The sequence below is a fragment of the Gopherus evgoodei genome, unplaced genomic scaffold, assembly GCF_007399415.2.
Source record: "Gopherus evgoodei ecotype Sinaloan lineage unplaced genomic scaffold, rGopEvg1_v1.p scaffold_39_arrow_ctg1, whole genome shotgun sequence".
NCBI lineage: Eukaryota > Metazoa > Chordata > Testudines > Testudinidae > Gopherus > Gopherus evgoodei.
Window position 1 is genome coordinate 2,454,532 of NW_022060060.1, and position 143,164 is coordinate 2,597,695.

At 46.1% G+C, this 143,164-nt stretch overlaps 3 protein-coding genes and 10 gene segments (V, D, J or C); all 13 read right to left on the reverse strand.

Annotated features, from left to right (window-relative positions):
• Positions 1-6,778: 6,778 nt before the first annotated feature.
• On the reverse strand, positions 6,779-7,678 carry LOC115642281. The segment is given in 2 exon segments: positions 6,779-7,119; positions 7,483-7,678. Coding segments are annotated over 2 exon segments (387 nt in total).
• Positions 7,679-17,292: 9,614 nt separating this feature from the next.
• Positions 17,293-19,108, reverse strand: LOC115642282. The segment is given in 4 exon segments: positions 17,293-17,297; positions 17,613-17,635; positions 18,660-18,960; positions 19,044-19,108. Coding segments are annotated over 4 exon segments (360 nt in total).
• A 967-nt stretch (positions 19,109-20,075) lies between these two features.
• On the reverse strand, positions 20,076-23,141 carry LOC115642339. The segment is given in 2 exon segments: positions 20,076-20,640; positions 23,094-23,141. Coding segments are annotated over 2 exon segments (551 nt in total).
• Positions 23,142-28,400: 5,259 nt separating this feature from the next.
• On the reverse strand, positions 28,401-29,216 carry LOC115642283. The segment is given in 2 exon segments: positions 28,401-28,720; positions 29,130-29,216. Coding segments are annotated over 2 exon segments (378 nt in total).
• Positions 29,217-33,085: 3,869 nt separating this feature from the next.
• On the reverse strand, positions 33,086-33,774 carry LOC115642284. The segment is given in 2 exon segments: positions 33,086-33,408; positions 33,679-33,774. Coding segments are annotated over 2 exon segments (369 nt in total).
• A 6,115-nt stretch (positions 33,775-39,889) lies between these two features.
• LOC115642285 (immunoglobulin alpha-2 heavy chain-like) lies at positions 39,890-43,814 on the reverse strand. Its single transcript, XM_030545729.1, has 4 exons — positions 43,811-43,814; positions 41,989-42,260; positions 41,059-41,322; positions 39,890-40,048 (listed from the first exon to the last, which is right to left on the reverse strand). The coding sequence occupies exons 1-4, from the start codon at positions 43,812-43,814 to the stop codon at positions 39,890-39,892; spliced, it is 699 nt and encodes a 232-aa protein (XP_030401589.1).
• A 362-nt stretch (positions 43,815-44,176) lies between these two features.
• Positions 44,177-44,739, reverse strand: LOC115642364. The segment is given in 2 exon segments: positions 44,177-44,507; positions 44,593-44,739. Coding segments are annotated over 2 exon segments (363 nt in total).
• Positions 44,740-71,877: 27,138 nt separating this feature from the next.
• LOC115642286 lies at positions 71,878-74,348 on the reverse strand. The segment is given in 2 exon segments: positions 71,878-72,200; positions 74,330-74,348. Coding segments are annotated over 2 exon segments (342 nt in total).
• A 32-nt stretch (positions 74,349-74,380) lies between these two features.
• On the reverse strand, positions 74,381-77,246 carry LOC115642287. The segment is given in 3 exon segments: positions 74,381-74,861; positions 76,235-76,274; positions 77,202-77,246. Coding segments are annotated over 3 exon segments (408 nt in total).
• LOC115642353 lies at positions 77,225-78,195 on the reverse strand. The segment is given in 2 exon segments: positions 77,225-77,575; positions 77,850-78,195. Coding segments are annotated over 2 exon segments (378 nt in total).
• Positions 78,196-114,165: 35,970 nt separating this feature from the next.
• LOC115642333 lies at positions 114,166-120,789 on the reverse strand. Its single transcript, XM_030545783.1, has 3 exons — positions 120,567-120,789; positions 119,792-119,971; positions 114,166-114,635 (listed from the first exon to the last, which is right to left on the reverse strand). Exons 1-3 carry the CDS (start codon positions 120,610-120,612, stop codon positions 114,166-114,168), a joined length of 696 nt encoding a protein of 231 aa, XP_030401643.1. The 5' UTR covers positions 120,613-120,789.
• A 924-nt stretch (positions 120,790-121,713) lies between these two features.
• Positions 121,714-130,806, reverse strand: LOC115642288 (the record flags this gene model as incomplete). The annotated part of the gene is made up of 3 exons (XM_030545731.1): positions 121,714-121,805; positions 122,302-122,598; positions 130,101-130,806. Coding segments are annotated over 3 exons (1,095 nt in total), but the record flags the coding sequence as incomplete, so codon positions are not given.
• A 6,657-nt stretch (positions 130,807-137,463) lies between these two features.
• LOC115642369 lies at positions 137,464-138,296 on the reverse strand. The segment is given in 2 exon segments: positions 137,464-137,756; positions 138,210-138,296. Coding segments are annotated over 2 exon segments (351 nt in total).
• Positions 138,297-143,164: the final 4,868 nt, after the last annotated feature.

Genomic DNA, 143,164 nt, shown 5'->3' on the forward strand with positions numbered 1-143,164 from the left:
ATGACTGGAGCTGGTTTCTCTGATGTGTGTCATGCAGCCGGGCACAATGTGGTCAGAATGGTTTTTGTGGCCTCAAAATTCTGTCACCCTGTTCTCTAGTTCAACATTTCAGCCAGACGCAGGACACACTGGGTGGGATAGTCACATGTAAGGGTCCTTTCTGCCATTCAAATCCGTGGGTCGTTATTGTTGGGACTTTAGTAACATCTGAAGTGTCTCACCAAGAACAATGTCCCAGTGTGCCGGGTGCTGCCCCTATGCGCCACAGGAGACAGGCCTTGCACTGGTTTCAGTATAAACAGAGAAGCTTGACAAAAGAATCAGAGATAGGGGATGTCATTGCTTCACTTCACGTTGAAGATCGGTGCCACTACAAAGAACAGAACCAAAATTTCCTGATTCCGGCTCCAGTGGCCTAACGAGGAAACCATGCTGCTTCCTGATCATGATTTTATCTGAAGAACACAAGCTAAAACTGCAGACACCAAAGTGAAGCTCTATGTCTCTCAGGGTAAAATGTAAAACCCTTTAGACAAGACCTAGAACAAGGCCTGTTCACCAAGGACCTCATATTTTGAGGACTGATGTGGGACTCCATTGCTGAAGAGCCCTTTACTGTCCATATGTTGAGGGGTGAAGTTCATGTCTGAGAGAGACTGGCTAAGTGAGAGGAGGCCAGTTCCAGGGGAGATACTATAGGAGAGGAAGCCAGGCAGCAATCACTGTGCATTTGTCGTACAGTAGTAAGTAGCGGCATCTGCAGCTGTGAAACTGTCTATCATTAACTTGTCAGTGGAGTCGCCAGCGGAGGAGGTGACGCATCCTTTGAATTCATCCAAGATGTAGATGGGGTAACTTGGTCTGAAGGATGCTATCGGGACCATATTTTTCCCCTGGGGGAGGCGCAACCATTGCATATGACAGTCATTAACATTGTACCCAGAAGCAGTACAGTCCAGCGTAATGGAGTTCCCTGGCTCTGCCTAGGCAGAACTTGGTTGGGTTATGTCACAGAGTATGGTGGAGTCCGGCCCTGCACCCCTCTTCCTGGGACTCACAGTGACTCTCAGCCAGCCAGTAAAACAGAAGGTTTATTGGACAACAAGAATGTAGGTTAAAGCAGAGCTTGTAGGCACAACCAGGACCCCTCAATCATGTCCTTCTGGAGGTTCAGGAAGCTTAGTTCCCAGCTTGGGATTCCCTGAATTCCAACCACCCAGCCCAAAACCAAAACTGAACTGACTCCCTCCAGCCGGCCCCTTTCTTTGTCCAGTTGTGATGCAGTAGGGGCTGTCTGTGTGGGGAATGGGAGAGCAGGGGAGGACTTTAGGGGATGGACGATACCGGAGCCTGTAACCTGAGCTAGGTAAGGGAGGGGGGAAGTCAACACCTTTGCCCCAGAAGGAAGACAAAGGAAGGGAGTGGCAGGAGGGAGTTAGTTTCAGTTTGGGCTTGGGGCTGTGTGGGCGGAATTCAGGGTATCCTAGCTAGGATCCAAGCACCCTGAAAGCCCAGAAGGACTCGATTGAGGAGTCCTGACTGTGCCTGCAAGCTCTGCTGTAACTTGCACTCCTGTTGTCCAATAAACCTTCTGTTTAACTGGCTGGCTGAGAGTCACTGTGAGTCCCAGGAAGAGGGGTGCAGGGCCGGACTCCCCCACACTCCGTGACAAAAACCCAGAGCCTGGAGCATCCAGCCCCCCAGAGGAGCTGACCTGGGGACCTCCTCCCTCTTTCACAGGTGGTACGCTGCCAGCCCCCCTTTCCTGGGACTGTAGCCCCCCCTTCAACTGGGTCTTTACCCAGTCAACCCTCTGGGGGTTGGGTCTGCTTGGTCTGTCCCTGAGCTTGGGGCACTGGGCCCGTATGTGGCCTCGTTGGCCACAGTGATAGCAGCCCATGTCTTGTGGGTCCCCTTGAGTGGGTCGGAGGGAGCTAACGCTGGATGTTCCCCTTTTGGGGGGGGTCCTCCATAGGTCCCCGCTGGGAGGTCCCAGGATGACTCTCTCTCTGTGTTGAGGCAGGCCTGCTCCTTCGAGACTCCTCCCTGTTATCCCCTGCCCGACTGTCCACAAATTGGTCGGCCTGGCCGGCGTGCTGCAGGTTCTCCGGCTTCTGGTCCATCAACCAGAGCCTCAGGTCGGACGGGCACTGCTCGTAGAGGTGCTCCAGAATGAATAGGTCAAGCAGGTCCTCTTTAGTTTGGGCCCCAGCTGTCCACTTGCGGGCATATCCCTGAGCCCGGTTGTCAAGTTGTAGGTATGTGACCTCACGGGTTTTACGCTGACTCCGGAGCCTTTTCCGGTACATCTCAGGAGTCAGCCCAAATTCACAGAGCAGGGCCTGTTGAACAGTTCGTAGTCCCCTGCCTCCGCCCCTTTCATTTGTCTGTACACCTCCATGGCTGTGGAGTCCAATAAGGGGGTGAGAACTGCGATCCTGTCTGCAGGGTCAACCCTGTGCAGCTAGCAGGCATTCTCAAAGGCCGTCAGGAAGGTATCTATGTCCTCCCCCTCCTTACGCCAGGGCAGCAAGTGCTTATCAAAGCTCTTTGTAGGCTTGGGTCCCCCCTCACTCACCGCAGCCGGGGCCTCACTGCTCCTCAGCCGGGCCAGGTCCAGCTCATGTTTACGCTGTTTCTCCTCATGTTTACTCTGGTTCTCCAGCTCCATCAGTTCTTGCCTCCTTAACTCGAGCTCTTCCTGTCTCAGCTTCCTTTCATATTCCAGCCGCATCCTCTCCATGGATGCCGAGCGTCACCGGGACGATACCCTGCTGGGGGGTTAGCTTCACTGGCAGGATCCCCTGCTTGCCGGGGGGGTCACGGTGCCCTCGGTATTCACTGGGCTCCTCCTTGCCCTTCCCCTAGGCCTTGGAAGGGCGGGTCTCGGGAAGCCCTTAGCCACCTGCTGACCACTCCCAGCGGGGACAGACATTGGTGCCTGCACTACATCTCCCAGGCTGCTTCTCTCAGAGACAGGGCTCCGTTCATTCAAGTGGTCTCCATCCTCCAGCTGGACAATCAGCTGGTCTTTGGTAAGCCTCCCCCTGTGCAGCTCCCTCTGGTTGCACAGCTCCAGCAGGTCACACTTGTGCCACTTGGCATACATCTTCCTTCTGGCCACTCACAGGCCGGGGTGCTCGTCACTCCCCACCGTTTCCAGGGGGACCCCTAGTGCACCAGCCCTTCTTGAGGTCACCACCTCTCTGCCAGGGTAGTGCTGCAGACTTCTCCACCCCTGGGACCACTCGCTGCAATCCCTCGGGGGACCCTGTTACTGCGAAGTCCTTCTCACTGGGCACACACTCCCCAGGGGTTATTCACTCCTACAATTGTCCTTCATTTTACTGCTCCCCAGTCACTTACTGCAGGAAGTGCCTTCCATGGGGCGCAGTATATCCCACTTCTGCCACCAGTTATCATGGAGTGTGGGGGAGTCCGGCCCTGCACCCCTCTTCCTGGGACTCACAGTGACTCTCAGCCAGCCAGTAAAACAGAAGGTTTATTGGACAACAGGAGTGCAAGTTACAGCAGAGCTTGCAGGCACAGTCAGGACCCCTCAATCGAGTCCTTCTGGGCTTTCAGGGTGCTTGGATCCTAGCTAGGATACCCTGAATTCCACCCACACAGCCCCAAACCCAAACTGAAACTAACTCCCTCCTGCTGGTCCCTTCCTTTGTCTTCCTTCCCTGGCAAAGGTGTTGACCTCCCCCTCCCTTACCTAGCTCAGGTTACAGGCTCCGGTATTGTCCATCCCCTAAAGTCCTCCCCTGCTCTCCCATTCCCCACACAGACAGCCCCTACTCCATCATACCAGCTTCCCGGGTAAAGGTGCTGGCACTCCTCCCCCGCTCCTGGCTCAGGTTACAGGCTTAGATCCTGTCCCTCACCTAAAGACATCCCCGGCTCTCCCATCCCCCACCCAGACAGTGCCTACTGCATCAGAGGTTAAAGTGATCGCGACCACCCAGCCTGTAAAAGAAAGAGAACAGAGATATTATTATATCATTTCCTCAGTGGTGAGTATAGCGTATGCTGTGTCATTCCCTACCTGTGTTAACAACTCGTGATCATTGTACAGGACACCACATGATCTCAATTCCTGACCCTTTCCTACTTCTGGAAGTCACTATGCAACAGGTTTCTCTGTCTCATTCCCCAAGTTCTGCTGCCCTCTGCAGATCACTGCACCAAGGAATTCATGTTCACCTCCACCATTGCAGACTGGTGGCAGATTAGAATTGGAGTCAAGATCACCTCCCTCCTTGTCCAGTATTGTCACCAATATCAGATACATATACTGCAGCTCAAAAGACATGCTTTGGCTCAAATAAAAGTTTTTACAAAAATGCCTGCGATGTGTGTCATGCACGGATACAAAATGTTCTCAGAATGCTTTTTTTCCGACTTCAAAAATCTGCGACTCTGTCCTCCATGCTCATTAAAACATGAGTGCTCCAGTTCAACATTTCTTCTGGATGCAGAACCCACTGGGTGGGATGGTCTTATGTAAGGGTCCTTTCTGCCATTCAAATCCACGGGTCATTATTCTTGGCATTTTAGTAACACGTGAAGGGTCCCAACAAAGATCAGGGTTCCATTGTGCCAGGTGCTGCCTCTATTCATCACAGGAGACAGGCCTTGTACCCAAGAGGTTTCACTCTAAACAGACAAGCCAGACAAAGGGAGTCACTTGCATCACTTCACATTGGTTCTGTTCTAGGCTGTGACACTGATCTACAAATTCTCCCAATTCCCACTCTGGTGGTCTAACCTGCAACGATGCTGCTTCTGAGTCACAAGTTGATTTGAAAGATGCATGTTGAAATTGCAGAGACCAAAGCCACAAATCTCTGGGTAAAATTCTACATTTGGAGAGGCAGCAGAACAAGGCCTGTTCCCCAAGGAACCCCTACTCTGAGCACTGGTGCGAGACCCCAGTGGTGCTTGGCCCCTCTACCATCTTTAAGCCAGGGGTGAAGTTCATGCAAAGAGAAAAATGTGTTAAGTGAGAAGAGGCCAGTTATACAAGGGATATTGTAGGAGAGGAAGCCAGGCAGCGACTACTGTGCATGACTGGCACAGTACGAAGTAGCTGTGTCTGCTGCAGAGAGTCTGTCTCTCTTTAGCTTGTCAGTGGCACCGCTCGTGGATGGGGTGACTCGTCCTTTGAACTCATCTGCGATGTAGGTGATGTAACATGTTCTGAAGGCTGCTAGCCAGACAGGACTTTTCCCAGGGCCTTGTCGGATCCAGCTCAAATGGTGGTCATTGATGTTATACCCAGACGACACAGTCCAGGGGAAGGGAACTGTCTGGCTCTGCCTGGACAGAACTCGACTGGGTTAAAGTGACTGTGGCCCTGCAGCCTGTAAAAGAAACAGAACAGGGATACTGTTATATCACATACAACCAGGGGTTAGTCTAATTTGCAACTGACATTTCAGGGGCAGATGCAGTGGGCAATTAGGAAATAACCAGTCGATATGAGAAGCTTTAGCTTAGGGTTGGCCCATTGATGTCATCAGTTCCTGGCATATATAAGGGGAAAACACGCAACACCTTGCAAGAGGCTGTATCTTGCTTCTCACCTGAGAGGATGCACCACGTGATAACACAAAAACAATGTAACAACTGCATAACTGCTGACAACCTCTCCTCTTGTGCAATGGGTTGGCTCAGGGCCAGCCCTAGGTACTAGCAAACCAAACACATGCTTGGGGAGGCACATTTTCAGGGTCGGTGTTCTGGCCATCTTTTTTTTTTCTTCTTCAGGCAGCAAAACCCTAGAGCCAGCCCTGGCAGCAGCACATGGTGTGCAGGGGGCACCCTGGGGCCGTTGCAGTTCACACCCTGGGGGAACAGCACCTGCACCTTGTGGCTGGGCAATGCAGGCTCCCAGCAGGGCACACAGAGGTGCCTGCAGGTGCCTCAGTGGGGCCGCCACCCAGCGCCACAACCAGGGCTGGGCAGAAGTGGCTTGAGCTGCCCACGGACTGTGGCAGGGCAGCCAGAAGCAGCAGTGGAGCCATAGAGGGTCGGGTGCTGCCATGTAGCCCATGTCCCTCTGGGGCTACCCTTCCCTGGCTCCTCAGCCCCCTGCCAGGGTGGTCCCTTGGCTCTGCCTTCCTGGGTCCCGGCTGGTCCTGGAGGCGGGAACCCTGGCTGGAGGGACCCTGGGCTGAGGCGTGGCCTGGAAGCCCTACTGCTTACCCTGACCCTGCCAGCGCTGGACCAGCTGGAGGCGAGGGTTGAGTGGGCAGAGTCAGCACTGGTGGCGGGGAGCCCAGGGCTGGGACAGCAGGGGGTGTGGATCGGGGAGGGCACTGGTGGGAGGATGAGAGCCCAGTGCTGGGTTGGGGGGGCAGCCAAAATTACTTTTGCTTGGGGTGGCAAAAAACCTAGAGCCGGCCCTGTTGCTCAGGTTTGGTGCCCACTGAAACATCCACGGGGTCTGGGCTTGAGCAGGGGGCATCCCTGTGTCCCCCCGTTCCTACACTCACAGCACCGTTTCTGGGACAGAAGAGAAACAGGCTGGGAGCTGCAAGGCGGCTTCTCCCAGAGGAGAGACTCAGACCTCCTCAGGGTTGGAGAATTTCCTGCGTGCTCCGGGAGTTACATCTCCCTGATGTCCCCCGCAGACACTCCGTTTCCTTTCCATCTCTGCTCTCAGTGCCCCGGGTCTGAGCCCTGCCCCCCACTGATCTGTGCTCCCTCACCCCCTAGCAGCTAACTTTACCCCTCTGAGACTGGGGCCTGTGGCCCGGAGGTTTTTGTCTCAGCTCACACCAGCTTCCCCGCACTGTGCGTCTCTAGCAGCGCAGTGATACCGGGCTGTGTCCTCCCGTCTCAGGCGGCTCATTTCCAGGTACAGCTCGCTCTTGGCGTTGTCTCTGGAGATGGTGAATCGCCCTTGGACCCAAGACGCGTAACTTATGCCAGTCCCGTCGTAGTAAATACGTGAGACAAACTCCGGGCTTTTCCCGGGGCTCTGCCGATACCAGAACATATCGTAGCTGCTGAAGGATAAGCCGGAGCCCTTGCAGGAGAGCCGGATGGACTCCCCTTCATTTCTAACAGCCCCCCCGGACTCCACCAGCTGCACCTGGGACTGGACACCTGACGGACAAAACACGTTAATGATCATAATGATCATTGTTCTTACCTATGGATTGTCAGTAGGGTGATAAAGGGCATCTAAACCACAGAAACAGACAGAGAGACAAGTTGCAGGCTAATACAGTGGAGATGGAGAGAGAATACAGTAAATGGGAAATGCGGATGGATGGAGAGATAATGCAGTACAGGGACAATGGATGGATGAATAGCTAGTGGAGGATTAGATACATAGAATGACATGATATAGTGCTGAGAATTAAATGATATATAGATAAGACTGAAGAAAGAAAGGAAGAATATACAGAACCCTGCAACTAACACACATACTCTGAATGTTCCCTGTATTTTCACACATTTTCTCACCTTTCCAAGCTGCTAAAACGAACACAAACTGTACCCACACTGGCATTGCTCTGAGCTGGAGGGTAACTTCTTACTGTAAAGAAAAGGAGGGTTTAGCCCCTAACTGCACAAACACAAGGCGCGGCCGCTTCAGCCTATTGCAGCCTCCCAGCCGCTGCTGCGGGTTTTGGAATGGAAACGAAGTCAGCCCCCTTCACACGCCACACGCCACCCTGGAGAGGGGCAGAGACTCCGGTCTGATGGTTTCATGGAACCCCGGGAGCAGGGTGGGTTATTGTGAGGTTCTTACACTCAGGAGAAGTGTGTCAGGCGCTACAGGGGAGAATGGCAAACCCGGAGTTCTGCTCCTAGCACCTCACAGCCTAGACCCAGTGAGAATATAACAACGGCCAGTCTCCGTCAGACCAAAGGTCCATCTAGCCCAGTGTCCTCTCTCTCAACACTGGCCAACACCAGGTGCCCAGGGGGAATGAACAGAACTGATAATCATCAGGTGATCCACCCCTGTCGCCCATTCCCACCTTCTGGCAATGACTCTGAGATTGTTTTCTTTAGTGGTAACAGCTAATTTAGACCCCATCATTTTATATGTATAGGTGGGATTATATTTTCCAATGTCCATTAATTTGCATTTATCAGCATTAAATTTCATCTGCCATTTTTTTTGCCCAGTCACTCAATTTTGGGAGATCTTTTTGTAGCTCTTCACAATCTGCCTGGGATTTAATTATCTTTAGTAATTGTATATCATCTGCACATTTTGCCACCTCGCTGGTTACCCCTTTTTCCAGATCATTGCTGAATATGTTGAATAGGACTGGTCCCAGTACAGACCCTTGGGGGTCACCACTATTTACCTCTCTCCATTCTGAAAACTGACCTTTTATTCCTACCCTTTGTTTCCTGTCTTTTGACCAGTTACTGTTCCATGAGAGAACATTCCCTCTTATCCCATGGCAGCTTACTTTGCTTAAGAGACTTTGGTGAGGGAGCTTGTGAAAGGCTTTCAGAAAATTTAAGTACACTGTATCCTCTGGATCCCCTTTGTACACATGCTTGTTGACTCGCTCAAACAATCCTAGTAGATTGTTGAGGTGTGATTTCCCTTTACTAAAACCATGTTGACACTTCCCCAACAAATTATGTTCATTTATCTGTCTGACAAAATTGTTCTTTATTATAGTTTCAATCAGATTCCCCAGTACTGAAGTATGGCTTAAAGGCCTGTAATTCCTGTGATCACCTCTGGAAACCTTTTAAAAAATGAAGAAATTCTGCAGCGCAGGTCTGAGACCCTCCTGCTGCAAACCCCTGCTCACCCCTCACACAACCACACATACACACAACTCCTCTCTATCTCTCTCTCTCTCTTTCTCTGTCCGGCTCACACATTCACACTGTCGCACACAGCCAGAGACACGCATGTTGTGTCATGGCCAGTTTTTCTCATCACTGTCCCTGCAACAGCCCCTGCAGGGAGTAGGGGCCATCAGGCCCATCCAGTGCACAAGGAGAGCATCCTCTTTTTGTCCCTGCAGCCCCCCTTTCATAGCACTGGAAGGAGGATGGGTGGGGCCAGCCTTGGGAGTACGGGTGTTGGTCACACACTGGGGGAAAGGGGCAGTTGGGAGAAGACTGGCAACCAGTGGAGTTGGGATTTCCTGTGCCCCCTAGGAGTCATATCTCCCCTGGGATTTCCTGTGACCTCTGAAGAGACTCATAAGAACATAAGAATGGCCATACTGGGTCAGACCAAAGGTCCATCCAGTCCCGTATCCTGTCTCCTGACAGTGGCCAATGCCAGGTGCCCCAGAGAGAATGAACAGAGCAGGGAATCATCAAGTGATTCATCCCCTGTTGCTCATTCCCAGCTTCTGGCAAACAGAGGTTAGGGACAGCATCCCTGCCCATCCTACTAATAGCCATTTATGGACCTATCCTCCATGAATTTATCTAGTTCTTTTTTTAACCCTGCTATAGTTTTGGCCTTCACAACATCCTCTGGCAAGGAGTTCCACAGGTTGACTGTTTGTTGAGTGAAGAAATACTTTCTTTTACTTATTTTAAACCTGCTGCCTATTAATTTCATTTGGTGACCCCTTGTTCTTGCATTATGAGAAGTAGTAAACAACACTTCCATATCTACTTATTCTACACCACTCATGATTTTATAGCCCTCAATCATATCTCCCCTTAGCCTTTTCTTTTCCAAGCTGCAAAGCCCCAGTCTTATTAATCTCTCCTCATACAGAAACCGTTCCATATCCCTAATCATTTTGCTGACATTTTCTGAATTATTTCCAATTCCAATATTTCTTTTCTTGAGATGGGACTACCACATCTGCACAGAGTATTGAAGATGTGAGAGTACCATACATTTTTATAGTGGCAATATTATATTTTCTGTCCTATTATCTAAACTTTTCTTAATGATTCCCAACACTCTGTTGGCTTTTTTGACTGCTGCAGCACATTAAGCAAATATTTTCAAAGAACTATCCATAGTGACTCGAAGATCTCTTTCTTCAGTAGTAACAGCTAATTTAGACCTCATCCTTTTATATGTATGGTTGGGATTATGTTTCCCAATGTGCATTGCTTTGGATTTATCAACATTGAATTTCATCTGCCATTAGTCATCCAGCTTTGGGAGATTCCTTTGTAGCTCTTCACAGTCTGCCTGGGACTTAATTATATCAAGTAGTTTTGTGTCATCTGCAAATATTGAGAAATCAGACCATTTATTCATAGTCTTTGTTTCATATCTTTTAACCCATTACTGATCTGTGAGAGGACTTTCCCTCTTCTCCCATGACAGCTCACTTTGCTTATGAACCTTTGGTGAGGGGCCTTGTCACAGGCTTTCTGAAAATCTAAGTATACTATATCCACTGGATCCCCTTTGTCCACATGCTTGTTGAACCCCTAAAAGAATTCTAGTAGATTGGTGAAGCATGATTAACCCTAACCCTAACCCTAACCCTAACCCTAACCCTTAACTAAAAACCATGCTGACTCTTCCCCAACAAATCATGTTCATCTCTTTGTCTGAAAATTCTGTTATTTTCTATAGTTTCAACCAGTTTGCCTGGCACTGAAGTTAGGCTTATTGGTCTGTAATTGCCAAGATTGTCCCTGGAGCTCTATTTAAAAATTAGCATCACATTAGCTCTCCTCCAGTGATTTGTTTATAGATTCATAGATCCATAGATTCTAGGGTCAGAAAAAGGACCAATGTGATCATCTAGTCCGACTCCCTGCACAAAGCAGGCCACATAACCCCACTCATCCACTTCTATAACAAACCCCTAACCTATGCCTGAGTTATTGAAGTCATCAAATTGTGGTTTGAAGACCTCAAGCTGCAGAGAATCCACCCGCAAGTGACCCCTGCCCCACGCTGCAGGGGAAGGCGAAAAACCTCCAGGGCCTCTGCCAATCTGCCCAGGAGGAAAATTCCTTCCCGACCCCAGATATGGCGATCAGCTAAACCCTGAGCATGTGGGCAAGACTCACCAGCCAGCACTCAGAAAAGAATTCTCTGCAGTAACTCAGATCCCATCCCATCCAACATCCCATCACCAACCACCGGGCATACTTATCTGGCGATAATCAAAGATCAATTGCCAAAATTATGCTCTCCCATCATACCATCCCTTCCATAAACTTATCAAGCTTAATCTTAAAGCCATATATGTCTTTTGCCCCCACTACTCCCCTTGGAAGGCTGTTCCAGAACTTCACTCCTCTAATGGTTAGAAACCTTCGTCTAATTTCAAGTCTAAACTTCCTAGTGTCCAGTTTATACCCATTCATTCTTGTATCTACAGTGGTACTAAGCTTAAATAATTCCTCTCCCTCTCTAATATTAATCCCTCTGATATATTTATAAAGAGCAAGCATATCCCTCTTCAGCCTTCTTTTGGCTAGGCTAAACAAGCCAAGCTCTTTGAGTCTCCTTTCATAAGGCAGGTTTTCCATTCCTCGGATCATCCTAGTAGCCCGTCTCTGAACCTGTTCCAGTTTGAATTCATCATTCTTAAACATGGGAGATCAGAACTGCACACAGTATTCCAGGTGGGGTCTCACCAGCGCCTTATATAATGGTACTAACACCTCCTTATCTTTGCTGGAAATACCTCGCCTGATGCATCCTAAAACCACATTACCTTTTTTAAAGGCCATATCACATTGGCGGCTCATAGTCATCCTGTGATCTACCAATAACCCAAGGTCCTTCTTCTCCTCTGTTGCTTCCAACTGATGTGTCCCCAATGTATATCTAAAATTCTTATAATTAATCCCTAAGTGCATGACCTTGCACTTTTCACTATTAAATTTCATCCTATTGCTATTTCTCCAGTTTACAAGGTCATCCAGATCTTCCTGTATAATATCCCGGTCCTTCTCCATGTTAGCAATACCCCCCAGCTTCGTGTCATCCTCAGACTTTATTAGCACATTCCCGCTTTTGGTGCCAAGGTCAGTAATAAAAAGGTTAAATAAGATTGGTCCCAGAACCGATCCTTGAGGAACTCCACTAGTAACCTCCTTCCAGCCTGACAGTTCACCCTTCAGTACGACCCGTTGTAGTCTCCCCTTTAACCAGTTCCTTATCCACCTTTCAATTTTCATATTAATCCCCATCTTTTCCAATTTGACTAATAATTCCGCATGTGGAACTGTATCAAATGCCTTACTGAAATCTAGGTAAATTAGGTCTACTGCATTTCCTTTGTCTAAATAGTCTGTCACCTTCTCAAAGAAGGAGATCAGGTTGGTTTGGCACGATCTACCTTTAGTAAAGCCATGTTGTACTTTGTCCCAATTACCATTGACCTCAATGTCCTTAACTACTTTCTCCTTCAAAATCTTTTCCAAGACCTTACATACTACAGATGTCCAACTAACAGGCCTATAGTTACTCGAATCACTCTTTCTCCCTTTCTTAAAGATAGGAACTAAGTTAGCAATTCTCCAGTCGTATGGTACAACCCCCGAGTTTACCAATTCATTAAAAATTTTAGCTAACAGGCTTGCAATTTCATGCACCAGTTCCTTTAATATTCTCGGATGAAGATTGTCCTTGCCCTCCGATTTTGTCCCATTAAGCTGTTCAAGTATGGCTTCTACCTAAGATGTGGTAATATCCACCTCCATATCCTCATTCCCATTTGTCATCCTTTCATTACCCCTAAGCTCCCCATTAGCCTTATTAAAGACTGAGGCAAAGTACTTATTTAGATATTGGGCCATTCCTAAGTTATCCTTAACCTCCTTTCCATCCTCAGTGTGTAGCGGTCCCACTTCTTCTTTCTTTGTTTTCTTCTTATTTATATGGCTATAGAACCTTTTACTATTTGTTTTAATTCCCTTTGCAAGGTTCAACTCTACTTGGCTTTTAGCCTTTCTCACTTTATTCCTACATGTTCTGACCTCACTAAGATAGCTTTCCTTGCTAATCACACCCTTCTTCCACTCCTTGTAGGCTTTCTGCTTCTTCTTAATCACCTCCCTGAGATGCTTGCTCATCCAGCTTGGTCAACAACTCTTGCCTATGTTTTTTTCCCCCTTTCTTGGGATGCAGTCTTCCAATAGTTTCTGCAGCTGTGACTTAAAGTAATTCCAGGCCTCTTCTGCATTTAGATCCACAAGTTCTTCAGTCCAATCCACTTCCCTAACTAATTTCCTTAATTCTTTAAAGTTAGCCCTTTTGAAATCAAAAACCCTAGTCCCAGATCTATTTTTGTTTATCCTTCCATCTAGTTTGAACTGAATTAGCTCATGATCACTCGAACCAAGGTTGTCCCCTACAACCATTTCTTCTACGAGGTCCTCACTGCTCACCAACACCAAATCTAAAATGGCATCCGCTTTTGTCGGTTCTTCAACTTCTTGGTGAAGGAATCCATCAGCTATCACATCCAGAAACATTTGAGCCCTACTATTCTTGCTAGCACTTGTTACAGAAGTTGATTTAAATGGCAGGTTACAAATCATAGTTAGTAGCCCTGCAATTTCACATTTGAGTTCCTTCAGAAGTCTTGGGTGAATGCCATCTGGTCCTGGTGACTTATTGTTGTTTACTCTATCAATTTGCTCCAAACCTCCTCTAATGACACCTCAGTCTGGGACAGTTCCTCAGATTTGTCACCTAAAAAGAATGGCTCAGGTTTGGGAATCTCCCTCTGTGGTAAATGAAGGGGTGGGGGTAGCACCCTTGTTTAACTCCCCAACCATTCAGTTAGCTATAGAATCCCCCTTAGCAGATGTACTTACTGCCTTACCTGTAAAAGATTAAGAGGTAAACTTAAAATGAGTTGTCACCTAACCAGGGGAACCAATAAGGAAGCTGTACCCTCTCAAATTGGGGGAGAAAGCTGTCTGGGGTGTGGGTCTTTGTTCTCTTGGCTGCAGAGAGACAGGGCAGCAAGTGTGCTGTAAGCATGGACCAGGTATGGAAATCCTCAGCGTCATACCTAAACTTTCTCATTTGAAACTACAAATATGTAACCAGAACAGGAATGTTTAGACAGACGAGATCAGGTTTTGTTTTTTTTTTATTTTCGGACTTGTGGATTCCTCTGTGCTAACTCCGGGTGCTCGTGTTTGCTTTGCAACCTTTAAGCTGGACCCCAAGAAAGCTATTCTTGGTGCTTTATTCTTGCGGTTGCTCTTTTAATATCTAGCAATCATCTAATTTTCCAAATGTGTTTTCTTTCTTTGTTCAATAAATTTTCACCTTTTTAAAAACATGATTGAATTTCTGTTTCTTAGGAGGTAAATAGGTTGTGCATACTGTATGTGAATTACCTGCTACAACAGCTGAGGTTCCTTTTCTTTCTTTTTTTCCCCTTTCTCAGCTTTCTCGAGGGTAGGGTGGAAAAGCTGAGAGGCCTCAGAAAAAACTTCCCAAGTGAGTTTTGTCTGGGTTTGCAAAAGGCAGTTTTCACTTGAGTGGTGGCAGCATTACCAGCCTGGAGTGGGGCAAGTTTTAATTTTAGAGGCCTTTGCAGGCCCCCACCTTCTATACTCGAACTCCCAGAGTGAGGAATCAGCCTTGACACCCTCAAATTCTCAACCCTGAAGACCGATGCACAGAATAGTTTGTCCACAATGGCCTTATTATCCTCGAGCGCTCCTTTATCATCTGGATCATACAGTGGCCCCACTGGTTATTCAGCAGGCTTCCTCCTTCTGATGTACTTACAACTTTTTTAGCTATTACTTTCTGAGTCTTTGGCTAGCTGTTCTTCAGATTCTTTTTTGGCCTTCCTAATTATATTTTTACACTTCACTTGCTGGGAGCAGGGATCGGCAACCCTTGGTACATGGCTCACCAGGGTAAGCAACCTGGCGGGCCGGATCGGTTTGTTTATTGGCCGCATTGGCAGGTTCAACCAATTGCAGCTCCCACTGGCCGTGGTTCACCACTTCAGGCCAATGAGTGAGGCGGGAAGCAGTGGCCAGCACATCCCACAGCCCCCATTGGCCTGGAGCAGTGAACCACTGCCAGTGAGAGCCATGACTGGCAGAATTGGCAGGTAAAAAACCAGCCCGGCCTCCAGGGAGCTTACCCTGGCGAGCAGCGTGCCAAAGGTTGCTGATCCCTGTGCCAGAGCTTACTTCCTGCCCGCATTGAGTGCACGAGGTCTTTCCACCCGCTGATGGAGCTGACCTTACCCCACATGGTCTGGATCGCGGGGATGGCAGGTTTGTGTTTGATATCACACCAGCTTTCCCGGCGAGTGCCTCTAGCAGTGCAGTGATACCAGGTGGTGTCCTCTTGTTTCATGCTTCTCATTCCCAGATACAGCTCACTCTTGACATTGTCTGTGAATGTGGTGAACCGCCCTTTCACCAAATCCACATAGCGTTGGGCAGAACTGTTGGTGTAAATAATTGAGACAAAACTCTGGGCTCTTCCGAAGACTCTGCCAGTACCAGAACATTGTGTAGCTGCTGAAGGTGTAGCTGATACCTTTACAGGAGAGCATGATGGACTTCCCTTCATTTCTAACAACCCCCTAGACTCCATTGACTGTATCGGGGATTTGACACCTCATGGAGAAAACACAGTGAGCACAATGACAATTACTAATACCTATGGACTCTCACTAGAGTGATAAGGGAGGTCTAAGCAACAAACATAGACAGAAAGACAAGTTGCTAGATAACACTATAGAGAGAAGCATAGATGTGGATTGAAAACAGTAGAGGGGAAGTACCGATGTATAAAGAGATAATTACGGAGGAGGAAAAGATGGTTGAATAGAGAGAGAATACTGTATAGGAACTATGGATGGATTAATATCTAATGGGGAATTAGAAACATACAAATACATGAGATAGTTATGTGCATGGAACATTGCATAGATTAGACTGTGAATGAAAGAAAGAAAGAAGGGGCAGCGAGGCTTTCACACAGCTACAGTGCAGCTCGCTCACTCTCCCACGGTCATTAATTTAACACACACATGCAGTCCTGCACTGGCACTTGATCTCGCTCACAGAGACCAGCTCGCTCTTTAGCAACCACATATCTTAACATTTCTGCGACTCTCACTGTCCCTTAAGTGCCTAGGGGCGGGAAAGGCGGATTCGCCCCTTAACTGCAGTGACACAGCGGTTGCAGCTTCGCTCTCCTGCAGGCTGAGGGATAAGGCAGGTGTGACCCAGGAAATGCAGCTGCCTCTCTGTTCATATCCTGTAAATTAACAGGTGATTGTCAGTTCTGACTGACGTCAGGGTGTTCAGACTTTAGACAGGTCCTCTATTGGAGGAACTATGGGGGTGATTTCCATACGCTCACCTGCAGGAGACAGATGAAGACTAGTACCTTTATTCATATTGTAGGTGCACTCTCAGAAATTAGATCCCTCCCCCGTACATGGCATAATTTAAAGAATGTGTAAATTAATTTATTTTGCTCCCTCCTTTCCCACCTGAGATAACTAAGGCCCAGGCCTGAGTGACCAACACCTCAGAAAAAAAGTGACATCATCCCTTTAATAGTCACCCTCACAACATAGTACTGCTTTTACCAACAGGGGGGAGTGTTCACTCTTTTTCCATAGGAGGCAAATAATTCCCAGGCCTGAGTCATCAGCTGGGTGGTCGTAGTTCCTGGCTACTTGGAGGGATAATGAGAATGTGGAGGATGGAGTTGTACTGTAATTGCAGACATACCAAGGGTTGTAGTGTATCTCTCTGGGAACTCCAGGGTCAGGCTCATGTGATGTTTGGTTTGGAAAAGGAAAAGCAGCTAAGCAGCCTACATCTCCTGTAGCCTGGTAGGTGAGTGTCAATTCCAACTGACAGGAAGGTAGGGTATTCCAACACCCCCTTTGCAAGAGAACCATGTCCCGAAATGTTGTGTCTTTCTTCTTCTGCTCATGTTGAGTATGGATGGTATCCGCACACTGTGCACCCAGAGACATGTCGCTGAGGGATGAGGACTTGTCTAGAAACCCTGGACGTTCTGGGTTATCATTGACTGGGCCGGTTTCAATGCTTTGTAATACAGAATGACAAGGCCACTGTTCCTGCCTTTGCCATTACAAAGTGCTCTCGTGAGCTAATGGCCAGTCACCCAGTGCTGTCAACCTTGAGATCTCCTAGCAGAGAAAGGGGGGGAGGTCCCTAAAGCATCTTTCCCTAATAATGTATTTCCCGCCCAGTGCTGAATATCCTGTTTCACCACCAGGGGCCAATGAAGGGGGCAGTGTCTGATAATCCAGCAGCCAATGTAGGTCGCACGCTGATTGGGGGGCACCAAAGCGAACCCTTGCTGCCCTCTAGGGGTAGGTACTAGGCTAGAAGACAGAGTAAAAACTACTTTAAAAGAACGTTAAAGTGGCTAAATCAAGCCCTCGAATGAGGGGAGGTGCCAGAACTTAGGTTGCCCATGTAATCTCAACTCTGCCCCTTGTCGGTAATGACACAAGACTTCACACACTGTTTTTTTTCCTTTTTCAGAGTCGTAGCCATGTGTCACGGAGTGTGGGGGGAGAGAAGGCCCTGCACCCCCGGCTTCCTGAGATTCTCCATGACTGTCAGACAGCCAGTAAAGCAGAAGGTTTATTTAGACAACAGGAACACAGTCCAAGACAGGTTTTGCAGGCACAAACAGGATCCTCCCCAGTTAGATCCATCTTGTGGTCCCAGGGGCACCACAGCCCCATGGGTGTGGGTCAGAGCCCCGTCTGGGCTCCCCTCCATTACATCAGCCAGCTCCTGAAACTCTCTCTCCCTCCAGCGTCTCCTCCCATCGCCTTTGTTCAGTTTCCTGGGCAAAGGTGTCACCTGGCCTTTAACCCCTTCCTGGGTTCTCATGTTACATGCTCACATATCCTCTCTCAAGGCCAGTCTCCCATCCCCCAGTGCAGACCGTCCTCCCAGGCCAACACTCCCCCCTCAGCATTCAAAGACCACATTAAGAACAGTCCCAGTTCGTCACACCATGTTAGTCTGTATCAGCAAAAACAGGGAGGAGTCCTTGTGTCACCAGAGATACTAACAAATTTATATGGGCGTAAACTTTCCTGGGCTAGAATCCACTTCGTCGGATGCATGGAGTGGAAAATACAGGAACAGGTATCTTTCCATGTATTTATGTCTTCTAGTGTATCCTACATTGGGGAGGTATAGTGGGAATAGGGGGCACCCAGCCCCTACCATGGGGAGAGAAAGGAGGACCCTGGTCTGGGAGGGAGGAGGGAATGGGAAACACAGAAAACATCCTGTAGAAGAAAGGAGGTCAATGGAAATGGGAAAAAGGGGGCCTTGCACACAGAGCCACTGGAATGGGGCAAATATGGGGGACCCTGGTATGGGACGAGGTAGGAATGGGGAAAACTCCAGCGGGAAAGAGCCAGGGGAGTCCCCGAAAAAAAGAGGGAGATAGAACAGCGGAAAGCAGGGAGTTTGTGTAGGGGAGGGAGTGATGCAGGAGACCTCTGGGTGAACGATAAGCTGAGTCTGCACATGCTAGGAAGTGTGCAACCCCTCTGCTTGTAAATCAGAACACACTTCCTTGTGCCCTTGATATGTAGCTCCCCTCCCCCCGGTGCACATAGGGGAAATTAATCATCTCCCTTCCTTTCCAAGACCACCCCCGCCTCACCCGGCAGTTTATGTCGGGATCCCTGTGCGCTGTGTATCACGGTGGATCCCAGAGAGCACAGAAGTACACCGCCGAGTCAGCCCACTGCACCCCTTCTATGGACAGTGTGAACGATTTGACATCGGTGCTGAGCTCGGAGGAAAACCGAGGTGCCACAGAACGGGGCTTGTACTCATTTCCCCTCTCATTTCTGTACTCTAGGAACAGAGGCTGCTGCCCAGGCAGCTGCTGGTACCATCCCAGGGCGTAGTACGTGTACGTGGTGCTGTACTGACAATTCAGTTTCACGGGCCGCCCTTCCCTGGCTGACTCAGACGCTTGAATCTGGGTCACAGAGTTCCCAGCCACCGGACCTAGCAGGAGAGCAATGGAGGCAGAGTAAGACCCATGAGTTAGAAAACCACAGTCTTATTGCCAGTAAAATGGAACCACTTACAGACGAGAAAGAGGCAGACGGCGATCCACATCTCGGTCTCTTCCGCTGTCACACACACAACGGGGCTTTTGCTGCGTTGTCCAGTTTATTTAAAGTCAAGGACCCACTCCCCCTCGTGGGAGGGCTGAGAATAGACAGAGGGAGAAATTCTGCCCAAGAAGCAACCCGGAGACAATGCGAAGGAATGTTTTTTTCTTAAACAATTTATCCTCGGTGTAGGTGTATGACTTCGTTATGTTTATTGCAGGCAACTAAATTAGGTTACCATTTCTCCGTAGGGTTATAATCCATAAAAGCAGACCGACAGACCGACAGACAGATACGCATGTATTTATTTTCAGAGAGACAGACCGAAAGATGCACGTGTATTTATTTTTTTTAAAGAGGCAAACAGAGAGACAGAAGAGAGAGATTTGTTGTAGTTGTTTTGGTCTCAGTATATGAAAGAGTCAAGGTGAGTGAGGTAATATCTTTCAGTGGAACAACTTCTCTTTGCGGGAGGGACACGTTTTTGACTTTCACTGGTCTGGAGACGGCAGGCTGTCCTGAGCAGAATTTCTCTAATGCTGGAAACCTTGTTTCTTCCACCAAAAATAGTTGGTTCAATAAAAATTATTACCTTGTCCACCTTGTCAGAGAGTTAGCTAGCTAGATTGTATATGTATATATGGAGAGAGAGAGAGAGAGAGAGAGAGAGAGAGAGAGAGAGAGAGAGAGAGATCCTTCCCTCCTACTGCAGACATTTTAGCCTCTTCACACTTTTCTACTTTAACTGTTCATGGAGCATTTCCACCTTGGACAGCTACTTCAGTCTAACTGGTCTCCGAAGATGGGCTATGGGTAAATAGCAGCACCTTCTTTGAGTTACAAAATGAGGCTTAAATTCCCTCTCTGGACAGGACAAGCACAATCTATTTATCTATCTATACTAGACATGTTTTCACCCCTCTAGCCAGAAGGCAGAAACCATACTATACAATTCTATACTATACTATACTATACTACAAACCCGTGGATCTCTAAAACTGCTTTTAATTAATTATTCTCTGTTGAAAGATCCCAACCTAGACTTGGTATAAACAGAACTAAATTCTATGCTAATGCTGTCCGATAAATGCACTTCTTCCCGTTCTGGCCGATGGCTTCCCTGACAGTTTCACACGCACACACAGAGAGAGAGAGCCCCCAGCCACGTGTGCCCCAGAGCTGGCCGTGGTCCGTGGTTTGCAAGCGATGCCCGCCCCCTCCCGCCGCCCTGTCAGTTTTTGCTCTGCTCGGCAGCACAGCTGCGGCACCGTGGGGACTGGAAGCGCAGTAATACACCGCTCTGTCTCGCAGCTCTGCGCGCAGGATCCTGAGGGTGAACCTGTCGTTGGAGCTATCAACTTTCCCTACCAAGCGGCCCTGGAAGCCTTCTCCATAGTGGTCCCCTTCTCGGTAAATCCAGTCAGGGGGCCCTGCTGCTCCTTTCTGTACCAGGACATCCAGTAGTTGCTCATCTCCCCTCCCGTCACACGGCACTGGAAGGTCACTTCTTCGCCCTCCCGGACTGCCCAGGCCTGGGCACCTTGTTCCAGCACCACCTCACTCCCGGCTGCTGGAGAAACAATAAAACGTGTTAAGAAGGCAAAAGAGATTAACTGCCCTCAAAGAGGCAATAAGGGAGAAGGATAAACGTCAGCAGAGATGGCTGATCAATGAAATGGCAGGATGTGGCAAGGCAATAATTATTCTGCGTAATTGTAAATCTGGAGAGAATTTAACAGCTTCACAACCAGGTAAAGATGAAGAAAAGAAAAGAACAAAAAGAAAACCCTGGAAACCAACCTAAACATACAAAACGCCCTCAAACATAGAAACCTGAAAATCAGTCTAAACACATAAAGAAAGAAAAAACTCAAACACAAAAATCTGAAAGTCAACATTAAAAACACACACACACACACACAAAGAGGAAAAGAAAAACACAAAGACAGGAACACCCTAAATCCAAAATTAACACTGAAAATACACACAAATATAGTAACATAGGAACACAAAAGCACTAATATGAAAACCTGAAAAATAAAATAATAAGTGAAAAAGAAACAAACTGAAAAAGTCAAACACAGAAAACACCAGGAAAGCTGCATAAACACAGAAAACATAAGAATCTCAGACACAGTAAATTCATACACAAAAATCTGAAAACCAAAAGAAAAAAAACAGAACAAACCCAAGCACAGAAAGCAAATACAGAATTAGGGATCTGTGCTATTGTGTTTTATTTACTTCTGCATAAGTTGCTGAGAAGCAGCAGAAGGCAGCAGCCTCTTGTCATCTCTGCAAGAAAACGAACACACAAGAGTTTCTCAGTCATCCTCTTTATAATACAGAAGTTTCTGCAACGTGCCCCTTTCTCTGCAGATGCTGGCAGAGGAAGGAGATTGGAAGCACTTTGATTTCTGGGTAAGCCTGGCTTCAAAAGCAACAAGGTGGAGCCCTCCAGCCTTTGGCGTCTTTAGCACTCGGGGTAACGCACCGCGGCTCAGTTCAAACCCCTCCAATCAGACATGGAGCAGCCAGACATCAAACAGCTCTTTCCCCTCTTAATGAGTATCCTCCCAAACACCAGATGGAGTTTTAACCTTCTTAGGAGTGATGAGAAAAAGGCTCTGCAAAAGGCACCTAGCAAAGCATTTCTGCTGCAATTTGCAAAGAAATCTAAAGGAATTGGGTACCTACATTGCACTGAAGTTCAGCCTGAAGTTTATGCTGTTGTTGTTGTTGTTGCTGTTTTAAACGGCTGGATTTTTTTAATATATCTATACTATGGTACATTTTTAAAAAGGAAAGAGTCTTGCTTTCTTTCTTTCTTGGTTTGTTTCTTTGTGTGTTTCTTTGTTTGTTTCTTTCTTTGTTTGTTTGTTTCTTTTATTTTGTGTGTTTTTGTGAAGACAGGAGGGGCTTCCTTCTATTTCCTTGTTTATGCTGACGTTTAAACTTTTGTGCATATGTGTGTATTTCTTCTGTTTGTGTTTATCTTTTTGTATTCTGTGGTTGCGGTCCTGTTTGTGCTGTATGTTGTTGCTGCGTATGTTTTTGGATTTTTTGCTTGTTTGTGTGTTTGAGGTTTTTGCATTCAATTTTCTAGTTTTGAGGCGCTTTTTGCTTTTCTCTATCTATGTCTATGTTTTCTATATTTCTTCCCTATTTTGATTCATTCTTGGCTTTGTTCTTTGCTTTTCATTTTACATTCTCAGTGACTAATGTTTCCCTCTTGCTCTAAAACACTCTGTAGCCTTTACATTTATTTCTAAGTAGGGCCTTAAAGTGCCCAGTGTTTTACAGGCTCAAAGAGTGTGTTTCAGGGCAAAAATACCTTTGCTCTAACCCGCTTTGAAAGTGGGTTGAGATAAAAAGGAACAAGGCATTCTTATTCTGGAATAAAATGGTCCACAGTTGGATATTTCAAGGAATTTCTATTACACTTTAAATTCCTACACTACCATAATCCACACTAATTTTCAAGAGTAGACAAGCCCCAGTTTGCCACCCCTTGTGAGTGCTGTGTCTTTGTGCTTTGTTGGGCGGAAGGATTTTGTAAAGGAAGGTCTATCCTTTTTCTCACTGTGTCTCTATCGCACAGTAATAGGTGGCGGAGTCAGACAGCTGAACCGATGATATATCCAAAGGGAAAACCCTGCTGGTTTTATTAATTTTGGCTTTGAAACGGTTCCCGAACCTCTCTTCCAAATCTTTATGCCTGGAGCCCTCATGTGGGATGAACTGTGGCGATCCTCCGGATTCCTGCCTGTACCAGAGCAGCGCTGGGAAGCCAGAATTATAGCTACAGATCAGGGTAACAAATTCCCCTTCCTTCACCTTTCTTTCTCCCAAGGGTTGGATGACTGTCTGACCTTGGATGAGCCCTTTAAACACATCAAAGTAACATCGGAGTTATTACAAAACCCCTAGGACACGCCTATTTCATCTCAGTCTTTTAAGCAAAGATCAGCCAAGAACAGAAATCGAAGCTAGAATTAAACACTGTTGCTTTAATTAGCTCACCGGACCAGTTCAGGGTTAGGATAAGCACCAAGCGAAGCGCAGGCATGCTGAGACCTCAAGAGTGTTTGCTGCTGCTGTGAGACAGGTCCCTCTGGTACGAGCTCCATGAGCTGCTCTCTCGTCTCACCGGAAATAGGTGCTTTTCTTTTTTTAGGTGCATGCCTTGTTCAGCTTAAGTGACTCATCCGGGCCTGATCCAAGTCCTTTAAAGTCAACAGGCTCTTCCCATCCACTTTAAGCGTTATTGGATCAGCCCCGTTATAGAAATATATTGCACCATGAATGTGGACAAGAATAAAGCTTATGAAAATTGTACTGCGTTGCACTATACCCAGGGACAACAAAAAGGAAATGCCCCATATATCTTCTCAAGAAGGGAAGAGAGGCTATTCATTGTCCTAAGAGTTAAGATAGATAGATAGATAAATAGATAGATAGATAGATAGATAGATAGATAGATAGATAGATAGATAGATAGATAGAGAGCATGTGTTATCAGGTACTAGCCACCATGGAATCCAAATCTCTTTTCCAGTCCATATTCCATCCAATGATTTAAAGATACAAATACAGTCATTAAAGGATATTGTAGTCTACTCTAGTCTAGTATCATTTCTTGTATTGTAATGTATTGTATTGTATTGTATTCCCATGTCCTTTACTGTACTTTCATTTCCTGTATTCTAATAAATTCTGAATTATTATAAATATAAACTCAAAAATGAATTTCCCAAAAACAGACACACAAAGTTCTTCTTGACAATTCTTGTGAAATCCATTTTTCAGTACTGCTAAATGAAGACATCTTTTAATCAAAATATACAATTTTAAAAGAAATAATACTTTAATAGAATTCACACTCTTCTAAGTTATAGTCACTTATTTTTAAATACTGCTTTTTACACAGTTTTTTTTTAGGGGGAGTGAGGCTTTTTAATGAAGACAACTTCTTTTGATTCAAGTTATTGATGTAAACAATTAATATTCATAGGAACCTAGGAATAGGACTGGAAGGGACCTCCATCCTGTGTCATAGAGGTTTTCAGGTGACCTCTTTTTATAAACTGATTCATAAATTTGTCAAGCTCCATCTTAAAACTAGTTAGGTTGTTCACGCCCACTCCTCCTATCACCTGTTCTGTAACCTCACAGTCACTCCTCTAATGATTAGACATCTTCTAATTTCCAGCCTAAATTTATTCAAGGCCAGTTTATAAGCAGTTTCCCTTCTTCAAACATTGTCCAGTGTCCTAAATATTTCTTCTCCCTCCCTCGTGTTTATCTTACTGATGCGTTTATAAAGACTACTCAGATCCTCATAAGAACATATGAACGGCCAGACTGGGTCGGACCAAACGTCTTCCTAGCTCAGTATCCTGTCTTCCGATAGTGGCCGATGCCATGTGCCTCAGAGGAAATGAACAGAGAAAGTCATCACCAAGTGATTCATCCCTTGTCGCTCAGTCTCAGCTTCTGGCAAACAGAGGCTAGTGACATCACCCCGGCCCAACCCCTGCCAGCCTTTGTTTTGCTAGGCTAAATAATCAATCGCCTCTCCTAGAATCAGCTGTCCATTTCCCTGAACATCTGAGTAGCTGTCCTCTGCATCCCTTCCACTTTGAATTAAACTTTCTTGAACACACGTGACCTGAACTTGACAAGGAATTATTTTAATTAACCACTTGATTTTATCATTATTAATGCAGATAACTTTCCATATATGGGTTAACAAATCTCATTCATAACCTGCATGTTTTGTCTTGAAAAGATTCCTTTGCGTTTGGTCAGTGTCTTGTCATAATCTGTGTTTCTGTTTTGTTTGCAGTGTTGTGGCAGCTGTGCTGGTCTCGGGTAAGAAAGGGAAGGTCATGGGTGCATTGAATCTTTGCAGCAGCCAACTCAGCACCGCTCTGGTCGGGGAACTGGGTTACTTCAGACAGGCAGACAACACCTCGGGGAGAGAATGAGAGAGAGTTAAATAAAACACTAAACAACAAGCGTGGGCTGGTGATGCACAGCACAAGAGGAACATGAAGCGGACTCAGTTGGTTAGCTTGCAGTGGTGACGATAGAGGAAGGTGTCTGGTATGGAGGGCACTGAAGTGGGGCTCAGGACACTGGATTTAACTTCAAGCCCTGCTACCAACTCTCTGGGTGACTCTCAGCAACTCATCTGCGCTGAGAACATCAGGCACCTAAAAGATTTGGACACTCGGTTACCTTTAAGAGTAGCGGAGATTTGGCCTCTAAACCCCTTAGGCATTTTTGTAGCTCTCCGTTGTATTCTCTCTGGGGTTCGATTAACTCTCACTACGTATCTATACAGAGCTCAACACAACATAATGGGGCCCTGATTTCAGTTGGAGGCAGTGGGTGTTACTATAACAATAATACATTTAAATAGACAATAACCGGCGTTACCCACCAAACAGGGACAAGAAGAGACAGCTGCGCCCATTCATTGCACTCTGCGCGGTATTTTGTTCTGTTTGTAGATCGAAGCTTGCTGCTGTCGCTGGCGGCAGAGAGATAACACCTCCTGTTACGATAGAACTAGCCTCCGAGTGCGTTCACCCCCTCACCACTTCTGCCTTATCTGCAAAGATTGCATGGCAGTTTGGTTGCTGTGGCAGTAAAGAAAATAGGGGATTAAGGAGGGTGGTTTTTCGAACATATCACAAGATGTTGCTCATCAAAAGGTCTCTTTAAACTTTCATCCTCAACAGATGGAGAACGGCTTGCTCGCTGAAGGGGTGCGGGTGTTCGGTCTTTACATTTATCATCATTATAGCATTATTACTTTTCTCTTTATAGCAGTACCACATAAAGACCTCCTTGTGCAGAGCGCTGCACAGACATGCAGAAAAAAACCCAAAAGATTTTCTGTCCTGCAGAATTTACTGTGTAAGTAGTCTGAGGAAGGACTTCTATCCCCATTTTACAGGTGAGGAATTGAGGCACAGAGGGACTAAGGGACAGATTTTAAAGGGCTGTATGTACCGTTAAAATAAATTGTATTTAGGCATCTAACCACATTTTCAAATTTGGCTGCTAGGCGCTATAATAATGCAATCTCTGAGACACACCAATAATAATTATTATCATTGGTCTCCACGTCCAATTGGTGAGATGCCACAGCGGTGATACTTGAGGAAGATACGCTTTAGTCAAGCTCAAATTATTGGGCTCAATACAGGAGAAACACGGTGAGATTCTGTGATCTGTGTATTACAGGGAGTCATGATCTGGTGGTCTTCTGGCCTTTAAATCTATTAACCTACATTTAGGTACCTATTAATCTATAGCATTACCCTCTGATGGTTAGTGGAGTTAAGCAAACTTTCCAACTCAGGCAACAAACCAGCAATTCTTGTTTAATCTCACAACTATTTCCAGAAAAGAGTGAAATCTTATTCTCTTGGAACTAACAAAGGATGGTCTTTCTGGCTAAGGTACAGGCCAGGGAGGGACTTGGGAGAACTCAGATTCAGTTTCTAGACTAGCCATAGACTCCCTTCGTGATCCTGGGAGAGTACTTTAGTCCTTCTCTTCTTTGTTTCCCCACCTGTAAAATGGGACTTCCCTATCTCACAGGAATTTTGGGGAGATAAAATACTGTGATGGTCCTGGTATTGGGGGAAGATAAGTACTTTAGCTAAATCATTTTTGGTTTCCTAAACCGCTTTCTAAAATGTATTTTACAGCCAAGAGGGACTAATAGATCATATAGGATTTTAATCTGATCCCCTACATTTCAGAGACCATAAAATGTCATACTTTTACCCCTTTCTTGAGTAATCTGTGTGTATCTAACCCATATTCTCCAGAAAATCTTCCAGTCTGGATTGGAAGACCCCAGGAGATAGAGGATCCATCACTTCCCTTGGAAATTTGTTCCAAGGGTGAATCATCCTCTCTGCTAAAAAACCGTGCCTTGCTTGTAATTTGCAATGGGACTTACGCTCCTAAATCGCTGAGATGCTTTTGAAAAGACTTTCTGTGCCACAGTGCCCCAACTGTAATGTGAATAACAGCACTTTCCTCTCTCACAGGGTGCTGTCAAGATGTATACATAAGGTTGGGAGGATTGCAAACTCTACCCGATTTGAACATTTCAGCCATAAAACATCATATAGTGAGAGACCTGTTAATTCTGGGTTGCCTCACACTTCTCTTTTCAGACTTGACTATGATGATGATTACCGTTGTTATTATTATGATTATGGTTATTATAATTACTACGGTGCTGGTAGTGATGACAGCACCAGTAAGTCACAGTGAGGAGCCAGGACCCCATAGTATTAGGTGCTGTACAGACACAGAGGGGAAAGCTGCTCCCAGCCCCGAAGAGTTCACAATCTGAGCTCCTGGGTGCATTTTTGCACAGAAAGAGTCAGCGTTTACCACCGTGCAACAGCGCACTAACAGCTGGCAGCATCTTCATTGTTAATGCCATAATTTAAATCCCAGGTTGTGAGTACTTCCTGCCCGCCAGGATGTACAGTCTGTGCACTATTTTACTGGGGGTGTTTTTTGGTGCCCACTGATTAGGTGTTCTAGGGTTTGGTGTGAGAACAGTCGATACCATGATGAACAAACTCCTTAGAGCCCAAAGAGCAATAGCAGAGAAAATTCTTTCCTCTTCGAGCCAGCGCCTCTGCAGTAGGAGGCTGCTGCAAATTGGAGATGGTCTCAGCACCAGCCAAATTAAAAAGGAGACTGGGTGTTACCTTATTTGAGAAGAGGGGATACTGGTGTGGTGAGGATAACTTCATTAAAGATTGTGAGGCTCTCAGATACAACATACAGCTGAGAGAGAGGAATTTCTCCGTCAATCACCAGCGTCTACAGAAGAACCAGGGCCATCGAGAAGCAATTTGGAACCTGAAGTTGTATGGCCGAGGCAGTGTGTCCTAGAAAAGAGAGCAGCACAGCAGTGTATTGCGATGCAAAGGGGAGGCGGGGGCGGCGGTTCTTTTCCTGGCTTTACCACTGGGTGACCATAAGCAAGTCACCTCCCCGCCCTGTGCCTCATCAGTTTCCCCGCAGCTATAAATGGGGGTACCGGTATTGATCACCTTTGCAGAACCCTTTTTATCTTGTGTCTGGATGGTGAACGAATTTAGGGGGCAGGGATTCGAAAGACCGTTGAGCAGCAGCTCCCACGCCCACAAAGACAACTACTTATTACAGCATGAAAACAGACTCTGCACGGTTTCCCAAAGGCGCCGCTTAATTGTGTTAACCTCCGCTGCAGGCCTGCAGAAAGGGAGGAGGGTTTTTGTACAGCTCTGTTATGTGGCTCTGTCACGGTGCCAGACCCAGGGCGCAGAGATACACTGCGGTGTCTGCCAGCTCCAGGGCTGTGATGGTTAAAACGGTGGAGCTGTCATCTGCCCGGGAAGAAAACCTTTCCTGGGCGAAATGTGCCGTGTGGCTTTGGCTGCTGTAGGACTTCGCTCCTTTCCGGAGAATGTACTGCGGGGCTTGGTGCAGATACTGGCGGTACCAGTAGAGAAGGACATAGTTCTGGCTGGTGGTGTAAGAACAGCTGAGTGTCATAGTGTCTCCTTCTGACCGAGACTTTTCGGGTTCCCTGGACAGGACCGAGTCACCCAGCGCAGCACCTGCAACAAGACAAGCTAATTAAAGGACATCATCATCTCAACAGCACCTGACCCACGGACGCGGTTCCGGGGCCATTGCAGTGTGCGGCTGGGAACCTTAAAGCGACCTAAAATATTTGGGTGCCTACATCGAAAGAAACCAAGATTCGGGTTTGGGTTAGGATGCAGGTTAAGGTATACCGTTAGATCTATGGCTTAGGGTTAGGGCTAGTGTTCGGATTCGGATAAAGCCCTACGTTTAGGATTTAGGGTGAGAGCTAGAGCTGAGTTTGGAATGTAGCGTTAGGGTTCGGTGATAGCGTTGTATTTCGGGTTAAGGTTAAGAGAGGCTGAGGGAAATGGTTTGAAGCAGGTTTAAGAGTAGGATTCAATGGGAGATGGAAGCCCTTGAAAATCCCAGTCTATTTACCGAGGAGTTTCAATATCCAAATGCTAAGAATAAAACACTTCCCCATGATTCCTCCCATAACGAGCTAGTTTTTTTATGTTCTCTAAAACGTGTCTGCGAAGAGGAATCTAATTTTCGTGTATTCGAAGGCAGATCTAGCTAGGGACTGTACAACAAAAACCAGCCGAGTGGAAGAGGGAGGAGTCTGAGCTCATAAAAGTCACAGGAAACACGATAGGTTCAGGTGACTCTGCAGCTGACATACTGTTGAGATTGCAGGGGAAAGGAAGGAGTTGTGGGTGAGTCACTTTTCTGAGACTCAGGAGAGCTGGATTAAGTTGCCAGCTCTACCACAGATCCCCTTTGAGAGCTTGGTCAAGGCAGCTAATCTCTCTCTGCCTAGGTTTCTCCATATGTAAAACAGAGATCCTAATATTTCTCTACCACTCCTGGACTGTGAGGATACATATCTGGAAGCACTCAGATGTGTTTGTGACGGGGTGATATAAGTAGATAGATACCCAGATAGCTTTACCAGGAATGAAGTTTGGGACTTTCAAAGGATGTTTTGAATGAAATGTGGATGTCTCATTCACAGACGCTCCTTAAAAAGTCCCGGACAACATCCTTTCAATATGTTTTAAAAGTCTCTTTTCTCTCCAAGGTTAAAATCTAAAATAAATAGAACCCGGAAAGATTAAAATGACATATGTATTATACTTTCTACCAGTAGGTTGCGCTACCTTGTTATTTTTCCCAAATCTACCTGGACAGCGTTACTTTAGTCACATGCGTTATTAAAATGTCATACAAAGCAATACGAGATTTCTAAATAATCACACCAAAACAGAAGGTGCTTTATAGGTTGTAATTGTCCCAGACTTGCAACTAGTCAGCTAAATCTCCCACGCACGCTCATAAATAGGTTATCTTCATTTAAATCATTTAACTACACGATTTAACTCGCGTTTTTAAAAATCAGTGTTTCTGCTACACGTTATTTGCAAAATACTATAGTCTACGAAGAGAAATAAAATCCCAAGGTGTTAACAGAATAACCTCAAGCACATTCTACGATCCAAGGTTCATAAATTACTATAAAGATTTGAATAATCATTTAGTGTTTGTTTTTCGAGGAGGGATAGGAAGCACTAGCTTGACAGCAGTACAATCATCCCAAATATGCATTTCTTGGCAGTGTAGCAATTCTCCTAAGGCAGCTGTTTCCAGTCTCAGTGCTCCTAATTTCCGCGGCATCAAGGAAAGGAGGGTTTTTTTTCCCCAGCTTTGCTATGTGGCTCTGTCATTCTGAGCGCTGCGGGACGCAGTAATACACCCCTGTGTCTGCCAGTGCCAGCTTCAGGTCTGTGATCCTCAGAAGTGTGGAGCTGTCATCAGCCTGGGACGAAAACCTCTCCTGGGCGAAACCTGCACCATCACCAGGAGAATGCACTGCAGACCATGGTTACAGTACTGAAGTACGAGAGGAGAGAGACAGCGCCAAATAAGAGAGGAGAGAAGTTATTTTAATTCTGTGTTTGGCAGCGTTGGGGCCGTTGCTGGAATACTTTGTGCAGTTCAGGTGTCTAGAATTCAAGAAAGAGGTTGATAAATTGGCGAGTGTTCAGAGAAGATCTGTGAGAATGATGACAAGATTAGAAAACATGTTTATAGTGGTAGACTCAAGAAACTCAAGCTGGTGAAGAGATGGTGAAGGGCTGACTTGGTTGTAGTCTATTACAAACAAATATGTATTAATGGGCCCTACAGCCTAGCAAAAAAGATATACAGGAGCCAGTGGTTGGAAGTTGAAGTTACACAAATTCGGACCAGAAATAAGGTGTTATTTTTTGTCAGAGTAATTAATCTTTGGCACAATTGACCGAGGTGTAGAAAACATGACTTATGAGTCAAAAAATGGGTTTCTTTGGTCTGGAGAAGAGAAGGCTGAGAGAGAAAATGATAACAGTTTTCACCTATAAGAAAGGTAGTTGTAAGGAGGAAGATGAAAATTGTTCCCATCAACCTCTGACGTTAGGACAAGAAACTAGGAGATTCAATTGCAGTAAGATTGTACTTTAGGTTGAACATTAAGGAAAACCTCCCTCTCAGGGTGGTTAAGCACCGGAATAAATTGCCTAGGGAGGTTGCTGAATCTCCCTCATTGGAGGTTTTTAAGGCAGGTTGGACAAACACGTCAGGGATTGTCTAGAAGATAATACCTCGTCCTGCCCCGAGTGCAGGGGACTGGACTAGAAGTTAATTCCAGGCCTACAATTCTGATTCTCCGTGGTATCATTTTAATGGAGTTGCTAAAACAACTTAATCAAGCTAATATCTGTGTTCTTAGATGAGTGATCTTGCTACTCAGGAGAGCTGCTAGGCAGCGCTAATGTCTGCAGCCTGCAATGCTGTAGGGAAGAGAGGCTCTGTCACTGGGTCCTTGCCAGTAAGCAGTAATACACCGCTGTGTCTACCAGCTCCAGGGCTGTGATGTTCAGAACTGTGGAGCTGTCAGCAGCCTGGGGAGAAAATCTCTCCTGGGCGAAATCTACAGCGGAGAGAGAGGAGTTTGAGCAACTGGTTCCTGACTCAGGTCACACGCTGAGGTTCAGGGTTTGAGCTGCAACTGGAACCGTGAGGCTTGTGGGAGCGATGGGGTCAATGAAAAAGGCGGGTTTAGGCTTAAAGCCACTGGCTGCAGGCTCCGAATATCATGGTCCACGTCCCAGCTCCGCCCCGGGTGACTAGAGCAAGTCAGACGACATGTTTGCGCTTCTCTCCCCATCTGTAAATAGGAGATAATAATATGGCACCTCTACCTCGCTGTTTGTTTGTTTGGTTTTCATGATAAGCATCTAGTGGGGGCAGAGATATAATTGCTGGGGGGGGGGATATATTCACATATTTACTAGCCATGATGGCTAAATATTTCAAATAGAATTTTTCAAATCCCTAAGTCAACCGGTTTCCTTTTCAAGTCCCAGCTTGATTGATCCCACACCACACATCGCCAACGGCTCCTTTTAACAACTTTTATTCGCTCATCATTTTAGACTCACCCGTTACCACCAATTCGTATCCTTTTGTTAACATAGGGGAAACCTCCTCTGTCCACTTGGGACTGGAGAAAAGGCGTTCCTGCGATTTCATGATTTAAATTCACTCCCTGGATGGTCTCCAGGAGCCATCTTTCAGTGAAGACGTTTCAGTAAGGGGTTAATCTCCCAGGGGCCATGGAAGAAGAAAATGGAAATCGGCACAGTCACCCCCAAATCTGTGTTTTCAGTTGGCTAGCAGATCTTCCAGCCTCCATGTGCCTCACCTCAACTGCCAGAAGAGCGGGATTTTGCATCGCTTTGCTTTGTGGCTCTGTTACAGAGAGGTTGAGGGGGAAAGGATTGGAGCAGGTTTAAGACCAGGATTCCATGGGAGATGGAAGCCCGAAGTCCTTTGAAAATCCCAGTCGATTTACCTCGGAGATTCAATATCCAAATGCTAAGAATAAAACACTTCCCCATCCATTATTTCTCCCTTAGCGACCCAGGCTTTATATTCTAAGACGTGGCTAAGAGGAGGAATCTAATCTTCATGCGTCGGAAGGCAGCTCCAGCTAGGGACGCTTCAACAGAAACCAGCCAGTGGAAGAGCGAGGAGTTTGGGGAAGCTCAAAACAGACACAAGAAACATGCTGGGTTCAGGTTATTCCGCAGCTGAAATCCTCAGAAGGGTGTAGGAGATTTACCCATGAGTGCAGGGGGCTGGACTAGAAGACCCCTCCAGGTCTCTCCCAGTCCTAGGAGTCTCTGGTTCTCCAGGGTGCCATTTTGATGGAGTTGCTTGAACAACTTAAACAGGACATAATCGGCGTTTTTAGCTGAGCGATCGCTCTCCCCAGGAGTGCTGCTGAGCAGCGTTAAAGTTTCCAGCGCTGTAGGAAAGAGAGGGTTTTTGTACAGCTCCGCTATGCGGCTTTCTCAGAGTGCCCTCTCCAGGGCGCAGTAATACACCGCTGCGTCTGACAGCTCCAGGGCTGTGATGTTTAGAACTGTGGAGCTGTCCTCAGCCTGGGAAGAAAACCTCTGCTGGGCGAAATCTGCAGAGTGGGTGTAACCCTGAGCTCGCTTCACTCCTCTCTTGACTATGTACTGTAGGGCTTGATTCGGACGTTGACGGTACCAATTCAGATAGACGTAACCAGTATAGTTGGTATCGTAAGAACAGCAGAGTGTCACAACATCTCCTTCTACTCCAGACACTTGGAGTTCTTCGGACTGGACCGAGTCACCCAGCGCAGCACCTGCAACAAGACCGTCACATAGCAGGACATCCCTTCCTCTGGGCTTGGCCCATGGACACAGCTCACCCTGGGGGTTGAACGGACTCTAAAAGACTTAGGTGCTCAACAGGAATTGAATCAGGGTGAGGGTGAGGGCTATACATAGGATCAATGCTAGCGGTTGGCTTAGGGCTACCATTCGGGTTTGGAGTTAGCGATGGGGTTAATGTTCAGTGGAGTTTAGGAGCCTTAAACTGTCTCAAACTTCTTGGAAAATCCCCTCTCAGTTACCTGGACGAGTCAATACCCAAAGGGTGAGAAGAAAACACGTCTCCATGATATCCCACAGATCGACCCAGCCTGACACTCTCCGCTGCTGGTGCTGCTGCGAAGAGGAATCTAAATTTTACTTTGCTCAAGGACCGGCACAAACCAGCCAAGAAGGTGGAGTTTGAGCAACTGATTCCTGACCCGAGTCACACGCTGAGGTTCAGGGGCTGGGCCAGAGCGGCCCAGAAGGGGGGCAAGAGGGGGAATTTGCCCCAGAGCCCCACGAGAAGATAGTATTCTATGGTATTGCAATTTTTTTTATGGAAGGGCCCCCAGAAATTGCTTTGCCCCAGGCCACCTGACTCTTCTGGGTGGCCCTGATTACCCTAATGCCCCATTTATGGCCCCCACCTGGTGTGACTGCAACAGTGATACAAGTCTATATCTTATTCTCTTATCTCCAGATATAGAAATAATACATGCAAACAAATAGGATGAACACACTTAGTAGATTACAAGCTTCCTAAGGACACCGCGCAAGGGGCTATTTTCATAAAACATATTCCAGTTACATCCTATTCACATTCATAAGCATATTTCCATAAAACACATGGAGTGCAAAGTCACAACTACCGGGAAATTACTTTTCCAAGCCACTACAAAGAAAAGCAAATGCAGCCAAAGTCTCATTTTGCCTGATGTTAGCGGGGAAAGTTCTGGGGGGGGGCAGGTGGGTGGCAATTTATCCTGGTTCTCTCTGGACCTGTAGCCTGAGCACAGAGAGAGAGATTTAAACAGGAACGTGTAACCTCTATTTGCATATCCCCCTTCTTATAAGAGACTCAAACTCCTTCCCTTGGTGATGTGAATTATTTGCACTCTAGTTCAGAGAATAGTCTAGGCTGTCGCACAGAACAGTGTGTACCTCATTTCACTTTTGGATAAGTAAAACATGAATACCTTTAAAAACAACTCTTCCCCCAACATGTATTTAAGGCCTGTTCATAGTCAGGTTAGGTATTTATCTAGCACAGGCACAGTCACCTAGCCAGGCAATGGCATCTTCAGCGGTGTGATGCAGTTTTTCTAGACTGCTGCTGAATCTAGTCAGCAAGATTTCAGCAACAATGTGTGTCATCATCTATGTCGTGCCACAGCTGCCCAAAGGGCTGTCATAAAAGGCCCAGTGATACTGGGTAGCTGAACAGAGATCTTGACCAGTCCGGAACCTGTTCCAGAGAGATCATTGCTGATGGGGCAGGTCAAAATCAGGCAGAAAGATTGTGGGGTCGGCAACGAGAGACTGTTTGGGAACTGTGGTGAATGGAGAGGAGGGTAACATCATTTTTTGGATGTTACAGACATTCAGTTAGCTAGAATCTTTCTCGGAAGTAGTTAACCCTTTAGACCTAACTTTTAATTGTCTTGCCTGTAAGGGTTAAAATCATAGAGTCCCAGACTCCCAGGAATGCTTAGGGAAGCAGGAAGTGAGATGACAGGAGGCCAGGAGAGCCAATCAAAACAAGCATGGGATTTTGAATTGGAAGCAGTAGCCTTTTCTTTTCCTGTTGTGTTCAGGGAGGCAAAGCTGCTGAAAGGACATGGAGTAAGCCAAGGGCCAGGCACGGAGAATCCAGTGATATCCATGCCCAGGAAAGGACTAAACCTTGAACTACAGATATGTGAATAGAACAGGGAATATTTAGTCAGACATGATCAGGTTTATTTCTTTATTTTGGGTTTGCTGGATTCTCTGTGCTGAGCACATGTAACTTCCTTCCCCCTTGTATTGTAACTTTTTCAAGCTGAATCTGAGGGAAGCAATTCTCTGTGTTTTTAAACCTTGTTTTTTTAGCTGCTCCATAACACCTAGCAAAAAAGTAATGTTTTGCAAGACCTGTTTTATTTTTGTGTACTAAAGATCACTCTTTTAAGAACATGATCTGATTCCTGTGTCCTAGAAGGTGGAGGTTGTGTGTGCACATTTCTAAGACCGTACAACCAGTTACTAAGAAGAATTAAGAAATTAAAGTTTCATGTTCAGCTGATATTAACAGCTGTTTTTTTCCAAGCTCCCTCCACAGGGAGGGTTAAAAGAGCTTGAGGGTACCTCACAGGAAGGAATTTCCAAGTGCTCCTTCCTGGGTTCTCAAAGAGGTTTTTGCATTTGGATGGTTGCAATGATATCAATCCAAGGCCAGGGAATCTGTTACCTTAGGGAGTTTTAAGGTAGCCATTAGTGGCAAATACTTTTAAGGTCTTTTGCTGGCCCCCACCTTCTGCACTCGAAGTGTCAGAGTCGGGAAACACCGTTGACAGGGATCATAACAGATATCCATTCCTCTCACCAGAGTGTTTCCACCCTAACATCTTGATGTGGCAGATGAAACCATAATGGGTAACGTGGTGGCAAACGTGTCTGGCAGTTTAAAAGAGGTTATTATTCAGCAGCAGGCTTGGGTTGGCACGTACTTTCTCCAGTAACTTGCCAAAGGCAACCTCTCATTTGATATGGGGAGGAGCAATATTACTCATATCTAGAAGCCATGGAAGTAGTGTCGGACGTAGGGCGCTAGAGATGATGCAAATGGCAGCATGTAACTGTGTATCCACCAGTTTGGTGTGTGATGATCTACTCCATACTGGTGCACAGGACTCCTCCACTGAATGCGAGGTGGCAAGAGCTGATGTCTGCAGGGTTGCTGCATGAGCACCCTATGATGAACCTGACAGTTTGCTAAGAAGATTGTTGTGTGTCTTAACTTCAGTTGCTGTCTTCTTCAGTTGGGTATGGTAACTCAAAGTGCCATCTAGGACCCCACCTAGATAGACCACTTCTACTTCATGCTTCACCTTCTGACCATTCAGAGAAACATTCAGCTCTCAGATTGTGCAGGCATAATGAAGACGGAACTAACTGGAGACTATTTTTATGACGCTTGGCTGGAGGTGTCAAGTCTTAGGCCACGTCCAGACTAGGTATTAAAATCGATTTTAGATACGCAACTTCAGCTACGGGAATAACGTAGTTGAAGTCGAATTTCTAAAATCGAGGTACTCACCAGTCTGGACGGCGCGGCATCGATGTCCGCGGCTCTCCGTGTCGATTCCGGAACTCCGTTCGGATTGATGGAGTTCCGGAATCGATGTAAGCGCGCTCGGGGATCGATACATCGCGTCCAGACTAGACGCGATATATCGATCCCCGAGCAATCGATTTTAACCCGCCGATGCCGCGGGTTAGTCTGGACGAGGGCTTACAGTAATCAGGTAACTTTACCATGTCCCAGTTTAAGGTGGCATCAAGCTCGTGAAACATCCTGGCCTGGGTACCACAACAGATGTCGTTTCCATAAATGAACTTTCATGACTCTGTTGTTGGCAGGTCACTGATGTAAAGGTTGAACAGTATTGGCGAAAGCACAGAGCCCTGGGGTAACCCATTGTTCTGCCATCTCCAGCACTCGTGTTCTCACCCATATGGATTCTGAACTACCTATCATGGAGGAACAGTTCAACAACACCTGTGACCCAAGGTAGCAGGACCCATGATATCATCATGAGCAGGCCAGTGTGCCATATCATATAGTACACTGCTATTACGTTGATGAAAACAGCACCTGTTTTCAAGTTTCTCTGGAAGCCATTTTCAGCAAATATGGTCAGCATGAGTACTTGGTCGCATGTGCTACGGCCGTGGGCGAAAGACAGCATGGTCAGGGCTCAAAATTTTCTCCACACTGGGTAATATGTGCTGTAGGATCAAGCACTCCAGTGGCTTGAAGCACACTGACAGTAATGATATGGGACAATAGCTTGATGCTTGACTTGGGTCCTTTCCAGGCTTTGGGAGGCCAGTAACTTTTGCGGTGCACCATATCTTCAGTAGCCTGCCTTCACTGATGACCCTGGTGAAGAATTTCACAAGCCAAAGCTGAGCACGGGGGCCAAGGTTGTTCAGGAATTCTGGAGATATGGTGTCATAGCCCGCAGCTGCTCCACACTTGATGCTCCCCAGTGTCTGTTCCAGCTCTGTTACGGTGAATGGTCCTGGGCAGCTTCTGATCTGGTGTACATGTTTAAACATACCCCATTCGTTCCTCACTTGTCTTCGCATCTATTTCTCCAAAGGTGCTTTGACCACTTTAAGTAGATGTCTGGCTCCTTGACTGAATGTCACTGCAGGTTAGCTGAGTGCAGGTGGCTGCCATGCTGCTCTAATGAGTCAGAGCAGGCTCCAACACTTGCAGCTGGAGCAGGTAAAGCTCATCCTCCCAGTCATCGTCTCCCATCGGGCTTGGTGAGCAGTGCCTAATGATTCAATCAGATGGTCAGCGACATGTGGGTCACCAGAGGCCTCATACTGCTTGAGCAAGTCAGCACTTTCCTCATCGAGGCAGGGGATGTAGACCTGGCCACAACTGCATGGGGTGGTTCTGCAGGCTGCTTTTTAAATAGCACTGCAGAAGCCACCGTAGGTCTCATGTACCAAGATATGCCAGGCTCGTACTGTCACTACACTCTTCTCCAGCACTTCCATGTATTTTTCCCGGTGAGCCTTTCGGAAGTTCCACCGATTTTTATTTTTGAACTCTTGATAACTAGGAGCTGTAGCCCAATAGGGATCAGTGATGGTCCATGTTGGCTGTGTGGAAATTTATCCAAAACTTGGCATGTTACAGACTGAGGATGGCCATATACTGAACTGTCCCAGTACAAGTCAGGACAGTAGTCACAACTCCATCTTGCTTAAGATCATGGAGAAGGGCAAGTGTCATAAACAGATAAGTAAGAGTTAATAGAACAAAAGTGCTTCATATCTCTTTGCCTGGAAAGGGTTAACAAGAACAGTGAGTCTGGCTGTCACCTGACCAGAGGACCAATCAGAGGACAGGATACTTTCAAATCTTGAGGGAGGGAAGTTTTTGTGTGTTGTCTTAGTTTTTGGTGGTTGTTCACTCTGGGAGCTCAGAGGGACCAGACGTGCAACCAGGTTTCTCTCCAATCTCTCCAATAGAGGCTCTTATAAATTCAGACTAGTGAGTACTAGGTAGATAAAGCGAGTTAGGCTTATGGTTGTTTTCTTTATTTGCAAATGTGTATTTGGTTGGAAGGAGTTCAAATGTGTATTTGGCTGAAAGGAGTTCAAACTGGTATTTTGCTGAAAAGATTTTAATTTGTACTTGTATACTTAGGCTGGGAGGGTATTCCCAGTGTCCATAGCTGAAAGACCCTGTACCTATTCCATTTTAAATTTACAAAGAAAATTTTTACTTTTTTTTCCTTCTTTAATTAAAAGTTTCTTGTTTAAGTACCTGATTGTTTCTTTTATTCTGGTGTGAGACCCCAGAGACGGGGTCTGGATTCATCAGGGAATTGGTGGGGAGAAAGGAGGGAAGGGGGAGAGAGAGGCTAATTTCTCTCTGTGTTAGGATTACTGTCTCTCTCAGGAAGAATCTGGGAGGGGAAGAGAGAAGGGGGGGGGGAAGGTGCATTTTCCTCTCTGTTTTAAGATTCAAGGAGTTTGAATCACAGTGATCTTCCAGGGTAACCCAGGGAGGAGAAGCCTGGCAGAGGCAACGGTGAGGGAAAGGGTTTACGTTCCTTGTGTTAAGATCCAGAGGGTCTGGGTCTTGGGGGTCCCCAGGCAAGGTTTTCGAGGGGACCAGAGTGTACCAGGCACTGGAATTCCTGGTTGGTGGCAGCGCTACAGGTACTAAGCTGGTAATTGAGCTTAGAGAAATTCATGCTGGTACCCCATCTTTTGGACGCTAAGGTTCAGAGCGGGGAATTATACCATGACAGCAAGATTCTTTTGAGATGCCCAGTCTGCAACTTGTTCACCATCAGTGTCAGCTTCCTTATCTCCCCATTCTGTCTGATGGCTGTTGAGGTCTCTGAAGTAGACAGAGGAGTGTAGCAGGCTTAGAAGGACCTGTTGGTTCCAGCTGACTCTTGGAGGCTTGTAAACATTTGCCAGGCGGAAAATGCCATTCTGGATGGTGTCACAGAATTTGGTGTCATTAGCTGAATGACATCTACAATGTCGCACCCAACGTATGTGGCTCGGCCATGCTTCAGGTGTGCCAGATGCCACAACAGGCAGGAGCCGTTGATACAGGAAAGCCAGTTTTCAGCAGTTGTCGCATGTGTCTCTTGCAAGCAGCTGATGTCAGTAATATGTGGATGAGCAAGGATGGCAAGTAAATCATGCTTGGCAACCGACAAACCCTCAACATTGAGTTGTAACACGCTGTAGAGTTTGTTCAATGACATCAAAGGTTGCTGGCCTGCACTTGGGGTTGATCACAGTGTCGGGAATGGTTGAGCTAGTGCTCACGGAATTCAGCTCACTGGCTGGATCATTAGCTCCCCCGACTGCGGTCAGGTACTGGTGGGCGGGGCGACCAGGACGCTGATCCATTGCCCCCAAGTTAGGTGATGGTGGGAGACTCGGTTCTGCACCCCCCACCTTGTGCGCAGTGGGGCTGTGGAATAGCCGGCCACAGGGTCAGTGACTCGGGGGAGGGTCACAAAATCCAACTGGGTTGAGACACTCTGTGTTGGGTGAAAATTCCCCCGGGGCGGAGTGAGGGCTGGAACTGGATTCTCCGCCCATGGCCCTTCCCAGCAATGTCCGGCTCCACTGAAAAGTGCAGGGAGCAGAGGGAAATGTGTCGTGGGAAGTTCAGAGGTGGATCGGGGCCCAAGTGCTGCTTTGTTTCCTCTCGGGGAGTCTCCCATTCGTCTCAGTGAGGATTCTGGTTTGAGGAGAGTTGCTAGCGCTCAGAGAAAGGTCTATGTTATGAACTGCAGGGGGCTGCATCCAGGAGCGGCGCCAGGGTTTTTGGCGCTCTAGGAGGGGGTCCCTCTGCGCTCCCGGTCCGCGGCAATTCCGCTGCGGGGGGGGGGTCCTTCTGCGCTCCCGGTCGGCGGCAATTCCGCTGCGGGGGGGGGTCCTTCTGCGCTCCCAGTCGGCGGCAATTCTGCGGCGGGGGGGTCCTTCCGCGCTCCTGGTCTTCGGGGAACTTCAGCGGCGGGTCCCGGAGCGAGTGAAGAACCCGCAGCAGAATTGCCACCAAAGACCCGGAGCGCGGAAGGACCCGCCGCCTCCGAATTGCCGCCAAGAGCTGCAAAATGCCACCCTCCTAAATCCTGGCGCCGTAGGCGACTGCCTAGGTCACCTAAATGGAAGCGTCGGCCCTGGCTGCATCCCCCGCTGGAGCTGAGCCGTGAAAACGTGACGGGAGAATGTTTTTCCGAACTCCCTTTGTTTTTTCTCACGACTGTGGCCAAGGCTGCTCTATTTGCGCTACTGCTGCCCCCAAGTGGCGCAGGGGGGGGGGAATGGGATTTCTTCCGCTCTGCTTTTGGTATTAGCACCATTCGGTTTCCTCTCACTGTGCGTCTGGCACAGTGATACCGGGCGGCGTCCTCGGGCTTCAGGCCGGTCATTTGCAGATACAGCAGGTTGTTGGGATTGTCCCTGGAGATGGTGACTCGCCCTTCAACAGGCGAGGAGTACCACTGCTTGGATGCATCATGTCTAATCTCAGCCGCCCACTCCAGTCCCTTCCCGGGAGCCTGGCGGAACCATTCCATGTAGTAGCTGCTGAAGTCGAACCCGGAGGCTTTGCAGGAGAGGCGGAGAGAGTCTCCGGCTTTTTCACATCGCCTCCGGACTCCACCAGTTGCACCTGGGACCGGACACCGGGGGATAAAGACGGGTTGCAAATATTGGTAGAAAACCAACAATAATGTAATACTCATTTAGCTCTGCCAATGATTCAATGGAAAAAATACCTTCCAGAGCCGCCATAGTGAACATTAAAAGGAGCAAAAATCGCATTTTCGCTGGTGTTGGAGAGGAAAGTTCTCAGAGCGAATGTCTGGTAACCGCACAGACACAGGGGGTGGGGATTGTGTTCCCAGGTGCAGCATGGGCAGGGAGGGAGACAAATTTAACAGGAAGCTGTCACCGTAATTTACATATTCCCCCTTTATAAGCGGTACAAACATCCGAATGATTGTAACTAAGGGCTCAGAGGGGAATTAGTTTGTGTGTCTGCGCAGCGCCTAACAACGAGCCCTGGGGTCTTGAATGTGCTTGTCCCGCAGAGAGGGATTACGAGTTGCCAGGGCTCTAGGGCTTGACTCGCACGTCATTAGAACGTGTCACCCACACGGCTAACCCCACTAACTGAACATTGCAGCCTATGGGACTCTCCGGGCTTTTTCACTGCTGTCCCGGACTGGGTCAGAACCACCTGCGAGCGGGCCCCTGGGGGGAAATGAAGAAAGGGAGATTGCACGTTAAATTCATAATATTAGGCAAATAACGCGTAATGGGTGGAAGGAGAGAACCCAAACCCAACTCACAGGAGCAGCTGCACCAGGGGCAACACAGCCATGGAGCGGTTCGGGAGCGATGAACAGATGGGTCTGGTCCGAACCGGAGTCCCCGAGACAGATCCGGGACTTGATGAGCGAGGAAAGTCTGAGCGTTGTATTTTTTTTAAATCGGACGAGCGAGGTCTCCCCTTTCCATACCGCTGGTAGGAGGGTCTGCCACAGGGTAAATATGGGATCCACCTCTGAGAGAGCTCAAGAGAACCATTGCCCTGGGACGAAGGGGGAGCCTGTGTCACGGTATAGAGGGGAGGGGGGAGATGTTGGTACTTTGATGTCTCTGTGAGATAACAGTGGCTCTGGGGTAGGTATAGAGGGGAGGGGGAGATATTGGTACTTTGATGTCTCTGTGAGGTAACAGTCGCTCTGGGGTAGGTATAGAGGGGAGGGGGAGATATTGGTACTTTGATGTCTCTGTGAGATAACAGTGGCTCTGGGGTAGGTATAGAGGGGAGGGGGAGATATTGGTACTTTGATGTCTCTGTGAGGTAACAGTGGCTCTGGGGTAGGTATAGAGGGGAGGGGGAGATATTGGTACTTTGATGTCTCTGTGAGGTAACAGTGGCTCTGGGGTAGGTATAGAGGGGAGGGGGGAGATGTTGGTACTTTGATGTCTCTGTGAGGTAACAGTGGCTCTGGGGTAGGTATAGAGGGGAGGGGGGAGATGTTGGTACTTTGATGTCTCTGTGAGGTAACAGTGGCTCTGGGGTAGGTATAGAGGGGAGGGGGAGCAGGCGCTGGTGTTGGGGTCTCTAAGGGGTGAGCTGACGTGGGTGGCAGTGGGGTTTGGCACAGATGAGAGTGGAGCAGGTCGGGCTATAGGTGTTTCTCTAGGATGAGATGGGTTTTGAGGGTGGGTATAGAACGGAGGGAAACAAGCTCCGCTGTTGGATCGCTATGGGTGTGGGTGCAGTGGGGTAGATTTAGGAGGGATGGGTGCCACTCATGCTGCGGGAGTCTTAATGGTTGAGAATGAAAACAGTTTATATGGCAGATAACTGACATAATATTGTAACCCAGAGTCCCTCAGCGCAGCTACTAGTTCACAGTCCGGGTGGGCTTGGAGGCCATGTCTCTCCCCCTACAAACACTCTAGAGCATCCTTCTCTGCACGCTGCGTTAGGACACGAGTAAGTGTGTTTGTGCTTCTATGCATAGGAGAGAGAGGGCGAGAGAGCAGTTAGATCAGCGGTCTGCTGAGACCAGCGCCTGTTATGCTGACATATTATCTCAGTTTTCTTGTAGCATTCCATCTGTTGTCTCGTTTTCTACTCAGTTAATAAAGTCTTGGGGGGGGGGGGGCAGAGATCCAACCTTAACTGGAATCTTAATTGCTTTATAACATTTTAAAACTCCCAGCCTACAGCCTGTAATTCTTTCCAGAAGAACAGACACTATTGTGAAGGGATTATTATCTATTTCTAAATGTAGAAATGGCGCCTCTTCTTAGAAAAAAACTCTTTATTTCACAGGAACCTAAGACATTTAGGCATCCAGAACCCATTGGATAAATAGCACCCATGTGTTTATTCGAGTTTTTAACTGAATAAAAGGTTCCGCTCATCAGCCGGCATGAATAGGGGTATCTGTTTTATTGAATCTAGTGGGTCTGTGATAATTTATTCCAGCCGCCGTTCTGCTCTCACCATGTATGTATGTCTTAAGATCACAATAACCAAAGCTGTGTGAGATCAGAGGAAAGGTTTCTCATTGGATCTGAAGGGCTGTAGATCAGCCCCGTCACCCATTTCTGTTCTCTGAGGTGACAGCCCCTGTCCAATGTATCGGAGATAGAAATGATCAGGAGAAGATCGAATGTTCCCCTTCTACCAAGGGAGCGTGGCTCTCATAACAGGAGTCCCAGCTGAGCAGAGGTTCTGGGGGACTCCGATGGTCTCTGCACTGCACGGCCCAGTGCGGCTATGTGCAACAAGGGGTGACATTGCCAGGGAACTACAGAAGTACCCCATCCCCACCCCCCAAGACTCGGTTCGTTTTGAACACTGAGATGCGCTTTCCTGCCTATTTCACAGGCTGTACGATTCGTTTAACTGCTGCCCCCACGCAGCGTACGGGAGAAGGGACAATCCGCAGCCTCGGTTTTTGTGTTAGCTACAATAGGCCTCATTCCACTGTGCGTCTAGCGCAGTAATAGCGGACGGTGTCCTCGGGCTTCAGGCCGGTCATTTGCAGATACAACAGGTTGTTGGAATTGTCCCTGGAGATGGTGAATCGGCCTTTCACTGAGTCTGAGTAATAACTTTTGCTTCCGTCAGTGTAAATGAGCGAGACCCACTCCAGCCCCTTCCCGGGAGCCTGGCGGACCCAGCTCATAGAGTAGCTGCTGAAGGTGAAGCCGGAGGCTTTGCAGGAGAGGCGGAGAGAGTCTCCGGGCTTTTTCACATCCCCTCCGGACTCCACCAGCGCCTGGGACCGGACACCTGGGAATAAAGATACACTTAGAAATCGCAAGAAGAGCTTTAACAAATCTTCTGCCTCTAAAATGTGTTTACAAAGAGAAAATACCTCCCAAAGCTGCTACAAAGAAACCTAAATGGAGCCAAAATCTCATTCTCCCTGGCCTTGGAGGGGAAAGTTCTTAGGGAGGTTGGCTGGTAACTGGACAGAACCAGGGGGCTGCGGCTTGTGTTTCTGGGTACAGCCTGGGCGGAGAGAGAGAGATTTAAACAGGAAACTGAGACCCATATTTGCATATCCCGCTCCTTTATAAGAAGCACAAACTCCTTCCGTGAGTGAGGTCAATTTCTGAGTCTGGGGATTCAAGAGAAGGATCAAAACCAGTCGCTAAGGAAATACGGGCTTGGAAGAGGTTTGACTCCCTGCAGGATCTGGTAGGCTCTCAGCTTTGGTATTGCCCCAGCAGCGTTGGAAAGGCTTGGCTGCAGGACCGGATTTACCATTAACCACACCATGCGGTGGCATGGCCCCAACCACAAGGGGCCCTCAAAAGGAGGCAGTGCGCTAGGGCTCAGGCAGGCAGGCTGCCTGTGTACTGTGGCCGGGGGCCCCAAGCAGGTCCCCGAAGTCCCTGCGAATTACTGGCGGGGTTAAGGTGGTTCCAAGCACTGACCCCACCCCCGGCAGCACAGGGAGACCCACTGCTCCCTTCCCCCACAAGGGGCACGCAAACACGTGCCAGTAGGAGTGCAGCACGGCTAAAGCGGTGTCCTGCCTACACTGCCTCCCTCCCTCCCTCCATGCCGTGCTGCTCTCCGAAGTGGCAGGCATGTCCTGCAGCCCCTGGTGGTGGTGGTGGTGGGGTTTTCACACCTTTCCCCCGCCCCGAATGCTGACTCCACCACAGCTCCCATTGTCTGGGACCTGAGGCCAATGGGCGCAGTGCCTGATATCAGCAGTGCATGGAGGTCTCCTGGCCCACTGCCTAGGACGCACTGATAGAGGGATGTGCCACAGAAGGTAAGTGCCGCCTCCCTGGCCCCCTCCCACACCTCAAGCCCCTGCCCCAGCAAAGAGCCCACATCCTGCACCCAAACTCCCTCCCAGATCCCTACCCCCACACTCACTCCTGCACTCCAAATCCCTGCTCCAATCAAGGTACCTCAGTTTATTTTCATTTTCATTTACTTCCTATTATAATATAGGAGGAGGAAGAAGAAAAAATAATGAAACACGGGAGAGGTGAGAGAGAATGTTATTTTTCTTGGCTGAGTCTCCAGTGGGGGCTCTGAAAACATCGCTGCATACAGGGCCCCACTAACTAAATGCAGCACTGGACATCTACCTGCATTTCGGACACAGCCACCCCCTCAGCACTTCACTCTGGTATTAAGCCAGGAGGAGAACGGAGGTGCCACCAAACTGGATTTGCGCTCCGAGCCACTGGAGAATCTGTGCAGCAGGAACAGGGGTTGCTTCCTCTGCAGCTTCTGGTACCTGTCCAGGGCATAGCTGGTGTAGGAGGTGCACTATTGACACCTGATCTCCACCCGCTGCCCTTCCGGGGCTGACAGGGAAGCTGGGATCTGGGTTAGCGAGTTCCCCACCACCGAACCTAGAAGGGGGAGACTTTGGAGGGAGTCACTGGGTGAGGAAAGTCCCATAGACGGGCCCCAGCTCCTCCGCCCAGAGCTCACCTGGGAACAGCAGCAGCTCGCAGAGACACAGGCCTGATCTACACTACAAGTTTATCTCGAATTTAGCAGCATTAAACCAAATTAACCCTGCACCCATCCACACACGGAAGCCCTTTACTTCGATACAACGGGCTCTTAAGATGGACATCTGTACTCCTCCCCGATGAGGGGAATAGTGCTGAAATCAGTATTACCATCTCGGATTAGGGTTAGTGTGGCCACAATTCAATGATATTGGTCTCTGGGAGCTATCCCCCAGTGCACCATTGTGACTTGTCTGCAGGGCTGCCTAGAGGATCGAGGGGGTCTAGTGTCCTCGGCGGCGGGGAGTCCCACTTCGGAGGTAATTTGGAGGGGGTCCTTCTTCTCTGGAGCAGAAGGACCCCACACCACTGAAGACCAGGAGTGGAAGAAGCTCCGGGGGCCCTGGGCCAGCTAGAGTTTTCCAGGGTCCCCAGAGTGAGTGAAGGACCCCGCTCCAGGGATTCCAAAAAACTCTCATGAGGGGCCTTGCGGGGCCCGGGGCCTGGGGCATATTGCCCCACTTCGCCCCCCCCCCCCCCGGGAAGGCCCTGCTGCTCTGGACAGCAATCTGACCTTGGATGCACTGGCCAGATAGACAGGAAAAGCCCCGCAAACTTTTGACTTTCATTTCCTGTTTGCCCAGTATGGAGAGCTGATCAGCACGGGTGACCATGCAGAGCTCATCAGCACAGGTAACCGTGCAGTCTGAGAATCGAAAAAGAGCTCCAGCATGAACTGCATGGGCGGTACTGGATCTGATCTCTGTATGGAGAGAGGATTCTGTGCTAGCAGAACTCCGTTCCAAAAGATGAAATGCCAAAACATTTGAAAAAATTTCAAAGGGCATGATAGAGAGAGGCCACAACAGAGCCTGAGTACAGTGCCGTGTGAAAGTTAAGGAGCTCAGACAAGCCTACCAGAAAATCAAACGGAAGGTCTGGGAGAGCCACAGACATGCCACTTCTACACTGAGCTGCATGCAATTCTAGTGAGGTCTGCCACCACTATCCCACCCCTGACTGTGGATTCCAAGGAGAGGGTAACCTCAGCCATGGCTGAGGATTCTGTGGACGGGGAATATGAGGAGGAGGAGAATGACGAGTTTGCAGAGCGTTCACAGCACTCAGTTCTCCCCAATAGCCAGGATCTTTTTCTTAGCCTGAATGAAGTACCCTCCCAACCCTCCCAAGGCAGTATCTCAGACCATGAAGCCATGGAAGGGATATCTGGTGAATGTACCTTTGTAAATAGAAAACATGGTTTAAAAGAAAGCGTTTTTTAATGATTAATTTGCCCTGAGGACTTGGGATGCATTCATGGCCAGTACTGCTACTGGAAAAGTCTGTTAAGTTGTCTGTGGATGGAGCGGAAATCCTCCAGGGACATCTCCATGAAGCTCTCCTGGAGGTACTCCAAAAGTCTTTGCAGAAGGTTTATGGGGAGTGCAGCCTTATTCCATCCTCCATGGTAGGACGCTTGACCATGCCATGCTAGTAGCAAGTAATCTGGTATCATAGCATGACAAAGCCTGGCAGCGTATGGTCCCGGTGTTTGCTGGCATTCAAGCAACATCTGTTCTTTATCTCACTATGTTATCCTCAGGAGAGTGATATTGTTTATGGTAACCTGGTTGAAATATGGGAATTTAATTAAGGGGACAGAGGTGGCCATTCCTACTGGGCTGTTTGCCTGTGGCTGAAAAGAAATCCTTCCCTGCAGTTAGCCAAGCTGGGGGAGTGGGAGGGACTGATGCTGAGCTTTTCGCGTTTGGCTAGCAGGGATCTTCCCTGATACCAGCCACCGGGTTAGGGGAGGGATAAAGTGATCATCCCAAATAATTGGATGGGGCGGGGTTAGTTTGGTTTATGCTGCTGCACATTAACAGGAAAACCACAGCACTCAAGGGGATTTGCTTGGTATGTGGGAAAGGAGGGCACTGGTTTTATGAAGGCTGCAGAAGCCGAAAGACAATGGCTTACCATGGCCTCATGCAAGCCGAATTCTGCTGCCCGGACCTGGGTCTGTGATCTCTAACACCAAAGCCACAGACACTCAATATTAAGATGCAAAATGCAACCTTATACTGAAATCACATGTGCTATGTAATGTGAATACTGTTGCTCACTGTGAAAGAGTATAAGCATTGTTCTATAAAATGTATCTTTTTAAATACTGCTTTTCTTTTTTTTCCCTCCCTCCAGCAGCTGCAAAATTTTCAAGTCTCCCTCCTCCATCCTGAAGGCTATCTCAGATAAGGCGGCTGAAAAAAACGATATGAGACAAAATGTTCTCTGAAATCATGGAATCGACCTGTGGATGCTCTAATCTGGGTCACAGAGTTCCCAGCCACGGGACCTGGCAGGAGAGCAATGGAGGCACAGTAAGACCTGTGAGTTAGAAAACCACATTCTTATTGCCAGTAAAGTGAAACCACTTACAGATGAGAAAGAGGCAGGTGGCGATCCACATCTCGTCTCTACTGCTGTCACACACAGGCCTGATCTACACTACGAGTTTATCTCGAATTTAGCAGCGTGAAATCACATTAACCCTGCACCCATCCACACAATGAAGCTCTTTACTTTGATATAAATGTCGCTTAAAATCGATTTCTGTACTCTTCCCCGACTAGGGGAGTAGTGCTGAAATCCAATACTTCCATTTCACATTAGGGTTAGTGTGACCTCTGGGATCTATCCCACAGTGCACCATTGTGACCACTCTGGACAGCAATCTGAACTCAGATGCACTGGCCAGGTAGACAGGAAAAGCCCTGAGAACTTTTGAATTTTATTTCCTGTTTGCCCAGCATGGAGCACTGATCAGCAGAGGTGACCATGCAGTCCCAGAATCAAAAAAGATCTCCAGCATGGACAGTACAGGAGATACTGAATCTGATCTCTGTTTGGGAAGATGAATCTGTTCTATCAGAACTCCATTCCAAAAGACCACATGCCAAAACATTTTAAAAAATCTCCAGCTATGATGGGCAGAGGCCACAACAGGGACTCAACACAGTGCTGCGTGAAACTTAAGGAGCTGAGATAAGCATACCAGAAAGCCAAAGAATCAAATGGATGCTCACGGAGGGAGGGTGACTGACAACTGTAGCTATCTCACAGTTCCCGCACTCTTCAAAAACCATTTGAATTCTTGGCTGAGCTCCCAAAGCCTGAAGGGTCAAAAACATTGTCACAGGTGGTTCAGTTTTATATGTCGTCAGCCCACCCCCAATGCCTTTTTTCAATGTCACCGTATGTCTAGTGGATGCTGCTGGCAGACCTGGTGCTGTAGCGCTACACAACAGCATCCCCTTGCCTTGCCTTGCGGATGGCAGACAGGACAGTATGACTGGTATCTGTCATCGTCATCCCATGGGTGCTCCTGGCTGGCCTAGGTGAGGTCGGCCAGGGGCACATGGGAAAAAATGGGAATGACTCCAGGTCATTCACTTCATTTTGTCTAATGGAGATTCAGTCCTGCCTGGAATATCATGCCAGTTGGAGGCTTCTGCCTCAGGCTGCTCTCCCAGTCAGCAGCACTGTGTGGTTGTTCCTACCCCTTGCTACCAGGGATCACAATCCGATATTTAGACCTCTACATTTTGCTGCAAATAAAAAAACTAAGCTGTCGTTTAGAACTATCCCGCAATATACATATCCTGGGACATTTTATATTTTGCCAGTGTCAATCAAAGGCCCACACACAAACAGATTCAGTTCTGTCTGTGCTTCTATCCTAGTGCTTGTCACAAATTCCCATTTTCAGCTATAGGCTGAGCAAGTGCAGAATGGTGGTTCACTCTACTTCCCTGTAAGCCAACCACCCTCCCCTCCCCACTTTGATCTCTGCTTGCAGAGGCAATAAAGTCAGTGTTGTTTCTTATTCGTGCATTCTTTATTACTTCATCACACAAATGGGGGGATTACTGCCATGGTAGTCCAGGAGGGGTGGGGGAGGAGGGAAGCAAGGGATGGGGTTGTTGCAGGGGCACCCCCTAGAATAGCATGCAGCTCATCATTTCTGAAGGATGTCTGGGGCTCTGACCTGGAGTGGCTGTTTGCCTTTCTGGTTCTTTAGTAGGCTTGCCTGATATTCTAGGCAGGACTGACTCTCCATTAGACAAAACTTAAAGAAGAGAATGACCTGGGTAGTCATTCACATTTTGTCCAGGCACCCCTGACTGACCTTGCCAAAACTGGCCAGGAGCACCCATGACAGAAGCAGACGGTACAGTGTGACTGGTAACCGTCATTGTCAACTTGCAAAGCAGCAGATGGTACAGTAGGGCTGGTAACTGTCTTTGCTACCTTGCAAAGGCAAGGGGATGCTGCTGTGTAGCACTGCAGTACCGCGTCTGTCAGCAGCATCCAGTAGACATATGGTGACAGTGAAAACAGGCTGAATGGGCTCCATGGTTGCCATGCTATGGCATCTGCCTGGGCAATCCAGGGAAGAGGGCGCAAACTCTTCATGGAGGGTGTCTACCTTGGACAGCTCCCTCGGTCTAACTGGTCTCCGAAGATGGACTATGGGTGCATAGCAGCACCTTGTGGCCATTTCTTTGAATTACAAAATGAGGCTTAAATTCCCTCTCTGCGCAGGACAAGCGCTATCTATCTATCTATCTATCCCCATCCACCCCATCTATCTATCTATCCTCATCCACTCCGGTCTATATTATACTGTACTACAAACCCGTGGATCTCTAAAACTGCTTTTAATTAATTATTCTCTGTTGAAAGATCCCAACCTAGACTTGATATAAACAGAACTAAATTTTATAGTAATACTCTCTGATAGATGCACTTCTTCCTCTTCTGTCCGATGGCTTTCCTGACAGCTTCACACGCCCAAGGAGAAATAGCCTCACTCTCACCCACACACAGAGAGAGACAGAGAGAGAGAGAGCCCCCAGCCACTTGTGCCCCAGAGCTGGCTGTGGTCCGTGGTTTGCACGCGACCCGCCCCACCTCTGCCCTGTCAGTTTTGACTCTGCTCCGCAGCACAGTTGTGCCACCGTGGGGACTGGAAGCGCAGTAATACACCTCTCTGTCTCGCATCTCTGCGCGCAGGATCCTGAGGGTGAACCTGTCGTTGGAGCTATCAACTTTCCCTACCAAGCGGCCCTGGAAGCCTTCTCCATAATGGTCCCCTTCTCGGTAAATCCAGTCAGGGGGCCCTGCTGCTCCTTTCTGTACCAGGACATTCAGTAGTTGCTCATCTCCCCTCCCGTCACACGGCACTGGAAGGTCACTTCTTCGCCCTCCCGGACTGCCCAGGCCTGGGCACCTTGTTCCAGCACCACCTCACTCCCGACTGCTAGACAAACAATAAAACGTGTTAAGAAGGCAAAGAGATTAACTACCAGCAAAGAGGCAATAAGGGAGAAGAATAAACGTCAGCAGAGATGGCTGATCAGTGAAATGACAGGATGTGGCAAGGTAATAATTATTCTGTGTAATTGTAAATCTGGAGAGAATTTAATAGCTTCACAACCAGGTAAAGATGAAGAAAACAAGAAAATAAAAACAAAACCCTGAAAACCAAACTTAATACAGAAAACATACAAAACCTCAAACACAACCCCTGGAAACCATCCTAAACACAGAATACACACACAAAACCTAAACACAAAAACCTGAAAGCCAACATTAAAGACACACACACACAAAGAGGAAAAAAAACCACAAAGACAGGAACACCCGAAATCCAAAAAAAAACACTGAAAACACACAGAAAGACATAGTAACATAGGAACACAAAAACACGAATATGAAAACCTGAAAAACAAAACAAAGTGAAAAAGAAACAAACTGAAAAAGTCAAACACAGAAAACAAGAACAATGCTAACCAGGAAAGCTACATAAACACAGAAAACGTAAGAAACTCAGACACAGTAAATTCATGCACAAAAACCTGAAAACCAAAAGAAAAAAAAGACAGAACAAACCCAAGCACAGAAAGCAAATACAGAATTAGGGATCTGTGCTATTGTGTTGTATTTACTTCTGTATAAGTTGCTGAGAAGCAGCAGAAGGCTTTTAAAGATCCAGACTAACACGGCTACCCCTCTGATACTGAACACACAAGAGTTTCTCAGTCATCCCCTTTGTAATACAGAAGTTTCTGTCACGTGCCCCTTCCTCTGCAGATGCTGGCAGAGGAAGGAGATTGGCAGCACTTCGATTTCTGGGTAAGCCTGGCTTAAAAAGCAGCAAGATGGAGCCCTCCAGCCTTTGGCGTCTTTAGCACTCGGGGTAACGCACCGCGGCTCAGCTCAAACCTGTTTGTTGTATTATGTTTTGTATTCTGTGGTTGCGATCTTGTTGTTTGTTGTATGTTGTCGCTATCTCTGTTTTTGGATTTTTTGCTTGTTTGTGTGTTTAAGGTTTTTGCATTCAATTTTCTGGCTTTGGGGCCGCTTTTTGCTTGTTCTCTATCTCTGTCTATGTTTTCTATATTTCTTCCCTTTTATGATTCATTCTTTGGTTTTGGTCTTTGCCTTTCATTTTACATTCTCAGTGACTAATGTTTCCCTCTTGCTCTAAAACACTCTGTAGCCTTTACATTTATTTCTAAGTAGGGCCTTAAGGTGCCCAGTGTTTTACAGGCTCAAAGAGTGTGTTTCAGGGCAAAAATACCTTTGCTCTAACCCACTTTGAAAGTGGGTTGAGATAAAAAGGAACAAGGCATTCTTATTCTGGAATAAAATGGTCCACAGTTGGATATTTCAAGGAATTTCTATTACACTTTAAATTCCTACACTACCGTAATCCACACTAATTTTCAAGAGTAGACAAGCCCCAGTTTGCCACCCCTTGTGAGTGCTGTGTCTTTGTGCTTTGTTGGGCGGAGGGATTTGGAAAGGAAGGTCTATCCTTTTTCTCACTGTGTCTCTATCGCACAGTAATAGGTGGCGGAGTCAGACAGCTGAACCGATGATATATCCAAAGGGAAAACCCTGCTGGTTTTATTAATTTTGGCTTTGAAACGGTTCCCGAACCTCTCTTCCAAATCTTTATGCCTGGAGCCCTCATGTGGGATGAACTGTGGCGATCCTCCGGATTCCTGCCTGTACCAGAGCAGCGTTGGGAAGCCAGAATTATAGCTACTGTCCAGGGTAACAAATTCCCCTTCCTTCACCTTTCTTTCTCCCAAGGGTTGGATGACTGTCTGACTTTGGATGAGCCCTTTAAACACATCAAAGTAACACCAGAGTTATTACAAAACCCCTAGGACACGCCGATTTCATCTCAGTCTTTTAAGCAAAGATCAGCCAAGAACAGAAATAGAAGCTGGAATTAAACACTATTGCTTTCATTAGCTCACCGGACCAGTTCAGGGTTAGGATAAGCACCAAGCGAAGCGCAGGCATGCTGAAACCTCAAGAGTGTTTGCCACTGCTGTGAGACAGGTCCCTCTGGTATGAGCTTCATGAGCTGCTCTCTCGTCTCACCGGAAATAGGTGCTTTTCTTTTTTTGGTGCATGCCTTGTTCAGCTTAAGGTGACTCATCCAGGCCTGATCCAAAGTCCTTTAAAGTCAACAGGCTCTTCCCATCCACTTTAAGCGTTATTGGATCAGCCCCGTTATAAAATATATTGCACCATGAATGTGGACAAGAATAAAGCTTATGAAAATTGTACTGCGTTGCACTATACACAGGGACAACAAAAAGGAAATGCCCCATATCTCTTCTCAAGAAGGGAAGAGAGGTGATTCATTGTCCTGAGAGTTAAGATAGATAGATAGATAGATAGATAGATAGATAGATAGATAGATAGATAGATAGATAGATAGATAGATAGATAGATAGATAGATAGATAGATAGATAGATAGATATAGAGCGAGCATGTGTTATCAGGTACTAGATACCATGGAATCCAAATCTGTTTTCCAGTCCATATTCCATCCAATGATTTAAAGATACAAATACAATCATTAAAGGATATTGTACTCTACTCTAGTCTAGTCTCATTTCTTGTATTGTATTGTATTGTATTGTATTCCCATGTCCTTTATTGTACTTTCATTTCCTGTATTCTAATAAATTCTGAATTGTTATTATAAATATAAACTAAAAAATGAATTTCCCAAAGTTCTTCTTGACAATTCTTGTGAAATCCATTTTTCAGTACTGCTAAATGAAGACACATTTTAATCAAAACATACAATTTTAATAGGAATAATACTTTAATAGAATTCACATTCTCCTAAGTTATAGCCACTTATTTTTAAAAACTGTTTTTACACAGTTTTTTTTGGGAGGATGGGACTTTTTAATGAAGATAACTTCTTTTGATCATACATGCAAAAATACAGTTAAAATAAACAGATATTTAATAACATTTATATTATATACAGTGATATTTAAAATATTGATTTTATTTGCACATATGATTAATTCTTCAAATATTTTAATAAAGACAAAATATAGTTATTGAGGTAAACAATTAATATCCATAAGAACTTAGGAATAGGACTGGAAGGGACCTCCATCCTTGGTTATAGAGCTTTTTAGGTGACCTCTTTTTATAAACTAATTCATAAATTTATCAACCTCCATCTTAAAACTAGTTAGGTTGTTCACGCCCACTCCTCCTATCACCTGTTCTGTAACCTCACAGTCACTCCTCTAATGATAAGACATCTTCTAATTTCCAGCCTAAATTTATTCAAGGCCAGTTTATAAGCAGTTGTCCTTCTACAAACATTGTCCAGTAGCTTAAATAGTTCTTCTCCCTCTCTCGTGTTTATCTTACTGATGCATTTATAAAGAGTACTCAGATCCTCATAAGAACATATGAACTGCCAGACTGGGTCGGACCAAAGGTCCTTCTAGCCCAGTATCCTGTCTTCCAACAGTGGCCGATGCCATGTGCCCCAGAGGGAATGAACAGAGAAGGTCATCACCAAGTGATTCATCCCTTGTCGCTCAGTCTCAGCGTCTGGCAAACAGAGACTAGTGACATCATCCCGGCCCATCCCCTGCCAGGCTTTGTTTTGCTAGGCTAAATAATCAATCGCCTCTCCTAGAATCAGCTCTCCGTTTCCCTGAACATCTGAGTAGCTGTCCTCTGCATCCCTTCCACTTTGAATTAAACTTTCTTGAACATAAGTGACCTGAACTTGACAAGGAATTATTTTAATTAACCACTTGATTTTATCATTATTAACGCAGATAACTTTCCATATATGGGTTAACAAATCTCATTCATAACCTGCATGTTTTGTCTTGAAAAGACTCATTTGCGTTTGGTCAGTGTCTTGTCATAATCTGTGTTTCTGTTTTGTTTGCAGTGTTGTGGTAGCTGTGCTGGTCCCAGTTAAAAAAGAGAAAAGGTGGGAGAGGTAATATCTAGAGCTCTGTGAAAGCTGGTCTCTCTCACCAACGGAAGTTGGTCAAATAACAGATATTGCCTCACCCACCTTGTCTATTTATTTTCTAGCTTTTGACCATCCTTCCCTGAGGAATCCAGTCCATCTCTAACTCCAGACATTGCTAGGTATTAGAATTCTCTTTTTGCAGGAATTTGTGCTCACGGTTCTCTTTAATCACCTGAGCTGCGCCACTGAATTCGACAGGTGTCTTTCCATTGTCTTCAATGGTCTTTGGCTCCAGCTCTGCTTCCGTGGCATGTTGTTGTACAGGGTGTTACAGCAGGCGAAGCATTGTGCGCTGCAAGGCACAATAATATACAGCACTATCTCCCGGCTGTAAAGTCCTGATGGTTAAAATGCTGGAGCTGTTGGCACGGTCAACATGGACTCGATAGCGGCCTGAATTTCTCTCGCCACTGTAGCTGTGAGTGATGTAAGTCAGTTCAGCGCTGGCCTTCCGGTAATACCAGTAAATGGAATCGTAATTCCCATCAGGAAGGTCATGGGTGCATTGAATATTTGCATCAGTCAACTCAGCACCGCTCTGGTCGGGGGACTGGGTTACTTCAGACAGGCAGATACCACCTCGGGGGAGAGAATGAGAGAGAGTTATATACAACACTAAAGAACAAGCGTGGGCTGGTGATGCACAGCACAAGAGGAACATGAAGCGGACTCAGTTGGTTAGCTTGCAGTGGTGACGGTAGAGGAAGGTGTCTGGTATGGAGGGCACTGAACTGGGGCTCAGGACACTGGATTTAACTTCAAGCCCTGCTACCAACTCTCTGGGTGACTCTCAGCAACTCATCTGGGTGAGAACATCAGGCACCTAAAAGATTTGGACACTCGGTTACCTTTAAGAGTAGTGAAGATTTGGCCTTTAAATCCCTTAGGCATTTTTGTAGCTCTCCGTTGTATTCTCTCTGGGGTTCGATTAACTCTCACTACGTATCTATATAGAGCTCAACACAACATAATGGGGTCCTGATTTCAGTTGGAGGCAGTGGGTGTTACTATAACAATCATACATTTAAATAGACAATAACCGGCGTTACTCACCGAACAGGGACAAGAAGAGACAGCTGCGCCCATTCATTGCACTCTGCGGGGTATTTTGTTCTGTTTGTAGATCGAAGCTTGCTGCTGTCGCTGGCGGCAGAGAGATAACACCGCCTGTTACGATAGAACTAGCCTCCGAGTGCGTTCACCCCCTCACCACTTCTGCCTTATCTGCAAAGATTGCATGGCAGTTTGGTTGCTGTGGCAGTAAAAGAAATAGGGGATTAAGGAGGGTGGTTTTTCGAACATATCACAAGACGTTGCTCATCAAAGGTCTCTTTAAACTTTCATCCTACCATGAAAGTTTAAAGAGACCTTTTTTTAAGCTGTCATGGGATAAAAGGGAAGGTCCTTTCATGGATTGAGAACTGGCTAAAAGACAGGGAACAAAGGGTAGGAATTAATGGTAAATTCTCAGAATGGAGAGGGGTAACTAGTGGTGTTCCCCAAGGGTCAGTCCTAGGACCAATCCTATTCAATTTGTTCATAAATGATCTGGAGAAAGGGGTAAACAGTGAGGTGGCAAAGTTTGCAGATGATACTAGACTACTCAAGATAGTTAAGACCAAAGCAGATTGTGAAGAACTTCAAAAAAATCTCACAAAACTAAGTGATTGGGCAACAAAATGTCAAATGAAATTTAACATGGATAAATGTAAAGTAATGAACGTTGGAAAAAATAACCCCAACTATACATACAGTATGATGGGGGATAATTTAGCTACAACGAGTCAGGAAAAAGATCTTGGAGTCATCGTGGATAGTTCTCTGAAGATGTCCACGCAATGTGCAGAGGCGGTCAAAAAAGCAAACAGGATGTTAGGAATCATTAAAAATGGGAGAGAGAATAAGACTGAGAATATATTATTGCCCTTATATAAATCCATGGTACTCTCACATCTCGAATACTGTGTACAGATGTGGTATCCTCACCCCAAAAAAGATATTCTAGCACTAGAAAAGGTTCAGAAAAGGGCAACTAAAATGATTAGGGGTCTGGAGAGGATCCCATAAGAGGAAAGATTAAAGAGGCTAGGCCTCTTCAGCTTGGAAAAGAGGAGACTAAGTGGGGATATGACAGAGGTATATAAAATCATGAGTGATGTGGAGAAAGTGGATAAGGAAAAGTTATTTACTTATTCCCATAATACAAGAAATAGGGGTCATCAAATGAAATTAATAGGCAGCAGGTTTAAAACAAATAAAAGGAAGTTCTTCTTCATGCAGCTCACAGTCAACTTGTGGAACTCCTTGCCTGAGGAGGTTGTGAAGGCTGGGACTATAACAATGTTTAAAAGGGAACTGAATAAATTCATGGTGGCTAAGTCCATCAGTGGCTATTAGCCAGGAAGGATAAGGAATGGTGTCCCTAGCCTCTGTTCATCAGAGGATGAAGATGGATGGCAGGAGAGAGATCACTTGATCATTGTCTGTTAGGTTCACTCCCTCTGGGGCATCTGGCATTGGCCACTGTCAGTAGACAGATACTGGGCTAGATGGACCTTTGGTCTGACCGGTACGACCGTTCTTATGTTTTTCTGTTATTATCCTCAACAGATGGAGAACGGCTTGCTCGCTGAAGGCGTGTTAGTGTTAGGTCTTTACATTTATTATCATTATAGCATTATTACTTTTCTCTATATAGCAGTACCACATAAAGACCACCTTGGGCAGGGTGCTGCACAGACACGAAGAAAAAAAATCCATAACATTTTCTGTCCTGCAGAAAATACTGTGTAAATAGTCTAAGGAAGGACTTCTATCCCCATTTTACAGGTGAGGAATTGAGGCACAGAGGGACTAAAGGACAGATTATAAAAGTTTGTACGTACTGTTGAAATAAATGGGATTTAGGCATCTAACCACATTTTCAAATTTGGCTGCTAGGTGCTATAATAATGCAATCTCTGAGACACACCAATAATAATAATAATCATTGGTCTCCACGTCCAATTGGTGGGATGCCCCAGCAGTGATACTTGAGGAAGATACCCTTTAGTCAAGCACAAATTATTGGGCTCAATACAGGAGAAACACGATGAAATTCTGTGATCTGTGTTATACAGGAGGTCATGATCCAGTGGTCTTCTGGCTTTTAAATCTGTTAACCTACACTTAGGTACCTATTAAACTATAGCATTACCCTCTGATGGTTAGTGGAGTTAAGCAAACTTTCCAACTCAGGCAACAAACCAGCAATTCTTGTTTAATCTCATAACTGTTTCCAGAAAAAGGTGAAATCTTATTCCCTTGGAACTAACAAAGGATGGTCTTTCTGGCTAAGGTACAGGCCAGGGAGGGACTTAGGGAACTCAGATTTAGTTTCTAGACCTGCCATAGACTCCTTTCGTGATCCCGGGAGAGTACTTTAGTCCTTCTCTTCTTTGTTTCCCCATCTGTAAAATGGGACTTCCCTATTTCACAGGAATTTTGTGAGGATAAAATATTGTGATGGTCCTGGTATGGGGGGGAGTTAAGTACTTTAGCTAAATCATTTTTGGTTTCCTAAACCACTTTCTAAAATGTATTTTACTGCCAAAAGGGACTAATAGATCATGTAGGATTTTAGTCTGATCCCCTACATTTCAGAGACCATAAAATGTCATGCTGTTATCCCTTTCTTGAGTAATCTGTGTTTATCTAACCTATATCCTCCAGAAACTCTTGCAGTCTGGATTGGAAGACCCCAAGAGATAGGGGATCCATCACTTCCCTTGGGAGTTTGTTCCAAGGGTGAATCATCCTCTCTGTTAAAAACCGTGCCTTGCTTGTAATTTGCAATGGGACTTACCCTCCTAAATTGCTGTGATGCTTTTGAAAAGACTTTCTCTGCCACAGTGCCTCAACTGTAATGTGAATAAGAGCACTTTCCTCTCTCACAGGGTGCTGTCAGGATGCATACATTAAAGATTGGGAGGGTTGCAGACTCTACCCGATTTGAACATTTCAGCCATAAAACATCACATAGTGAGGAACCTGTTAATTCTGGGTTACTTCACACTTCTTTTTTCAGACTTGATTATGATGATGATTATCGTTGTTGTTATTATGATTATGGTTACTGTTATTATTAAGGTGCTAGTAGTGATGGCAGCACCAGTAAGTCACAGTGATGAGCCAGGACCCCATAGTGTTAGGTGCTGTACAGACACAGGGGGGAAAGCTGCTCCCAGACCGGAAGAGTTCACAATCTGAGCTCCTGGGTGCATTTTTGCACAGAAAGAGTCAGCGTTTACCACTGTGCAACAGCGCACTAACAGCTGGCAGCATCTTCATTGTTAATGCCATAATTTAAATCCCAGGTTGCGAGTACTTCCTGCCCGCCAGAATGTACAGTCTGTGCACTATTTTACTGGGACTGTTTTTTGGTGCCCACTGATTAGATGATCTATTAGGTTTTGGTGCGAGAATAGTCGGTACCAATGATGAGCAGCTGACCTCCTCCTGAGATGGCTGGGGAAAGGATGGAGTTGTTGCTGAGGCACTGATTTGAGACTCAAGAGAGCTGGTTTCAGTTGCCAGATCTATCAGAGAACCCCTTTGAGAACTTGGTTAAGGCAGTTAAGCTCTCTGCCTAGGTTTCCCCCTGTATGTAAAACAGAGATCCTAATATTTCTCTACCACTCCTAGATTGTGAGGACACATATTTGGAAGCACTCAGATGTGTTTGTGACGGGGTGATATAAGTAGATAGATACTCAGATAGCTTTACCAGTAATGAAGTTAGGGACTTGCAAAAGATGATTTTAATTAAATTTGGGTGTTTCATTCACAGAGGCTCCTTAAAAAGTTCCAGACAAAATTCTTGCAATATGTTTTAAAAGTCTCTTTTTCCTCCCCGGTTAAAATCTAAAATAAACAGAACCTGGAAAGATTAAAATGACATGTGTATTATACTTTCTACCAGTAGGTTGCGCTACCTTGTTATTTCCCCCAGATCTGCCTGGACAGCGTTACTTTAGTCACATGCGTTATTAAAATGTCATACAAAGCATTGGCAATACGAAATTTCTAACTAATCGCACCAAAACAGAAGGTGCTTTATAGGTTGTGACTATCCCAGACTTGCAACTAGTCATTTAAATCTCCCATGCACACTCATAAATAGGTATCTTCATTTAAATCATTTAACAACACGATTTTAACTCACTTTTTTAAAAATCGGTATTTCTACTACACGTTATTTGAAAAATAAGATAGTCTATGAGGAGAAAAGAATTCCCAAGATGTTAACAGAATAACCACACCCCCATTCTATGATCCAAGGTTGATGTATTAGTATTAAGATTTGAATAAAGATTTGGTTTGCAGGGGATAGGAAACACCAGTTTGACACCAGTTATCAAGCTGGGGGTCGGGACCCCTAAGAAGGTTGCGTGGTTATTTCAGGGGGGGTCGTAAGCTGTCAGCCTCCACCCCAAAACTCACTTTGCCTTTATAATGGTGTTAAATATATTAAAAAGTGTTTTTAAAGTTTAAGGCGGGTCGCACTCGGAGGTTTGCTGCGTAAAAGGGGTCACCAGTACAGTAGTTTGAGAACCACTGCCGCAAAATATGTATTTCTTGGCAATGTAACAGTTCTCCTAAGGCAGCTGTTTCCAGTCTCAGTGCGCCTAATTCCAAGGCATCAAGGAAAGGAGGAGTTTTTGCCCAGTTTTGCTATGTGGCTCTGTCATTCTGAGCGCTGCAGGACTCAGTAATACACCGCTGTGTCTGCCAGTGCCAGCTTCAGGTCTGTAAAAGCAGCAAAGAATCCTGTGGCACCTTATAGACTAACAGACGTTTTGGAGCATGAGCTTTCGTGGGTGAATACCCACTTCCTCAGATGCATCTGAGGAAGTGGGTATTCACCCACGAAAGCTCATGCTCCAAAACGTCTGTTAGTCTATAAGGTGCCACAGGATTCTTTGCTGCTTTTACAGATCCAGACTAACACGGCTACCCTCTGATACTTGACAGCTTCAGGTCTGTGATCCTCAGAAGTGTGGAGCTGTCATCAGCCTGGAACGAAAACCTCTTCCGGGCGAAACCTGCAGCATCACTGGCTCTTTCAGCTCGTCTCTGGAGAATGCACTGCAGGTCATGGTTACTGTACTGAAGTACCAGAAGAGAGAGACTGAGCCAAATAGGAGAGGAGAGAAGTTATTTTAATTCTATATTTGGCAGTATTGGGGTTTCGGCCGAAATACTTTTGTCCAGATCGGGTGTACAGAGATCAAGAGGGAGGTTGATAAATTGGCGAGTGTTCAGAGAAGATCTGTGAGAATGATTACAAATTAGAAAACATGTTTATAGTGATAGACTCAAGAGACTCAAGCTATTTACAAAGAGGTGGTGAAGGGCTGACTTGATTAGAGTCTATTACAAACATACGTTTAATAATAGGCCCTACAACCTAGCAGGCGAAGATCTAACAGGCACCAATGGCTGGAAGTTGAAGTTACACAAATTTGGACCAGAAATAAGGTGCTAATTTTTGTCAGTGAGGATAATAAACAATTTACCAAAGGGGTTGTGGTGGATTCTTCATCCCTGGCAATTTTAAAACCCAAACAGGAAGTTTTTCTAAAACAGCTGCTCTCGGAATTCTGTTGGGCCTGTATTACACAGGAGATCAGACAAGATGATTACACTGGTCCCTTCAGGCCGTGGAATCTAGACATCTAACATTTCACCCCAAAATGGAAGCTTGTTGTCTTCTGGTTTAATCGTGATTTGACTCCTGTAGAGTTGGAACTGTAAATATAACCTCACTCTATCTATCAACAAATGTTACAATTTTGAATCACAATTTTAATCACATGTAACAAATTGGTATTTTTACAATTTATTTTTACAAAATGCCCCCAGAATATGCTGCTGGAAGATGTCTAACAGGCTTCCTCATTTAAGTTCCTGCCTTTTGTACTTTTTTAGTGTAAATTGTTCAATAAGCATTTTACATGGGGGTGTGTGCATGTAAGGAATAACTTGACACCCTCACAAACACCCTGAAATGAGTCCTTTTAACAAGGTAACATGTCTTCTGAGGGACTCTCCTTCCAGCTTCAATAACCGCAGCTGCTACAAGGAAAGGAGGGTTTTTGCACAGCTCTGCTAGGTGGCCCTGTCACTGTGCTCTCTGCAGGGCGCAATAATACCCCGCTGTGTCTGCCAGCTCCAGGGGTTCGATGGTTTAAACAATGGAGTTGTCGTCAGTCAGAGAAGAAAACCTCTTCCCGGCGAACTCTGCAGTATCACTGAGTTTGCTGTAGGACTTCGCTCCTCTCTGGAGGATGTACTGCGGGGCTCGGTTCGGCTACTGACGGTACCAGTAGAGACAGATGCCACCAGAATAGTCCGTATTGTAAGAGCATGTGAGTGTCACAGCGTCTCCTTCTCCTCCAGACACTGCGGATTCGCTGGGCTCGACCGAATCGCCCAGCCCAGCCCCTGCAAGAAGAGAACCGCATGTAAGGACATCTTTCCAAGCACACTTGGCCCGTGCGGATAGCTCTAGGTGCACGGCTGGAGATCAGAAGGAACCTACGTATCCCAGCTCCTAACTAATGAAGATTAGGTGTAGGGGTCAGTAGAGTTAAGGAGGAGGACAGTGTTTGGGTTTAGTGTAAAGGTAAAAAGTAACGTTTACCGCTAGGATTAGGATCGAGGTTTCAGGTAAGGATTAGGGACAGAGTAAAGATTAGGGCTCTGTAAAGAATTAGCCTCAGGGTTCCATTGTAGTTGGAGCCCTAACTTCCTCCAAATACTTCGAAAATCCCAGGGCATCATTTACCCAGGAGGTTAAATATCCAAATAATAAGAACACCACACGTCTCCATGATGTATCCCACAGCTACCAAGTCTGCACTCTCAGATGTTGCTGCGAAGAGGGAAATATGCAACTAAACTTCACGTCTCTGCAGGTAGAGACAGCTAAGAAAAGTTCAAGAGAACCCGGTCTGGACAAAGAGGGAGGGGGTTGGGTGCACGCTGCGTTCAGATTAGTGTGTAGATGACGTTGTGCTGAGTTTGCAGGAGGAAGAATAGGCTTGTGAGTAAGGCTTGTCTCTGGGTGCAGGGAGAGCTGACTTCAGTTCCCACCTCTCCCTCTGCTCCCTTGTGACTTTGATCAAGGCAATGAGCCATGCTCTTTCCTGGGTTTCTCTATCTATAAAAATAATGTTTCTCTGCTCCAAATGTGGATAGTGAAGATAAATATGTTGAGGCCCTCCGAAATTCTTGCTGTGTTCTTTTAAGGAAATTGATATATTTATCAGGAACTAGATTGGAGCTTTTCAAAATAAAAGTTTAATAGCATATTTTTTAAAATTCTCAGTCCAAGTTCTTGAAATAATTGTTAATGTCTTTCTTCTATGGCCTTTGCAGCGATCATGTTTAAAACCTCAAAATATAAAGAACATACAAGTGTTTTAAAGGACAGGGTGTATTTACATTTTACACCAGCAGGTGACGCTGCTTTATCATTACTTTACCATAACCTGCACAGAACGCACTGCTGTGCCTATGTATAATCGTGCATAGTTAAAAAGAACTAACAGTTTCATAAAACATCAGCCATAAATGTAATTTTATCTTCAGTTTGAACAGCGACATGTCTCTAGGGGAGTCCCAAACCGTAGCTATTCCCATCAACACGCACCTACATCTGCGTATTTTAACAGTATATTTTGCCCATATTTTAAGTCTTTTTCTGCCACAAATGAGTATTTAATAGTGTTATTTATCTATATCTTCTAATACCCATTGTTTTATTCCTACTGTACCACAAGTGGATATTCTTTCTTTCTTTCTTTCTTTCTTTCTTTCTTTCTTTCTTTCTTTCTTTCTTTCTTTCCACAAGTTGCCATAAATTGGTAATTTATAATATTTTAAGCTGTATAAACTGATGTGATATTTTACTCATTTTTAGTACAAATGTTGTTTGTTTATTTTAACTCATCAAGCCTGTATATGACCCTTTGGAAGCTGATTTAAACTGATGACTTTTACAGCCTAATAGCTTTCTTTGACAGAATAACAAGCCCTATGGATGGGGGAACGCGTAGATGTGGTATATCTTGACTAAATTCAAAATTCAAAATGATCTGGAAGAACTGGAGAAATGGTCTGAAGTAAATAGGATGAAATTCAATTAAAACAAATGCAAATTACTCCACTTAGGAAGGAACATTCAGTTGCACACAAACAAAATGAAAAATGACTGCCTAGGAAGGAGTACTGCAGAACATGATCTGGGAGTCATAGTGCATCACAAGCTAAACATGAGACAACAGTGTAACACAGTTCCAAAAAGAAAAAAAGAAAAACAAAGCAAACATCATTCTGGGATGTATTAGCAGGAGTGTTGTAAGCAAGACACCAGAAGTAATTATTCTGTTCTACTGGAAGGCCTCAGCTGGAGTATTGTCTCCAGAGTCTGGACACCACATTTCGAGAATGATGTGGAGAAATTGAAGAAAGTCCAGAGAAGAACAACAAAAATTACTGAAGGTCTAGAAAAGATGATTTATGAGGCAAGATTGAAAAAATGGGTTTCTTTAGTCTGGAGAAGAGAAGTCTGAGAGGGGACATAATAACAGTTTTCAAGTAGAAGAAATGATGTTATAAGGAGGAAGGTGAAAAATTGTTCCCATTAACCTCTGAGGCTAAGTCAAGAAGCAAGGAGATTAAATTCCAGCAAGACTATAGTTTAGGTTGAACATTAGGGAAAAACTCCCTGTCAGGGTCGTTAAGCACTGGAATAAATTGCCTAGGGAGGTTATGGAATCTCCCTCATTGGAGGTTTTTAAAGCAGGTTGGACAAAGAAACAACTGTGAGGAATTGTCCAAGAGATAATACTTAGTCCTGCCATGAGTGCAGGGAACTGGACTAGAAGTCAGTGACCATTCTGATTCTCCTGTGGTGTCATTTTAATGGAGCTGCTTAAACAACTTAACGAAGCTAATGTCTGTGTTTTTAAATGAGTGCTCAGTCTCCTCAGGAGAGCTGCTGGGCAGATTTAATGTCTGCAACTTCCAGCGATGTTGGGAAGACAGGATTTTTGTACAACTCTGCTGTGAAGCTCTGTCACTGTGCCCTTGTCAGGATGCAGTAATACACCGCTGTGTTTGTCAGCTCCAGGGCTGTGATGTTCAGAACTGCGGAGCTGTCATCAGCCTGGGAAGAAAACCTCTCCTGGGTGAAATCCAAAGTACGAGTGAAACCTCGAGAGAACGCACTGTAGGGCTTGATTCGGATATTGACAGCACCAGTTCAATTACACTGAAGCGGTACAGTTGGTATGGTAAGAACAGTGGAGGGTCACAGACTCTCCTTTTATTCCATACACGCTGGGTTCCTTGGGCAGGACTGAGTCACCCAGCACAGCACCTGCAACAAGACCATCACATTGCAGGACATCCTCTCAGCTGGGCTTGACCCATGGACGCAGCTCACGCATAGGGGTTTCAAAAGACTCTAAGCCATGGTCTACACTAAGAGTTTAGGTCGAATTTAGCAGCGTTAGATTGATTTAACCCTGCACCCATCCACACGATGAAGCCATTTTTGTCGACTTAAAGGGCTCTTAAAATCGATTGCTGTACTCCTCCCTGACAAGGGGATTAACGTTGAAATCAACCCTGCTGGGTCGAATTTGGGGTAGTGTGGACACAATTCAATGGTATTGGCCCCCCAGGAGCTATCCCAGAGTGCTCCATTGGGACCGCTCTGGACAGCATTCTCAACTCAGATGCACTGGCCAGGTAGACAGGAAAAGCCCCGTGAACTTTTTAATTTCATTTCCTGTTTGGCCACCGTGGTGAGCTGATCAGCACAGGTGACCACGCAGAGCTGATCAGCACAGGTGACCATGGAGTCCCAGAATCGCAAAAGAGCTCCAGCATGGACCAAATGGGAGGTACTGGATCTGATCGCTGTATGGGGAGACGAATCCGTGCTCCCCAAACTCTATTCCAAAAGATGAAATGCCCAAATATTTGACAAAATCTCCAAGGGCATGAAGGACAGATCCTATAACAGGGACCCGCAGCAGTGCCACATGAAACTTAAGGAGCTGAGACAAGCCTACCAAAGAACCAGAGTGGCAAACGGCCGCTCTGGGTCACAGCCCCAGACATGCCTCTTCTATGATGCCGTTCTAGGGGGTTCCCCTACAACTACCCGAGTCCTGTATGTGCACTCCATCAATAGATTCTCAAGCAGATTTTGGGGATGAGGAAGATGAGGAGGAGGAGGTTGAAGATAGCACACAGCAAGCAAGCAGAGAAACCATTTTCCCCATCAGCCAGGAACTGCTTTTCACCCTGGATCTAGTACCCTCCCAACTCACCAAAGGCTGGCACCCAGATCTAGAAGGCAGAGAAGGCACCTCTGGTTAGTATACCTTTGTAAATATTGTACATAGTTTAAAAGCAAGCATGTTTCATGATTAATTTTCCCTGAAGATTTGGGATACACTCGCAGCCAGAACAGCAACTGGAAAAGTCTGTTAATGTGTATGGGGATGGAGCGTAAAACCTCCAGAGACATCTCAATGAAGCTCTCCTGGATGTACTCCCAGAGCCTTTGCAAAAGGTTTCTGGGGAGGGCAGCCTTATTCCATCCTCCATTACCATGCCAGACCAGTAGCACATAGTCTGGAATCATTGCATAACAAAGCATGGCAGCTTATGGCCCCAGTGTTTGCTGGCAATTAAGCAACATCCGTTCTTTATCTCTCTGTGTTATCCTCAGGAGAGTGATATCGTTCATGGTCACCTAGTTGAAATCGGGGAATTTTATTAAGGGAACATTCAGAGGTGGCCATTCCTGCTGGGCTGCTTGCCTGTGGCTGAACAGAAATCATCCCCGCTGTGCACCACAAGGTGGGGGGAGAGGTGAAACGATCATCCCATAGAATAGGGTGTGGTGGAAGGGTTTAGTTGGGTTTGTGCTGCACATTTACCTGAAAACCACAACTCCTCCTTTTAAATGGCCAACCCAACCGGTGCTTGGTATGGGACATGAGGGCACTGCTGTTTGAAACCCTTCCCACATGTTATGAAGGTTAAAGAAGCCAAAAAACTGTGGTTTACAATGTCTGCCTGCAAGCCAAATTCTGTTGCCCCCTGGCCCTGCGTCTATGATCTCTCACACCAATCCAGCAGGCCCTTAATATAAGAGGCAAAATGTGACCTTAAAAGAAAGCACATGTGCTATGTAATGTTAACAGCTTGGTTCACTGTGAAAGAGTCGACCCATTGTTCTCTAAAATGTGTCTTTTTAAATACTACTCGTTTCAATGCTCCCCGTATCATCTCCATCCCAGAGGCTAGCAAAGATTAGAAGGTGAAAAAAATGCACCTGTGATTAAATGTTCTCTGAGCTCACTGATATTCTCCGGTGTATCGCTGAGGTGCAGGACGGGCAGCAGGAGCACAGACCGCTGCTGCAGCCCCTGTGTAATTAACCGCCCTCCTCCCCAAGTTCCATAGCCTCCTCACCCAGACGCCCAATAACACGATGGGGTGGGGGCCTTCAAGCACCCAACCGCTACACCCCAGAGGACTGCACAAGCAACAGAAGACTGACATTCAGTAAATACGTTTTGAAGTGCAGAGTGGACTTGTCCTTCCCTCCTCCCCTCCTCCACCACCCCTCCCAGGCTACCTTGGCAGTTATCCCCCCCCCCCCCCATTTGTGTGATGAAGTAATAAAGAATGGATGAATAAGAAACAACACTGACTTTATTGTCTCTGCAAGCAGAGATCAAAGGGGGGAGGGGAGGGCGGTTGGCTTACAGGGAAGTAGAGTGAACCACCATTATTCACTTGCTCAGCCTATAGCTGGACTGCTCCTTACTACTGTCCAGGCTTCCTGAGCCATGGGAGCAAGGGACAGGCTGGGGTAGGTGCCACCGTGCGGTGCTGCTGACTGGGAGAGCAGCCTGAGGCAGAAGCCTCCAGCTGCCATGATATTCCAGGCAGGATTGAACCTCCATGAGACAAAACTTAAAGAGAGAATGACCTGAAGTCATCTCCACTTTATGTCCAGGTTCCCCTGACTGACCTCACTGAGACCGGCTAGGAGCACCCATGTCTGCCCAGGCGCCCCCAGCCGACCTCACCACGGCTGGCCAGGAGGAGCAGCAGATGGTACAATGCGGCTGCTAACCGTCTTTGCTACCTTGCAAAGGCAAGGAGCTGCTGCTGTGTAGCACTGCAGTACTGGGTCTGTCAGCAGCACCCAGGAGACGTACAGTGACAGTGAGCTGAGTGGGCTCCTTGCTTGCCGTGGTATGTTTTCTTCTGCACTGGTAACCCAGGAAAAAAGGCGAGAAATGATTGCTTGCCGTTGCTTTCATGGAGGGAGGGAGGGGGAGGCCTGACCACATGTACCCAGAACCACCCGCAACAACGTTTTTACCCCATTAGGCATTGGGAGCGCAAGCCAGAATTCCAATGGGTGGCAGAGACTGCGGGAACTGTGGGATAGCTTCCACAGTGCAATGCTCTGAAAGTCAATGTTAGCCACGGTACTGTGCATGCACTCAGCTGACTTAATGGTCTTAAAGGTCTTAAGTGGGGACACACACAATCGACTTTATTAAATCGATGTCTAAAAAATCGACTTATATTAAAATCGATCTAATTTTGTAGTGTAGACATACAAAGATTTAGGTGCTCAACAGGAATTGAACTAGAGTGAGAGTTATATGTGTGATCAATATCAGGGTTTGGTTTAGGGTTACTGTTTGGTCTAGGGTTACCGATAGGGATAGTGTTGAATGAAATGTAAGAGCCTTAAACTCTCTCAAACTTCTGAGAAAATCACCACCCAATTACCTAGATGAGTCAACACCGAAAGGGTGAGAGGAAAACATGTCTCCATGGCTTGTTCTAGAGCCAAAGTGACCCAGTCTGACCTTCTCCGCCTCTGCTGCGAAGAGGAAAATTTCACTTCACTGAAGGACTGTCACAAACTAGCAGAGAAGGAAGAGTTTGAGCAACTGGTTCCTGACCCGAGTCACACGCTGTGGTTCAGGGGCTGGGCTGCAGCTCGTGGGAGCTCGTGAGGCCCGTGAGGCTCTTGGGAGCGATGGGGTTAATATAGGGTCAGGATTCATGGTCTCAGTCCCAGTCCCAGCTCCACCCCAGTGACCTCGGGCAAATCAGCCAAATGTTTGTGCTTCTCTACCCATCTGTAAATAGGAGATAATAAAATGGCATTTTTACCTCTCCTGCTTTTAATGATGGAGCTAAGATATGATTGCTAGAGGAACACATATATTCACATAAATGTATTAGCCATAATTACTAAAAATTTCAAATAGAATTTTTTACATTCCTAAATCCATTGACCTCCATTTTAAATCCCAGTTGTCCTCATGGATGGCAGATTTATTCCATGCCACTTCGCACCTCTCGGGAGCATGCACTGCCAGGTGTGGTTCAGACACCGACGGTGCCAGTAAAGACAGAAGTCAGTATAGCTGGTATTGCACGAGCATATGAGTGTCACAGTGTCTCCTTCTTCTCCTAGCATCTGGCATCCTTGGACTGGACTGAGTCAGCCAAACCAGCACCTGCCAAAAGACATTCAAATCCCAGAATTCATTTCAACTGCCCTTGACTCACTGAACCGGTTCTAAATGAACTGAGGTCTGAGACGCAGGATTTCAAACACACGTAAGCCATTTAAGCACCTAATTGAGTAAATGTCAAGTTCAGGGCTAAGGTTAGGGTTGGAGTGCAGTTCGGGGTGATGGCTGAGGATTAGGAGGTAGGTTTTTTGTTAGGGTTAGGATCAATGGGAGTTGGGCTCCTAAATTTCTCAGAAAAAATTGAACATTCAGCCTTTTTACCTAGCTGCTTAAACAGCCAAACAAAGGGCAGAAAACAGGTCTCCATGACTCTCTTCCAGAGACCAAAGATTCTGCTCCGAAGGGAAATCTAAACTTCACTTCTAAGAAGGCAACTCCAAATGCGGAGGATTTATCAGAAGCCAGCCTAGTGGGAAAATGGACAAGTTTAGGAAACTCAGAACAGACCCAGAAAACACACTGGGTTCAGGTTAGTCTGCAGCTGACCTAGCGCTGAGACTGAAAAAGTGTGGATGATGCTGTGGATAAGAATCTAGTCTTAGACACAGATAGAGCTTCAGTTCCCAGATCTGCCACAGACTACTAGTGTGAATTTGGTAAACCAGTTAATCTCTCTCTGCCTCATTTTCCCTGTTTGTGAAAGAGACATTTTACCATCTCTCTACCTCACATGTGGATTTTGAGGCTATATCTCTTAAATATATTATTGTGATGGCAAGCACAAAAAATATATATTAATCAGGAATGACTGCTTATAAGAGATAAATTTAATGGTACTTCCTTGCCTAACTCCCCAGGGTCCTCTGAAATTACCATCAAAAATTTCTAGACGAATATTTTCCCCCTTTTTTCCCGTTTACAAAAACTAAAACAAACGGAACATGGAACGATTTTGAATGATAAAATGCATTCATTTTTCTCACCAGTAGGTGTCCCTGCTCACCTATTGTATTTCCACAACCTGCAAAGCCAGCCTCGCTGTAATCGTGTTTTTTAAGTTATAGAAGTTATCTAACTAATCACACACAAATATAATTTTATTTGATATTTGAATGGAAATTAGACTCTAGCCCATTTGAAACCCATAGTTAAATCACTCTTTCCCCAACCACAAACAGGTATATTTTACTGCCCTAGTTTTCTTCCACATATGTCAATAATTTGAGGTTTTGACCTATGGGATTTCTTATAAACTGCCCCAGTATATATTGAGAAAATATTCCTATGATATTTCGTGACATAGACAACGCACTGTGTGTTCTACAAGGGTGATATTTTAATGGAGCTGTTTGCATAAGGATTTGAGGTCTTGGAGGAGAAACTGGAAACGAACATTCAGCTCTCTAACAGCGTATCAAGTCCCCCGAGGGGCGCTGATTCCCGCCTCGGTGCTTTTCACTTCTGTTTGCAGCAAGGAAAGGAGGGTTTTGTACAGCTCTGCTCCGAGGCTCTGTCACTGTGCTTTCTGCAGGGTGCAGTGATACAGCGCTGTGTCTGCCAGCTCCAGGGCTGTGATATCCAGAACTGTGGGACTCATCAGCTTGGGACTCTCAACATACATTCTTGTAGTCAGCATTAATCTCTGAAAATCGAATGCATCAGGGAGGAGAGGGTTTTTGTACGGCTGTCCTATGTGGTTCTGTCACTGTGCCAGACGCAGGGCGCAGAAATACACCGCGGTGTCTGCGAGCCCTAGGGCTGCGATGTTCAGAACTGTGGAGCTGTCAGTAGCCTGGGAAGAAAACCTCTCCTGGGCGAAATGTGCAGTGTGGCTCTGGCCTCTGGCCTGCTTCACTCCTCTGCGGAGAATGTACTGCAGGGCTTGGTTGGGAAACTGACGGTACCAGAAGAGATAGACGTAGCCGGTAGAGCTGGTATCGTAAGAACAAGTGAGGGTCACAGCGTCCCCTTCTCTTCCAGAGAGGTGGGGTTCCCTGGACTGGACCGAGTCCCCCAGCGCAGCACCTGCAACAAAACAATCCAACTCAAGGACATAATTTCACCTGAACCTGACTCACGGAGGCGGCTCCAGGTGCATTGCCGTGTGACTGGCAATTTCGAAGAACGTTAAAGCTTTAGGCGCCCGTCCGAGGGCCATTAAATTAGATTTAGGGCTGGACTAGAGGTAAGGGTTTGGCATTGCCATTCGGTTTAGGGTTAGCTTTGGAGTTTAGGGTCATGTTGAGAGTCAGGGTTCCAGATAAGGTTGAATGCTAGTGGGAATTTTAACTTCCTTAGACCTTCAGAAACCCCAGCCTGTTTACCTAGGTGATTAAATAGCCAAATGCTGAATATATAATACGTCTCCATTCTTTTTTCCCCTGCCGTGGCTCAATGGGACACTCCAGATATGGCTGCTAAGAAGAATCTAAACTTCAGGGCTCTGCAGTCAGCTACAGCTGAGGAAGGTTCATCAGCATCCGGCCCAGTGGAGCCGGGACGGGGGTTGGGAAACTCGTAACAGACACAGGAACTGCGGTGAGTTCTGCTCAGTCTGCAGCTGTCAACGTGGTGACATTGAGGTGAGAAGAATGAGCCGGTGGTGAAGACTTTGGACTGGGACTCAGGAGACCTGGCATCGGTTCCCAGGTCTGCTACAGACCCTCCCTCTCTGACCTTGGGCAAGCCAGTTAATATCTCTGTGACTCCCCTTCCCTACTGTACAAGAGCGATGGACATGTTTCTCCACCTCACTGGGGCATTGTGAGGACAGATATCTTGAAGTGGTCTGGTATCATTCCGAAGAAGAACCATACAAGTGAGTAGATTTTTAACAATGAAATCTTGAATTTTCAAAACATAAGTTCAATGAGAGTTGGATGCCTAACTCACTTAGATTCCTGCCACATTTTTACAACAATTATTTTAATATTAGTTTATCTTTTTCTACAACTGTGAGCGAGTCTCTCTCTTTCTCCCTCCCTCTCTCCTCTTTGTTAAAATACATTTTACCAAATAGTTCTCAATGATCAAACCTCTCTTTTTCCCAAATATACATAGAGATAATTGCTTTAATCTTGCACATTATTTAAAAGTAAAACAAGGAAACAATAGAACTCTAACAAACCACTCCAGCATACAAGATTTGTTTTATGTTTTAATAGTGATCTGACTTTGTGACAGTTGGGACATGTAACTTAACCCCACTATACCCATTCAAAACTGAGAATATTTTAATACAATATCCCACCCAAATTTTAAACAGATAGTGTGTGACAATTGGAATTTTTTTACATTGCCTTTTTTTTACAGCTAGACCAGTGTAAACACAGAAACAAATTCCCTGGCTATTTTCATCCTATTTATATTATCCAGGGCCGATATTATAATGCAACTATTTATAGCTCTATAAAACTGGCAGAAGTCTGTAAAATCACGACTAGAGTTGAGAAAGTAAAGAAGTGTTATCTACTTCTCACAACACATGAACTAGGGCTTCAAGAAATTAAATGAATAGGCAGCAGATTTAAAACAAAAAAGAATGAAGTATTTATTCACACAACCCCCAGTCAACCTGTGGAACTCCTTGCCCTAGGATGTTGTGAAGGCCAAGACTGTAACAGGGTTCAAAAATGAACTAAATAAGTTAATGGAGGACAGGTCCATCAATGGCAAATATCCAGACTGGGCAATGATGGCGTCCCTAGCCTCTGCTTGACAGAAGCTGGGAATGGGTGACAGGAGATGGATCACTTGATGATTCCTTGTTCTCTTCATTCCAGGGCTGGCTCCAGGTTTTCTCCCATCCCAAGCAGGAAAAAAAAGCGGACCTGCGGCACTACGGCGGCAGATCAATTGCTCTGCTCCACTCTTAGGCGGCGGGTTCTTCACTCCCTCTCATCCTCTTCAGCGGCAATTTGGGGGCAGCTCAAAAAAGAAGAGAGGGACTGAGCGACCTGCAGCCAAATTCCTGCCGAAGGCCAGTACGGGCAGCCCCAATAGCGGCAGGAGTGCTGCCCCTTTGTATTGGCTGTCCAAAGCACCTGCTTCCTTAGCTGGTGCCTAGAGCGGGCCTGGTTCATTCCCTCTGGGGCACCTGGCATTGGCCACTGTCAGAAGGCAGGATACTGGGCTAGATGGACCTTTTCTCTGACCCAGGATGGCTGTTCGCATGTTTGCATAGGAATTTGCTTTTGGGGGGAATCGGAAAGAAATACCTTGACACCATCAAAACTATTCCTAATTATGAGTTTCTTAACAGAATAACAAATCTGCCAAGGGCCCCTATTTCCAGCCTCAGTGTGTGTAGCCCAGCTACAGCAAGGCTGGAAGGGTTTTTGTACAGCTCTGCCATGTGGCTCTGTCACTGTGCTCGCTGCAGAGCGCAGAGATACACCGCGGTGTCTGCCAGCTCCAGGGCTGTGATGGTTAAAACCGTTGAGCTGTCATCAGCCTGGGAAGAAAACCTCTGCTGGGCGAAATCTGCGGTATCACTCTGGCCTCTGGCCTGCTTCACTCCTCTAAAGAGAATGTACTGAAGGGCTTGGTTGGGAAACTGACGGTACCAGAAGAGATAGACGTAGCCGGTAGAACTGGTATCATAGGAACAAGTGAGGGTCACAGCGTCCCCTTCTCTTCCAGAGAGGTGGGGTTCCCTGGACTGGACCGAGTCCCCCAGCGCAGCACCTGCAACAAAATAATCCAACTCAAGGACATCATTTCACCTTTACCTGACTCACGGAGGCGGCTCCAGGCGCATTGCGGTGTAAGGCTGGAATTTTCAGGAAACCATAGGGGATTTAGGTGCCTGAGGGCCATTAAATGAAGGTTAGGGATAGACTGAAGGAAAAGGTTTTGGCATTGTAGTTAGATTTAGGGTTAGCTGTAGGGTTTAGGGTCAGGTGGACAGTCAGGGTTCCATATAGGGTTGAATGGTAGTAGGATTTATAACTTCCAGTCTGTTTACCTAGATTACTGACTAGCCAAATGCTAAATATATAGTAAGTCTCCATGATTTTTTCCTATTGTGACTAAATGGAAGGCACCAAATACCACTGCTAAGAGGCCATTAAACTTCAGGGCTCTGCAGGCTGCTACAACTAACTGGGGAAAGTTAATCAGAAACCAGCCTAGTGGAGGCAGTAGAGCGTTTGGGAAACTCTTAACAGACACAGGAAAGTAGTGAGTTCTGCTGAGTCTGCAGCTGAAGAAGTGGTGACATTGAGGTGAGAAGAATGAACCAGTCATTAAAGCTCCAGGCTGGGATACAGGAGACCTGGCAGTGGTTTCGGTTCCCAGAACTGCTACGGCCCCCCTCTGTGACCTTGGGTGAAACAATTAATATCTCTGTAATGCCCTTTCCATAACTGTGCAAGAGAGATGGTCTTGTTTCTCTCCCTTACTGGGGAACTGTGAGGATAAATATCTTGAGGAACTCTAATATCATTCGGAATAAGACGATACAAGTAAGCAGACATTTAACAATGAAATCTGGAAATTTCAAAGAAGGAATTCAGAGAGAGGGGGAGAGATGCCTAACTCTCTTAGATTACTTTGAAATCCGCAGCCACGTTTTTGGAAAAAGTGGATATAGTGTACTAAGATTTTCAGAAAGCCTTTGATAAGATCTCTCAGCAAAGGACTCTTAAGAAAAGTAAGCTGCCATGGGATAAGAGGGAAGGTTCTCTCATGGTTCGATAACTGGTTAAAAGATAGAAAACAAAGGATAGGAATAAATGGTCAGTTTTCAGACTGGAGAGAGGTAAATAGTGGTGTGCCCCAGGGGTCTGTACTAGGACCAGTCCTACTTAACATATTCCTAAAGGATCTGGAAAAAGGGGTAACAGTGAGATGGCAAAATTTGAAGATGATACAAAACTACTCAAGATAGATAGGTCCCAGGCAGACTGCAAAGGCCTACAAAAGGATCTCTCAAAACTGGGTGACTGGGCAACAAAATGCCAGATGAAATTCAGTGTTGATAAATGCAAAGTAATGCACATTGGAAAACATAATCACAATTTTACGTATAAAATGATGGAGTCTAAATTAGTTCTTACCACTCAAGAAAGAGATCCTGGAGGCATTGTGGATAGCTCCCTGAAAACATCCTTTCAATGTGCAGCAGCAGTTGAAAAAAAAAGGAACAGAATGCTGGGAATCATTAAGAAAGGGACAGATAATAAGACATATATATCATATTGCCTCTATATAAATCCATGGTATGTCTTCATCTTGAATACTGCATGCAGATGTGATCGCCCCATCTCAAAAAAAGATATATTGGAATTGGAAGTTTCAGAAAAGGGCAACAAAAATTAATCAGAGGTATGGAACAGCTTATATAGGAGGAGAGATTAATAAGTCTGGGACTGTTAGCTTGGAAAAGAGACGACTAAGGGGGGATACGATGGAGGTCTATAAAATCATGACTGGCATTGAGAAAGTAAAGAAGGAAGTGTTATTTACTCCTTTTCATAACACAAGAACTAGGGGGTCACCAAATTAAATTATTAGGCAGCAGGTTTAAAACAAAAAAGAAGTTTGTTTTTTTTTTCCACACAAAGCACAGTTAACCTGTGGAACTCCTTGCCAGAGGATGTTGTGAAGGCCAAGACTATAACAGGGTTCAAAAAATAACTAGATAAGTTAAGGCAGAACTAGATAAGTTAAAGTCCATCAATGGCTATTAGTCAGACTGGGGAGGGGATGGTTTCCATACCCTCTGTTTGCCAGAAGCTGAGAATGAGTTACAGGGAATGGATCACTTGATGATTACCTGCTCTCTTCATTCCCTCTGGGGCATCTGGCATTGACCACTGTCTGAAGACAGGACTCTGAGCTAGATAGACCTTTGGTCTGACCCAGGATGGACATTTTCTTATGTTAGCTCAGGAATTTGCTTTTGGGGGGAATCGGAAGGAATGCCTTGACACCACCAAAACTATTCCTAATTATGAGTTTCTTAACTGAATAACAAATCTGCCAAGGGCCCCTATTTCCAGCCTCAGTGTGTGTGTGCCTAACCTCAGCTGCAGCAAGGCTGGAAGGGTTTTTGTACAGCTCTGCCATGTTGCTCTGTCACTGTGCTCGTTGCAGGGCGCAGAGATACACCGCTGTGTCTGCCAGCTCCAGGGAGGTGATGGTTAAAACCGTTGAGCTGTCAGCAGCCTGGGAAGAAAACCTCTGCTGGGCGAAATCTGCAGTATGCTGGTACCTGCTTCCCTTAGCGCCTTTCTGGAGAATGTACTGCGGGTCTCGGTTGGGATACTGGAGGAACCAGTAGAGAGAGAGGGAACCAGTATAGCTGGTAGTGTAAGAGCAGCTGAGGGTCACAGAGTCTCCTTCTATCCCGGACACTTGGGGGTCCTTGGAGTGGACTGAGTCATCCAGCGCCGCACCTGCAACACGAGATTTAAACCCAAGTGCAGCAAGTTAATGCACTTGACCCAGAGAAAGGTTTCAGGTGTGCTGCACTTCAGGCGGGCAGTTCAGAGGTGAATAAGGGGTTTAGGTGCCCAGCACCAGGTGAATTAAGGACAGTGTGAGGGGTAGAGTTCAGTGGTAAGGTAGCGGTTTAGAGCTAGTGTTTGGGTTAGGAAAAGTTTTAGAATTAGCGTGAGAGTTGGGTGCCTGGTGTCCTTAGGATGATTTCAAGACCCCCAGACTGCTTACCTAGGTGAATCAACAGCCCAATGCTGGTAATGAAACTCGCCTCCATGGTTTCTTTCATAGCGACCGAATCTGAGGTTCTCAGCTGTTGCTGCTCACAGGAAAATTGACTTCACGCCTCTGAAAGTGGCTGCAGGTGGGGAAGGTTCATCAGAAACCAGCCCAAAGGAAGAGGGAGGGGTCGGGGCTTGAAACACGTTGGATTCAGGCTGGTCTGTAGCTGATAGCGAGCTAGCGAGGAAAGGTTGGGTTTGTGGTTAGAACGCTGGTGGGAGACCTGGTTCCTGGCTGCACCGTAGATTCCCTGTGTGATCTTACAAGTCACTTAACAGCTCTGTGCCTCAGTTTCTCTGGTTGGTGATCATCATACTTCTCTAACTCATTTTGGATTTGTGAGTATAAATATCTCCAGTCACTCCAATTATATTGTAATTGAGATCACATTAGTACTCACATAGCTGTAAGAGGAATGCAGTCTGGGATTTTCAAAGAAGAAATGTAATGGGATTTTCGAGCCTAACCCCCTTAGACTCCTTTGAGATTCCTAGCAAAAAATTCTTGGAATAATTGTTTTAAATTGCTTTTGTTGGCTGCCAAATAAAAAATGAAAATAAGGGTGTATGGAAGGATTTCAAATTACAATGCGTATTTATACTTCTAACCACCAGATGACGCAGAGACAAAAGGTTGCCTAAATTATATTTTTCAATATTGAGGGCGTAGTAATACACCGCGCTGTCAGCCAGCTCCAGGGCTGTGACGTCTAGAAAAGCGGAACTGTCAGTGGCCTGGGAAGAAAACCTCTGCTGGGCGAAATCTGCAGTGTGACTGGCACCTCTGGCGGACTTCGCTCCCTTCCAGAGAATGTAGTTCCGGTCTTGGTTCGAATACTGAGGGTACCAATGGAGATAGGCATAGGCAGTGCTGGTGGTGGTGTAAGAACAATGTCACAGAACCTCCAACTGATCCAGATGCTTCGGGTTCTTTGGAGTGGACAGAGTCGCCCAGGGCAGCACCTGAAACAAGGCAAACAGAATCATGGACGTTTCACCTGTTGTTGGCATTAATGTTATGAGTAGGGGAAGGGTTGGGGTTTAAACGTTAGGATTAAGACGAGGGTTTGAATAAGTTTAGGGTTATGGTGAGGGTCAGGCTGTAGCATTCGTGCTTTGGTTACAGTTCAGGGTAGGGGTTAAGTAGAGGGTTAAATTTAGGGTTCAATGGGAATTGAGTGCCTAGTTTCCTTTGAATTCCCAGCCCAGAGACCTAGGAGGTTGAATATACAAATGATGAGAATAAAACATTCAACCTACTGGAACAATTTAGGAAGTGTTACAACTTTAAATCAAGGTGGGACTTTTCTCCCCTGAAAAGGTGTGTTGTTGCACAAACAGGAATTAATTCAGAGAAGTCCCATGGTGTGTGTTGTGATAGATATGGCAAATTCCTTCAATATCCTTGAAAACCTTAGTGTATTAAGTTTAAGTATCTGGGGAGGGGGGAGGTCCATTGTATTAAATGCAAATTTTATGCATTATTGTGGGCCAGTATTGTAGGTAGCCTATCTAGGGGAGAGATGTGATGTGAGACCTGGGTATTTAAAGGTTTATATTGAACAAAGTGCAGGAGCAAAAAGGACTTTGGGGAAAAAATGTTGTTTGTTTGCCTGGGCAACGTTTAGGGGGAGCTGAATGCAAATTCCTCAGCAGAAACCCAGCCTTTTGAAGCTATAGCTTGAGGAGTAAGCCTGTGTCTGGTGAACTATTAGCCAGAAAGAATGAGCAGGGATGGTGTTCCGAGCTTCTGTCTGTTATAAATTGGGAGTGGGCGGCTGGGGATGTGGGTTGTTTTTGGACAATGAATCTCCTAGGTAAGCGGGTTCAAATTTTCAAAGGATTCAACGGGAATTAGACGCTCATGGCGCCTTAAACCAGAAACATAATCTTAAACCGCACATCATAGATTAGATTACCCTAATATTAGCCTTTACTGTAAACTTTTTCTCCATTGTCGCCCCCTAACCCTACCCTTAATTCCTTTTATTTGGAGTGAACCAAGCCCTGCAGACTCCCAGTACATTCTCTATAAAGAAGAGAAGTCCGCCAGCGGTAGCAGCCATACTTCAAATTTCGCCTAGAAGAGGTTTCCTCCCAGGCTGATGTCAGCTCCACAGTTCTGAACATCACAGCAGAGTGGAAGAGGAGGTTGGAGGGCTTGTAACAGACACAGGCAACAAGCTGCGTTCAGGTTAGTCTGCAGCTGAAATCGCCAGGTGGTTCAGAGAAGACGGTGGGTTTGTGAGCCATTTTCTGGGCTGGGATTGAGGACATCTAGGTTCAGTTCCCAACTCTGACCGTGCTCCCTGTTTGCCCTTGGACGAGGCAGTTAATTGCTCTATGCCTCAGTTTCTCTATATATAAAATAGAGATTGTAATATTCCTCCACCTCCCAGAGGGACTATGAAGATAAATATCATGTGATTTTCAGGCATTACTGGGTCATAAAACTACATGGATTTTTTGCAATTCAATGAAATTTGATCTTGTCCACAGAGGAAGAACAGCTAGACATCTTAGTCTCCTTTCAGTTTTCAGACAAAATTCTTGAAATAATTATTACATTTTTATTTGGCCTTTTCTTCCACAGCCATTTTCCCCATTTCGCTAGAAATTAAAATAAAGGGTACACAAAGGTATTTCAACAGACAATAAGTGTTCACACTTTTCAACAAAGCATGCTGCTGCTTACACAATATACCTGGAAGACGTTATTTTAATCATATGCATTACTGAAAATAAATGCCAGGAGAAAAGGGTTGTCTAACAAATGACATCTGTAGTATGTAAGGTCTTGGAAAAATTTTTGAAGGAGAAAGTAGTTAAGGACATTGAGGTCAATGGTAATTGGGATAAAATACAACATGTTTTTTCAAAAGGTAGATTGCGCCAAACCAACCTAATCTCCTTCTTTGAGAAGGTGACAGATTCCTTAGACAAAGGAAATGCAGTGAATCTAATTTACCTTGATTTCAGGAAGGCATTTGACACGGTTCCACATGGGGAATTATTAGTTAAATTGGAAAAGATGGGGATCAATATGAAAATTGAAAGGTGGATAAGGAACTGGTTAAAGGAGAGACTACAACGGGTAGTACTGAAGGTATCAATTATCAGAGGGTAGCCGTGTTAGTCTGGATCTGTAAAAGCAGCAAAGAATCCTGTGGCACCTTATAGACTAACAGACGTTTTGGAGCATGAGCTTTCGTGGGTGAATACCCACTTCCTCAGATGCATGTAATGGAAATATCCAGGGGCAGGTATATATATGTGTGCTAGCAAGCAAGCTAGAGATAACGAGGTCAGTTCAATCAGGGAGGATGAGGCCCTGTTCTAGCAGTTGAGGTGTGAAAACCAAGAGAGGAGAAACTGGTTCTGTAATTGGCAAGCCATTCACAGTCTTTGTTCAATCCTGAGCTGATGGTGTCAAATTTGCAGATGAACTGAAGCTCAGCAGTTTCTCTTTGAAGTCTGGTCCTGAAGTTTTTTTGCTGCAGGATGGCCACCTTAAGGTCTGCTATAGTGTGGCCAGGGAGGTTGAAGTGCTCTCCTACAGGTTTTTGTATATTGCCATTCCTAATGTCTGATTTGTGTCCATTTATCCTTTTCCGTAGAGACTGTCCAGTTTGGCCGATGTACATAGCAGAGGGGCATTGCTGGCATATGATGGCGTATATTACATTGGTGGATGTGCAGGTGAATGAACCAGTGATGGTGTGGCTGATCTGGTTAGGGTTAGGAGCAAAAAGGACTTTGGGGAAAAAATGTTGTTTGTTTGCCTGGGCAACGTTTAGGGGGAGCTGAACCAGATCAGCCACACCATCACTGGTTCATTCACCTGCACATCCACCAATGTAATATACGCCATCATATGCCAGCAATGCCCCTCTGCTATGTACATCGGCCAAACTGGACAGTCTCTACGGAAAAGGATAAATGGACACAAATCAGACATTAGGAATGGCAATATACAAAAACCTGTAGGAGAGCACTTCAACCTCCCTGGCCACACTATAGCAGACCTTAAGGTGGCCATCCTGCAGCAAAAAAACTTCAGGACCAGACTTCAAAGAGAAACTGCTGAGCTTCAGTTCATCTGCAAATTTGACACCATCAGCTCAGGATTGAACAAAGACTGTGAATGGCTTGCCAATTACAGAACCAGTTTCTCCTCTCTTGGTTTTCACACCTCAACTGCTAGAACAGGGCCTCATCCTCCCTGATTGAACTGACCTCGTTATCTCTAGCTTGCTTGCTAGCACACATATATATACCTGCCCCTGGATATTTCCATTACATGCATCTGAGGAAGTGGGTATTCACCCACGAAAGCTCATGCTCCAAAACGTCTGTTAGTCTATAAGGTGCCACAGGATTCTTTGCTGCTAGTACTGAAGGGTGAACTGTCAGGCTAGAAGGAGGTTGCTAGTGGAGTTCCTCAGGGATCAGTTTTGAGACCAATCTTATTTAACCTTTTTATTACTGACCTTGGCACAAAAAGGAGGAATGTGCTAATAAAGTTTGCGGATGACACACAGCTGGGAGGTATTGCTAACACAGAGAAGGACAGGGATATCATACAGGAAGATCTGGATGACCTTGTAAACTGGAGTAATAGTAATAGGATGAAATAGTGAAAAGTGTAAGGTCATGCATTTAGGGATTCATAACAAGAATTTGTTATAAATTGGGGGCACATCAGTTGGAAGTAACAGAGGAGGAGAAGGACCTTGGAGTATTGGTTGATCACAGGATGACTATGAGCCGTCAATGTGATATGGCCGTTAAAAAAGCTAATGCAGTTTTAGGATGCATCAGGAGGGGTATTTCCAGCAAAGATAAGGAGGTATTAGTTCCGTTGTACAAGGCACTGATGAGACCTCATCTGGAATACTGTGTGCAGTTCTGGTTTCCCATGTTTAAGAAGGATGAATTCAAACTGGAACAGGTTCAGAGACTGGCTACTAGGATGATCCGAGGAATGAAAAACCTGTCTATGAAAGGAGACTCAAAGAGCTTGGCTTGTTTAGCCTAACCAAAAGGAAGTTGAGGCAGGATATGATTGCTCTTTATAAATATAACAGATGGATTAATATTAGGGAGAGAGATGAATTATTTAAGCTTAATACCAATGTGGACACAAGAACAAATGGGTATAAACTGGACACTAGGAAGTTTAGACTTGAAATTAGATGAAGGTTTCTAACCGTTGGAGGAGTGAAGCTCTGGAACAGCCTTCCAAGAGGAGTAGTGGGGGTAGAAGACATATCTGGCTTCAAGACTAAGCTTGATACATTTATGGAGGGGATAGTATGATAGGAGAGCCTAATTTTGGCAATTAATTTAGCAATTGATCTTTGATTATCAGCAGGTAGGTATGCCTAGTGGTCTGTGATGGGATGTTAGATGGGTTGGGATCTGAGTTACTATAGAGGATTCTTTCCTGGGTTCTGGCTGACGATTCTTGCCCACATGCTCAGGGTTTAACTGATTGCTATATTTGGGGTCCGGAAGGAATTTTCCTCCAAGGCAGATTGGCAGAGGCCCTGGAGGTTTTTCACTTCCCTCTGCAGCATGGGGCACGGGTCACTTGCTGGAAGATTCTCTGCAGCTTAAGATCTTCAGACCACAATTTGAGGACTTCAATAACTCAGACATAGGTTAGGTGTTTGTTACAGGAGTGGGTGGGTGAGATTCTGTGGCCTGTATTGTGCAGGAGGTCAGACGAGATGATCATAATGGTCCCTTCTGACCTTAAAGTCTATGACATCAAAACAGAACCTTGTCTGATGCTTGAACAGCTATTTAGTTCTAGAGCCTAAGGAGCCGATAGTGTATTTACCTTACACACATTTACAAAGAGATATTTTATTACAATTACTTTACCGACCAATTTTAACCTCCATTTTGCAACGAATTAGCCTATTTACATTATTTATTATATTACAAAGAACCTCAATAAATGGTGAGAAAATACTTCAAATACGTTTCTTGACTAGATCCCTACCATTTATATTCTCCAGTGGGGGCATTTTAATGCAGTCATTCACAGCCAGGGGTAGGAGTACATCTATGAGTATGCAGAGATCTTCCAGGCAGTACATCAGCTCATCTAGATATTGATCTAGTTTTACAACAGGCTAGTAGGGAAGTCCAGTACAAACTAAACTTTCATACAGACAATGACTTGTTTATACTGATCTATATTCTAAACGGTGACATGTAAATGTGATATTTATATTCAATTTGATTTTATAATCAATGGTAAAAATAAAAAAATGTAGTAATGGTGGACTGTGAAATTTGTATTTTTATGTCCAATTTTCTAAGGTAGTTTTTAAGTTCGGTGTAACTTGGCATAGGCAAGACCAGTTAGACTCCTGAAAGGGGTAAGAATAGTCTGGAAATGTTGAGAGCCATAAGAACATGAGAATGGTCTGACCCAGTCTGGCCAAAGTCCATCTAGCACAATATCCTGTCTCCTGACAGTGGTCAATGCCGGGTGCCCCAGAGGGAATGAACAGAACAGGGAATCATCAAGTGATCCACCCCTGTAGCTCATTCCCAGTTTCTGACAAACAGAGACTAGGGACACCCTCCCTGCCCATCCTGGCTAATAGCCATTGATGGACATATCCTCCATAAACTTATCTAGTTCTTTTTTGAACCTTGTTATGGTCTTGGCCTTCACAACATCCTCTGGCAAGGAGTTCCACAGGTTGACTGTAGGCTGTGTGAAGAAATACTTCCTTTTATTTGTTTTAAACCTGCTGCCTATTAATATCATTTGGTGACCCCTAGTTCTTGTGTTAAGAGAAGAATAAATAACACTTCTCTATTTACTTTATTCACACCAGTCGAGATTTTATAGACTTCTATCATATCCCCCCAGTCGTCTCTTTTCCAAGAGGAAAAGTCTGTTTTAATAATCTCTCCTCATATGGAAGCCACTGTTTTAATGCAGCTGTTTTGAATAAAAAAATTGGCGCTTTGGCGAGATTAAGGAGGAGTCATCTGGTTGCACCACATTCGAGCCAGAATGTGTTTTTAACAGCGCAGCAAAACTCCGAGGGTCTCCACTTCCAACCTCAATGTGCACAACATTATCTGCAGCTGGGAAGGGAGGGGTTTTGTACCGTTCTGCTATGTGGCTCTGTCACTGTGCTCTCCACAGGGCACAGAGGTACACCGCGCTGTCCCCCTGCCCCAGGGCTGTGATGCTCAGAACTGTGGAGCTGTCATTGGACTGGGACGAAAAACCTCTCCTAGGGCGAAATCTTCAGTGTGGCTGGTACCGCTGGCGGACTTCACTCCCTTCCAGAGAATGTACTGCGGTGCTTGGTTCGGGTACTGTCGGTACCAATAGAGAGAGACAGAGTTATCGCTGGTGGTGTAAGAACAGCTGAGTGTCACAGAACCTCCAACTGATCCAGACACTTCGGGTTCCTTGGATTGGACCGACTCTCCCAGCGCAGCATCTGCAAAAAAGACACACAGATTCGTGGACGTTTCACCTGTAATTGAGATGTGGAAATGATTCCACCTGCATTGCAGCTTAAGAGAATTTCAAAGAAGTTTTAGGCTCCTGACTGCATAGGAATTACTGTTATGAGCAGGGCCAGGATTAGCGTTTACCGTCAGGATGAAGAAGCGGGTAAGAATAGGGGTTCAGGGTTATGGTGACGGTCAGGGTGTAGCATGCGTGTTTTGGTTACAGTGTAGGGTAACTCTTGAGTGTAGGGATAGGTTCATGGTTCAATGGGAATTGAGTATCCAGTTTCCTTAGGCTTCTTTGAAATCCCAGCCCAGTTACCTAGGAGATTGAATATCCAAATGCTGAGAATAAAACACGTCTCCATAGTATCTTCTATCTATACCGATCAAGTTTCAAACTCCCAGCTACTGCCGCTGCCTCAGAGGAACATAAACTTCACGTCTGTGTGAGGGCAACCACGACTGCGGAAATTCATTAGAAACCAACGGAGAGGAAGAGGGAGGAGTTCGGGGAACTCACCGCAGATGCAGTGGATTGAGGTCAGCCTGCAGCTGGCATATTAGTGCTGTTAAGGGGAGGAGGTGTCCTTGTGGACAAGTGTCTGCTCTGAGATTCAGAGAGCTGCTCTACCGCAGACCCTGTGTGTGACTATGGGAAATCCTCCATGACTCAGTTTCACTAGATGTGAAAAAGAGAGGGGTTTATTCTAACTCATATAGGGACTGTTGATATTTCATGACACACTCAGGTATCATTGGGACAGGCGATGAACATGTTTACCAGCAATAACATCCTGCTGGTAAACATGAAAAATGTAATCGGATGAGGCGACCTACTCTGTTAACGTCCTTTGAATTTCCTAGCCAGAACTCTTGAAAGAATTATTTAAATTATTTTCGTCTTTCCTCTGCTACCTTTGCCCACAACCTGAGTTAAAGTGAAGATCTGTAGTCTAGCATGGAAAGGTTTCTTTTTGCAACCTGTGTTTATATTTTCCATCGGCAGATACAGATGTTTTCTCATGATTTTATCACCTACAACAAGCTTAGAGTTCAGGGCTCTCAATATGCATCCTTAGAAAAATTGTATTGCAATTAAATAGTTTCCAGACAAATCCGCCCAAAATGTAAATGTCTATACAAGCAGGGTCTTGGTGTGACCCCTGGGGAGCTGATAACTGCAGCTGTATCCTGCTATCCCCAAAATAGGTATTTCTATTACCCCATATTTCAACTTGCATGTTACCCCCATTTCAGCAAACGGACGGTATACGTTAACATAACGAGTTTAACAGTCTATTGTCCCCTTTCAATAACATTTTTAATTCACATTTTATCTCTTTATTTGTATTTCCAACAGTAGTTCATTTTGTCTCTATTTTATGGAAATTTTTATCCCTTATTTCACTACAAATAATTTCCCCCACAGACACTGCAATAGAACATCAGGGTTGAAAGGGGCCTCAGGAGGTCATCTAGCCCAAAGCCCTGCTCAAAGCCAGGCCACTCCCCAAAGTGGCCCCCTCAAAGGATTGAGCTCACAACCCTGGGTTGAGGGGGGCCAACACGCAAACCACTGAACTCTCTCTCCCTCCAACAAGCAGAGAACCATATAAATCATCTCCTAAAAGAGACAAAGACGTGTTAATCATTTCCTAATTAAAGGTCAGGCCTATTATATTATCCAAGGGCGATGTTTAAATTAGCTCTTAAAATAAACGTACAACTGTTAAGGGGAGTTGTATCTTTGCAATACAAATACTCTCCTTCGAGGGGCTGCTGACCGTTTTAATGTCTGTAACAGCCCCTGCAGCAAAGCTGGGAAGGTTTTTTGAACAGCTCTCTGAAGAAATTCTCGCCCTGTGCGCGGTGCAGGGCGCAGAGATACACCGCGGTGTCCGCCAGCTCCAGGGCTGTGAGGTTCAATTCTGTAGAGCTCTTGGCGGCCTGAGAGGAAAACCTCTGCTGGGGGAAATCTGCAGTATCCCTGTAAGCGCTGTGTGTCTCTGTTCCTTTCCGGGGAATGTGCTGAGGGGCTCGGTTAGGAAAGCGGCCGCACCAAAAGAGAGAGACGCCGACAATGTCGCAGACGGTATCTTAGGAACAGCTGAGTGTCAGTCTCTCCTACTGCCCCAGACACTTCGGGTTCCTTGGATCGGACCGAGTCACCCAGCGCAGCAGCTGTGACAAGACAGTCAAGCTCAGGGACACCCTTCAATTGCACTTGACCCTTGGAAGCGGTTCCAGGTGCGCGGCAGTTGGAGGGTGGGGAATTTCGAAGGAACGTAAGGGCGTTATGTGCCCAACAACGCCAAAGGAATTGAGGGTAGGGGTGACAAAGGAGGAAGGGCTTAGCGTTTAGGACAAGGGCTAAGGTTAGGGGAATCTGTGCCGGACAGTTAACGATTGTGCTTCGGTTTTAATGTGGAATGAATGTTTAATCCCTTAGAATTGTCTGAAAATTTATGCCAGGTTACCTAGGAGAATCACCATCCAAAAAACAAGAATAACCGGAGTCTCCATGCTGTCTCCTGCAACCATCAATTTTCTACCGAGCCCCAGATATTGCTGCCGTGGCAAAATAAATCTTAACTTCACGTTCCCTGAAGGCAGCTACAATTGGGGAAGGTTAATCAGAAACCCGCCGAGTGGAAGAGGGAGGAGTTTGACGGGCTACTAATAGACAAAGGAAACGAGCTGTGTTCAGGTTAGTCTGCAGCGGAAATCGCGGGGCGGTTCAGGGAAGGAGGGTTTGTGAGTCAGTCAGTCTGATTACACCTGGCTTGAGTTCTTGCCTCTGCCACCGACAGCCTGTTTGCCCTGGAGCAAGCCAGTTAATGTCTCTGTGCCTCAGTTTCCCTACATGTAATATATATTGTTATATTCCTCCACCTCCCAAGGTGACTATGAGGATAAATATCTTGGGGGTGATTAGCGGTTACTGGGAGAGGGTCATATTACTATATAGTATTTTTTTCGGTTGAACGAAATCTGAGATTGTCCAAGGAGCAGTGGAATTAGACATCTAACTCTGTTTTATTTGAAAGTTTTGGACGTCATTCCTAAAATATTATTTATTTATTTATTTATTTATTTGGCTTTTTCATCTTCAGCCATTGTTGCTCCACTTGATAGAAATTATGAAATTAAGCATAAAGGGATTTCGAACGACAATAAATATTCACTTTTCAACTGACCATTCAGCTGCATTCACAGTACACCTGGAAGGCATTGTTTTAATCATATGGGTTATGGAAAAGATATGCCAGGGAATAAGGTTTTTCTAACAAATGATGTCAAAGCAGAACCTTACCTGATGCTTGAACAGCTTCTTAGTTCTGGAACATTGCGAGCCAATGATTGCTTTACATTACTCTCACTGACAGAGCTATTTTACCCATCTTTCAACCTCCATTTTGCAACAAGTTCGCGTTTTTACATGATTTATGATATTACTAAGAACCGCAACAGAGGGTAAGAAAATACTTTAAATAAGTTTCTTCACTAGACCCCTGCCATTTATATTCTCCAGTGGCGGTATTTCAGTGCAGTGGTTCTCAACCAGGGGTAGGAGTACCCCTGTGAGTATGCAGAAGTCTTCCTGGGGGTACATCAACTCATTTAGATATTGGCTTCGTTTTACAGCAGGCTACGTAAAAAGAAATAGGGAAGTCAGTACAAACCAACATTTCATATAGACAATGACTTGTTTATACTGCTCTGTATTCTATACACTGACATGTAAGTGTCATATTTCCAACTGATTGATTTTATAATTAATGGTAAAATAGAATTTTCAGTAACAGTGGACTGTAAAACTTCTATTTTAAGTCTGATTTTCTTAGAAGTTTTTAAGTGAGGTATAACTTGGAGTAAGCAAGACAAATCAGGCTCCTGAAAGGGTTAAGAAAAGTTTGGAAAGGTTGAGCACCATAAGAACATGAGAATGGTCTGACCCAGTCTGGCCAAAGTCCATCTAGCACAATATCCTGTCTCCTGACAGTGGTCAATGCCGGGTGCCCCAGAGGGAATGAACAGAACAGGGAATCATCAAGTGATCCACCCCTGTAGCTCATTCCCAGTTTCTGACAAACAGAGACTAGGGACACCCTCCCTGCCCATCCTGGCTAATAGCCATTGATGGACATATCCTCCATAAATTTATCTAGTTCTTTTCTGAACCTTGTTATGGTCTTGACCTTCACAACATCCTCTGGCAAGGAGTTCCACAGGTTGACTGTAGGTTGTGTGAAGAAATACTTCCTTTTATTTGTTTTAAACCTGCTGCCTATTAATATCATTTGGTGACCCCTAGTTCTTGCATTAAGAGAAGAATAAATAACACTTCTCTATTTACTTTATTCACACCAGTCGATATTTTATAGACTTCTATCATATCCCCTCAGTCGTCTCTTTTCCAAGAAGAAAAGTCTCAGTTTTAATAATCTCTCCTCACATGAAAGCCACTGTTTTAATGCAGCTGTTTGAATAAGAATTTGGCGCTTTGGAGAGATCAGGAAGGAGTCATCTGACAGCACCACATCCGAGCCAGAATATGTGTTTTTAACAGTGCAGCAGAACTCCCGAGGGGTTCCTCTTCCAACCTCAATGTGCCCAACATTATCTGCAGCTGGGAAGGGAGGGTTTTTGTACGGTTCTGCTATGTGGCTCTGTCACTGTGCTCTCTGCAGGGCACAGAGGTACACCGCTGTGTCTGCCAGCTCCAGCGCTGTGATGTTCAGAACTGTGGAGCTGTCATTGGACTGGGACGAAAACCTCTCCTAGGCGAAATCTTCAGTGTGGCTGGTACCGCTGGCGGACTTCGCTCCCTTCCAGAGAATGTACTGCAGGACTTGGTTCGGATACTGGCGGTACCAGAAAAGATAGGCATAGGCAGCGCTGGTGGTGTAAGAACAGCTGAGTGTCACGGAACCTCCAGCTGATCCAGACACTTCGGGTTCGTTAGACTGAACCGAGTCTCCCAGCGCAGAGCCTGCAAAACAGACAAACAAATTCATGGCCGTTTCACCTGTAGTTGAGACGTGGACATGATTCTACCTGCATTGCAGTTTAGGGAATTTGAAAGAAGTTCAAGGGATTTAGGCGCCAAACGCAATAGGCATTACTGTTATGAGCGGGGAAAGGTTGAGGCTTAACGTTAGGATTAAGGAGAGGGTATGAACAGGGGTTTAGGGTTGTGGTGAGGGTGAACTGTCAGGTTGTAGCATTCTCGTTTCGGTTACAGTTCAGGGTAAGGGTTAAGTAGAGGGTTAGGTTCAGGATAAAATGGGAATTGATTGTCTAGTTTCCTTTGAAATCCCAGCCCAGTAACATAGGAGGTTGAATATACAAATTCTGAGAATAAAGCACGTCTCCATAGTATCTTCTCTATCCACCAAGTTTCAAACTCTCTGATACTGCTGCTGTCTGAGAGGAACATAAGTTTCACTTCTGTGAGGGCAGCTACAACTGGTTAAAAGTAACGAGAAACCAACGGAGAGTAAGAGGGAGGAGTTCGGGGAACTTATCACAGATCCAGGAAACACAGGAAGTTAGGGTCAGCCTGCAACTGACACATTAGTGCTGTTAAAGGAAGGGAGATGGACTTATGGACAAGGGTCTGCTCTGGGACTCAGAAACCTGCTCTGCCATATACTCTGAGTGTGTGACGATTGATAATTTATTCCTCAGTTTCCCTTGCTGTAAAATGGGAGTGAGGGTTTCCAGTTCCTTTAGGGAATTCTCAGATCTTTTGATGCACTCAGATATCGTTGGTATGGGGCATTAATATGTTTGCCAGTAACAATGTCTAGGGTTATCACCAGAAAATGTGAAGGGATGAGGCGCCCCTCTCTGCTAACCTCCTTTGAAATGCCCAGCTAGAACTCTTGAAATAATTATTTTTTGCTGGCAGCCTGAAGATTAAACAGAAGATCAGCTTGGAAGGGTTTCAAATGACAACTTGTGCGTATATATTCCACCGGCAGGTGGCGATGCTTTGTCATAGTTTTAACAGGTAGAACAACCTTAGAGTTCAGGGCTCTCATCATATATTCTTGTCAAAGGTTTGTGGCAATTAAATAGTTTTTCCAACAAATCCGCCTAAAACGTAAATGTCTATGAAATAGGATTCAGAGTAGCAGCCGTGTTAGTCTGTATCCGCAAAAAGAACAGGAGTACTCGTGGCACCTTAGAGACTAACAAATGTATTTCAGCATGAGCTTTCGTGAGCTATAGCTCACTTCTTCGGATGCACAGAATGGAACACACAGACAGGAGATATTTATACAGACAGAGAACATGAAAAGGTGGAAGTACCGTTACCAACAGGAAGAGTCTAATCAATTGAGATGAGCTATCATCAGCAGGAGGAAAAAAACTTTTGAAGTGATAATTAAGATGACCCACAGAAGGTGTGAGGAGAACTTAACATAGGGAAATAGATTCAATTAGTGTCATGACCCAGCCATTCCCAGTCTCTGTTTAGGCCTGAGTTAATTGTATCTAACCGTATTTGCTCCAATCCCTAAGATAGAGATAAACACCTACAAGATCTCTATCAAACATTCTTAAAACTACAATACCCACCTGCTGAAGTGAAAAAAAACAGATTGATAGAGTCAGAAGAGTTTCCAGAAGCGACCTACTACAGGACAGGCCCAACAAAGAAAATAACAGAACGCCACTAGCCATCACCTACAGCCCTCAACTAAAACCTCTCCAGCGCATCATCAAAGATCTACAACCTATCCTTAAAGATGATCCCTGACTCTGAGATCTTGGGCGATAGGCCAGTTCTCACTTATAGACAGCCTCCCAACCTGAAGCAAATACTCACCAGCAACTGCACACCATACAACACAAACACTAACCCAGGAACCCTATCCTTGCAACAAACCCAATGCTAGCTCTGTCCACATATCTATTCAAGTGATACCATCATAGGACCTAATCACATCAGCCATACCATCAGGGGCTCATTCACCTGCACATCTACCAACGTGATATATGCCATCATGTGCTAGCAATGCCCCTCTGCCATGTACATTGGCCAAACTGGACAGTCTATATGCAAAAGAATAAATGGACACAAATCTGACATCAGGAATCATAACCATTCAAAAACCAATGGGAGAACTCTTCAACCTCTCTAACCACTCAGTGATAGACCTGAAGGTGGCAATTTTGCAACAAAAAAAACTTTAAAAACAAACTCCAAAGAGAGACTGCTGAACTCGAATTAACATGCAAATTAGACACAATTAACTCAGGCCTAAACAGAGACTGGGAGTGGCTGGGTCATTACACTAATTGAATCTATTTCCCTATGTTAAGTTCTCCTCATACCTTCTATGGGTCATCTTAATTATCACTTCAAAAATTTTTTTTCTCCTGCTGACGATAGCTCATCTCAATTGATTAGACTCTTCCTGTTGGTATGCGTACTTCCACCTTTTCATGTTCTCTGTATGGATAAATATCTCCTGTTTGTGTGTTCCATTCTATGCATCTGAAGAAGTGAGCTGTAGCTCACGAAAGCTCATGCTGAAATAAATTTCTTAGTCTCTAAGGTGCCACAAGTCCTCCTGTCCTTTTTATAAAATAGGAGTAGTGATTGGAACACTAGTGAGTTGGTAACTGCAGTGACTCCATCACTCAAAAATGGGTATTTCTAACTATTTCCCTATATTTCAACTTGCATATTTTACCCCTTTTTTCACCATAGGGATAATATACAGTTAAGATAAGGAGTATTTTAAAAGTCTATTGTTCGTTTTTCAATGAAATTTTCATTCACATTTTATCTCAATTTGTTTTTCCAACAGTAGTTCATGTTGTCTCTATTTTACCCATAATTGTAACCCTTCTTTTATTACAAATGATTCCCCCCTCTCCCCACAGACGCACACACACACAATGCCGATACAGGTCATCTCCTAAACTAGGCAAAGACAGGTTACTAGTTCCCTAATTAATGATCATACCCATTATATTATCCAAGAACGATGTCCAAATTAGCTCTTAAAATACACATTTAACTTTTATGGGCAGTTGTATTTTTAAGCAGAGTCAGTCCTCGCTTCCAAGCCGCTGCTGTACGTGTAATGTCTGTAACAGCCACTGCAGCAGAGCTCGGAGGGTTTTTGTACATCTCTGCTGTGTGGCTCTGTCACTGTGTGTGCTGCAGGGCGCAGAGATACACCGCTGTGTCCACCAGCTCCAGGGCTGTGATGTTCAGAACTGTGGAGCTGTTAACAGCCTTAAAGGAAAATCTCTTCTGAGCGAAATTTGCAGTATCGCTGTATGTTTTTGTTCCTTTCCAGAGAATGTACTGAGGGGCTTGGTAGGGAAACCAGCGGTACCAAAAGAGATAGATGCTGGCAATGTCATAAGAACATAAGAACGGCCATCTGGGTCAGATCAAAGGTCCATCTAGCCCAGTATCTGTCTACCGACAGTGGCCAATGCCAGGTGCCCCAGAGAGAATGAACCTTACAGGCAATGATCAAGTGATCTCTCTCTCCTGCCATCCATCTCCATCCTCTGATGAACAGAGGCTAGGGACACCATTCTTTACCCATCCTGGCTAATAGCCATTTATGGACTTCACCACCATGAATTTATCCAATTCTCTTTTAAACACTGTTATAGTCCCAGCCTTCACAACCTCCTCAGGTAAGGAGTTCCACAAGTTGACTGTGCACTGTGTGAAGAACTTATTTTTATTTGTTTTAAACCTGCTGCCTATTAATTTCATTTGCTCGCCCCTAGTTCTTCCATTATGGGAATAAGTAAATAACTTTTCCTTATCCACCTTCTCCACATCACTCATGATTTTATAGACCTCTATCATATCCCCACTTAGTCTCTTCTTTTCCAAGCTGAAGAGACCTAGCCTCTTTAATCTTTCCTCATATGGGACCCTCTCCAAACCCCTAATCATTTTAGTTGCCCTTTTCTGAACCTTTTCTAGTGCTAGAATATCTTTTTTGAGGTGAGGAGACCACATCTGTACACAGTATTCAAGATGTGGGCTTACCATGGATTTATATAAGAGCAATAATATTCTCTCAGTCTTATTTTCTATCCCCTTTTTAATGATTCCTAACATCCTGTTTGCTTTTTTGACCACCTCGGTACACTGCGTGGACATCTTCAGAGAACTATCCACGATGACGCCAAGATCTTTTTCCTGACTTGTTGTAGCTAAATTAGCCCCCATCATATTGTATATACAGTTGGGGTTATTTTTTCCAATGTTCATTACTTTACATTTATCCACGTTAAATTTTATTTGCCATTTTGTTGCCCAATCACTTAGTTTTGTGAGATCTTTTTGAAGTTCTTCACAGCGTGCTTTGGCCTTAACTATCTTGAGCAGTTTAGTATCACCTGCAAACTTTGCCACCTCACTGTTTGCCCCTTTCTCCAGATCATTTATGAATAAATTGAATAGGATTGGTCCTAGGACTGACCCTTAGGGAACACCACTAGTTACCCCTCTCCATTCTGAGAATTTACCATTAATTCCTACCCTTTGTTCCCTGTTTTTTAACCAGTTTTCAGTCCATGAAAGGACATTCCCTTTTATCCCATGACAGCCTAATTTAAGTAACAGCCTTTGGTGAGGGACCTTGTCAAAGGCTTTCTGGAAATCTAAGTACACTATGTCCACTGGATCCCCCTTGTCCGCATGTTTGTTGACCCCTTCAAAGAACTCTAATAGATTAGTGAGACATGATTTCCCTTTTCAGAAACCATGTTGACTACTGCTCAACAGTTTGTTTTTCTATGTATCACTGGTATTGTAGGAACAGCTGAGTGTAACAGTCTCTCCTACTGCCCCAAACACTTCGGGTTCCTTGGATCGGACCGAGTCGCCCAGCGCAGCACCTGCAACAAGACAATCAAGCTCAGGGACACACTTCAATTGCACTTGACCCATGGAAGCGGTTCCAGGTGCGCAGCAGTTTGAAGGTGAGGAATTTCAAAGAAACATAGGGCTTTGTGCACCAAACAGCGCCAAAGAAATTAAAGAGCTAGGGGAGACCATGGAGAAAAACCTTAACGTTTAGGGTAAGGGCTAAGGTTAAGAAAATCTATGCTGCATGGATTAGGGTTAGGGTTATGCTTCCAATTTAATGCTCAATGAGTATGTAATTCCCATAGAAATCTCTGAAAATTCGAGTCCGGGTACCTAGGAGATTCACTATCCAAAAACCGAAAATAATGCGCGTCTCCATGGTGTCTCCTGTACAGCCAGCAAATTTCTACTTCCCAGATACAGCTACTGGGACAAAATAAATCTAACCTTCACGTCCCGTGGGGGCAGCTCCCAGTGGGGAAGGTTAATCAGGAACCCACAGAGTTAAAGAGGGAGGAGTTTGGCTGGCTGGTCGTAACAAACATGGGAAACAATCTGTGTTCAGGTTAGTCTGAAGTTGAAATCACTGGGTGGCTCAGGGAAAAATGAGGGTTTGTAAGTTAGTTTCTGGTGTAGGATGGAGATTACAGAGGCTATTCAAGTAAAAAAACACTTAATAATTAATAGTGGGAAATTTCAATTATCCCCATATTTACTGGGTACATGTCACCTCAGGACAGGATGAAGTGATAAAGTTTCTTGACAGCTTAAATGACTGCTTCTTGGAGCAGCTAGTCCTGGAACCCACCAGAGGAGAGGGAATTCTTGATTTTGTTCTAAGTGGAGCACAGGATCTGGTCCAAGAAGTGAACGTAGCTGGACCACTTGGTAATAGTGACTATAATATAATTAAATTTAATATCCTGGTGGCAGGAAAAACACCACAGTGGCCTACACTGTATCGCTTAATTTCAGAAGGGGGAACTAAACAAAAATGAGGAGGTTAGTTACACAGAAATTAAAGAGTATAGTGTCAAAAGTGAAATCTCTGCAAACTGCATGGAAACTTTTAAAGACATCATAATAGAGATTCAACTTAAATATATACCCCAAATTAAGAAACATAGTAAAAGACCCAAAAAAGAGTCACCGTGACTAAACAACAAAGAAAAAGAAGCCGTGAGAGGCAAAAAGGCATCCTTTAAAAAGTGGAAGTTAAATCCCAGTGAAGAAAATAGAAAGTAGCATAACCTGTGGCAAATGAAGTGTAAAAGTACAATTAGGAAGGCCAAAAAAGAATTTGATGAACAGTGAGCCAAAGACTCAAAAAGTAATAGCAAAATTTTAAAATACATCAGAAGCAGGAAGCCTGATAAACAACCACTGGACAATCAAGGTGCTAAAAGAGCCCTGAAGGATAAGGACATTGTGAGAAACTAAATGAATTCTTTGCATTGGTCTTCAAGGCTGAGGATGTGAGGGAGATTCCCAGACCTGAGACATTCTTTTTAGGTGACAAATCTGAGGAACTATCCCAGATTGAGGTATCAGTAGAGGACGTTTTGGAACAAATTGATAAACTAAGCAGCAATAAGTCACCAGGACTAGATGGTATCACCCAAGAGTTCTAAAGGAACTCCAAATGTGAAATTGCAGAACTACTAACTATAGTCTGTATTCTACCATTTAAATCAGCTTCTGTACCAGGTGACTGGAGAAGAGCTAATGTGACACCAATTTTTAAAATGGGCTCCAGAGGTGATCCCAGCAATTACAGGCCTGTAAGCCTGACTTCAGTACCAGGCAAACTGGTTGAAACTATAGTAAGAACAATATTCTCTGACACAGAGATTAACATAATTTGATGAGGAAGAGTCAACATGGTTTTAGTAAAGGGAAATCATGCCTCACCAATCTACTAGAATTCTTTGAGGGAGTCAACAAGCATGTGGACCAAAGGGATCCATTAGATATAGTGTACTTAGATTTTCTGAAAGCCTTTGACAAGGTCCTTCACCAAAGGCTCTTAAGCTAAATAAACTGTCATGGAATAACAGGGAAGATGCTCTCATGGATTAAAAGACAGTTGGTTAAAAGACAGGATACAAAGGGTAGATATAAATAATCAATTTTCAGAATGGAGAAAGGTAAATACTGGGGTCCCCCAGGGATCTGTGCTGGGACAAGTCCAATACAACATATTCATATATGATCTGAAAAAAAAGGGTAAACAGTGAGATGGCAAAATTTGCAGATGAAACAAACTTACTAAAGATATTTAAGACACAGGCAGACTGGGAAGAGCTACAAAAGGATCTCTCAAAACTGGATGACTGAGCAACAAAATGGCAGATGGAATTTAATGTTGATAAATGCAAATTAATGCACATTGGAAAGCACAATCCCAACTATACTTATATAATGATGGGGTCTAAATTAGCTGAAAGAGATCTTGGAGTCATTGAGGATAGTTCTCTGAAAACATCCACTTAATGTACAGCAGCAGTCAAAAAGCAAACAGAATGCTGGGAATAATTAAGAAAGGGATAGAGAATAGGACAAAAAATATCATATTGCCTCTATATAAATCCATGGTACACCCACATCTTGAATACAATCTGCAGATGTGGTTGCCCCATCTCAAAGAAGAAATATTGGAATTGGAAAAGGTTCAGAAAAGGGCAACAAAAATGATTAGGGGTATGGAACGGCTTCTGTATGAGGAGAGATGAATAAGACTGAGACTTTTCAGCTTGGAAAGGGGAGATATGATTGAGATCCATAAAATCATGACTGATGTAGTGAAAGTAGATAAGGAAGTGTTGCTTACTACTTCTCATACCGCAAGAACTAGGGGTCACCAAATGAAATTAATAGGCAGCAGGTTTAAAACAAATAAAAGGAAGTATTTCTTCACGCAACATGCAGTCAACCTATGGAACTCCTTGCCAGAAGATGTTGTGAAGGCCAAGACCATAACAGAGTTCAAAAAAGAGCTAGATAAGTTCATAGAGGGTAGGTCCATTAGTTGCTAGTATCCAGGATGGGCAGGGATGGTGTCACTGGCCTCTGTTTGCCAGAAGCTGGGAAAGAGCAACAGGGAATGAAGCACTTGATAGTTACCTGTTGTGTTCATTCCCTCTGGGACACCTGGCACTGATCGCTGCTGGAAGACAGGATACTGGGCTAGATGGAGCTTTGGTCTGACCCAGTAGGGCCATTGTTATGTTCTTCTTGAATCCTTTGGAAATTGGAGCCCAGTTACCTTGGAGAATCACTATCCAAAAACGGAGATGAAACCACATCTCCATGGTGTCACCTACAGCCACCACATTTCTACCTCTCAAATACTGCGCCACAAAATAAATCTAAACTTCATGTCCCCTGAAGGCAGCTCCAACTGGGGAAAGTTAGTCAGAAACCCGAGGAGTGGAAGAGTGAGGAGTCTGGGGGCTTGTAACAGACACAGGAAACAAGCTCTGTTCCAGTTAGGTGTCTGCCTATCTCCTTGCCCTTGGACAAGCCAGTTAATGGCTCCGTGTCTCAATTTTCCTGTATGTAAAACAGAGATTGTTATATTTCTCCACCTGACAGAAGGATTATGAGGGTAAATTTGTTGGGGTGATCAGCAGTTACTCGGTAGGGGTCATATAACTACATCTATTTTTTCCCAATGGAATGAAATCTGAGCTTGTCCCAGGAGCAATGAGAAATAGATATCTAACTCTTAGTCTCCTTTGAATGTTCAGACAAAATTCCTGAAATAATTTATTTTATTTTAATTGGCCTCTTGTTCTACAGCCATTGTTGTCCCCCTTCCTAGAAATTAAAAGAAAGAGTACATAGAAGGATTTCAAATGACAATAGGTATTCATACTTTTCAAGAGACCATTCAGCTGCTTTTACCATATACCTGGAAGGCATTGTTTTAATCATATTGTGATGCAGTAGGGACTGTCTGTGTGGGGAGTGGGAGAGCAGGGGAGGACTTTAGAGGATGGACAATGCCAGGGCCTGTAACCTGAGCTAGGTAAGGGAGGGGAAAGGTCAACACCTTTGCCCGGGAAGGGGACAAAGGAAGGGGGTGGCAGGAGGGAAGCAGTTTGAGTTCAGGCTTGGGGCTGGATGGGCGGAATTCAGGGTATCCTAGCTAGGATCCATGCACCCTGAAAGCCCAGAAGGACTTGGTGGAGGGGTCCTGACTGTGCCTGCAAGCCCTGCTGTAACCTGTGTTCCTGTTGTCCAATAAACCTTCTGTTTTACTGGCTGGCTAAGAGTCACTGTGGGTCCCAGGAAGAGGGGTGCAGGGCCGGACTCCCCCACACTCCGTGACAACTGGTGGCAGCGGTGGGAGATACTGCACCCCGTGGACGGCGCTTCCTGGAGTAAGTGACTGGGGAGCAGTAAAACAAAGGAGTGATTAACCCCTGGGAGTGTGTGCAAGAAGGCTGGTGCACTAGGGGTCTCCCTGGAAACCGTGGGGAGTGGCAAGATTCCCAGCCTGTGAGTGGCCAGCAGGAAGATGTATACCAAGCTGCGCAAGTGTGACCTGCTGCAGCTGTGCAAGCAGAGGGGGCTGCGCCCGGGGAGGCTCACCAAGGACCAGCTGATTGCCCAGCTGGAGCAGGGAGACCACAAGAATGAACGGAGCCCTGTCTCTGAGGGAAGCAGCCGGGCAGATGCAGCGCAGGCACCAGTGTCTGTCCCCGCTGGGAGTGGTCAGCCGGCGGACGAGGGCTTCCCGAGACCCCCCCTTCCTAGGCGTAGGGGAAGGGCGGGGAGGAGCCCAGTGTATACCGAGGGCACCGTGACACCTCCCAGCAGGGGATCCTCCCGGCGACGCTCAGCCCCCAGCAGGGGATCCTCCTGGCGACGCTTGGCATCCATGAGGCGGATGCGGCTGGAATACGAAAGGGAGCTGAGATGGGAGGAGCTCGAGTTAAAGAGGCAAGAGCCGGAGGAGAAGGAGAACCAGCGTAAACATGAGCGGGAGGAGAAGGAGAAACAGCGTAAACATGAGCTGGACCTGGCCCAGCTGAGGAGAAGTGAGGCCCCAGCTGTGGTGAGTGAGAGGGGACCCAAGCCTACAAAGATCTATGATAAGCACTTGCTGCCCCGGCGTAAGGAGGGGGAGGACATAGATACCTTCCTGACGGCCTTTGAGAATGCCTGCGAGCTGCACAGGGTTGACCTTGCAGACAGGATCGCAGTTCTCACCCCCTTACTGGACTCCACAGCCGTGGAGGTGTACAGCCGACTGAAAGGGGCAGAGGCAGGGGACTACGAACTGTTCAAACAGGCCCTGCTCCGCGAGTTTGGGCTGACTCCTGAGATGTACCGGAAAAAGTTCCGGAGCCAGCGTAAAACCCGTGAGGTCACATACCTACAACTGGTCAACCGGGCGCAGGGGTATGCCCGCAAGTGGACAGCTGGGGCCCAAACTAAAGAGGACCTGCTTGACCTATTCATACTGGAGCACCTGTACGAGCAGTGCCCATCCGACCTGAGGCTGTGGTTGATGGACCAGAAGCCGGAGAATCCACAGCACGCAGGCCAGCTGTCTGACCAATTTGTGGACAGTCGGGCAGGGGATGACAGGGAGGAGTCTCGAAGGAGCAGGCCTGCCTGAGCGCAGAGAGAGAGTCATCATGGGACCTCCCAGCGGGGTCCTATGGAGAACCCCCCCAAAAGGGGAACATCCAGTGTCAGGTCCCTCCGACCCACTCAAGGGGACCCACGAGACATGGGCTGCTATCGCTGTGGCCAACGAGGCCACATACGGGCCCAGTGCCCCAAGCTCAGGGACAGACCAAGCAGACCCAACCCGCAGAGGGTGGACTGGGTAAAAACCCAATCGGAGGAGGGGCTACATTCCCAGGAAAGGGGGGCTGGCAACATACCACCTGTGGCTGCTCCAGGCTCCGGGTTTTTGGTTTACTAGGTGGGCACGGGGCTGCCCCTCCGGAAAGAGTGCATTGTTTCCCTGGAGGTAGATAGGAGGAAGGTCACTGGGTACTGGGACACAGGCGCAGAGGTGACGCTGGCCCGGCCCGAGGTGGTGGCCTCAGATCGGATGGTGCCCGACACCTACCTGACCCTGATGGGCGTGGGTGGGACCCCATTCAAGGTGCCCGTGGCAAGAGTACACCTGAAATGGGGGGCCAAGGAGGGCCCCAAGGATGTGGGGGTACACCGATATTTGCCCACTGACATGATAATGGGAGGGGACCTCGAGGACTGGCCTAGTAACACCCAGAGTGCCCTGGTCATGACTCATAGTCAGAGTCGGCAAAGGGCACTGCACCCCGACAACGGGGAAGGTACTCGACCCGAGGTGCAGGACCCTAACCCAGGGAGCGGGGAACGCCCAGGGGCATGGTTCAGAGAGGCTGCGGCCTCAGACCCAGCCAGCAAGAGAGAGCCAGTCCCCATCCCTGTCCCAGCTGCTGAGTTCCAGGCCGAGTTGCAGAAAGATCCCTCCTTGCGGAAGCCCAGGGACCGGGCTGACCTTAGTGCGGTACAGACCATGAGGAGAGATTGCAAGGAGAGGTTCCTGTGGGAGAAGGGGTTCCTGTACCGAGAATGGGCTCCCCCAGGGGAAGTAGAGTCATGGGGGATCAGGAGGCAGCTGGCGGTTCCCCAGAAGTTTCGCCACAAGCTGTTGTACCTGGCCCATGACATCCCTCTCGCAGGGCACCAGGGAATCCGGCGCACCAGGCAGAGGCTGCTACAGAACTTTTACTGGCCTGGGGTCTTTACCCATGTCCGACAGTACTGCCAATCCTGTGACCCCTGCCAGAGGGTGGGGAAGGCCCGGGACAAAGGGAAAGCGGCTTTGAGGCCTTTACCCATCATAGAAGAACCTTTCCAGAAGGTGGCCATGGACATAGTGGGACCCCTCAGCAAGACGACCCGGTCGGGGAAGAAATACATCCTGGTGGTGGTGGATTTTGCCACTCGCTACCCCGAGGCGGTGGCCTTGTCCTCTATCGAAGCAGACAGAGTGGCAGATGCACTGCTGACAATTTTCAGCCAGGGGGGTTTTCCAAGGAGGTCTTAATGGACCAGGGGTCCAACTTCATGTCGGCCCTGCTCCGGTCCTTATGGCAGAAATGTGGGGTCCAGCACAACTGGGCCTCAGCATATCACCCCCAGTCCAACGGGCTGGTGGAAAAGTTCAACGGGACACTGAAGACAATGCTAAAAACATTTATGAACCAGCACCTGCAGGATTGGGACAAGTACTTACCTCACCTTCTGTTCGCGTACAGGGAGGTACCCCAGGAATCTACCAGGTTTTCACCTTTCGAACTGTTGTATGGAAGGTGGGTAAGGGGGCCCTTAGACCTGATGAGGGACGAATCAGAGGGGAAGGCCGCTCCCGAGGGAGAGTCAGTGGTGGAGTATGTCCTGACCTTCCGGGAAAGACTGGCCGAGCTAATGGGCCTGGCCAGGGAGAATCTGGCCCGAGCCCAGAGGAGGCAGAAGGTCTGGTATGACCGCACGGCACGGGCCCGTGCTTTCGCCACCGGGGATCAGGTGATGGTTCTCGTCCCCGTGAGGAGAAACAAACTCCAGGCCGCCTGGGAAGGGCCCTTCAAGGTTATCAAGCAACTGAATGAGGTAAAGTATGTGGTGGAGCTGTCAAACTGGGCACATCACTGTCGGGTGTACCATGTGAACATGATGAAACCAAACTATGACAGGGGGAATGTGGTGTTGGCCCTGTGTGGACATTGGGAGGGGCAGGGAGATGACCCCTTAGTGGATCTGTTCCCTGGGACAAAAGCTGGTTTCCCCCTGGAGGCAATTCCCCTCTCTGATCAACTGACCCCGGGCCAGCACACTGAGATCAGGGGGGTGCTGCATCTGTACCGACAGCTGTTTTCCAACCAGCCTGGACGCACTAATTTGACTGTCCACCGGGTGCAGACCGGGTCACATCCCCCTATAAGATGCTCCCCTTTTCGGGTCACTGGTAAAACTGCCCAGGATCTTGAAAGAGAGGTCAGGGACATGTTGGCTTTGGGGGTGATCCAGCCCTTGGGCCTCGCCAGTGCTGCTCGTCCCCAAGAAGAATGGGTCAATCCGGTTCTGTGTGGACTATCGAAAGCTCAGTGCCATCACTGTATCTGATGCCTACCCTATGCCCAGGCCTGACGAGCTCCTAGACAAGCTGGGAGGTGCTCGGTACCTCACCACCATGGATCTTACCAAAGGCTACTGGCAAGTGCCGCTGGACGCAGATGCCAGGCTGAAATCGGCCTTTATCACCCCTCTGGGGCTCTATGAGTTTCTGACCCTGCCCTTCGGCCTCAAGGGAGCGCCGGCCACCTTCCAGCTCCTGGTGGATCCGCTACTGAGGGGGATGGAGAGTTTTGCCGTGGCGTATATTGACAACATCTGCGTCTTCAGCCAGACCTGGGAGGACCACATGTCCCAGGTTAAACAAGTCCTGAACCGACTCCGAAAGGCTGGGTTAACAGTAAAGGCTGAGAAGTGCAAGGTGGGAATGGCTGAAGTATCTTACCTGGACCATTGGGTGGAGAGTGGCTGCCTGAAGCTGGAACCAGCCAAGGTGGAGGTGATCAGAGACTGGCCTGCTCCCCAAACCAAAAAGCAGGTCCAGGCCTTTATTGGGATGGCGGGGTACTATCGAAGGTTCGTGCCCCACTTTAGTGCCATAGCTGGCCTCATCACTGAACTGTGCAAAAAGGGGAAGCCAGACAAGGTGAACTGGACTGAGCAGTGCCAGGAGGCTTTCCGGGCGCTGAAAGAGGCTCTGGTTAGTGGCCCAGTTCTGGCAAACCTAGATTTTGACAAACCCTTTATGGTGTTCACCGATGCCTCAGACACAGGACTGGGGGCGGTGTTAATGCAGGAGGGTAAAAAGGGGGAGAGACACCCCATCGTGTACCTGAGTAAGAAGCTGCTACCCCGGGAACAAAGCTACGCAGCCATCGAGAAGGAATGCCTGGCCATGGTGTGGGCCCTTAAGAAGCTAGAGCCATATCTCTTTGGGCAACACTTCACCGTGTACACCGACCACTCTCCCCTGACCTGGATGCACCAGATGAAAGGAGCCAATGCCAAGCTCCTGAGGTGGAGCCTGCTCCTGCAGGACTATGACATGGACGTGGTCCATGTGAAGGGAAGTGCCAACCTGACAGCGGACACGTTGTCCCGGAGAGGGGGCCCTGAGCTTCCCGAGGTCACTGGGCAGAGTGAGCCTGCTCAGTTCAGTCTCGAAGCGGGGAGAGATGTGATGCAGTAGGGACTGTCTGTGTGGGGAGTGGGAGAGCAGAGGAGGACTTTAGGGGATGGACAATGCCAGGGCCTGTAACCTGAGCTAGGTAAGGGAGGGGAAAGGTCAACACCTTTGCCCGGGAAGGGGACAAAGGGAGTGGGTGGCAGGAGGGAAGCAGTTAGAGTTTGGGCTTGTGGCTGGATGGGCGGAATTCAGGGTATCCTAGCTAGGATCCATGCACCCTGAAAGCCCAGAAGGACTCGGTGGAGGGGTCCTGACTGTGCCTGCAAGCCCTGCTGTAACCTGTGTTCCTGTTTTCCAATAAACCTTCTGTTTTACTGGCTGGCTAAGAGTCACTGTGGGTCCCAGGAAGAGGGGTGCAGGGCCGGACTCCCCCACACTCCATGACACCTATGCATTCTTGAAAAGAAATGTCTATGAGGTGCGTTACATCAGCTGTGGAGGGAAGCGTGGGTTTTTGGACAGCTGTCCTATGTGGTTCGTCACTGTGCCAGACGCAGGTCACAGTAATACAGGGCTCTGTCCACCAGCTCCAGAGCTATGATGTTTAACACAGTGGAGCCGTCATCAGTATGGGAAGAAAACCTCTCCTGGGTGAAATCTGAAGTCTAGCCACGATCGCTGTACGACTTTGCTTCTCTCCAGAGGACGTACTGAGGGACTTGGTTCAGATACTGGCGATACCAACAGAGATAGAAATAGTTATCTTTGGAAGTGTAAGAACAGCTGAGCGTCACAGATTGGCCAATTAATCCAGACACTTTGGGTTCCGTGGATTGGACAGAGGTGCCCAGAGCAGCACCTGCAACAAGACAAACACATTCAAGGGCAACATTTTACCTGTAGTTGAGATATGGAAATGATTCCACCAGCATTGCAGTTTAAGTGAATTTCTAAGAAGTCGTAGGGATTTAGGCCCCTGACTTCATAGGCATTCATTTCACGAGCAGGAGAAGGGTTAGGGTTTAATGTCAGGATTAAGGCGAGGTTATGCGTTAGGGTTGCGGTGAAGTTGTGCTATCAGGTTGTAGCACGCACATTTTGGTTACAGTCTAGTGTAAGGATGAAGTATAGGGTTAGTTTTATGGTTCGATGGGAATTGGGTATCCAGTTCCCTTAGGCTTCTTTGAAATCCCAGCCCAGTTACCTAGGAGATGGAATATCCAAATACTGAAAATAAAACGTGTCTCCATAGTACCTTCTCTAGCAACTGAGTTTCAGACACTGAGATACTGCTTCTGCCTTAGAGGAACATAAACATCACATCTGTGAGGGCAGCTACAATTGTGGAAAATTCATTAGAAACCGACAGAGAGGAAGAGGTAGGAGTTTAGGGGAGCTCATTGGTAATCCAGGAAACACAGTGGGTTCAGAGCAGCCTGAAGCTGAGATATTAGCGTGCTTAGAGGGAGAAGGATGGGCTTGTGGGCAAGGTTCTGCTTTGGGACTCAGAGACCTGCTGTGCCATCGATTCTTTCTGTGTGACAATGGATAATGCTCCATGCCTCAGTTTCCCTAGCTGTAAAAAAGCAGAGGGGTTTCTTCTAACTCATACAGGTACTGTTCATATTTCTTGATGCACTCAGATGTGTCATGAATTCGTTTACCAGCAATGATGTCTAGGGTTATCACAAGAAAAATGTAATGGGATGAGGCACCTAACTCCCTTAACCTCCTTTGAAATGCCCAGCCAGAACTCCTGAAAGAATTGTTTAAAGTTGTTTTAATATTTCCTCTGCTGCTAAACTGAGTTAAAGTGAAGATCTATAGGGCATGGAAGGGTTTCCAATGACAACCTGTGTTTATATTTTCCACCAGCAAATGGCAGTGCTTTGCCATGTTAGAGTTCTCGGCTCTCAACATATATTCCTAGAAAGAGACTTGCAGGCAAATAGTTTCCGATCAAATCTACCCAAAATGTAAATGTCTATAGAACAGGAGTATTGATTTGGCACCGGGAGAGTTGGAAACTGCTGCTTTACCCAAAATGGGTATTTTTTACAAATTTTGATGTATTTTAACTCACCTGTTTTACCCCTTTGTCACTATACATGAGTAATTTTAACAATCTATTTACCATTCTAGAGGACTTTTTTAATTCACAATTTATATTTCCAACAGTAGTTCATATTGCCTATATTTTTGCCAGAAATGTTAACCTTTATCTTTTGCTTCAAATAATTTCCCCTGACACTACACCAATACAAGTCATCTCCTAAGATAGGCAAAGACGTATTAATAGTTTCCTAATTAAAGATCATGCCCATTATAGTGTCAGAGGGGTAGCCGTGTTAGTCTGGATCTGTAAAAAGCAACAAAGACGTCTATGACGAAGTGGGTATTCACCCAGGAAAGCTCATGCTCCAATATATCTGTTAGTCTATAAGGTGCCAAGGGGAATCTCTGTTGTTTTATGTCCATTATAGTATCCAAGGTTGATGTTTAAATTAAATGTTTTTTAAAGAGCTAACTGTTAAGGGAAACTGTATCTTTAAGCAGTGTCAATACTCAGTCTTCTTCAAGGCCCTGCTGCCCCATTTTAATGTTTGTACCATCCCCTACAGCAGGGCTGGAAGGGCTTTTGTACATTTCTGCCATGTGACTCTGTCATTGTGCTAGACGCAGGGCGCAGAGATACACGGCGGTGTCAGCCAGCTCCAGGGCTGCAATGTTCAGAGTTGTGGAGCTGTCATTAGCCTGCGAAGAAAATCTCTCCTGGGCGAAACCTGCGGTATCAGTGACAGATCTGACTTCCCTTGTTCCTCTCTGGAGGATGTATTGCGGGGCTCTGTTCGGATACTGACGGTACCAGTAGAGATAGACAGCGCCAGTGTAGCTGGTATCGTACGAACAGCTGAGGGTCACGGTGTCTCCTTCTGACCTGGACACCTCGGGTTCATTGGACTGGACCGAGTCACCCACCACCGCACCTGAAACAAGACACTCACATTCAAGGACATCCAGGTGCATTGGCAGGTCTTGGCTGGGAAATTAAAAAAAAAAAGAGACCAAAGTGTTTATCCGCCTAATTTCAAACAAATTAAGATTATCATAAAATTAAATTTAGGGTTAGCAGTGGCATGAGGAGGTGGGTCAGGGTTCGGATTCTGCGTAGGATGGGAGTTGGGAGCTGAATTCCATGACGCTTTTTCCAAAAACCCAGAGCCCAGTTACCTAGCTGGCTAAAGACTCAAAGGCTGAGAATGAAATGCGTTTCCATGGTGCTCAGACAGCTGGAGCTGGACAAGCTGAGATGTCGCTGCTAGAAGAATTTAAAGGCAACTTCTCGGATGCACTAGGAGAGGTTAATGCGAGAGCAGCCTAGCAGAAGAGGAAGGGGTTCGGGAAATGCATAACAGACATAGGAAAAGGGGTGGGTTCAGATTAATCACCAGCCGAAGCACAAGTGAGAACTCGTGGGACAAATTCCTTGCACTGCCCTTCCTGTAAAATAGATTTATTTCTCTCTCTCTCTTTTTTTTTGCTTGTTTTCATGTTTATTGTCCTCCTTGTTGCTACTTCCTGAGAACTGAATCAAAGACATTGCAGGAAGACTTAAATTCTGTGTGAAGGTTTTGTGGGTGTGGATGTCTTTTTGCGTGTATCAGTCTCTGTGCTTGCATGTATGTGTATTTAATATCTCCTAGAACTGGAAGGGACCTCAAAAGGTCATAGAGCCCAGCCCCCTGCCTTCTCTAGCAGGACCAAGTACTGATTTTGCCCCCAATCTCTAAATGGCCCTCATAAGGATTGAGCTCACGACCCTGGGTTTAACAGACTAATGCTCAAACCACTGAGCAATACGTCCTCCTATTATACAAAGGCACAACACACAGAAACGTATCTGTCCCATTGGCCCCATGCTGGTTTACCTCAGCTGGGGGAATCCAGCCCCATTGGAAATACAGATGATTGATACCTGTGGTGGACCTGACCCATTTGACCCACAGTGATTCACCTCAACTGAGGTTCAAACCACTGTGGGTAAACTGACATTAACCTGAGGTAATATAGTGGTGAATGTGGCCCGTAAGTCTTCATAGATGTCAGGTGGTGTGGTTTATACCAGCCCCACTATCTGAGGCCTGGGGATACTACTCTGCAGTTGTGTTTCTCACGGTGAGAAAGCCCAGGGAGTGGGTTTTTGTACAGGTATCCCTATTAAATGTCTTACAGTGTCTTCCCACAGAGCACAGAAATACATCCCCGAGTCCGTGGGCTCTAGGTCCTTAATGGTTAAACTGAAGAACTTATAGGATTTCTTGAATTCTGCAGAAAACCTTCTCCCAGCTCCATTCTTTTCATGATTACTCTCATCTATTCGGAAGAGGAAATCCATTGCCCCTGATCTTTGCTGTCTGTACCAAAATAAGTGAAAATACTGGTTTCCAGTGGAGAAAGTACACTCCAGGGTGACAGTCTGGTCCCTCAACTTTTCCAGCTGCCCTTGTGTTTGTGTGACACTGCCTTGTCCCTGGCTGGAACCTGCAGGGGAGGAAAGAGAAAAATTTCACCTAATTAAACATGTAAAACTGTTGCGCATATATAGTCATTCTCAAGTGAGGGGAACAGAGGCCTTTTAGGACTCATGGTCTCCCAGAAATGGAAAGATTGTTTATGTACATCTTGTTCAAAGAGACTAACTCAGACCTAGAATACAGGATTGGTTCCTCCTTTGTAGTAAGGCAGCAGTGAAGTTGGGACTAGAACCTAGGATTCCTAAATCCTAATCATCCATGCTCTAATCATAGACCCTGATCCCCATTCAAGGCAGAGTATAGGACTGAAAAGTCTTGATTCTCAGTCTAATTGCTCTCAACCACTAGACTTCATTCCTCTCCCAGAGGTGGAATTAGAAACCAGGCCAGACCCCGTTCTTTAACTCACCAGACACCCACTCCTTCTCCCTGAGTTGTGAACAGAACCCAGGAATACTGTCTTCCAATTCCCTCCCCCCCCACACACACATCTGTTCAAATCCACTAGGTAATAGAAAGTCTAAAATTCATTTCCCCCTTTAGTGGATACTTAAAGATAGAAATGCTGTTACTGTCCAAAACAGGATTTCTGGAGCATTCATGGTTAAATATATTGTTTCCCATCTTCAGGGGTTCAAGTTACCACAATGATGAATGAATACAGGAACCCGAATAGAATAGAATCTTATGGTGAAGTTGCTCTTACAGAATCAAATTAGAGAAATTAAATCTATGGCAAGAGTTCTATTTAGTCCTATTCTATACAGGGGCGGCTCCAGGTACCAGCGCTTCAAGCGCGTGCCTAGGGCGGCAAAATACCTAGCTGTGTAAATGAGGGTTGCTCAATTGGATTCAATGGGCCCGACCCCAACTGGCATAAATCAGCTTTCTCGCTATTGGAGACAATGGCCCAGATCCCCAGGTCTTAATGAGCTTAATTTTGCTTCCCTCTGGAGAAAGATCCCTGCGCACAATGTTTCTCTGGGGTGTCAGCAGGGAGGGTCCTGACCAGATCTGAGGCAATGGGGAGAGAGAGAGTGGGTGTGTGTGTGAGCATTTGAAAAAAAGTAAAAACCTGCTCGATTTTGTGATTCTTGCTGAGTTCTCTTCTCCGAAGATGAGACAGAACTAAGTTGCTCCTGCTCCTGAGTTGTTAGAGATTCAGAGGCCAGAAAGGTGACAAATGACAGGAACAAGCCAAAGCCACAGCGGGTGGGGTAAACGCTACGGGGGGTATTAGTTGTTACATGGTGAGAGAAACATCCTCCAGCTGGGGTCTATAGGAGCAGGGGCAGCAGCCTGCGAAGGTGGACCAGGAGACCCTCGGCAGGCATGCCACCCTCGCAGTGACCGGCAGAGAGCCCCCCGCCCCTCCTCCCCCCCCCCGTGGCTTGCTGCCCCAGGCATGCGCTTGGCGTGTTGGTGCCTGGAGCTGCCCCTGGTGAGAAGTTTTTGTTTGTTTTTTTCAAAATGTGCCAAGCATTTTCCCCTCCTCAGTGATCTCTGATACCTTTATTGCTTATTCTGGATAGCTACTAGGAGGCACTCCAGACCCACAGATTAACTACCTTCGGCTTTGTATTGTGTTGATATCTCTGATAGTTTTAACGTCATAGGACAGGAAATAAATAGAAGATGGGCTTACAGGAAAAGCAGGGTTCCTTTTTACCTCAAGCAGCATATTAAAAATACAAAAAACACACAACAAACTAACACAAGAGGAAGAAATCTTCTCTTGCTAGCTCCAGACACTGAGTAACCATGAGGTTAATTTCAAATTACAGCATGCTGTGTTTAGTTGTACAGCTCTATATTCTACTTTTGTTGTCAGGTGAGGTCAATTTTTTTAATCGATTGTCATTAAAAATGAATAAAAGTGTGAAAGTCAAAATGTGTTTTTAAGGGCCATGCTGCTTCCGCTGTTAACATATTCAGGGTGTAAAAGAAAATCCCTGGACTCTGAAACTGAATATCATGTGGTATCGAGGGAAGAAAGTTGTTTTCCTTTTACAAAGAGAAACGCTGTTTAATACGAAAGAAAAAAAATGCCATTCTGTATTAGATCTTGGATTCACAACTAGATTTGGACACCCAGATCCAATTAATTTTAAGACATCCGGATCTCTTGGGCAGCTTTGAAAATCTCTGCTTGAGCCTTTCTAAATATGAATGAGAAAAAATACAAAGATAGACAGACAAATAGTTATATATTGCAGAGTAGGGAAGGTTAGACAGATAGAGAGATCTATCTATCACATCTATTGGGAAACCCTTTGAGATCCTCAATGGACAGCACGCTATTTTTAATAGTCAATTTGCATCTACTTTTTTTCCCCAGGATTAAGTACCGAGAAGAACAGCGTCACTCAGAGACAAGGACAGCTGGTGGGGGTACGAAGTTTCTCGACTGAAGATGCAGGTTATGACATATACTGGTACAAACAGGACAGCAGTGGCCAGATGAAGTACCTCTTCTGACGGTCTGCGAGGAGCGAGCACAAAGGGGCTGGCAGCCGGTTCTCACTGGAGTTCAGGCGAGCCGAAAAATACCTGGGTCTGAGAATTGTGGAGTTAGAACTGAGCGATTCGGCGATGTACTTCTGTGCTATAGCTCAGAAGGCCTTAGTTTATCACTGTAGGTGGGTTAATAGAGGGGCCTTTACAAAATCCAATGATCAGTTTTCTCTTGACTGAGACAAAACTGGCACAGATAGAAATCAATGTAAAGAGACACAACAAGCCACAAGCAGAGGTTTGAATCAAACGGTGCAGGTGTGACCGAAACCGCACGGGCACTAACTGCATGGAAATGTTACCCTTTTCCAGAAACCTTCCCCCCCACCGCCCCCAAAATACCCAGAACCTCATGAGCCCAATGTCACTACCTATCACACCGCAATTCCCATTAATAGCTCTGTCATAACTATAAAGGGAAGGGAACCGCTCTCCTGTGTACAGCACTATAAAATCCCTCCTGGCCAGAGACACCAAAATCCTTTTACCTGTAAAAGATTAAGAAGCTCAGTGGCTGACACCTGACCCAAAGGACCATTAAGGGGACAAGATACTTTCAAATCTTGGTGGGGGGAAGTCTTTTGTTTGTGCTCTTTGTTTTGGGGGTTGTTTGTGCTTGGGACTAAGAGGGACCAAACATCAATTCATGCACTCCAAATCTTTCTGAACCAGTCTCTCTTATTTCAAACTTGAGTAAGTAACAGCCAGGCAAGGCGTGTTAGTCTTATTCTTGTTTTCTCGACTTGTAAATGTTCCTTTTTGCTGAGAGGATTTTACTTCTGTTTGCTGTAACTTTGAACCTAAGGCTAGAGGGGGTTCCTCTGGGCTCTATGAATCTGATTACCCTGTAAAGTATTTTCCATCCTGATTTTACAGAGATGATTTTTACCTTTCTTTCTTTAATTAAAAGCTTTCTTTATAAGAACCTGATGGATTTTTCCTTGTTTTAAGATCCAAAGGGATTGGATCTGGACTCCCCAGGAACTGGTAGGGGAAAGGAGGGGGGGTGGTTAAATTCTTCTTGTGTTAAGATCCAAGGGGTTGGATCGGTGTCCACCAGGAACTTGGTGAAAAAGCTTCTCAAGGCTGCCCAGAGAGGGAAGGTTTTGGGGGGAAAAAGGGTGTTCCAGACACTGAGGAATCTGGATGGTGGTAGCGAACCCAGATCTAAGCTGGTAGTTAAGCTTAGAAGTGTTTATACAGGTCCCCACATCTGTACCCTAAAGTTCAGAGTGGGGGAGGAACCTTGACAAGCTCCGTCTGCTTTTGGGGCCAGATCCCAGCAGGTAGGAGTCAGACCTGGCTCCAGTAGTGTAAAGGGGCGGGGCTGGGTGGGTCCAGGCATGCTGCCTTCGCGGCATGCCTTGCGGAAGGTCCTCTGGTCCCTCGGCTTTGGGGGCCTCCCATAGGTGTGCCACCGAATCCGTGGGACTGGGGACCTCCCGCAGGCTGCCGCCAAATTTGCGGACCGAGGACCTCCAGCAGGCAAGCCGCCGAAGACAGCCTGTCTGCTGTGCTTGGGGTGGCAAAATACCTAGAGCCGCCCCTGCCTGGATGATAAATTACACCCCAATGCATACACAGAGCTCATTTCAGGAAAAATCTGGATTAATGTACACAGGCTTCAAAGGATTCCCTGAATATCCAAGTATTTGAGCTTTGCGGGATCAGACGGGGAAAGGAATTCCTGAACTGGGCACCAATCCTCCAGATGTAAACTTTTAGGGTTGTTACAAACCATGGGGTCTGCTTTCAACTGAGATTGGGGAAAGAAAGAGTGATGGGTGGCAGTGGGAAATAATAGTGCAACCTTTTGCCATTCATTAAATTGAAAAGACTTCAGTTTTGCTGTGAACATTTTCCATTTTAATTTGTGTTGGGCTTTTGTTTGTCTTAAATGCTTGGAGTTGGATTTGACTGGGCTGGGTTTCTCTGAGATTTTTTTGTTTAATGGATTGAGTTGAACCGGGTTTTGTTGGATTTATATTTGGTTGGTTTGGGCTGTAATCCCCTGAGTTGGGTTTGGGGTTGAATTGCATTAAATTCAGATGGGTTGCACTGCTTTGGATTGGGTTTGATTGGATTGTGTTTGGTTCGGTTCAGCTGGATAAAGGGTTTACCCAGTTTGGATTCATTTAGGTAGGGTTGGCTTGTACTAAATTGGGCTCAGGTGGATTGAATTTCATGGGGGAGAGGGATGAACGCAAGACCATGCACCTTGTTGCCACATAAGATGTTGTAAACACAGACAAATTGTATTTTATCTGTTACACGTTTATGGATAGAGTTCTCCTCTTCTCTAGGAGGGTCAGACTTGTTTTGACAAATTTGTTACCTGATACGTAGCATAAGACTGGGAGGGAGTTCTTTAATCTAGCTTTCATATGAAATTATAGAAGTGACAAAATATTATTAAAAGTTAAACTAAATTTTTACCCTCGGTCTAATGCTTGTCCTTTCTGGTTTACATTTTTTATCGAAAAAACTATTTTAATCCAAAGCATCTTCATTGATAATAATAAAAAAACAGAGGAATATACTGTAGGGCAAAATGCAGGAACTAAATTGTGTTCGAGAAGATTAACAGAATATCAGATAGGAAAAAAAACAGCTTCTTTTAAAGAACAGATTAGACAAACACCTGTCAAGGATAATCCATGTACATTTGGTCCTGTATCATCACAGGGGGCTGGACTAGATCTCTCTCGAGGTCCCTTCCAGCCCTGTGTTTACACGATTCTGCCATATTGCCATAAACAGCCCCCTGCTCACTTTTTGTACGAGCTGAGATGCAATTCTCCCCCACTGTGGGTCTCAGAGCACAGTAATACACAGCGCTCTCCTGGTGAGAAACAGCCTCAGTCTTGAAGGGAACCGTCCCATTACCCATGTACAAAGATGCTAAGAATTTTCCCTGGACAAGCGTCTGATCCAGAGCATCAAACTTCGTTTTAGTCAGTATATGCTGAGGAGGCTGGTTCGGATACTGCTGGTACCAAAACAGATATGGGTTTATGCCAGCGGTGGTGAAGTTACAGTGTAAAGTTACACTTTGCCCCTCTGAGACTCTCACTTCTGGAGGAGACTGGTCCATGGAATCACTTTGTGCAAGACCTGTGGAGGGAAAGAGAGACTTTAAATATCTGTGTATGTGTGACTGGAACTTTTAAACTCCTTGGTACTTGGACCCCTCCCTGTCTCTCTGCTCCTTGCACACAGATGACTTGGTTTGTGATGTTACTCTCAATGTCTTCTTGCAAAGGAAAACAAAATTTCTCCCATGATTTCTTTGTTCAGAGATCTTTATTTTTTTCTTTGTAAATGCCTTTATTTCAAACTAAAGGTTTTAGTCTCACCTGACTGCGGAAGTAGAAGCCAGAGCTGTACAGACACGTACAAGAGCACTTTGCAGCTTCAGGTTATCCTGGTGTTGTTACGAGATCTGCAGCTAGCTATAGAATATCTCCTCCTCCTCCTCCCCTGTGATTTTGAAAATGATCGTTCATGTCCTAAAGATGAAACCTGCTTCCTCCGTGACCTTTGTCTCCCTCCTCGCAATTTGTGACGCTACACAATGAGGAAAATTCACTCAGCTTCTGGTTCCAAGTTAGTTTGATCCATACACACAACATAATGTAAAATATGGATGGTGTAAAGGTATGAAGCGCCCTCTAGTGGATGTCAAGTATCAGATGGGTAGCCGTGTTAGTCTGGATCTGTAAAAGCAGCAAAGAGTCCTGTGGCACCTTATAGACTAACAGACGTTTTGGAGCATGAGCTTTCGTGAGTGAATACCCACTTCGTCAGATGCAAGTAATGGAAATATCCAGGGGCAGGTATATATATGCTAGCAAGCAAGCTAGAGATAACGAGGTCAGTTCAATCAGGGAGGATGAGGCCCTGTTCTAGCAGTTGAGGTGTGAAAACCAAGAGAGGAGAAACTGGTTCTGTAATTGGCAAGCCATTGCCTCATTCTTCCTGATTGAACTGACCTCGTTATCTCTAGCTTGCTTGCTAGCATATATATACCTGCCCCTGGATATTTCCATTACATGCATCTGATGAAGTGGGTATTCACCCACGAAAGCTCATGCTCCAAAATGTCTGTTAGTCTATAAGGTGCCACAGGATTCTTTGCTGCTTCCTCTAGTGGATGTCAAACAAAGCAACAAGAAAATCATGCGCTCATCTCTTGTGAAAATCTGCTATCCCTCATAGGATATTTTATCTGGTTTCTCTCTCCAGAGGATTAGTGAAAATGAGGGTATTGTTTTACGTCTGAATTATGGGAGGGTTAGCAGTTTTTGATAATTATCCCCCAAAAGATGCAGGTTAGTCCGGCTTTGATTTCAGGGTCTGCCACAATTTTTCTGGGTCACTTTGGGCAAGTCATTTAGGGTTTCTCAAAGAAGGGTCGCTGCTTGTGTAGGGAAAGCCCCTGCCTGGCAGGCCGGTGTGTTTACCCATCCCATCCACAAATCCGGCCCATCATGGCTCCGATTGGCCACTGATCGCTGCTCCAGGCCAATGAGGGCTGCTGGAAATGGCGATCAATAAGTCCCTCGGCCGTGCTGCTTCCCGCAGCTCCCATTGGCCCAGAGCAGCGATCTGCGGCCAGCGGGAGCCGTAATCAGCCAGACCTTTGGACCAGGCCGGTAAACAAACTGGTCTGTCCTGCCAGCGGCTTTCCTACACAAGCAGTGACCCCTGTTTGAGAAACCCTGTCCTAAAGCCTAATCATAAACCTCACCCTAAACATAACCTCAGCCCTAGCCTTCAATCTAACCCTAATTTTAAACAATAATCCTAAAACTAACTCCTACATTTAACTTTCTTCTAACCCTAATTATAAATTTAACCCTGATCCCAATCTTTAACATAACCTCTATCCTAACCAGCACACTAACTTCTACCCCTACTGTAATACTACCATTTATTTACTCCAACCATAGCTACCTATATACATAACCCAAACTTAACGCTAATCCTACACTCTAATCTTAAATACTAAACCTTAATCGGTCTAACTCTAATCTCCACCCCTCTAGCTCCTGACTGTGCCCCAGCCCAAAGCATTAATCCTAACCCTAATTCTTAACCTCAATTATACACATACATTTAACCCTACATTCTAAGCAGTAGGTGTAATCATAGTAACCTTTAATCCCTTACTCTTAATTGTAACCTAAATGCTACGCAGCGCTAGGGTAAAAAAAGGGGGGGAGGTGAAGAATAAAACAGAGATATTAAGGAATAGAGATTATCTGAGTTCTTGAGTCATCTGAAGTCTCAGCTATTTCATTTCAGCCCTTTGTGTTTCTCACTCACTGGGGACTGTGTGCAGCTCCTCAGGGGCTTCATAATATCTTAAGGCATTTGGGGTCCCAAACTGAACTGTAGATCGGGTCATCGCTTCCTTTAAGTCTTTTCAAAATCTCAGCCACACACAACATTATCATAACAAAATATCTTTTCAAGTGTACCCCATTCGCAAAGACCTCACTCAGTTTACTTCCACAATTACTTACCTTCCCCTCAAAAAACAGGGTGCCCAGCTTCTTACTGCCATTGACAGGTTGACAGGTGTAAGAAATAGACTAGAATAGATAAAAAGAAAAGAGAATAGAACCACCAATTATAAAATGAAAACAAAATAGTTAATGCCCTGGAATGAAACCATACTCACTTAAAACAAAAAAAGTAAGAGACATTTTCATTGTAATAATTTGGTGTTTTAATAATCCCCCTCCCCTGATCCGATGCACAAAAAGGAAGCTGCGGCTTCTTCCTTTAAAAGGAAAAAAACAAGGGTAAAGTGAAAATCTTGTGTTTGTGGCAATGCCTTTAACACCTATATTGCATCTCTCGAGATGCTCATTCTGCAAGCTTATGAAAGTGTCTCTTCCTTGTGAGCACTTTCCCTTGAATTCTTTCTCACAGCCTCTGAGCTGCAGGAGGAGGTGGGGACTGTAGAAGGCAGGGTTCAGAAATGGATAGTGGCTGAAATGTAACGTGTTCCGTGGATGGGATGTAGTTTTGCGGATGCAACACTGCCACCTAGTGAGCAAATGAGTGAGTGACTGGGTGTGCGATGTCTTCCCCACTGACTCCCGGGGCGCTGACCTGAGTTGCACTAGCTGAGGGTTTGATCCCTTAATATTAAGATATATCAAAGAAAGGGGGAGGCATTTATAAGGGTTATCTTCAGAGTTGGAAGCATTAGATTTTTATGGATAAATGTTGATTTCACCAGCACACAAACCAACTAAAAATATTTCCATCTACGATGGTTGAAATGTACAGAGAGTAAGAAGTAAACAACAAAAGTAAGAAAAGATGCTCCTTGAGAACTCATTAGAGTTTTATTTACGGATATTTATTGTGAATATTTTGGCATGTGATCACAATTTTTGTGTGTTAATGTTTCTAAAGATTTAACTTTCTGAATCTCCATCTCTACTATCATTAAATAATTATTGTCTGATCCACCAGTTGTCTGACTACCTCATCCCACCCCCACGAATTTCCTGAATCTTTGAAATTTTAAATAAATAAAAAATGTTTAAAATCCATAATTTTGCACAACTGTGAAAATTTAAGCTGACAATGAAAAATGCTTAAAAATAAACTGTAAACATATATATACACAATATCAATATATACACAATATCAATGTTTATTTTTAAGAATTTGTTCATTGTCAGTGTCATAGGTTTCACAGCCACTCTGAACTTTAGGGTACAGATGTAGGGACCTGCATGCAAACCCCTAAGCTTAACTACCAGCTTAGATCAGTCTGGTGCCACCACCCACATCGTTTCAAACAGCTGTTTATGAATCATTTGGGAAACTCAGTCTTCCCCTACAAAATCTCTCCCTCACAAGTAATGTAACTCTTCCCTGGGTAATCTTGAGACTCCTCCACCAATTTCCTGGTGAACACCAATCCAAAACCCTTGGATCTTAAAACAAGGAAAAATCAATCAGGTTCTTAAAAAGAAGACTTTTAATTAAAGAAAAGAGGTAAAAGAAATACCTCTGAGAGATTAGCATACAAGCTACCCTCACAGACAACAGATTCAAAACACAAGGATGTTCCCCTGGGCAAAACCTTAGTTACACAAAAGAAGACCCAATTTGATTATCCCTCTAATGCACAAGACAAGTCACAAAAGAAAATAAACATAAACTAATTTATTCCTTCTTTAATACTCACTATCCTGTTTGGTTCCTGGGTCTTTTCACTCAGGCACAAAACTGAAACTAACTCTGAGACAAAGGAAAACTTCCCTCCTTCCTCTTGAAACATCTTGTCCCCCCATTGGTTCCTCTGGTCAGGTGCCAGCTAGGCTAGGAGAATTTCTTAACCCTTTACAGGTAAAAAAGGCATTAACCCTTAACTGTCTGTTTATGACAGTCAGATTTTAAACGATATATAGAAATCGAATTCTGCCACGACAACTGACCTCATATCATGGAAATACCGTAACGTGGCCATCAGTTTGCCGGTGGAATTCATTGCTACAAGATGTAATTGGTGTCAAGACTTTAGCATAATTCAAAAAGGATTATTGTTTTCTACGTTATTATAGTCCTTGTTCCTGTTCTAATTTTTATATCCCCATCTCGGTGACGGTCATGCTTAGTTCTTCCATAGTGTTTTCGTCTTTAGATCTCAACGTGCTTTACATAAGTGGGTTGTAATTTTATTCCTATTTTACAGAGGTGGGAACTGAGACAGAATGAGGTGAGGTGACCTGTGCAAGTGGCTGAGCCAAGAATTCAATCTCCAGTCTCCTGAGCCCCAGATCAGTGCCCCGTCCAGGCCATATTATCTCATTACCTAACGGTAATAAGACTATCCCTGGTACATTTAAAAGGTTTCTAGACGTCTGGGTTGACTACAAATCTGCCTGCTTTAGGGTATTTACCACCCTCTAGCCAACAGGAGTTAGGGAGAGATATTCCATAGAGCCAGATTATCCCAATTGAAGAGTTTTTTGTGCTTTCTCTTGTTTCATTCTTTGGCCATTTCCAATAAGAGGAGACTGTTTTTAACTTGGTCTGATCCAGGCAGGGAACGCCTGTGTTTCTGAGAGGAGTCGTTGGCAAACACTGTGAATTGGTTTTTTGTGCTGCCAGTGAGTGCATGTGACTCTCTGTGGGACTCATGGCGCAGTAATAGACCCCGGAATCGCTCACTTGGGAGGCAAGTTTGCGGAGGTGATAGGTTCGATCCTTGTGATGAGCAGAAAAGTATTTCCTATTACCTTCCTCTGGGTCAGCGGAACCATCTCTCAGAAATAGCCTAGGTGCTTGACTGCCATACTGCACGTACCAGAAGAGAGTTGGGTAGCCGGTAGTCTGATAGGTACAATTCAGAAGAACCGGTTCCCCTTCGCATAAAGTCACGCTGCTTTCGGTCTGTGTGACAGAATTGCCATTCGCTCCTTAAATATAAAAGATGGTTAGGGTTAGGATTTGCAAAGAATCCTAAAGGATTTAGGCACCTAAATCCACTTGAAATGCAGTAAAACTGGAGTTCTTAGGAAACATCAGGTTATTAATCACTGCCATTGACAGAGATTTAGGGACAGATGATAGAGGGTGTAAAATAGGTTACTGCCAGACCTATTTGGGGAGAGGGGTTGTTTGTTTTTAACGTTGTATGTAGTTTGTGTTTGTTTTTGGAGGGTTGGGTGGTTGTTTCATCCCTGTGAAAAATTCTATGAACCTGAAAAAAAAAATCGTCAAACTTTCATTACTTTTTTTTCAGTTAAAAAAAAAACCAACCACCTTGGAAAACCAAAGTCCTCTCAACCACAGGTTGTTTTATACTCTGCAGGAGCATATCTTGTTTTCCCTTTCAAACTCCCAAGGAAAAGGAGGAGAGGGAAGAGTTATAAAACATGGTGAGGTAGGGAAGCAAATGCATAGTTGATGTAAAGCCTATCAATGCTAGTGATTTTCTATTAAGCTAAACTGCTTTAAACCCACTGAGGATCTGGAGAAATAGATCTGTAATATTGCTCAACTCTGACTCACCTAGAATGGGAAGTATGGCAATAACCGAGACACGGAGGAAGAACATTTTCAGGGGATGAAGTGGGGTAGAACCGTCTCCAAGTGTCTTCCTTGCCTTCTCCAGCTGTGAAGAGGAAGTGGGAAGGAATGGCTCCTCTGGGAGATGCCTTAATATATACCCACCTCCTGTCTTACTGGAGCTGGTCTGCTCTGCTGAATGACACTAGGGTGGTAGCCACACAGCAGCCTGCTGTTGCCTTTAATGTAGCGTCCCCGGCCTCAACACGGTGTTTGCAAGGAAGGGGGAGGAGCGATTTCAGGGGAATCAGAGGCCCAGTTGAGGAAGATGCTGTCTGACACCTCGGCATGAACCGTGAGTTGGTGAAAGAGCGCTGCCTTGTGGGAAGAAAGGAAAGTTTGCCACCAAGCTAAAAAGTTTTCTTCCATCTGCAAAACCTTCCTGATCTTAAGGAAAGGGCTTTAGAACCACTTCTTTCTTTTCTGATGGGAGGGGGTGCGGAGGAATCCAGTGGGATAGAAGTGAGATCTTGGAAGCCTGCAAAACCCTCCAAGACTCTTATGTTGAGCTGTGCCAGAGGCCATGGGCTCCTAGAATTTTCACAGACACTTGGTTCATTTAAGGGTTCTGTGTCTCTTTGTATTTTTGGGTCACTGGGTGGGTTTCTTGAGAAATCTGGCATCAGTGCAGAATAATTAATACCCAGTCTCAACACCCCCAGCTTTTGAAATTTTGTCCCCCTGGGGAAAGGGGCAATGTCTGGTTCTACCTGTTTCAGGAGGCTTGGGGAACAGAGGCCCAAACAGTGTGAAGAGTCAATCTGAATTAATTCAAGGGCTGGCCCTCACTTGATGCATCCTCTTCTTAGTAAGGCTGATGTAAATGTAGAGCAATAACTATAATTTGACATTTAGATGATGAAGTCAGATAACTGCGTCTGGACTAGCAGGGTGTATGGCTGGGATGCCTCCTTCCTATGCGTGAATTGGGAATTGAGTTATTATATTTACTCCTGGGGGAATTCTGACCCCAAAAAATAAATTTTGCACCAAAAAATTCTGCGTTAATGCTGCTGACTCTTCCGGCGCTACAGATGCCTCTGGTGAGCAAAAGGCAAAATTGCAGCACTTGTAGGGCAGAATGTATTTTCTATGAGGGAGGGGAATTCTGCGGGACACAAATTCTGCACGTGCGCAGTGGTGCAAAATTCCCCCAAGAGTATTTATTGTATGTTCCACAGCCTGTTCTGGGTGACTCTTTAATTTTCCATTTGTGAAACATTACTTGACATGAGACTTTAACCAAGAAGGCAAAACCCTGCTGCAGGTATCTGAGGGATCTCCATGTGGAAGATGAGTGAGCCTACATCAAGTTTCTGCATGCAGGCAATTTATCGTTTTTATTATAGGTTTTCTCTGTAGTGCTTTTGGGCTAAATACTGTATTGTGCTTTGTGAAAGCTGGTTGATGTTGCTGTAACCCTTCGGGAGATAATACAATGCCAACCATTCTGCTAAAGTCAAACCATCAGTTGCAATCCTAATCCTCTCGTGTGGAAGGAGAGGGATTTGATGGGGCCGTGTCTTAAATGGGCGACTGACCCACTCCTGCCAATGAAGTGACACCGACACACATCAGCTGAGAGGCAGGTCTTCCGTCTGACAGACAAGCACTTATCAGATTAGCCACTCAGTGGGTTTTTGTGCAGCTCCCCTGTCGGTTTCTGTCACTGTGTCACCCAAGGCACAGAAATAGAGAGCAGAGTCGCTGATTTCGCTGGAGTTTTTATTTAGACGGAAGGATGTTGGGTTTCTCTCGAGTTTAGCAGAAAAGCCTCTCCTGCGCTTTCTCTCCTCCTCGTCTGTTGCCTCATACTCTGCCAGCAAGAGGTGAGGGGCTTCGTGTGGATACTGCACGTACCAGAAGGGCACTGGAGACCCAGACATTTCATAGGTGCAATTCAGAAGCACTGGTTTTCCTTCACAGACCTTAATGGTGCCTTCAGTTTGTGTCACCGAATTTCCATAGGTCCGTTCTGTGAATGAAAAAAATGATTGATTGTGGATGGGATTTTCTGAGGATCTTAAAGATGTTGGGCACTCAAAAGCCAGTTCTGTCACAGCTTGGCACCAAATCCCTTAGTCTCCTTTGTAGAATAGAATACAGCACAACATATCTCCAACATAGTATGATTAATATATACTTCTCAACTGAACCTTATTGAGGATATTGCTTATTCTATCCCCAAATTTCCTTATGATTATTAAACCTTCGATGTCCTCTCATGTTGTTGACATCTGTTTAGATCAGAAGTAAAAAGCCTTCAAACTGAGCATAAATGGACAGCTATTAAACCTAAAGAAGCAGCCCTGGGATGTTTATCTACCTTCCAAGCTTCCAAAAACTGAGGCGACGGGGCTAAGATTTATAAACTGGCGATTTATAAACATGAAATTAGGGCTAAATCCGCATCTTTTTGTAACTCCACACAGTTTTCCACGGAGTTGTGACAATTCACGGCAGCTAAAGATCTGGCCCAATAGACCTGAAAACTTACTCACTGAGAGTGGAAAGTATTGCAAATACTGAGATCCAGGTGAGGAACATCTTCAGGGGATCAGGTGAGCTAGAACCTTGTTCACGAGCTGCAGAGAGAAGCTTCTCCCTTACCTTCCCCAGCCGTGAGGAGAAGTGGGGAAAGATGTCTTCAGAATATAGATCCACCCGCTTTCTTTGCGGTGCAGCTCTCCTCTGCTGAGTGCCTACGGTGCTAACCACACAGCAGGCTGCTACTGCCCATGAACTAGGCTCCCTAGCTTCTGCAGGATGTCTGAGAGCTGGGGGCGGGATTGTGGGGAATCGGAGACCACGTGAAGCAGCAGGCTGTGAAATGACAGCTCTGCACTTGGGTGAGGGGCTGGTAAAACAGGGTCCTCTTGTGGCACATCTGGGGGGGAACTTCCTGAGCCGCTAACACGGTTTCTTTTACAACACCCCAGCCATATTAGCCGGCTGTAAAACCTGCCTGGTGTGATGCTGAGCCTGGTTAGGCAGCTGTTGTGCTGAGACCACAGCCTGTTGTTACCCAATGTCCTTTCGTTGTTTCCTTTGTGTTCCTCCCTGTTTCTCTGCACCCACATGTTGTCTCCACTTCCACTTGCATTGTAAGTGAATTCAGGGAAGACACGGCCTGTTTTTGTTCTGTATTTGCCTGGCATAGCAGGGGCTCCTACTTATTATCATAATCACAGATGACCCCGGGTCCCTTCCAGAATTGCCATGTTTACTGGCTAAATCCTCAGCTAGTATTGATTGTTGCAGACCCCTTGACTCTACCATGCACATTTAAACCAGCTGTTCCCATTCCCTAATTTCATTTAAAATTGGGGCGAGGGGGGCGGGTTGTGACATTAAACCTCAATTTACAAACCAGATAAAACCCTGCATTAATGCAGATAGGGGGGAGAAATAATAAAAAATAGGTGCCACAAGGATTGGTATTTAATGTGCCATATCCCCAAATGGTCTAAAGATCCATAGCTTCATTGAGATAAATGGATCCACACAGATTTCCACCAGATGAGGTTTCATACTGTTACACGCTGTCATAAATATAAAGCGAAGAGTAACAACCTTTATGTATGCAGTAACACAGGGTTTCTCAAACTGGGGCCGTGGTTGTGTAGGGAAAGCCCCTGGCAGGCCGGGCCAGTTTGTTTACCTGCCCCATCGGATCGCGGTTCCCACTGGCCGTGGATCTCTGCTCCGGGCCAATGGGAGCTGCTGGAAGCGGCACAGGCAGAGACACTTACTGGCCACCACTTCCAGCAGCTTCCATTGGCCTGGAGGAGCAAACTGCAGCCAGTGGGAGCTGTGATCAGCCGGATCTGCTGACTGGGAAGGTAAACAAACCGGCCGGCCTACCAGGGGCTTTTCCTACACAAGCAGCGACCCCTGTTTGAGAAACCCTGCATTAGATTATCTTTTGTTTTAGCTTGTGAATTTTCCCTATGCTAAGAGGAGGTGTATTCTAGTTTTTGTAATTTTGAAGTTGAGCCTAGAGGGGAATCCTCTGTGTTCTAAATCTTTTCATTACCATGTAAAATTACCTTCCATACTGATTTTACAGAGGTGCTTCTTTTATATTTTTCTTTATAAAACTTCTTTTAAGAACCTGATTTATTTTAGTGTCCTAAACATAAAAGGTCTGGTCTGTACTTTTATTAAAAGCAATTGGTTGGTATATTATTCTCAAGCCTCCCCAGGAAAGGAGGTGAAGGGGCTTGGGGGGATATTTTGGGGAAATAGAAACTCCAAGTGGGCCTTTTCCTGAATCTTTGTGTAACTCACTTGGTGGTGGCAGCAATACAGTCCAAGGACAAGGGAAGGATTTGTGCCCTGGGGAAGTCTTTAACCTAAGCTGCTAGAAACAAGAGTCCCCACATCTGTACCCCAGAGTTCAGAGTGGGGAGGGAAGCCCTAAAATCACAGGTTGGTTCTCTACAGTTTCTATTCAGCTGTCTGGGTGGTAGCAGCCTCTGAGTGGGTGGTTCCTTCAGATCTGACACTTCCCTTGAGATGCAGTGCCAGCATTTTAATCAGGGCTCGAACAGAAAGAGGAGGGGTTGGACTGCAAGAGGCTCAGAGTTCATAAGATACCAGAGGACAGAAGAAAGGGCGGGTCATGCAGAGATAAAATATTATTCCAAAGATGAAACAGATCCTCCTTGCGATCAAAGGCATCCACTGAACAGGAGTGTCATGATGGAAAATATGGGTATATTGATGGGATGGAGGGGGGTATTGACCGGAATGAGGTATATTGATCATAAATAGGAAATATTTGTGGAAAGTGAGTCTATCGCTAGGAAAATAGGGTATTTTGTTGGGGGGAAATGCATTGATGAGAAACAGGGATACAATGATTGGATCCAGCATATATTGATGGGAAATAGGAGTATATTTGTGGGAATCATGAATGCTGATGGTATATAATCTATTGTTGATAAATATGGTAAATTGATGGGCAATGGGTTATACTGATGGGAAATAGTGTTGTGGTGATGGAAAACATTTGATCTAGTGATATAAAATAGCATGTATTGATGGGAAATGTGGGTCATTTTGCGGGGTATGGAGCATAAAATAAATTTTAGTGTGATAATTGTGTTGCATAGCCACCTTTAATATATTCACACCCCTTCACTGGTTTAATTAAATCACTTAACACCTGTGATATGAAACTAATGAAACTTCCTGATGTTGATACAGTGAGTGTACTTTACCCATCAGGATAAGGGCAGACTTCCACCTGCAGGGCAGAAGATTTGACATCTTGACACAGCAATGGATTGACTGTAGGGGGGAGTATCAGAGGGGTAGCCGTGTTAGTCTGGATCTGTAAAAGCAGCAAAGAGTCCTGTGGCACCTTATAGACTAACAGACGTTTTGGAGCATGAGCTTTCATGGGTGAATACCCACTTCGTCAGATGAAGTGGGTATTCACCCATGAAAGCTCATGCTCCAAAACGTCTGTTAGTCTATAAGGTACCACAGAAGTCTTTGCTGCTTTTAGGGGGGAGTAGTTTATGTATCTATATGTGGATTTTGTAAGTGTCCTTGTTCTATTCCTTAAATGCCTGGGTCACTTCACCTCTCTCCCCAGGTGGGATCCCTCTGCCCCTCTCTGGGTGACCCCCACTTCTCAGCCCCAGAGTGGGATATTAATCACTTGGGGGCCACTCCTGGCTGTCACACTATGTCTCTCAGAGCACAGTAATACACTGCTGCGTCTGCCAGCCTCACACTGTGCAAGGACAGGCTGCTGGATTTTCCATCTCCATGGATGTGCAAGGCTCGCTCTGGGTTGGGGCTATGAACAGTTTCAATGAATCTGTGACTAATGAAGGGGGGTGGGAGTAGCTCCTTTTTATGGACACCCAGCCAGCCAGTTAGCTATTAAATTCTGCTTAGTAGCTGTTCTCTACTTGCTTTACCTGTAAAGGGTTAACAAGCCCACAAGTAAAAGGAAAGGAGTGGGCACCTGACTAAAAGAGCCAAGTATTTTTTAAAGGAACTTTTTTAAGTGGGGAAAAAAAGCTTCCCTTTGTCTGTCTGTTGCTGTTCTCTGGGAAAGAGGGGAACAAGGAGGAGTTATGCTATGAGAAGCTTTAAGCCAGGTGTCATCAGATGCTCCTGGTGTGGTGCTCTGCTCTGGTCAATGTTGATATCAATCAGCTGAGTGCATGTTCCCTCTGTGTGCTGTCCCGGCTCTGCAGATCGCTGGCACAGCAAACCAGAGAGAACCTCCAATGACCACAGATTCTAGTTAGGTATGAAGGCACCGGCCAGGTTTATTGTTGAAGAGAAACAGAGTCTCCAGCTCCCCAGCAAATGAAGTCCAAGATGCTTCTAAGGTGCAGCTAGCCAGTACTTATGTGCTCCCTGGCAATGGACTCAGCTCAGTCAGTGGTGGGAGTTTCCAATGCCCCCTTGGCTGGACAAAGACACTGCCCCAGGGATGCATTCTTATACACAGGTACAAACAAGTTACACATCACTCCTGACGTATTGAGGTGCAACCCCTCTACGCAGCAAGGTACGACCCCTCTACATAGCAAGGTGCTGCCTCTCACCTTCTACATGTTGGTTTGAACAAAATACCTCTATCCATCATATTACCCTTTTGGCCCTGTCATTGAGATGGGTCAGCTAGTTCCTTGTTATCTGTGTGGAGTGTACAAGTATGTGAATATTCTGATATCTGGTGCCCAATACCTTTTAGTATCAGAAGGTAGCCGTGTTAGTCTGGATCTGTAAAAGCAGCAAAGAATCCTGTGGCACCTTATAGATTAACAGATGTTTTGGAGCATGAGCTTTCATGGGTGCATGCATCTGAGGAAGTGGGTATTCACCCACGAAAGCTCATGCTCCAAAACGTCTGTTAGTCTATAAGGTGCCACAGGATTCTTTGCTGCTTTTACAATACCTTTTAGGTGTGTCTCTTTCTACAGCATCAGCCCTTTCTTTGCCAGCTTCTCTGAGCAGGGCCTGCTTCTGGCTCACAGCTTCACTTTGCTTTATGTTAGCAAAGTCTTGACCATTACCTTAGTTCAGGCCTTAGGCCTCAAACCAGGCCTCTGATACCAAGGTTTATATCTCAGGGCCTCCTCTTACTACACCAGATATGATTTAAAATAATCAGATCATACTAGAATTACTTATTTGTAACTCCCAAATGTGTAAGTAGATTAGGAATGTTTAGAAAGAAACAGATATAAACCTAATTGCATATTTCTTGGCTTGTGGACTCCTCTGTGCTAACCCCAGATGTCTTTATTTCACTTGTAATCTTTAAGATGGACCTCGAGAGCCATCTTGTTGCTTAATTTCTGTAATTGTTTCTTTTAAGCTCTAGCAAAAGCCTAAGTTCCAAATGTATTTCCTTTCTTTTTGTTTTTAATAAGTTTTTTCATTTTTAAGACCAGGATTGGATTTTTGTGTTCCTAAGAGTTTGTGCATACATTGTTTAATTAGCTGCTAGCAACAGCTGATTTTCTTTCTTTTTTTTCTCAGTTCTTCCCCTGAGGAGGTGGTGAAATGGCTTGAGGGTACCCCACCGGAAGGAATTCCCAAGAGTTCCTTCCTGGGTTCTCAAAAGGAGAGGTGGGAATTGCACTTGGATGGTGGCAGCATCTACCCATCCAAGGTCAGAGACAGTGTGTGACCTTGGCAGTTTAATACCAGCCTGGAGTGGCCACTATTCATTTTTAAAACCCTTGTGGGCCCCCACCTTCTGCACTTGAAGTGCAAGAGTGGGGAATCAGCCTTGACAGCATCCGTGCCCTATATACCGGGGCCCTTGTTTCAGGAACTGCTGGTACCAGAAAATCCATCGTCTGTAACTGAAGAGTGAGTACAAGTCAAGTTCAGGTCTCCTCTGTCAGACGTTTCTGCAGTGACTGGCTGCTTGATACCAGTTCTGCCCAGGGCACCTAGGAAAGGAGATCGGGCCGAAAATGCATTTCATGAGGGCAGGTAATGTATAAGTGGCCTTAGTGTCTACACTACAGCCCCTTCTCCTCATCCTTTGTTGCTCCCATTAACTTCACAAAGATCCCTACTAAGCAGCTTAAGAGAAGAATAATTTCAGAGAGCTCAGTCCATAGCCAATGGTCCCGCTTCCATGCTCACTCTGTGACATGGGAACATTGGAGTTTCTATCACAGAATCCTAGGACTGGAAGGGAACTCGAGAGGTGGTGGAGGCCAGTGCCCTGCACTCAATGGCAGAACTAAGTATGATCTCTAGACCATCCATGACAGCTGTAAGTCTAACCTGCTCTTTAAAACCTTCAGTGACGGAGATTCCGCAACCTCTCTATCTATCTATCTATCTACATTGGGTGAGGAAGGTGTAATTTCCATGTAGAGCAGGGTTTCTCAAACTGGGGTGGCTGTTTGTGTAGGGAAAACCCCTGGCGGGCAGGGCCACTTTGTTTACCTGCTGCGTCCGCAGGTCCAGCTGATCGCGGCTCCCACTGGCTGCGGATTGCTGCTCCCTTCCAATGGGAGCTACTAGAAGCGGTGTGGGCCAAGGGATTTACTGTCTGTCACATCCAGCAGCTCCCATTGGTCTGGAGCAGTGATCTGTGGCCAGTGGGATCCTGTGATCAGCCAGACCTGCGGATGGGGCAGGAAAACACACCGGCCCAGCCAGCCAGGGACTTTCCCTACACAAACGGTGACCCCAGTTTGACAAACCCTGATTTAAAGTGTTAAAGAAAAACAATTAACTTAAAAGAGAGACAATTAAAATAGCTGAGAACCAAGGTCAAGGTGTCGTTGGATTTAATGATTCTGCAACAAAGCAATGATAGTTCCCTGAGCCAATAAAAACTGACCTGTCTTTGTGTCTGAAAGCTTAGAGAAGAATTGGGGCCACAGGGTGGAACCTTATAAAGAGCTAATGGAACATAACAAATACAGGAAGATATAATAGACACACCGCATGATGACAGAAAGACAGCAGCTACACTCAGATACACGGGGACCCTAACAGATGCAGGCAGTTATAATAACCACATATTTAGAGACCCGTCCAGCAAGAGAGACGGAGTTATCACCTGGATCCATCACAGGTGAGCAGGCTGAGGTAGGAAATCTCACTCACTTAGAACAGACATGATGAAAACAGTTGAGACCCAAGACAAACACTTCCCTGGGATTCAAAGGGTCTGGGACAAAAAGAATCGTGGTGCCAAGCGCCAATGTCAGGCAGAATTAACTTGGCTTTGTATCTGGCATCTGCAGGCAGGGCCTGCTCTTGGTTTTTTGCCGCCCCAAGCAAAAACATTTTTGGCTGCCCCCAACCCCAGCCCTGGGCTGTCACCCCCGCACCACCACCACCATTGCCCTTCCCCACCCGCACTCCCTGCTGTCCCAGCCCTGGCCTCTCACTCCCTCCCCACTCTCACCCCCTGCCACCCCAGCACTGGGCTCCCCCCACCAGTGCTGACTCTGCCTGCTTTCCCCTCACCTCCAGCTGGTCCAGCACTGGCAGGGTCTAGGTAAACCTTCAGTCCAAGTTCCTTCCAGCCAGGGCTCCCAACTCCAGGACCAGCCAGGAAGCAGGAGGGCAGAGCAGGGGGACCGCCCCGGCAGGGGGCTGAGGAGGAGGGACGGGGCAGCCCCAGAGGGAGTGGAGTGCCGGAGAGTGGGACACGGGCCCTACACAGCAGTGCCCCCCTGCTGCTGCTTCTGGCTGCCCTGCTACAGTCCTTGGGTGGCTCAGGGCACTTCACCCAGCCCTGGCTGTGGTGCTGGGGGGTGGCCACCCCATGGCACCTGCAGGTGGCTCCATGTGCCCCATGGGGCGGCCCCGAGCTCGAGTGTCCCTCACTCGGAGCCTGCCTGGCCCAGCCACAAGGTGCAGCACTGTTCCCACTCAACGTGAACTGCAGCAGCCCCAGGGCACCCCAGGCGCACGACGTGGTGCTGCAACTGCCAGGGCCGGCTCTAGGCTTTTGCGGCCCGAAGCAGAAAAAAAAAAAGATGGCCAGAATGCTGGCCCTGAAAATGCGCCACCCCAAGCACGTGCTTGGTTTGCTGGTGCCTAGAGCGGGCCCTGTCTGCAGGGAAGAGAAAGAGCTTTTGTCTCCCTCTCGATCTGGCTCTCTGCTAGGAAGAGGTTTCTGAATCGGGCTGTCAGAGATGGGGGCGTTGGCAGGGCAGAGGTGGGTGGGTTGATGTCAGGAAAGTTCAGAGTTATTCAGAGAGAAGAAAGCTGTTTCAGGAATTATTCCTCTAGCACAACACCGCCCCCACGTGGCAAAATACGTGCACAGACGGGAAACGGCTGCAGTAGATTCTCTTTTCTGGTTCTCATAGAGACAGAATTTGTCTATTTCAAGAGGTGAATGGTCTTGTAAAGATTCATGCTCTACCCATCCATGTATTCATTTATCTGGATGGATGGATAGATAGCACCTCTCGGGGATGGTCTAGATAATACATAGTCCTGCCTTGAGTCAGGGGCGGCTCTAGACATTTTGCAGCCCCAAGTACGGAGGGTCTGCTGGGACCAGCAGACCCTCCGCAGGCATGCCGCCGAAGGCACTCTGCCTGCCGCTCTAGCGGTGTCGGCAGAGCGCCCCTCACGGCTTGCAGCCCCAGGCACACGCTTGAAGCGCTGATGCCTGGAGCTGGCCCTGCCTTGAGTGCAGGGGACTGAACCATATGACCTCTCGAGGTCCCTTCCAGTTCTATGATTCTATCATAAATGGCTACATGGATGGATAACCAGATCCCCCCTCCATTTTATCTGATCTATGCTCCATTTATCCTGGGCAGCTGAAGATTCCTGAGCTGCTCAGTACCAGTTCTCCTATGGAATAGGAAGTTATCCTCCGTGATCATGGCAGATTTCGTGTGTTCATTGGCTTTATCTCAGTCATATTTGATTGTCTGGCTGCACTTTCCTTCAAGAACAGGCTGAAGTCAGCTTTCACCGGAGTTGTTCAGGAGAGGGTGGATGTGTTCTGGTCTTTTCAGATTTTACTTTAATGGATGATTCATGGCATTCACCATTTTTCCTGAGATGGTGCAACTCCTGATTAGGGCAAAGAAGGAAGAGACCTAACGAGAGAGAGAGAGAAAGAGAGAGAGGTTTCTGTTCCAAGTTCAGTGTTTGCAGACTTCCCTTCCCTTCTGCCCCAGAGCCACCTCAAGACCCTAGAGCCCGCATCCCCGCTGCTCCGCACAGATCCGGCGCGGTTTTCGCGCAGCTTTCCTGCCGGTCCGTGTCACTGTGTCGCTCGCGGCGCAATAATAGGTGGCGGAATCGCTCAGTTCGCTGGACTGTTTCCACAGCTGGAAGGTTTTTTTCTGCTCATGGTGTGTAGCACTGAACCCTTTCGCTATCCCCATATCCCCCTCTTTTGCTATCCCCATATCCCCCTCTTCCCTTCCCGTGTCCCGCAGGAAGAGCTGGGGGGGCCCAATGGGGTACTGCACGTACCAGAAGGGGAAAGCAGTGAAAGAAGTCTTGTAGCTGCAACTCAGAAGCACCAGGTGCCCTTGGGAGATGATACGGCTTCCTTCAGTCTGGCTAACGGAGACTCCATAGGTCTCTTCTGTGGTGGTGGTGGGGATAGGATAATAAACACAGTCATAAATAACGGGTATGACATAATGACTCCCAGATATAATAGAAACATGACACACACAGATGTAACAGCATAATTACCACCTTTGCAGTCAGATGCACCCCAAACCATAAGATTTACAATCAGATTTAACAGAAATATGACAGATCCATACACACACAAAATAGAAACACAATGTACACTAATATAGTAGAAACATACATAGTAAAAACATACTATGAACATTCAAATGAGAGTCATCTGTCAGATAAATATAGATTTAATATAAACATATACACTAAGCTACAGTAGGGACTAGAGAGATAATGTGTAACATATTTTATCTATCCAGTCCTTACTATTGCCTAGCGTTATATTATGTTTTCATTAAATCTATATGTATCCTAATGCATATAACATAATGCACACTGTGCGATAGTATAGATCTAATACATAACCATAAATCCATCATTCTAGCATAATATAAATACAACAGGAACACAATGTGCATACATACAGCGTAGACACTCAGATATCATAAAAGCCCACTAGATTTTAGATCCTGGAAGATTTAAAGGATTAAAGAAAAATGATTCACTTTAAAAGAGACATGACTAAAATAGCTTCGGACCAAGGTCAAGGTGTCGCTGGGTTTTATGATTCTGCAACAAAGCAATGATAGCTCCCTGAACCAATATAAACTGACCTGTCCTTGTGTCCGAAAGCTTAGAGAAGAATGAGGGCCACAGGGTGGCATCTTATAAAGAGGTAATGGAACATAACAAATACAGGAAGATATAATAGACACACCACGTGATGACAGAAAGACAACAGCTACACTCAGATACACGGGAACCCTAACAGACGCAGGCAGTTATAATAACCACATATCTAGAGACACGTCCAGCAAGAGAGACGGAGTTATCGCCTGGATCCATCCCAGGTGAGCAGGCTGAGGAAGGAAATCTCACTCACTTAGAACAGACATGATGAAAACAGTTGAGACCCAAGACGAACGCATCCCTGGGATTCAAAGGGTCTGGGACAAAAAGAACCGTGGTGCCAAGTGCCAACTTTAGGCAGAATTAATTTGCTTTTGTATCTGGTATCTGCAGAGAAGAGAAAGAGTTTTGTCTGCCTCTCGATCTGGCTTTCTCTGCTAGGAAGAGGTTTCTGAATCAGGCTGTCAGAGATGGGGGCGTTGGCAGGGCAGAGGTGGGTGGGTTGACATCAGGAAAGTTCAGAGTTATTCAGAGAGAAGAAAGCTGTTTCTGGAATTTTTTCTCTGGCACAACACCGCCCCCACGTGGCAAAATACCTGCAGGTGGGTAACGGATTTCAGAGGGACAGCCATGTCTGTCTGTGTCAGCAAAAACAAAGGATTCCTTTTGGCACCTTAGAGACTAACATATTTATTTGGACATAAGTTTTCATGGGCTATAGCCCTCTTCATCGGGTGTATGCTGTGGAACATAGAGCAGGGAGGTATAAATACACAGCACACGGAAAGGTGGGAGTTGCCTTATCAAGTCGGGGGTTAATGCTAACGAGCCAATTCAATTAAGTTGGAAGTGGGCTATTCTCAGCAGTTGACAAGAAGGAGTGGAAATCTCTTTTGTAGTGCTAATGAGGCCAATGTAAACAAGGTGACCCATTTCAAACAGTTGACAAGAAGGTTTGAGTATTTATCAAGGGAATATTATTTTTTGTAAAAACGAGGAGTACTTGTGGCATCTTAGGGACTAACAAATTTATTTAGCTTTTGTAGTGACATGTCCACTCCCAGTCTCTATTCAGTCCTAATTTAATGATGTCCAGTTTGCAGTGTGCAGGGTTATTAGGGGGGCCTAGCACGGGGGCTGTAAGGATTAGGTATGCCTTGAGGGAGCAATTCGATGCTGAAAGCCACCAGTAATGTCTGGTGCCCTGCACAGGAGTGAAGTGCAGTGCTTCCACTGTTAGTAAGAATCTGTGTTTGCTACATATGATACACCTACTTGCTGTGTCTGTTGCTTTCCTACAGTATATTTTACTTAATGCGATAAGAAAGAATGTTTTCAAAGCCAAAAAATTCATTTATTGACAATAAAATTCATTTATTGAAAAGAAGCACAACTACTTGGGAAATAGAAAGGGCATGAAACATCTGTGCTGCGTGGGATGAGGAAAGGGGGTAGGGGTGGGGAACGGGAAAATCAGAGATTTGTTTATGTCCTGTTATCATACTCAGCCTTCCTGTCTGGAGTGCTGTGCAATGACTGCTGCACTTCAGGCTGGTTAAAATACATGGTGATGGGGGTTGAGTGCAGTGGGTAAGGGTCGTAGTCTGCAGGGCTGGGTGGTGAAGCTACAGGTACTGCAGGCAATTGGTGGTGATAAGAACTGGGAAGTTGAGGAAAGTGGGTTGGCGGTGACATGTGGGCACAAGGGAAAGAGATTTGGGACAAGGGCTGCTGGGGAGGGGGGCATGGATGTACTCTACCTGCATCGCTTTGAGTGCATATATCAAGACGGCTTGACACTCCATGATGTTTAGCAGCTGCTCTGTGCTTTGGTGCCGGCAATCCGCATTCTGCTGGTGCAGACCCTCCTTTCAGTCTCCCACCAGTCCTGCACTTTTTGATTTTCATTCAGGGACTGTTGCATGACTTCATGCAGCATCTCCTCTTTGCTTCTTTGCGGATACTTCCTGATTCTTTGGAGTCTTTTGACCATTGATAACAAGGACGGCTGGGATCTCGAGGTTGCATCTGTAAAGCCAAAATGCAACCCTTAACAGAGGCAGCATTGTTCACAGTAGACGGAGCAATGATTCGGCTGTTTTAAAGACAAGCGCAGTGTACACAATAGCAGAAATTGCCTATCCCAAAGCAAGTGCACACAACCCACAGGAGCCCCAAAATGGTGAGCAAGTTCAGGGAGAAGGGGGATTGATTGTTTCACTGCCATACTGTCCTCTGGGTTTCTGTGCCTTGGGGAGAGCCAACACCTGCAGGGGGTCCCTTAACTGAACACTGTCCCCACATTTTCCACAGGATGGGTTCATCGGAGAAGATACCTCACTGCTGAAGGTGACCTGGGAAACAAGGGAGGATCTTCTACTACAATGTGGCTTCTGCCCTGGCCCACATGCAGCTTGCCTGTGTGCAGCAATGGTCCCACTGCCCATCATAGCACAGTGGCACAGACAAGTTAGCCTTACTGGGGCAAGGAGCACAGTAGCTCTGCCAAGGAAGCTGCGCAAGTGCATTGCCCAGCTTCTGGATGAGACCTTTGAAGAACTCCTTGAGGCCGATTACCACCATGTGAGAGAGCACATCAACACCCTAATCCGCATCTAGGCATGCATGCAGCCCTAACCCTCCTCGCCCCATGAGCCCTCATCAAATAATTTCCTTCCCAAATAAAAGCTACTTACTGGGCACCAACTGTGCTGTTTGTTTTTGCCCAAGCACAGTCTGCTGCAACTGGCTACCTTCCTCCTGGTTTGAAAACAGCTCCTGGCTGCATTCATCTTGGGAAGCTGTGCTGTCCCCCTCCTCCTCAGCACCTTCGCTCCCTCTTTCCTCCTCCTGCCTTGTTGAACTCTGTGCTGCTACGGCCTCTGAAATGTCCACGATGGTCTTTGGAGTGGAGGTGGGGCACTACCAAGTATTGTGTCCAACTCTTTGTAGGAACGGCAGGTCACGGGGGCAGCACCAGAGTGATGGTTTGCCTCCCAGCTTTGTGGTAGACATTCCACAGCTCCTTCACTTTAAACCTGCTCTGCAGAGCATCCCGGTCATGGCCACTGCATTTCCTCTCGCTGTGTCTTTCACTGCGCAGTAATAAACCCCCGAGTCCTCCACCACCACCTTGGTGATGCGCAGCCGGGCGGACCGGCTGGAGGGGTCAATGGACAGTTCAAACCGCTCCGAGGTCTCTGCAGAGTTGTAGCCAGAGATCACAGCTCGAGGAGCAGCCCTGGGGCTCTGATAGTACCAAATAACTCTGTCATGGGCAGCGACACTATGGTTACAGGGGAGGTCAGCCCTGCCCCTGCCAGGAAAGACAGCGCAGCAGGCTGAGAAACCTTCGTGTCCACCGCTCCGCCTGGGAGAAAAAAATAATAATAACAGAACATGAAAAATCCCCCAGACATAGACAGGGAAACTAGCAGCAGCAGCAGAGTGAAGTGTCATCGAGAAGGACACTTGGACACAAGTAAAAATTAATTAATGCCCAGAAATGCCACATGAGAATCTGACTCATTCGAAACAAGGATCAGCACGAGCGTGGAGTCCAGGGTTTTAAGCGTCTTCTCAAACAGGATTCGGTGTCTTTGCGCTTCTGTACGGAGAGGCTCCGTTTTCTCTCCACTCAGGCACCCCCTCCCCTAGTCGTGTCAGGAGAAACGAATTAGGCCCTTTCCCCGCAGAGGGAAGCCGAGCTCTGTCTTCTGAGGGCAGAAGGAATCCGGGAACGCTGCTTCTGCTCCGAATTCAATTGTGACTCCTTGCGTCAAGCATCAAATCTCTCTGTGCTTGGTTGGCAGCTGCCTTTCCGCTGCTCGGCTAAAAAGTCTGGCAGGGCCCTGGAGGGGGCGGGGGCGCGGCGTGGGGAGGAGATGGAGCGAGAACTAGATGTCTAGAAACACCAGAAAGTGGTCTCGATTCTGGAGCGTTCCTGTCGGTGCCGCAGCGCCCTCTGTCGGGCTCTTGTGTGAACTGCACAGGGATACGGGGGAGCAGGAGTTCTAACTTCCACAGACGAGTAGGTTTCTAAAGGGTGGGAAGAGGGACTAGGTTAGTTTTGTTCTTTTATTGTTGCTACGAAACGTGGATGATCTTACAACTTTCACGCAAGGGAAATTTTGTATTCGGTTTCCGTAAAGGAAGATGGATTCCCTTTCCTTATGTTTAGTAGTAAACTTTGCTATAGAAGATGTAGGAAAAAAAAGAAAGAAAATTAAATTTTCTCGGATTGTTAGTGATCTAGTCACCACAATGAACACATGTGGAGTGACTCCGTATTTATGCTGATCTTCACACAGCTGTCCCAGGATCTGCAGACCTGGGCTCCAATCTCCGTGTCCTCAGGGTATGGCCCATTGATTCCACTAGAGCGGTGCCCAATTATAACAGCTGAGGATCTGTTCCCTTGGCTAAAATGGAGTTGAGCTGCTTTAAACCATCTGGGGATCTGTCCTTGCATCTCCTCCGCCAAGCTGCCTGTCAGAAGACGAGGGTTTTTGCCCTGAGCCCAGCTCTGCCTGCATCACTGTGTATCCACCGCACAGAGGTAGCTGCCTGAGTCCCGCAGCTGGGAGTCGGTGATGTGCAGGGAGCTCCCTTTCCCACTTTCCAGGCGCTCGCCTATGAACCGCCCCACAGTGTCATTCTGATTAGAGCTCACAGTCAGCAGATAGGTCGGCCCTTGCCCAGGCAGCTGCTGGTACCACCGGAAGGCTTGGAAAGCGCTGGTGAAGGAGCAGGACATGGTGGAGACCTTCCCTTCCCCAGTAACCAGCGACTCAGGGCTCTGAAACACTTGGGCTTCGCAGCAGGAGACTGGAGGGAAACAAAATAATAGCAGTTAACATGAAGAACATGCGAGTTGCCTGTTTATCTGTGCCTGTTTATCCAGCCTTCCCTCTGCAGCCTCCATCCAACACTCTATTGTTCTATCCCCAGTATCTATATCTACATGTCTATATATCGATATAGATTGATATAGATCCTCCCATAAGTATCTATTTATTTTTCTCTGTACTCTCCCCGAATCTTAAAAAAGCAGGACAAGAAATGCTAACAAATCAATATTACTGTTCAAATAGAACAGAGGCTGAGATATCTACAGATCCCTCTGTCCTCATGGGTGCGTTAGCTCATAGATAGATAGATAGATAGATAGATAGATAGATAGATAGATAGATAGATAGATAAGAGGACTTGCCCCCCACGGACATCTAAGAGTCTGTATCTTTTTACCCTTTAGAGGGAGAAAATATTTGTTTCACTCACAGAGAAAAGCAAAGCTGAGGAGAAGGCTCCACAGAGCAGCTCCTCTCTCCGAGCCCATGGTGAGCTCCGTTTCTTCTCTCCCTGGCAGAGGAATATTCAGAGGCAGAGTCAATCCGAGGAAGGTCTGCAGGCAGGAGACCAGCGGAAACGAGAATTCTCCCTCCCCTCAGGTTACCCCCTTCTCAGAGGAAGGATTCTCCGCCTACAGAGGCTGCTGTGTCGTTGTCTGCCCCGGGGCGGAACAGCAGCTCGGTGACCTGGGCTGGGCTGGGTCCAGCCCCGACCTCAGGCTGTGGGAATTAACCAGGGTTCGCAGGGGAGGTGGCGAGCACTCTAGCGCCGTCTGCTGGCCTGGCACAGAAGCGGGAGGGGAAGAAATTCTTTGCTTCAGGGGGATCCCAGGTAGAAGATGGTAGGAATGATACAGACCCAGGCACCGCTTCACCCCTTTACTCCAATGGAGTTATAGCTGATTTACACCCCCTGAGCATCTGCCCCGTTACCTACAATAGAGAGCGTCTGATTCACACCAGATGAGGATCTGGCCCAGTGACGTAAATGAAGATATTGCTGATTTTAACCAGCTAGGGGTTGATTCAGTGACTCCAGTGCAGCAACAGTCACTTTACACCAGCTAGGGATCAGTCCCTGCAGCTCCTTGACCCAGCTGCCTGCCAGAAGCTGAGGGGTTTTGCCCTGAGCCCAGCTCTGCCTGTGTCACTGTGCTCTCACCGCACAGAGGTAGCTGCCTGAGTCTTCCAACTAGGAGTCGGTGATGTACAGAGAGCTGCGTTTCCCATCTTCCAGGGGCTGTCCCACGAAGCGCTGCTCGGTAGCATTCTCCTGAGGGCTGACGGACAGCAGGTCGGTCAGGCCTCGCCCAGGGAACTGCTGGTACCAGTGGAAGGTTTGGTACTTGCCGATGAAAGCGCAGGAAGTGGTAGAGACCTCCCCTTCCCCAGTAACAAGCGACTGGGGGCTCTGATCCACTTGGGCTTTGCAGCAGGAGACTGGAGAGAAACAAAACAAAACAAAAGAATAGTTGAAATGAAGGCGAGAGTGTGTTACTTTGCCTGTCTACCTATCTGACCATTCTTCCCTATGTGCTATCTTCCCTCTTGTCCCATGCACTCTATCTCTCTCTACCTAGAATCTTCCCCGGCCTTGAAAAGAGGTGAGAAATGCTAACAAAGAACCCCAGGGCAATATAACTCTTTAAATAGATCAGAGACAGAGTTGGGTCCCATTGGTAGCCCCCTCTTTCCCATATATAGGTGCTGTAACTCTGAATCAAACAGAGCTGTGAACTGAATCAGATACGTCTCCAGTCGTTCCTAGTTCAATGTCCTACAAGAGAAGCAGCTGGCTTAGAAGAGCCCAGCGTGTTCTGAGCAGAAACTTAGGCTACATCTACACTACAAGATAATTTCGAATTAACATAAACCAGTTTTATAAAACAGCTATTATAAAGTCGATTGCACGCGACCACACTAGGCACATTAATTCAGCGGTGTGCGTCCATGGTCCAAGGCTAGCGTCGATTTCCGGAGAGTTGCACTGTGGGGAGCTATTCCTTAGCTATCCCATAGTTCCCGCAGTCTCCCCTGCCCCTTGGAATTCTGGGTTGAGATCCCAGTGCCTAATGAGGCAAAAAACATTGTCGCGGGTGGTTCTGGGTACAGCCTCACCCCTCCCTTCCTGAAAGCAGCAGACAACCATTTTGCGCCTTTTTAATGGGGGAACTGAGCAAATGCCATAGCACAGCAAGCATGGACCCTGCTCAGATCAATAGCGCGATCATGGACGTTGTAAAAACCTCGCACATTCTCATGCTGTCTATGGTGAACCATGAACTGCAAACTTAGGCGAGGAGGAGGCAGCTACGGCAGCGCGGCGACGAGAGTGTTGAGGACATGGACACTGATTTCTACCTAACCCCCGGCCCATGTGCTTTGGAGCTCCTGCTGGTAATGGGGGAGGTTCTACCCATTGAACGCCGATTTTAGGCCCAGGAAACAAGCACAGACTGGTGGGACAGCATAGTTTTGCAGGTGTGGGATGATTCACAGTGGCTGCAAAACTTTTGCATGCATAAGAGCACTTTCTTTGAACTTTGTGACTTGCTTTCCCCTGCCCTGAAACGCCATTATACCAAGATGAGAGCAGCCCTCACAGTGGAGAAGCGAGTGGCAATAGCCCTCTGGAAGCTTGCAACGCCAGACAGCTACCGGTCAGTCAGGAATCAATTTGGAGTGGGAAAATCTACTGTGGGGGCTGCTATGTTGCAAGTAGCCAAAGCAATCATTAAGCTGCTGCTACGAAAGGTTGTGACTCTGGGAAACGTGCAGGTCATAGTGGATGGCTTTGCTGCAATGGGATTTCCTAACTGTGGGAGGGGCGATAGATGGAACCCATATCCCTATCTTGGCACCAGAGCACCAGGGCACCCAGTACATAAACCGGAAGGGGTACTTTTCAATGGTGCTGCAAGCACTGGTGGATCACAAGGGACGTTTCACCAACATCCACATGGGATGGCCAGGAAGGGTTCCTGATGCTCGCGTCTTCAGAAGCACTGCTCTGTTTAAATGGCTGCAGCAAGGGACTTACTTCCCGGACCAGAAAATAACAGTTGGGGATGTTGAAATGCCTGTCATTATCCTGGGTGACCCAGCCTACCCCTTGATGCCATGGCTCATGAAGCCATACACAGGCAGCCTGGACAGCGGTCAGGAGCTGTTCAGCTACAGGCTGAGCAAGTGGTAGAATGTGCATTTGGCCGTTTAAAGGCTCGCTGGCGAACGTTACTCACTTGGTCAGACCTCAGCGAAACCAATGTCCCCTTTGTTATTGCTGCTTGCTGTGTGCTCCACAATCTCTGTGAGAGTAAGGGGGAGACCTTTATGGCGGGGTGGGAGGCTGAGGCAAATCACCTGGCTGCTGATTACACACAGCCAGACACCAGGGTGATTAGAAGAGCTCACCAGGAAGCGGTGCGCATCAGAGAAGCCTTGAAAACGAGTTTCATCATGAGCCAGGGTACGGTGTGACTGCTGTGTTTGTTTCCCCTTCATGAACCTCCCCCACTTTATTGACTCCTCCTTTAAGCAACCCACCCTCCCCCTTCGATTACAGCTTGCTTAAGGAAATAAAGTAACTATCGTTTAAAAAGCATGTAATTATAAGAAGAGGAAGAGAATTAACAAGGTATCCTGGGAGTGGTTTGGGAGGAGGATAGGAGGGAAGAAAAAGGCCATTAAGCATATTTCAATGTAATGACAGCCTTTGGGTTGGACTGTCAGCGGGGGTGCAGTGGGTGGCTGCACAAAGCCTTCCCCCACGCGTTCTTACACGTATGGGTGAGGAAGACATGGAACATGGTGAGTGGTGAGGGTGGTTACACAGGGGCTGCAGCGGCACTCTGTGACCCCGCTGCTCCTCCTGAAGATCCACCAGACGTAGGAGGATGTCAGTTTGATCATGCAGCAGCTCCAGCGTTGCATCCCGCCACCGCTGATCTTCCTGCTTACACCTCTGATCTTCCTGCCGCCACCTCTCATCTGGAGCGTCTCTCCTATCCTCACGTTCACTGGCATCTTTCCTGTACTTTGCTACCACTTCCTTCCACTCCTTCAGATGAGCTCTTTCATTGTGAGTTACTTCCATGATTTCAGAGAACATTTCATCTCGCGTCCTCTTCTTCCTCCGCCTTATCTGAGCTAGCCTTCGGGATGGAGTAGGGAGGCTTGAAAAATTTGCAGCTGCATGAGGGAGGGAAAATAGGGAGAGAAGGATTTTAAAATATACATTTTACAGAACAATGGTTATACTCTTTCACAGTGAACAACACTATTCACCTTACATAGCACATGTGATTTCACTACAAGGTCGCATTTTGCATCTTAACTTTGAGTGCCTGGGCTCTGGTGTTACAGATCTCGCAGACGCAGGTCTGGGCATCACAATTCAGCTTGCATGCGGTCATGGTAAGCCACAGCTTCTCCAGCCTTTATATACACAGTGCCCTGCTTGTTTCCAGCAGACGCCAACCCCTCTCCTCCCCAATCCAATTCTCTGGGATTGCTTTACTCCTCCCCCCACCGCATGGCTGGTATCATGGAAGATCACTGCTAATCACCCCCCTTTCTCCTCCCCCCCCCACCACGTGGCTGGTAGCTGGGAAGATTCCTGCTGGCCAAACACTAAAAAGCTCAGCGCCATTACCCCACCCCTCCCCCCACTTTGCTACATGCAAGGAAGGATTTCTTTTAAGCAACAGCCCATTAGGAAAATGGCCATCTCTCTGTCCCCTTAATTAAATTCCTTAATTTCAACCAGGTTACCATGAACGATATCACTCTGCTGAGGATAACAGAGTGAGATAAAGAATGGATGTTTCTTGAATGCCTGCAATCACCAGGACCATACGCAGCTAGGCTTTGTCAAGCAATGATATCCGATTACTTGCTACATGCATGGCGTGGTAAAGTGTCCTACCATGGTGGATGGAACAAGGCTGCCTTGCCCAGAAACCTTCTGCAAAGGCTTTTGGAGTACCTCCAGGAGCGCTTCATGGAGATGTCCCTGGAGGATTTCCGCTCCATCCCCAGACATGTTAACAAACTTTTGCAGTAACTTTACTGGCTGTGAATGCATCTCAAGCCCTCATGGCAAATCAAGCATTAAAAAAAGCTTGCTTTTAAACCATGTTTTATATTTACAAAGGTACACTCACCAGAGGTCTCTTCCATGGCTTCACTGTCTGGGCTAGTGGTTTGGGAGGGCTGGGAGGGTAATTCCGTCTGGGTCACAAAAAGCTCCTGGCTGTTGGGGCTAACGGAGTGCTGTGTGCTGGCTGCAAGGTCGTCCTACTCTTCCTCCTCCTCCTCCTCCTCATCTTCCCCCTCCGCTGAATCCTCATCCATGGTTGAGATTATAACCCTCACCTCGCAATA

Coding starts and splice junctions, on each gene's coding strand:
- LOC115642285 (XM_030545729.1), bottom strand. Junction 41,323..41,988: donor ACCCATTACGCGTTATTTGC/CTAATATTATGA, acceptor AGGCGATGTGAA/AAAGCCGGAGACTCTCTCCG. Junction 40,049..41,058: donor ATCACTGTGCCAGACGCACA/GTGAGAGGAAAC, acceptor CCCGCCCACCAG/TACCTGACCGCAGTCGGGGG.
- LOC115642333 (XM_030545783.1), bottom strand. CDS start 120,612: ATGTTCTTCCTCCGTGTCTCGGTTATTGCCATACTTCCCATTCTAG. Junction 119,972..120,566: donor TGCCATACTTCCCATTCTAG/GTGAGTCAGAGT, acceptor TTTATATTTAAG/GAGCGAATGGCAATTCTGTC. Junction 114,636..119,791: donor TTCCGCTGACCCAGAGGAAG/GTAATAGGAAAT, acceptor TTCCCTCCACAG/GTCTTGCACAAAGTGATTCC.